Source organism: Pollachius pollachius (genome assembly GCF_949987615.1).
Source record: "Pollachius pollachius genome assembly, chromosome: 7".
Classification (NCBI taxonomy): Eukaryota; Metazoa; Chordata; class Actinopteri; order Gadiformes; family Gadidae; genus Pollachius; species Pollachius pollachius.
Genome location: NC_136940.1, coordinates 13,138,374 through 13,282,552, shown reverse-complemented (window position 1 = coordinate 13,282,552; position 144,179 = coordinate 13,138,374). Strand labels below are relative to the sequence as shown.

The window sequence follows — 144,179 nt, the reverse complement described above, 5'->3', positions numbered from 1 at the left end:
TGTAAGCATAAAAACACGTTTGCATTGAAAGAAACAGAAAAATCAACTTTTCAAGTTTTTATGTGTGCAAAATGCTTTTCACAGCGAGAGAATCACTTTTTGACCAACAATGCGATTCTGACCTTACAATGTTGATATTGCTCAAAACTGATGGAATTTAATTCCAAATGGTGGTTTATGCTTAAATAACCCTTTTGTAAGCATAATAACACGTTTGCATTGAAAGGAACAGAACTATTCACTTTTCTAGTTTTTATGTGTGCAAAATGCTTTTCAGAGCGAGAGAAGCACTTTTTGACAAACAATGCGATTCTGACCTTAAAATGTTGATATTGCTCAAAACTGATGGAATTCACTTCCAAATGGTGGTTTATGCTTATATAACCCATTTGTAAGCATAAAAACACGTTTGCATTGAAAGAAACAGAAATATCAACTTTTCTAGTTGTTATGTGTGCAAAATGCTTTTCAGAGCGAGAGAAGCACTTTTTGACCAACAATGCGATTCTGACCTTACACTGTCGATATTGCTCAAAACTGATGGAATTCACTTCCAAATGGTGGTTTATGCTTAAATAACCCTTTGGTAAGCATAATAACACGTTTGAATGGAAATGAACAGAAATATTCACTTGTAAAGTTTTTATGTGTGCAAAATGCTTTTCTGAGCGAGAGAAGCACTTTTTGACCAACAATGCTATTCTAACCTTACAATGTTGATATTGCTCAAAACTGATGGAATTCACGTAGAAATGGTGGTGTATGCTTAAATAACCCTTTTGTAAGCATAATAACACGTTTTTATTGAAAGGAACAGAACTATTCACTTTTCTAGTTTTTATGTGTGCAAAATGCTTTTCAGAGCGAGAGAAGCACTTTTTGACCAACAATGCGATTCTGACCTTACAATGTTGATGTTGCTCAAAACTGATGGAATTCACTTCCAAATGGTGGTTTATGCTTATATAACCTATTTGTAAGCATAAAAACACGTTTGCATTGAAAGGAACAGAAATATCAACTTTTCTAGTTGTTATGTGTGCAAAATGCTTTTCAGAGCGAGAGAAGCACTTTTTGACCAACAATGCGATTCTGAACCTTACAATATTGATATTGCTCAAAACTGATGGAATTCACTTCCAAATGGTGGTTTATGCTTGAATAACCCATTTGTAAGCATAAAAACACGTTTGCATTGAAAGGAACAGAAATATCAACTTTTCTAGTTTTAATGTCTGCAAAATGCTTTTCAGAGCGAGAGAAGCACTTTTTGACCAACAATGCGATTCTGACCTTACAATGTTGAAATTGCTCAAAACTGATGGAATTCACTTCCAAATGTTGGTTTATGCTTGAATAACCCATTTGTAAGCATAAAAACACGTTTGCATTGAAAGAAACAGAAATATCAACTTTTCTAGTTGTTATGTGTGCAAAATGCTTTTCAGAGCGAGAGAAGCACTTTTTGACCAACAATGCGATTCTGACCTTACAATGTTGATATTGCTCAAAACTGATGGAATTCACTTACAAATGGTGGTTTATGCTTAAATAACCCATGTGTAAGCATAAAAACACGTTTGCATTGAAAGAAACAGAAATATCAACTTTTCTAGTTTTTATTTGTGCAAAATGCTTTTCAGAGCGAGAGAAGCACTTTTTGACCAACAATGTGATTCTAACCATACAATGTTGATATTGCTCAAAACTGATGGAATTCACTTCCAAATGGTGGTTTATGCTTAAATAACCCTTTTGTAAGCATAATAACACGTTTGAATGGAAAGGAATAGAAATATTCACTTGTAAAGTTTTTATGTGTGCAAAATGCTTTTCAGAGCGAGAGAAGCACTTTTTGACCAACAATGCGATTCTAACCTTACAATGTTGATATTGCTCAAAACTGATGGAATTCACGTCGAAATGGTGGTGTATGCTTAAATAACCCTTTTGTAAGCATAATAACACGTTTTTATTGAAAGGAACAGAACTATTCACTTTTCTAGTTTTTATGTGTGCAAAATGCTTTTCAGAGCGAGAGAAGCACTTTTTGACCAACAATGCGATTCTTACCTTACAATGTTGATGTTGCTCAAAACTGATGGAATTCACTTCCAAATGATGGATTATGCTTGAATAACCCATTTGTAAGCATAATAACACGTTTGCATTGAAAGAAACAGAAAAATCAACTTTTCAAGTTTTTATGTGTGCAAAATGCTTTTCACAGCGAGAGAAGCACTTTTTGACCAACAATGCGATTCTGACCTTACAATGTTGATATTGCTCAAAACTGATGGAATTTACTTCCAAATGGTGGTTTATGCTTAAATAACCCATTTTAAGCATAAAAACACGTTTGCATTGAAAGAAACAGAAATATCAACTTTTCTAGTTTTTATGTGTGCAAAATGCTTTACAGAGCGAGAGAAGCACTTTTTGACCAACAATGCGATTCTGACCTTACAATGTTGATATTGCTCAAAACTGAAGGGATTCACTTCTAATTGGTGGTTTATGCTTAAATAACCCATTTGTAAGCATAATAACATGTTTGCATTGAAAGAAACAGAACTACTCACTTTTCTAGTTTTTATGTGTTCAAAATGCTTTTCAGAGCGAGAGAAGAACTTTTTGACCAACAATGCGATTCTGACCTTACAATGTTGATATTGCTCAAAACTGATGGAATTCACTTCCAAATGGTGGTTTATGCTTAAATAACCCTTTTGTAAGCATAATAACACGTTTGAATTGAAAGGAACAGAACTATTCACTTGTCAAGTTTTTATGTGTGCAAAATGCTTTTCAGAGCGAGAGAAGCACTTTTTGACCAACAATGCGATTCTGACCTTACAATGTTGATATTGCTCAAAACTGATGGAATTCACTTCCAAATGGTGGTTTATGCTTAAATAACCCATTTGTAAGCATAATAACATGTTTGCATTGAAAGGAACAGATATATTCACTTGTTAAGTTTTTATGTGTGCAAAATGCTTTTCAGAGCGTGAGAAGCACTTTTTGACCAACAATGCGACTCTGACCTTACAATGTTTATATTGCTCAAAACTTATGGAATTTACTTCCAAATGGTGGTTTATGCTTAAATAACCCTGTCGTAGGCATAATAACACGTTTGCATTAAAAGGAATAGAACTATTCACTTTTCTAGTTTTTATGTGTGCAAAATGCTTTTCAGAGCGAGAGAAGCACTTTTTGACCAACAATGCGATTCTGACCTTACAATGTTGATGTTGCTCAAAACTGATGGAATTCACTTCCAAATGGTGGTTTATGCTTATATAACCTATTTGTAAGCATAAAAACACGTTTGCATTGAAAGGAACAGAAATATCAACTTTTCTAGTTGTTATGTGTGCAAAATGCTTTTCAGAGCGAGAGAAGCATTTTTTGACCAACAATGCGATTCTGACCTTACAATGTTGATATTGCTCAAAACTGATGGAATTCACTTCCAAACGGTGGTTTATCCTTAAATAACCCATTTGTAAGCATAAAAACACGTTTGCATTGAAAGAAACAGAAAAATCAACTTTTCAAGTTTTTATGTGTGCAAAATGCTTTTCACAGCGAGAGAAGCACTTTTTGACCAACAATGCGATTCTGACCTTACAATGTTGATATTGCTCAAAACTGATGGAATTCACTTCCAAATGGTGGTTTATGCTTAAATAACCCATTTTAAGCATAAAAACACGTTTGCATTGAAAGAAACAGAAATATCAACTTTTCTAGTTTTTATGTGTGCAAAATGCTTTACAGAGCGAGAGAAGCACTTTTTGACCAACAATGCGATTCTGACCTTACAATGTTGATATTGCTCAAAACTGAAGGGATTCACTTCTAATTGGTGGTTTATGCTTAAATAACCCATTTGTAAGCATAATAACATGTTTGCATTGAAAGAAACAGAACTACTCACTTTTCTAGTTTTTATGTGTTCAAAATGCTTTTCAGAGCGAGAGAAGAACTTTTTGACCAACAATGCGATTCTGACCTTACAATGTTGATGTTGCTCAAAACTGATGGAATTCACTTCCAAATGGTGGTTTATGCTTAAATAACCCTTTTGTAAGCATAATAACACGTTTGAATTGAAAGGAACAGAACTATTCACTTGTCAAGTTTTTATGTGTGCAAAATGCTTTTCAGAGCGAGAGAAGCACTTTTTGACCAACAATGCGATTCTGACCTTACAATGTTGATATTGCTCAAAACTGATGGAATTCACTTCCAAATGGTGGTTTATGCTTAAATAACCCATTTGTAAGCATAATAACATGTTTGCATTGAAAGGAACAGATATATTCACTTGTTAAGTTTTTATGTGTGCAAAATGCTTTTCAGAGCGTGAGAAGCACTTTTTGACCAACAATGCGACTCTGACCTTACAATGTTTATATTGCTCAAAACTTATGGAATTTACTTCCAAATGGTGGTTTATGCTTAAATAACCCTGTCGTAGGCATAATAACACGTTTGCATTAAAAGGAATAGAACTATTCACTTTTCTAGTTTTTATGTGTGCAAAATGCTTTTCAGAGCGAGAGAAGCACTTTTTGACCAACAATGCGATTCTGACCTTACAATGTTGATGTTGCTCAAAACTGATGGAATTCACTTCCAAATGGTGGTTTATGCTTATATAACCTATTTGTAAGCATAAAAACACGTTTGCATTGAAAGGAACAGAAATATCAACTTTTCTAGTTGTTATGTGTGCAAAATGCTTTTCAGAGCGAGAGAAGCATTTTTTGACCAACAATGCGATTCTGACCTTACAATGTTGATATTGCTCAAAACTGATGGAATTCACTTCCAAACGGTGGTTTATCCTTAAATAACCCATTTGTAAGCATAAAAACACGTTTGCATTGAAAGAAACAGAAAAATCAACTTTTCAAGTTTTTATGTGTGCAAAATGCTTTTCACAGCGAGAGAAGCACTTTTTGACCAACAATGCGATTCTGACCTTACAATGTTGATATTGCTCAAAACTGATGGAATTCACTTCCAAATGGTGGTTTATGCTTAAATAACCCATTTTAAGCATAAAAACACGTTTGCATTGAAAGAAACAGAAATATCAACTTTTCTAGTTTTTATGTGTGCAAAATGCTTTACAGAGCGAGAGAAGCACTTTTTGACCAACAATGCGATTCTGACCTTACAATGTTGATATTGCTCAAAACTGAAGGGATTCACTTCTAATTGGTGGTTTATGCTTAAATAACCCATTTGTAAGCATAATAACATGTTTGCATTGAAAGAAACAGAACTACTCACTTTTCTAGTTTTTATGTGTTCAAAATGCTTTTCAGAGCGAGAGAAGAACTTTTTGACCAACAATGCGATTCTGACCTTACAATGTTGATATTGCTCAAAACTGATGGAATTCACTTCCAAATGGTGGTTTATGCTTAAATAACCCATTTGTAAGCATAATAACACGTTTGAATTGAAAGGAACAGAACTATTCACTTGTCAAGTTTTTATGTGTGCAAAATGCTTTTCAGAGCGAGAGAAGCACTTTTTGACCAACAATGCGATTCTGACCTTACAATGTTGATATTGCTCAAAACTGATGGAATTCACTTCCAAATGGTGGTTTATGCTTAAATAACCCATTTGTAAGCATAATAACATGTTTGCATTGAAAGGAACAGATATATTCACTTGTTAAGTTTTTATGTGTGCAAAATGCTTTTCAGAGCGTGAGAAGCACTTTTTGACCAACAATGCGACTCTGACCTTACAATGTTTATATTGCTCAAAACTTATGGAATTTACTTCCAAATGGTGGTTTATGCTTAAATAACCCTGTCGTAGGCATAATAACACGTTTGCATTAAAAGGAACAGAACTATTCACTTTTCTAGTTTTTATGTGTGCAAAATGCTTTTCAGAGCGAGAGAAGCACTTTTTGACCAACAATGCGATTCTGACCTTACAATGTTGATGTTGCTCAAAACTGATGGAATTCACTTCCAAATTGTGGTTTATGCTTATATAACCTATTTGTAAGCATAAAAACACGTTTGCATTGAAAGGAACAGAAATATCAACTTTTCTAGTTGTTATGTGTGCAAAATGCTTTTCAGAGCGAGAGAAGCATTTTTTGACCAACAATGCGATTCTGACCTTACAATGTTGATATTGCTCAAAACTGATGGAATTCACTTCCAAATGGTGGTTTATCCTTAAATAACCCATTTGTAAGCATAAAAACACGTTTGCATTGAAAGAAACAGAAAAATCAACTTTTCAAGTTTTTATGTGTGCAAAATGCTTTTCACAGCGAGAGAATCACTTTTTGACCAACAATGCGATTCTGACCTTACAATGTTGATATTGCTCAAAACTGATGGAATTTAATTCCAAATGGTGGTTTATGCTTAAATAACCCTTTTGTAAGCATAATAACACGTTTGCATTGAAAGGAACAGAACTATTCACTTTTCTAGTTTTTATGTGTGCAAAATGCTTTTCAGAGCGAGAGAAGCACTTTTTGACAAACAATGCGATTCTGACCTTAAAATGTTGATATTGCTCAAAACTGATGGAATTCACTTCCAAATGGTGGTTTATGCTTATATAACCCATTTGTAAGCATAAAAACACGTTTGCATTGAAAGAAACAGAAATATCAACTTTTCTAGTTGTTATGTGTGCAAAATGCTTTTCAGAGCGAGAGAAGCACTTTTTGACCAACAATGCGATTCTGACCTTACACTGTCGATATTGCTCAAAACTGATGGAATTCACTTCCAAATGGTGGTTTATGCTTAAATAACCCTTTGGTAAGCATAATAACACGTTTGAATGGAAATTAACAGAAATATTCACTTGTAAAGTTTTTATGTGTGCAAAATGCTTTTCTGAGCGAGAGAAGCACTTTTTGACCAACAATGCTATTCTAACCATACAATGTTGATATTGCTCAAAACTGATGGAATTCACGTAGAAATGGTGGTGTATGCTTAAATAACCCTTTTGTAAGCATAATAACACGTTTTTATTGAAAGGAACAGAACTATTCACTTTTCTAGTTTTTATGTGTGCAAAATGCTTTTCAGAGCGAGAGAAGCACTTTTTGACCAACAATGCGATTCTGACCTTACAATGTTGATGTTGCTCAAAACTGATGGAATTCACTTCCAAATGGTGGTTTATGCTTATATAACCTATTTGTAAGCATAAAAACACGTTTGCATTGAAAGGAACAGAAATATCAACTTTTCTAGTTGTTATGTGTGCAAAATGCTTTTCAGAGCGAGAGAAGCACTTTTTGACCAACAATGCGATTCTGAACCTTACAATATTGATATTGCTCAAAACTGATGGAATTCACTTCCAAATGGTGGTTTATGCTTGAATAACCCATTTGTAAGCATAAAAACACGTTTGCATTGAAAGGAACAGAAATATCAACTTTTCTAGTTTTAATGTCTGCAAAATGCTTTTCAGAGCGAGAGAAGCACTTTTTGACCAACAATGCGATTCTGACCTTACAATGTTGAAATTGCTCAAAACTGATGGAATTCACTTCCAAATGTTGGTTTATGCTTGAATAACCCATTTGTAAGCATAAAAACACGTTTGCATTGAAAGAAACAGAACTATTCACTTGTCAAGTTTTTATGTGTGCAAAATGCTTTTCAGAGCGAGAGAAGCACTTTTTGACCAACAATGCGATTCTGACCTTACAATGTTGATATTGCTCAAAACTGATGGAATTCACTTCCAAATGGTGGTTTATGCTTAAATAACCCATTTGTAAGCATAATAACATGTTTGCATTGAAAGGAACAGATATATTCACTTGTTAAGTTTTTATGTGTGCAAAATGCTTTTCAGAGCGTGAGAAGCACTTTTTGACCAACAATGCGACTCTGACCTTACAATGTTTATATTGCTCAAAACTTATGGAATTTACTTCCAAATGGTGGTTTATGCTTAAATAACCCTGTCGTAGGCATAATAACACGTTTGCATTAAAAGGAACAGAACTATTCACTTTTCTAGTTTTTATGTGTGCAAAATGCTTTTCAGAGCGAGAGAAGCACTTTTTGACCAACAATGCGATTCTGACCTTACAATGTTGATGTTGCTCAAAACTGATGGAATTCACTTCCAAATGGTGGTTTATGCTTATATAACCTATTTGTAAGCATAAAAACACGTTTGCATTGAAAGGAACAGAAATATCAACTTTTCTAGTTGTTATGTGTGCAAAATGCTTTTCAGAGCGAGAGAAGCATTTTTTGACCAACAATGCGATTCTGACCTTACAATGTTGATATTGCTCAAAACTGATGGAATTCACTTCCAAATGGTGGTTTATCCTTAAATAACCCATTTGTAAGCATAAAAACACGTTTGCATTGAAAGAAACAGTAAAATCAACTTTTCAAGTTTTTATGTGTGCAAAATGCTTTTCACAGCGAGAGAAGCACTTTTTGACCAACAATGCGATTCTGACCTTACAATGTTGATATTGCTCAAAACTGATGGAATTCACTTCCAAATGGTGGTTTATGCTTAAATAACCCATTTTAAGCATAAAAACACGTTTGCATTGAAAGAAACAGAAATATCAACTTTTCTAGTTTTTATGTGTGCAAAATGCTTTACAGAGCGAGAGAAGCACTTTTTGACCAACAATGCGATTCTGACCTTACAATGTTGATATTGCTCAAAACTGAAGGGATTCACTTCTAATTGGTGGTTTATGCTTAAATAACCCATTTGTAAGCATAATAACATGTTTGCATTGAAAGAAACAGAACTACTCACTTTTCTAGTTTTTATGTGTTCAAAATGCTTTTCAGAGCGAGAGAAGAACTTTTTGACCAACAATGCGATTCTGACCTTACAATGTTGATATTGCTCAAAACTGATGGAATTCACTTCCAAATGGTGGTTTATGCTTAAATAACCCTTTTGTAAGCATAATAACACGTTTGAATTGAAAGGAACAGAACTATTCACTTGTCAAGTTTTTATGTGTGCAAAATGCTTTTCAGAGCGAGAGAAGCACTTTTTTACCAACAATGCGATTCTGACCTTACAATGTTGATATTGCTCAAAACTGATGTAATTCACTTCCAAATGGTGGTTTATGCTTAAATAACCCATTTGTAAGCATAATAACATGTTTGCATTGAAAGGAACAGATATATTCACTTGTTAAGTTTTTATGTGTGCAAAATGCTTTTCAGAGCGTGAGAAGCACTTTTTGACCAACAATGCGACTCTGACCTTACAATGTTTATATTGCTCAAAACTTATGGAATTTACTTCCAAATGGTGGTTTATGCTTAAATAACCCTGTCGTAGGCATAATAACACGTTTGCATTAAAAGGAACAGAACTATTCACTTTTCTAGTTTTTATGTGTGCAAAATGCTTTTCAGAGCGAGAGAAGCACTTTTTGACCAACAATGCGATTCTGACCTTACAATGTTGATGTTGCTCAAAACTGATGGAATTCACTTCCAAATGGTGGTTTATGCTTATATAACCTATTTGTAAGCATAAAAACACGTTTGCATTGAAAGGAACAGAAATATCAACTTTTCTAGTTATTATGTGTGCAAAATGCTTTTCAGAGCGAGAGAAGCATTTTTTGACCAACAATGCGATTCTGAACTTACAATGTTGATATTGCTCAAAACTGATGGAATTCACTTCCAAATGGTGGTTTATCCTTAAATAACCCATTTGTAAGCATAAAAACACGTTTGCATTGAAAGAAACAGAAAAATCAACTTTTCAAGTTTTTATGTGTGCAAAATGCTTTTCACAGCGAGAGAATCACTTTTTGACCAACAATGCGATTCTGACCTTACAATGTTGATATTGCTCAAAACTGATGGAATTTAATTCCAAATGGTGGTTTATGCTTAAATAACCCTTTTGTAAGCATAATAACACGTTTGCATTGAAAGGAACAGAACTTTTCACTTTTCTAGTTTTTATGTGTGCAAAATGCTTTTCAGAGCGAGAGAAGCACTTTTTGATAAACAATGCGATTCTGACCTTAAAATGTTGATATTGCTCAAAACTGATGGAATTCACTTCCAAATGGTGGTTTATGCTTATATAACCCATTTGTAAGCATAAAAACACGTTTGCATTGAAAGAAACAGAAATATCAACTTTTCTAGTTGTTATGTGTGCAAAATGCTTTTCAGAGCGAGAGAAGCACTTTTTGACCAACAATGCGATTCTGACCTTACACTGTCGATATTGCTCAAAACTGATGGAATTCACTTCCAAATGGTGGTTTATGCTTAAATAACACTTTGGTAAGCATAATAACACGTTTGAATGGAAATGAACAGAAATATTCACTTGTAAAGTTTTTATGTGTGCAAAATGCTTTTCTGAGCGAGAGAAGCACTTTTTGACCAACAATGCTATTCTAACCATACAACGTTGATATTGCTCAAAACTGATGGAATTCACGTAGAAATGGTGGTGTATTCTTAAATAACCCTTTTGTAAGCATAATAACACGTTTTTATTGAAAGGAACAGAACTATTCACTTTTCTAGTTTTTATGTGTGCAAAATGCTTTTCAGAGCGAGAGAAGCACTTTTTGACCAACAATGCGATTCTGACCTTACAATGTTGATGTTGCTCAAAACTGATGGAATTCACTTCCAAATGGTGGTTTATGCTTATATAACCTATTTGTAAGCATAAAAACACGTTTGCATTGAAAGGAACAGAAATATCAACTTTTCTAGTTGTTATGTGTGCAAAATGCTTTTCAGAGCGAGAGAAGCACTTTTTGACCAACAATGCGATTCTGAACCTTACAATATTGATATTGCTCAAAACTGATGGAATTCACTTCCAAATGGTGGTTTATGCTTGAATAAAACATTTGTAAGCATAAAAACACGTTTGCATTGAAAGGAACAGAAATATCAACTTTTCTAGTTTTAATGTCTGCAAAATGCTTTTCAGAGCGAGAGAAGCACTTTTTGACCAACAATGCGATTCTGACCTTACAATGTTGAAATTGCTCAAAACTGATGGAATTCACTTCCAAATGTTGGTTTATGCTTGAATAACCCATTTGTAAGCATAAAAACACGTTTGCATTGAAAGAAACAGAAATATCAACTTTTCTAGTTGTTATGTGTGCAAAATGCTTTTCAGAGCGAGAGAAGCACTTTTTGACCAACAATGCGATTCTGACCTTACAATGTTGATATTGCTCAAAACTGATGGAATTCACTTCCAAATGGTGGTTTATGCTTAAATAACCCATGTGTAAGCATAAAAACACGTTTGCATTGAAAGAAACAGATATATCAACTTTTCTAGTTTTTATTTGTGCAAAATGCTTTTCAGAGCGAGAGAAGCACTTTTTGACCAACAATGTGATTCTAACCTTACAATGTTGATATTGCTCAAAACTGATGGAATTCACTTCCAAATGGTGGTTTATGCTTAAATAACCCTTTTGTAAGCATAATAACACGTTTGAATGGAAAGGAACAGAAATATTCACTTGTAAAGTTTTTATGTGTGCAAAATGCTTTTCAGAGCGAGAGAAGCACTTTTTGACCAACAATGCGATTCTAACCTTACAATGTTGATATTGCTCAAAACTGATGGAATTCACGTCGAAATGGTGGTGTATGCTTAAATAACCCTTTTGTAAGCATAATAACACGTTTTTATTGAAAGGAACAGAACTATTCACTTTTCTAGTTTTTATGTGTGCAAAATGCTTTTCAGAGCGAGAGAAGCACTTTTTGACCAACAATGCGATTCTGACCTTACAATGTTGATATTGCTCAAAACTGATGGAATTTACTTCCAAATGGTGGTTTATGCTTAAATAACCCTTTTGTAGGCATAATAACACGTTTGCATTGAAAGGAACAGAACTATTCACTTTTCTAGTTGTTATGTGTGCAAAATGCTTTTCAGAGCGAGAGAAGCACTTTTTGACCAACAATGCGATTCTGACCTTACACTGTCGATATTGCTCAAAACTGATGGAATTCACTTCCAAATGGTGGTTTATGCTTAAATAACCCTTTGGTAAGCATAATAACACGTTTGAATGGAAATTAACAGAAATATTCACTTGTAAAGTTTTTATGTGTGCAAAATGCTTTTCTGAGCGAGAGAAGCACTTTTTGACCAACAATGCTATTCTAACCATACAATGTTGATATTGCTCAAAACTGATGGAATTCACGTAGAAATGGTGGTGTATGCTTAAATAACCCTTTTGTAAGCATAATAACACGTTTTTATTGAAAGGAACAGAACTATTCACTTTTCTAGTTTTTATGTGTGCAAAATGCTTTTCAGAGCGAGAGAAGCACTTTTTGACCAACAATGCGATTCTGACCTTACAATGTTGATGTTGCTCAAAACTGATGGAATTCACTTCCAAATGGTGGTTTATGCTTATATAACCTATTTGTAAGCATAAAAACACGTTTGCATTGAAAGGAACAGAAATATCAACTTTTCTAGTTGTTATGTGTGCAAAATGCTTTTCAGAGCGAGAGAAGCACTTTTTGACCAACAATGCGATTCTGAACCTTACAATATTGATATTGCTCAAAACTGATGGAATTCACTTCCAAATGGTGGTTTATGCTTGAATAACCCATTTGTAAGCATAAAAACACGTTTGCATTGAAAGGAACAGAAATATCAACTTTTCTAGTTTTAATGTCTGCAAAATGCTTTTCAGAGCGAGAGAAGCACTTTTTGACCAACAATGCGATTCTGACCTTACAATGTTGAAATTGCTCAAAACTGATGGAATTCACTTCCAAATGTTGGTTTATGCTTGAATAACCCATTTGTAAGCATAAAAACACGTTTGCATTGAAAGAAACAGAACTATTCACTTGTCAAGTTTTTATGTGTGCAAAATGCTTTTCAGAGCGAGAGAAGCACTTTTTGACCAACAATGCGATTCTGACCTTACAATGTTGATATTGCTCAAAACTGATGGAATTCACTTCCAAATGGTGGTTTATGCTTAAATAACCCATTTGTAAGCATAATAACATGTTTGCATTGAAAGGAACAGATATATTCACTTGTTAAGTTTTTATGTGTGCAAAATGCTTTTCAGAGCGTGAGAAGCACTTTTTGACCAACAATGCGACTCTGACCTTACAATGTTGATATTGCTCAAAACTTATGGAATTTACTTCCAAATGGTGGTTTATGCTTAAATAACCCTGTCGTAGGCATAATAACACGTTTGCATTAAAAGGAACAGAACTATTCACTTTTCTAGTTTTTATGTGTGCAAAATGCTTTTCAGAGCGAGAGAAGCACTTTTTGACCAACAATGCGATTCTGACCTTACAATGTTGATGTTGCTCAAAACTGATGGAATTCACTTCCAAATGGTGGTTTATGCTTATATAACCTATTTGTAAGCATAAAAACACGTTTGCATTGAAAGGAACAGAAATATCAACTTTTCTAGTTGTTATGTGTGCAAAATGCTTTTCAGAGCGAGAGAAGCATTTTTTGACCAACAATGCGATTCTGACCTTACAATGTTGATATTGCTCAAAACTGATGGAATTCACTTCCAAATGGTGGTTTATCCTTAAATAACCCATTTGTAAGCATAAAAACACGTTTGCATTGAAAGAAACAGTAAAATCAACTTTTCAAGTTTTTATGTGTGCAAAATGCTTTTCACAGCGAGAGAAGCACTTTTTGACCAACAATGCGATTCTGACCTTACAATGTTGATATTGCTCAAAACTGATGGAATTCACTTCCAAATGGTGGTTTATGCTTAAATAACCCATTTTAAGCATAAAAACACGTTTGCATTGAAAGAAACAGAAATATCAACTTTTCTAGTTTTTATGTGTGCAAAATGCTTTACAGAGCGAGAGAAGCACTTTTTGACCAACAATGCGATTCTGACCTTACAATGTTGATATTGCTCAAAACTGAAGGGATTCACTTCTAATTGGTGGTTTATGCTTAAATAACCCATTTGTAAGCATAATAACATGTTTGCATTGAAAGAAACAGAACTACTCACTTTTCTAGTTTTTATGTGTTCAAAATGCTTTTCAGAGCGAGAGAAGAACTTTTTGACCAACAATGCGATTCTGACCTTACAATGTTGATATTGCTCAAAACTGATGGAATTCACTTCCAAATGGTGGTTTATGCTTAAATAACCCTTTTGTAAGCATAATAACACGTTTGAATTGAAAGGAACAGAACTATTCACTTGTCAAGTTTTTATGTGTGCAAAATGCTTTTCAGAGCGAGAGAAGCACTTTTTTACCAACAATGCGATTCTGACCTTACAATGTTGATATTGCTCAAAACTGATGGAATTCACTTCCAAATGGTGGTTTATGCTTAAATAACCCATTTGTAAGCATAATAACATGTTTGCACTGAAAGGAACAGATATATTCACTTGTTAAGTTTTTATGTGTGCAAAATGCTTTTCAGAGCGTGAGAAGCACTTTTTGACCAACAATGCGACTCTGACCTTACAATGTTTATATTGCTCAAAACTTATGGAATTTACTTCCAAATGGTGGTTTATGCTTAAATAACCCTGTCGTAGGCATAATAACACGTTTGCATTAAAAGGAACAGAACTATTCACTTTTCTAGTTTTTATGTGTGCAAAATGCTTTTCAGAGCGAGAGAAGCACTTTTTGACCAACAATGCGATTCTGACCTTACAATGTTGATGTTGCTCAAAACTGATGGAATTCACTTCCAAATGGTGGTTTATGCTTATATAACCTATTTGTAAGCATAAAAACACGTTTGCATTGAAAGGAACAGAAATATCAACTTTTCTAGTTATTATGTGTGCAAAATGCTTTTCAGAGCGAGAGAAGCATTTTTTGACCAACAATGCGATTCTGAACTTACAATGTTGATATTGCTCAAAACTGATGGAATTCACTTCCAAATGGTGGTTTATCCTTAAATAACCCATTTGTAAGCATAAAAACACGTTTGCATTGAAAGAAACAGAAAAATCAACTTTTCAAGTTTTTATGTGTGCAAAATGCTTTTCACAGCGAGAGAATCACTTTTTGACCAACAATGCGATTCTGACCTTACAATGTTGATATTGCTCAAAACTGATGGAATTTAATTCCAAATGGTGGTTTATGCTTAAATAACCCTTTTGTAAGCATAATAACACGTTTGCATTGAAAGGAACAGAACTTTTCACTTTTCTAGTTTTTATGTGTGCAAAATGCTTTTCAGAGCGAGAGAAGCACTTTTTGACAAACAATGCGATTCTGACCTTAAAATGTTGATATTGCTCAAAACTGATGGAATTCACTTCCAAATGGTGGTTTATGCTTATATAACCCATTTGTAAGCATAAAAACACGTTTGCATTGAAAGAAACAGAAATATCAACTTTTCTAGTTGTTATGTGTGCAAAATGCTTTTCAGAGCGAGAGAAGCACTTTTTGACCAACAATGCGATTCTGACCTTACACTGTCGATATTGCTCAAAACTGATGGAATTCACTTCCAAATGGTGGTTTATGCTTAAATAACACTTTGGTAAGCATAATAACACGTTTGAATGGAAATGAACAGAAATATTCACTTGTAAAGTTTTTATGTGTGCAAAATGCTTTTCTGAGCGAGAGAAGCACTTTTTGACCAACAATGCTATTCTAACCATACAACGTTGATATTGCTCAAAACTGATGGAATTCACGTAGAAATGGTGGTGTATTCTTAAATAACCCTTTTGTAAGCATAATAACACGTTTTTATTGAAAGGAACAGAACTATTCACTTTTCTAGTTTTTATGTGTGCAAAATGCTTTTCAGAGCGAGAGAAGCACTTTTTGACCAACAATGCGATTCTGACCTTACAATGTTGATGTTGCTCAAAACTGATGGAATTCACTTCCAAATGGTGGTTTATGCTTATATAACCTATTTGTAAGCATAAAAACACGTTTGCATTGAAAGGAACAGAAATATCAACTTTTCTAGTTGTTATGTGTGCAAAATGCTTTTCAGAGCGAGAGAAGCACTTTTTGACCAACAATGCGATTCTGAACCTTACAATATTGATATTGCTCAAAACTGATGGAATTCACTTCCAAATGGTGGTTTATGCTTGAATAAAACATTTGTAAGCATAAAAACACGTTTGCATTGAAAGGAACAGAAATATCAACTTTTCTAGTTTTAATGTCTGCAAAATGCTTTTCAGAGCGAGAGAAGCACTTTTTGACCAACAATGCGATTCTGACCTTACAATGTTGAAATTGCTCAAAACTGATGGAATTCACTTCCAAATGTTGGTTTATGCTTGAATAACCCATTTGTAAGCATAAAAACACGTTTGCATTGAAAGAAACAGAAATATCAACTTTTCTAGTTGTTATGTGTGCAAAATGCTTTTCAGAGCGAGAGAAGCACTTTTTGACCAACAATGCGATTCTGACCTTACAATGTTGATATTGCTCAAAACTGATGGAATTCACTTCCAAATGGTGGTTTATGCTTAAATAACCCATGTGTAAGCATAAAAACACGTTTGCATTGAAAGAAACAGAAATATCAACTTTTCTAGTTTTTATTTGTGCAAAATGCTTTTCAGAGCGAGAGAAGCACTTTTTGACCAACAATGTGATTCTAACCTTACAATGTTGATATTGCTCAAAACTGATGGAATTCACTTCCAAATGGTGGTTTATGCTTAAATAACCCTTTTGTAAGCATAATAACACGTTTGAATGGAAAGGAACAGAAATATTCACTTGTAAAGTTTTTATGTGTGCAAAATGCTTTTCAGAGCGAGAGAAGCACTTTTTGACCAACAATGCGATTCTAACCTTACAATGTTGATATTGCTCAAAACTGATGGAATTCACGTCGAAATGGTGGTGTATGCTTAAATAACCCTTTTGTAAGCATAATAACACGTTTTTATTGAAAGGAACAGAACTATTCACTTTTCTAGTTTTTATGTGTGCAAAATGCTTTTCAGAGCGAGAGAAGCACTTTTTGACCAACAATGCGATTCTGACCTTACAATGTTGATATTGCTCAAAACTGATGGAATTTACTTCCAAATGGTGGTTTATGCTTAAATAACCCTTTTGTAGGCATAATAACACGTTTGCATTGAAAGGAACAGAACTATTCACTTTTCTAGTTTTTATGTGTGCAAAATGCTTTTCAGAGCGAGAGAAGCACTTTTTGACCAACAATGCGATTCTGACCTTACAATGTTGATGTTGCTCAAAACTGATGGAATTCACTTCCAAATGGTGGTTTATGCTTATATAACCTATTTGTAAGCATAAAAACATGTTTGCATTGAAAGGAACAGAAATATCAACTTTTCTAGTTGTTATGTGTGCAAAATGCTTTTCAGAGCGAGAGAAGCACTTTTTGACCAACAATGCGATTCTGAACCTTACAATATTGATATTGCTCAAAACTGATGGAATTCACTTCCAAATGGTGGTTTATGCTTGAATAACCCATTTGTAAGCATAAAAACACGTTTGCATTGAAAGAAACAGAAATATAAACTTTTCTAGTTTTAATGTGTGCAAAATGCTTTTCAGAGCGAGAGAAGCACTTTTTGACCAACAATGCGATTCTGACCTTACAATGTTGATGTTGCTCAAAACTGATGGAATTCACGTAGAAATGGTGGTGTATTCTTAAATAACCCTTTTGTAAGCATAATAACACGTTTTTATTGAAAGGAACAGAACTATTCACTTTTCTAGTTTTTATGTGTGCAAAATGCTTTTCAGAGCGAGAGAAGCACTTTTTGACCAACAATGCGATTCTGACCTTACAATGTTGATGTTGCTCAAAACTGATGGAATTCACTTCCAAATGGTGGTTTATGCTTATATAACCTATTTGTAAGCATAAAAACACGTTTGCATTGAAAGGAACAGAAATATCAACTTTTCTAGTTGTTATGTGTGCAAAATGCTTTTCAGAGCGAGAGAAGCACTTTTTGACCAACAATGCGATTCTGAACCTTACAATATTGATATTGCTCAAAACTGATGGAATTCACTTCCAAATGGTGGTTTATGCTTGAATAAAACATTTGTAAGCATAAAAACACGTTTGCATTGAAAGGAACAGAAATATCAACTTTTCTAGTTTTAATGTCTGCAAAATGCTTTTCAGAGCGAGAGAAGCACTTTTTGACCAACAATGCGATTCTGACCTTACAATGTTGAAATTGCTCAAAACTGATGGAATTCACTTCCAAATGTTGGTTTATGCTTGAATAACCCATTTGTAAGCATAAAAACACGTTTGCATTGAAAGAAACAGAAATATCAACTTTTCTAGTTGTTATGTGTGCAAAATGCTTTTCAGAGCGAGAGAAGCACTTTTTGACCAACAATGCGATTCTGACCTTACAATGTTGATATTGCTCAAAACTGATGGAATTCACTTCCAAATGGTGGTTTATGCTTAAATAACCCATGTGTAAGCATAAAAACACGTTTGCATTGAAAGAAACAGAAATATCAACTTTTCTAGTTTTTATTTGTGCAAAATGCTTTTCAGAGCGAGAGAAGCACTTTTTGACCAACAATATAATTCTAACCTTACAATGTTGATATTGCTCAAAACTGATGGAATTCACTTCCAAATGGTGGTTTATGCTTAAATAACCCTTTTGTAAGCATAATAACACGTTTGAATGGAAAGGAACAGAAATATTCACTTGTAAAGTTTTTATGTGTGCAAAATGCTTTTCAGAGCGAGAGAAGCACTTTTTGACCAACAATGCGATTCTAACCTTACAATGTTGATATTGCTCAAAACTGATGGAATTCACGTCGAAATGGTGGTGTATGCTTAAATAACCCTTTTGTAAGCATAATAACACGTTTTTATTGAAAGGAACAGAACTATTCACTTTTCTAGTTTTTATGTGTGCAAAATGCTTTTCAGAGCGAGAGAAGCACTTTTTGACCAACAATGCGATTCTGACCTTACAATGTTGATATTGCTCAAAACTGATGGAATTTACTTCCAAATGGTGGTTTATGCTTAAATAACCCTTTTGTAGGCATAATAACACGTTTGCATTGAAAGGAACAGAACTATTCACTTTTCTAGTTTTTATGTGTGCAAAATGCTTTTCAGAGCGAGAGAAGCACTTTTTGACCAACAATGCGATTCTGACCTTACAATGTTGATGTTGCTCAAAACTGATGGAATTCACTTCCAAATGGTGGTTTATGCTTATATAACCTATTTGTAAGCATAAAAACATGTTTGCATTGAAAGGAACAGAAATATCAACTTTTCTAGTTGTTATGTGTGCAAAATGCTTTTCAGAGCGAGAGAAGCACTTTTTGACCAACAATGCGATTCTGAACCTTACAATATTGATATTGCTCAAAACTGATGGAATTCACTTCCAAATGGTGGTTTATGCTTGAATAACCCATTTGTAAGCATAAAAACACGTTTGCATTGAAAGAAACAGAAATATCAACTTTTCTAGTTTTAATGTGTGCAAAATGCTTTTCAGAGCGAGAGAAGCACTTTTTGACCAACAATGCGATTCTGACCTTACAATGTTGATGTTGCTCAAAACTGATGGAATTCACTTCCAAATGGTGGTTTATGCTTAAATAACCCATTTGTAAGCATAAAAACACGTTTGCATTGAAAGAAACAGAAATATCAATTTTTCTAGTTGTTATGTGTGCAAAATGCTTTTCAGAGCGAGAGAAGCACTTTTTGACCAACAATGCGATTCTGACCTTACACTGTCGATATTGCTCAAAACTGATGGAATTCACTTCCAAATGGTGGTTTATGCTTAAATAACCCTTTGGTAAGCATAATAACACGTTTGAATGGAAATGAACAGAAATATTCACTTGTAAAGTTTTTATGTGTGCAAAATGCTTTTCTGAGCGAGAGAAGCACTTTTTGACCAACAATGCTATTCTAACCATACAATGTTGATATTGCTCAAAACTGATGGAATTCACGTAGAAATGGTGGTGTATGCTTAAATAACCCTTTTGTAAGCATAATAACACGTTTTTATTGAAAGGAACAGAACTATTCACTTTTCTAGTTTTTATGTGTGCAAAATGCTTTTCAGAGCGAGAGAAGCACTTTTTGACCAACAATGCGATTCTGACCTTACAATGTTGATGTTGCTCAAAACTGATGGAATTCACTTCCAAATGGTGGTTTATGCTTATATAACCTATTTGTAAGCATAAAAACACGTTTGCATTGAAAGGAACAGAAATATCAACTTTTCTAGTTGTTATGTGTGCAAAATGCTTTTCAGAGCGAGAGAAGCACTTTTTGACCAACAATGCGATTCTGAACCTTACAATATTGATATTGCTCAAAACTGATGGAATTCACTTCCAAATGGTGGTTTATGCTTGAATAACCCATTTGTAAGCATAAAAACACGTTTGCATTGAAAGGAACAGAAATATCAACTTTTCTAGTTTTAATGTCTGCAAAATGCTTTTCAGAGCGAGAGAAGCACTTTTTGACCAACAATGCGATTCTGACCTTACAATGTTGAAATTGCTCAAAACTGATGGAATTCACTTCCAAATGTTGGTTTATGCTTGAATAACCCATTTGTAAGCATAAAAACACGTTTGCATTGAAAGAAACAGAACTATTCACTTGTCAAGTTTTTATGTGTGCAAAATGCTTTTCAGAGAGAGAGAAGCACTTTTTGACCAACAATGCGATTCTGACCTTACAATGTTGATGTTGTTCAAAACTGATGGAATTCACTTCCAAATGGTGGTTTATGCTTAAATAACCCATTTGTAAGCATAATAACATGTTTGCATTGAAAGGAACAGATATATTCACTTGTTAAGTTTTTATGTGTGCAAAATGCTTTTCAGAGCGTGAGAAGCACTTTTTGACCAACAATGCGACTCTGACCTTACAATGTTTATATTGCTCAAAACTTATGGAATTTACTTCCAAATGGTGGTTTATGCTTAAATAACCCTGTCGTAGGCATAATAACACGTTTGCATTAAAAGGAACAGAACTATTCACTTTTCTAGTTTTTATGTGTGCAAAATGCTTTTCAGAGCGAGAGAAGCACTTTTTGACCAACAATGCGATTCTGACCTTACAATGTTGATGTTGCTCAAAACTGATGGAATTCACTTCCAAATGGTGGTTTATGCTTATATAACCTATTTGTAAGCATAAAAACACGTTTGCATTGAAAGGAACAGAAATATCAACTTTTCTAGTTGTTATGTGTGCAAAATGCTTTTCAGAGCGAGAGAAGCATTTTTTGACCAACAATGCGATTCTGACCTTACAATGTTGATATTGCTCAAAACTGATGGAATTCACTTCCAAATGGTGGTTTATCCTTAAATAACCCATTTGTAAGCATAAAAACACGTTTGCATTGAAAGAAACAGAAATATCAACTTTTCAAGTTTTTATGTGTGCAAAATGCTTTTCACAGCGAGAGAAGCACTTTTTGACCAACAATGCGATTCTGACCTTACAATGTTGATATTGCTCAAAACTGATGGAATTCACTTCCAAATGGTGGTTTATGCTTAAATAACCCATTTTAAGCATAAAAACACGTTTGCATTGAAAGAAACAGAAATATCAACTTTTCTAGTTTTTATGTGTGCAAAATGCTTTACAGAGCGAGAGAAGCACTTTTTGACCAACAATGCGATTCTGACCTTACAATGTTGATATTGCTCAAAACTGAAGGGATTCACTTCTAATTGGTGGTTTATGCTTAAATAACCCATTTGTAAGCATAATACACGTTTGAATGGAAAGGAACAGAAATATTCACTTGTAAAGTTTTTATGTGTGCAAAATGCTTTTCAGAGCGAGAGAAGCACTTTTTGACCAACAATGCGATTCTAACCTTACAATGTTGATATTGCTCAAAACTGATGGAATTCACGTCGAAATGGTGGTGTATGCTTAAATAACCCTTTTGTAAGCATAATAACACGTTTTTATTGAAAGGAACAGAACTATTCACTTTTCTAGTTTTTATGTGTGCAAAATGCTTTTCAGAGCGAGAGAAGCACTTTTTGACCAACAATGCGATTCTGACCTTACAATGTTGATATTGCTCAAAACTGATGGAATTCACTTCCAAATGGTGGTTTATGCTTAAATAACCCTTTTGTATGCATAATAACACGTTTGCATTGAAAGGAACAGAACTATTCACTTTTCTAGTTTTTATGTGTGCAAAATGCTTTTCAGAGCGAGAGAAGCACTTTTTGACCAACAATGCGATTCTGACCTTACAATGTTGATATTGCTCAAAACTGATGGAATTCACTTCCAAATGGTGGTTTATGCTTATATAACCTATTTGTAAGCATAAAAACATGTTTGCATTGAAAGGAACAGAAATATCAACTTTTCTAGTTGTTATGTGTGCAAAATGCTTTTCAGAGCGAGAGAAGCACTTTTTGACCAACAATGCGATTCTGAACCTTACAATATTGATATTGCTCAAAACTGATGGAATTCACTTCCAAATGGTGGTTTATGCTTGAATAACCCATTTGTAAGCATAAAAACACGTTTGCATTGAAAGAAACAGAAATATCAACTTTTCTAGTTTTAATGTGTGCAAAATGCTTTTCAGAGCGAGAGAAGCACTTTTTGACCAACAATGCGATTCTGACCTTACAATGTTGATGTTGCTCAAAACTGATGGAATTCACTTCCAAATGGTGGTTTATGCTTAAATAACCCATTTGTAAGCATAATAACACGTTTGCATTGAAAGAAACAGAAATATCAACTTTTCTAGTTTTTATGTGTGCAAAATGCTTTTCACAGCGAGAGAAGCACTTTTTGACCAACAATGCGATTCTGACCTTACAATGTTGATATTGCACAAAACTGATGGAATTCACTTCCAAATGGTGGTTTATGCTTAAATAACCCATTTGTAAGCATAAAAACACGTTTGCATTGAAAGAAACAGAAATATCAACTTTTCTAGTTTTTGTTTGTGCAAAATGCTTTTCAGAGCGAGAGAAGCACTTTTTGACCAACAATGTGATTCTAACCTTACAATGTTGATATTGCTCAAAACTGATGGAATTCACTTCCAAATGGTGGTTTATGCTTAAATAACCCTTTTGTAAGCATAATAACACGTTTGAATGGAAAGGAACAGAAATATTCACTTGTAAAGTTTTTATGTGTGCAAAATGCTTTTCAGAGCGAGAGAAGCACTTTTTGACCAACAATGCGATTCTAACCTTACAATGTTGATATTGCTCAAAACTGATGGAATTCACGTCGAAATGGTGGTGTATGCTTAAATAACCCTTTTGTAAGCATAATAACACGTTTTTATTGAAAGGAACAGAACTATTCACTTTTCTAGTTTTTATGTGTGCAAAATGCTTTTCAGAGCGAGAGAAGCACTTTTTGACCAACAATGCGATTCTGACCTTACAATGTTGATATTGCTCAAAACTGATGGAATTCACTTCCAAATGGTGGTTTATGCTTAAATAACCCTTTTGTATGCATAATAACACGTTTGCATTGAAAGGAACAGAACTATTCACTTTTCTAGTTTTTATGTGTGCAAAATGCTTTTCAGAGCGAGAGAAGCACTTTTTGACCAACAATGCGATTCTGACCTTACAATGTTGATATTGCTCAAAACTGATGGAATTCACTTCCAAATGGTGGTTTATGCTTATATAACCTATTTGTAAGCATAAAAACATGTTTGCATTGAAAGGAACAGAAATATCAACTTTTCTAGTTGTTATGTGTGCAAAATGCTTTTCAGAGCGAGAGAAGCACTTTTTGACCAACAATGCGATTCTGAACCTTACAATATTGATATTGCTCAAAACTGATGGAATTCACTTCCAAATGGTGGTTTATGCTTGAATAACCCATTTGTAAGCATAAAAACACGTTTGCATTGAAAGAAACAGAAATATCAACTTTTCTAGTTTTAATGTGTGCAAAATGCTTTTCAGAGCGAGAGAAGCACTTTTTGACCAACAATGCGATTCTGACCTTACAATGTTGATGTTGCTCAAAACTGATGGAATTCACTTCCAAATGGTGGTTTATGCTTAAATAACCCATTTGTAAGCATAATAACACGTTTGCATTGAAAGAAACAGAAATATCAACTTTTCTAGTTTTTATGTGTGCAAAATGCTTTTCACAGCGAGAGAAGCACTTTTTGACCAACAATGCGATTCTGACCTTACAATGTTGATATTGCACAAAACTGATGGAATTCACTTCCAAATGGTGGTTTATGCTTAAATAACCCATTTGTAAGCATAAAAACACGTTTGCATTGAAAGAAACAGAAATATCAACTTTTCTAGTTTTTATGTGTGAAAAAATGCTTTACAGAGCGAGAGAAGCACTTTTTGACCAACAATGCGATTCTGACCTTACAATGTTGATATTGCTCAAAACTGAAGGGATTCACTTCTAAATGGTGGTTTATGCTTAAATAACCCATTTGTAAGCATAAAAACTAGAAAAGTGAGTAGTTCTGTTTCTTTCAATGCAAACATGTTATTATGTGTTCAAAATGCTTTTCAGAGCGAGTGAAGAACTTTTTGACCAACAATGCGATTCTGACCTTACAATGTTGATATTGCTCAAAACTGATGGAATTCACTTCCAAATGGTGGTTTATGCTTAAATAACCCTTTTGTAAGCATAATAACACGTTTGAATTGAAAGGAACAGAACTATTCACTTGTCAAGTTTTTATGTGTGCAAAATGCTTTTCAGAGCGAGAGAAGCACTTTTTGACCAACAATGTGATTCTGACCTTACATTGCTGATATTGCTCAAAACTGATGGAATTCACTTCCAAATGGTGGTTTATGCTTAAATAACCCTTTTGTAGGCATAATAACACGTTTGCATTAAAAGGAACAGAACTATTCACTTTTCTAGTTTTTATGTGTGCAAAATGCTTTTCAGAGCGAGAGAAGCACTTTTTGACCAACAATGCGATTCTGACCTTACAATGTTGATGTTGCTCAAAACTGATGGAATTCACTTCCAAATGGTGGTTTATGCTTATATAACATATTTGTAAGCATAACAACACGTTTGCATTGAAAGGAACAGAAATATCAACTTTTCTAGTTTTAATGTCTGCAAAATGCTTTTCAGAGCGAGAGAAGCACTTTTTGACCAACAATGCGATTCTGACCTTACAATGTTGAAATTGCTCAAAACTGATGGAATTCACTTCCAAATGTTGGTTTATGCTTGAATAACCCATTTGTAAGCATAAAAACACGTTTGCATTGAAAGAAACAGAAATATCAACTTTTCTAGTTGTTATGTGTGCAAAATGCTTTTCAGAGCGAGAGAAGCACTTTTTGACCAACAATGCGATTCTGACCTTACGATGTTGATATTGCTCAAAACTGATGGAATTCACTTCCAAATGGTGGTTTATGCTTAAATAATCCATTTGTAAGCATAAAAACACGTTTGCATTGAAAGAAACAGAAATATCAGCTTTTCTAGTTTTTATGTGTGCAAAATGCTTTTCACAGCGAGAGAAGCACTTTTTGACCAACAATGCGATTCTGACCTTACAATGTTGCTATTGCTCAAAACTGATGGAATTCACTTCCAAATGGTGGTTTATGCTTAAATAACCCATTTGTAAGCATAAAAACACGTTTGCATTGAAAGAAACAGAAATATCAACTTTTCTAGTTATTATGTGTGCAAAATGCTTTTCAGAGCGAGAGAAGCACTTTTTGACCAACAATGTGATTCTGACCTTACAATGTTGATATTGCTCAAAACTAATGGAATTCACTCCCAAATGGTGGTTTATGCTTAAATAACCCTTTTGTAAGCATTATAACATGTTTGCATTGAAAGGAACAGAACTATTCTTTTTTCTAGTTTTAATGTCTACAAAATGCTTTTCAGAGCGAGAGAAGCACTTTTAGACCAACAATGCGATTCTGACCTTACAATGTTGATATTGCTCAAAACTGATGGAATTTACTTCCAAATGGTGGTTTATGCTTAAATAACCCTTTTGTAGGCATAATAACACGTTTGCATTGAAAGGAACAGAACTATTCACTTTTCTAGTTTTTATGTGTGCAAAATGCTTTTCAGAGCGAGAGAAGCACTTTTTGACCAACAATGCGATTCTGACCTTACAATGTTGATGTTGCTCAAAACTGATGGAATTCACTTCCAAATGGTGGTTTATGCTTATATAACCTATTTGTAAGCATAAAAACATGTTTGCATTGAAAGGAACAGAAATATCAACTTTTCTAGTTGTTATGTGTGCAAAATGCTTTTCAGAGCGAGAGAAGCACTTTTTGACCAACAATGCGATTCTGAACCTTACAATATTGATATTGCTCAAAACTGATGGAATTCACTTCCAAATGGTGGTTTATGCTTGAATAACCCATTTGTAAGCATAAAAACACGTTTGCATTGAAAGAAACAGAAATATCAACTTTTCTAGTTTTAATGTGTGCAAAATGCTTTTCAGAGCGAGAGAAGCACTTTTTGACCAACAATGCGATTCTGACCTTACAATGTTGATGTTGCTCAAAACTGATGGAATTCACTTCCAAATGGTGGTTTATGCTTAAATAACCCATTTGTAAGCATAATAACACGTTTGCATTGAAAGAAACAGAAATATCAACTTTTCTAGTTTTTGTTTGTGCAAAATGCTTTTCAGAGCGAGAGAAGGACTTTTTGACCAACAATGTGATTCTAACCTTACAATGTTGATATTGCTCAAAACTGATGGAATTCACTTCCAAATGGTGGTTTATGCTTAAATAACCCTTTTGTAAGCATAATAACACGTTTGAATGGAAAGGAACAGAAATATTCACTTTTCTAGTTTTTATGTGTGCAAAATGCTTTTCAGAGCGAGAGAAGCACTTTTTGACCAACAATGCGATTCTGACCTTACAATGTTGATATTGCACAAAACTGATGGAATTCACTTCCAAATGGTGGTTTATGCTTAAATAACCCTTTTGTAAGCATAAAAACACGTTTGCATTGAAAGGAACAGAACTATTCACTTTTCTAGTTTTTATGTGTGCAAAATGCTTTTCAGAGCGAGAGAAGCACTTTTTGACCAACAATGTGATTCTGACCTTACATTGCTGATATTGCTCAAAACTGATGGAATTCACTTCCAAATGGTGGTTTATGCTTAAATAACCCTTTTGTAGGCATAATAACACGTTTGCATTAAAAGGAACAGAACTATTCACTTTTCTAGTTTTTATGTGTGCAAAATGCTTTTCAGAGCGAGAGAAGCACTTTTTGACCAACAATGCGATTCTGACCTTACAATGTTGATGTTGCTCAAAACTGATGGAATTCACTTCCAAATGGTGGTTTATGCTTATATAACCTATTTGTAAGCATAACAACACGTTTGCATTGAAAGGAACAGAAATATCAACTTTTCTAGTTTTAATGTCTGCAAAATGCTTTTCAGAGCGAGAGAAGCACTTTTTGACCAACAATGCGATTCTGACCTTACAATGTTGAAATTGCTCAAAACTGATGGAATTCACTTCCAAATGTTGGTTTATGCTTGAATAACCCATTTGTAAGCATAAAAACACGTTTGCATTGAAAGAAACAGAAATATCAACTTTTCTAGTTGTTATGTGTGCAAAATGCTTTTCAGAGCGAGAGAAGCACTTTTTGACCAACAATGCGATTCTGACCTTACAATGTTGATATTGCTCAAAACTGATGGAATTCACTTCCAAATGGTGGTTTATGCTTAAATAATCCATTTGTAAGCATAAAAACACGTTTGCATTGAAAGAAACAGAAATATCAGCTTTTCTACTTTTTATGTGTGCAAAATGCTTTTCACAGCGAGAGAAGCACTTTTTGACCAACAATGCGATTCTGACCTTACAATGTTGCTATTGCTCAAAACTGATGGAATTCACTTCCAAATGGTGGTTTATGCTTAAATAACCCATTTGTAAGCATAAAAACACGTTTGCATTGAAAGAAACAGAAATATCAACTTTTCTAGTTATTATGTGTGCAAAATGCTTTTCAGAGCGAGAGAAGCACTTTTTGACCAACAATGTGATTCTGACCTTACAATGTTGATATTGCTCAAAACTAATGGAATTCACTCCCAAATGGTGGTTTATGCTTAAATAACCCTTTTGTAAGCATTATAACATGTTTGCATTGAAAGGAACAGAACTATTCTTTTTTCTAGTTTTAATGTCTACAAAATGCTTTTCAGAGCGAGAGAAGCACTTTTAGACCAACAATGCGATTCTGACCTTACAATGTTGATATTGCTCAAAACTGATGGAATTTACTTCCAAATGGTGGTTTATGCTTAAATAACCCTTTTGTAGGCATAATAACACGTTTGCATTGAAAGGAACAGAACTATTCACTTTTCTAGTTTTTATGTGTGCAAAATGCTTTTCAGAGCGAGAGAAGCACTTTTTGACCAACAATGCGATTCTGACCTTACAATGTTGATGTTGCTCAAAACTGATGGAATTCACTTCCAAATGGTGGTTTATGCTTATATAACCTATTTGTAAGCATACAAACATGTTTGCATTGAAAGGAACAGAAATATCAACTTTTCTAGTTGTTATGTGTGCAAAATGCTTTTCAGAGCGAGAGAAGCACTTTTTGACCAACAATGCGATTCTGAACCTTACAATATTGATATTGCTCAAAACTGATGGAATTCACTTCCAAATGGTGGTTTATGCTTGAATAACCCATTTGTACGCATAAAAACACGTTTGCATTGAAAGAAACAGAAATATCAACTTTTCTAGTTTTAATGTGTGCAAAATGCTTTTCAGAGCGAGAGAAGCACTTTTTGACCAACAATGCGATTCTGACCTTACAATGTTGATGTTGCTCAAAACTGATGGAATTCACTTCCAAATGGTGGTTTATGCTTAAATAACCCATTTGTAAGCATAATAACACGTTTGCATTGAAAGAAACAGAAATATCAACTTTTCTAGTTTTTATGTGTGCAAAATGCTTTTCACAGCGAGAGAAGCACTTTTTGACCAACAATGCGATTCTGACCTTACAATGTTGATATTGCACAAAACTGATGGAATTCACTTCCAAATGGTGGTTTATGCTTAAATAACCCATTTGTAAGCATAAAAACACGTTTGCATTGAAAGAAACAGAAATATCAACTTTTCTAGTTTTTATGTGTGAAAAAATGCTTTACAGAGCGAGAGAAGCACTTTTTGACCAACAATGCGATTCTGACCTTACAATGTTGATATTGCTCAAAACTGAAGGGATTCACTTCTAAATGGTGGTTTATGCTTAAATAACCCATTTGTAAGCATAAAAACTAGAAAAGTGAGTAGTTCTGTTTCTTTCAATGCAAACATGTTATTATGTGTTCAAAATGCTTTTCAGAGCGAGAGAAGAACTTTTTGACCAACAATGCGATTCTGACCTTACAATGTTGATATTGCTCAAAACTGATGGAATTCACTTCCAAATGGTGGTTTATGCTTAAATAACCCATTTGTAAGCATAATAACACGTTTGAATTGAAAGGAACAGAACTATTCACTTGTCAAGTTTTTATGTGTGCAAAATGCTTTTCAGAGCGAGAGAAGCACTTTTTGACCAACAATGCGATTCTGACCTTACAATGTTGATATTGCTCAAAACTGATGGAATTCACTTCCAAATGGTGGTTTATGCTTAAATAACGCTTTTGTAAGCATAATAACACGTTTGCATTGAAAGGAACAGAACTATTCACTTTTCTAGTTTTTATGTGTGCAAAATGCTTTTCAGAGCGAGAGAAGCACTTTTTGACCAACAATGTGATTCTGACCTTACATTGCTGATATTGCTCAAAACTGATGGAATTCACTTCCAAATGGTGGTTTATGCTTAAATAACCCTTTTGTAGGCATAATAACACGTTTGCATTAAAAGGAACAGAACTATTCACTTTTCTAGTTTTTATGTGTGCAAAATGCTTTTCAGAGCGAGAGAAGCACTTTTTGACCAACAATGCGATTCTGACCTTACAATGTTGATGTTGCTCAAAACTGATGGAATTCACTTCCAAATGGTGGTTTATGCTTATATAACCTATTTGTAAGCATAACAACACGTTTGCATTGAAAGGAACAGAAATATCAACTTTTCTAGTTTTAATGTCTGCAAAATGCTTTTCAGAGCGAGAGAAGCACTTTTTGACCAACAATGCGATTCTGACCTTACAATGTTGAAATTGCTCAAAACTGATGGAATTCACTTCCAAATGTTGGTTTATGCTTGAATAACCCATTTGTAAGCATAAAAACACGTTTGCATTGAAAGAAACAGAAATATCAACTTTTCTAGTTGTTATGTGTGCAAAATGCTTTTCAGAGCGAGAGAAGCACTTTTTGACCAACAATGCGATTCTGACCTTACAATGTTGATATTGCTCAAAACTGATGGAATTCACTTCCAAATGGTGGTTTATGCTTAAATAATCCATTTGTAAGCATAAAAACACGTTTGCATTGAAAGAAACAGAAATATCTGCTTTTCTACTTTTTATGTGTGCAAAATGCTTTTCACAGCGAGAGAAGCACTTTTTGACCAACAATGCGATTCTGACCTTACAATGTTGCTATTGCTCAAAACTGATGGAATTCACTTCCAAATGGTGGTTTATGCTTAAATAACCCATTTGTAAGCATAAAAACACGTTTGCATTGAAAGAAACAGAAATATCAACTTTTCTAGTTATTATGTGTGCAAAATGCTTTTCAGAGCGAGAGAAGCACTTTTTGACCAACAATGTGATTCTGACCTTACAATGTTGATATTGCTCAAAACTGATGGAATTCACTCCCAAATGGTGGTTTATGCTTAAATAACCCTTTTGTAAGCATTATAACATGTTTGCATTGAAAGGAACAGAACTATTCTTTTTTCTAGTTTTAATGTCTACAAAATGCTTTTCAGAGCGAGAGAAGCACTTTTAGACCAACAATGCGATTCTGACCTTACAATGTTGATATTGCTCAAAACTGATGGAATTTACTTCCAAATGGTGGTTTATGCTTAAATAACCCTTTTGTAGGCACAATAACACGTTTGCATTGAAAGGAACAGAACTATTCACTTTTCTAGTTTTTATGTGTGCAAAATGCTTTTCAGAGCGAGAGAAGCACTTTTTGACCAACAATGCGATTCTGACCTTACAATGTTGATGTTGCTCAAAACTGATGGAATTCACTTCCAAATGGTGGTTTATGCTTATATAACCTATTTGTAAGCATAAAAACATGTTTGCATTGAAAGGAACAGAAATATCAACTTTTCTAGTTGTTATGTGTGCAAAATGCTTTTCAGAGCGAGAGAAGCACTTTTTGACCAACAATCCGATTCTGAACCTTACAATATTGATATTGCTCAAAACTGATGGAATTCACTTCCAAATGGTGGTTTATGCTTGAATAACCCATTTGTAAGCATAATAACACGTTTGCATTGAAAGAAACAGAAATATCAACTTTTCTAGTTTTTATGTGTGCAAAATGCTTTTCACAGCGAGAGAAGCACTTTTTGACCAACAATGCGATTCTGACCTTACAATGTTGATATTGCACAAAACTGATGGAATTCACTTCCAAATGGTGGTTTATGCTTAAATAACCCATTTGTAAGCATAAAAACACGTTTGCATTGAAAGAAACAGAAATATCAACTTTTCTAGTTTTTATGTGTGAAAAAATGCTTTACAGAGCGAGAGAAGCACTTTTTGACCAACAATGCGATTCTGACCTTACAATGTTGATATTGCTCAAAACTGATGGAATTCACTTCCAAATGGTGGTTTATGCTTAAATAACCCATTTGTAAGCATAAAAACTAGAAAAGTGAGTAGTTCTGTTTCTTTCAATGCAAACATGTTATTATGTGTTCAAAATGCTTTTCAGAGCGAGAGAAGAACTTTTTGACCAACAATGCGATTCTGACCTTACAATGTTGATATTGCTCAAAACTGATGGAATTCACTTCCAAATGGTGGTTTATGCTTAAATAACCCTTTTGTAAGCATAATAACACGTTTGAATTGAAAGGAACAGAACTATTCACTTGTCAAGTTTTTATGTGTGCAAAATGCTTTTCAGAGCGAGAGAAGCACTTTTTGACCAACAATGCGATTCTGACCTTACAATGTTGATATTGCTCAAAACTGATGGAATTCACTTCCAAATGGTGGTTTATGCTTAAATAACCCTTTTGTAAGCATAATAACACGTTTGCATTGAAAGGAACAGAACTATTCACTTTTCTAGTTTTTATGTGTGCAAAATGCTTTTCAGAGCGAGAGAAGCACTTTTTGACCAACAATGTGATTCTGACCTTACATTGCTGATATTGCTCAAAACTGATGGAATTCACTTCCAAATGGTGGTTTATGCTTAAATAACCCTTTTGTAGGCATAATAACACGTTTGCATTAAAAGGAACAGAACTATTCACTTTTCTAGTTTTTATGTGTGCAAAATGCTTTTCAGAGCGAGAGAAGCACTTTTTGACCAACAATGCGATTCTGACCTTACAATATTGAAATTGCTCAAAACTGATGGAATTCACTTCCAAATGTTGGTTTATGCTTGAATAACCCATTTGTAAGCATAAAAACACGTTTGCATTGAAAGAAACAGAAATATCAACTTTTCTAGTTGTTATGTGTGCAAAATGCTTTTCAGAGCGAGAGAAGCACTTTTTGACAAACAATGCGATTCTGACCTTACAATGTTGATATTGCTCAAAACTGATGGAATTCACTTCCAAATGGTGGTTTATGCTTAAATAATCCATTTGTAAGCATAAAAACACGTTTGCATTGAAAGAAACAGAAATATCAGCTTTTCTAGTTTTTATGTGTGCAAAATGCTTTTCACAGCGAGAGAAGCACTTTTTGACCAACAATGCGATTCTGACCTTACAATGTTGCTATTGCTCAAAACTGATGGAATTCACTTCCAAATGGTGGTTTATGCTTAAATAACCCATTTGTAAGCATAAAAACACGTTTGCATTGAAAGAAACAGAAATATCAACTTTTCTAGTTATTATGTGTGCAAAATGCTTTTCAGAGCGAGAGAAGCACTTTTTGACCAACAATGTGATTCTGACCTTACAATGTTGATATTGCTCAAAACTAATGGAATTCACTCCCAAATGGTGGTTTATGCTTAAATAACCCTTTTGTAAGCATTATAACATGTTTGCATTGAAAGGAACAGAACTATTCTTTTTTCTAGTTTTAATGTTTACAAAATGCTTTTCAGAGCGAGAGAAGCACTTTTAGACCAACAATGCGATTCTGACCTTACAATGTTGACATTGCTCAAAACTGATGGAATTCACTTCCAAATGGTGGTTTATGCTTATATAACCCATTTGTAAGCATAAAAACACGTTTGCATTGAAATAAACAGAAATATCAACTTTTCTAGTTGTTATGTGTGCAAAATGCTTTTCAGAGCAAGAGAAGCACTTTTTGACCAACAATGCGATTCTGACCTTTCAATGTTGATATTGCTCAAAACTGATGGAATTCACTTCCAAATGGTGGTTTATGCTTAAATAACCCTTTCGTAAGCATAATAACACGTTTGCATTGAAAGGAACAGAACTATTCACTTTTCTAGTTTTTATGTGGGCAAAATGCTTTTCAGAGCGAGAGAAGCACTTTTTGACCAACAATGCGATTCTGACCTTACAATGTTGATATTGCTCAAAACTGATGGAATTTACTTCCAAAGGGTGGTTTATGCTTAAATAACCCTTTTTGTAGGCATAATAACACGTTTGCATTGAAAGGAACAGAACTATTCACTTTTCTAGTTTTTATGTGTGCAAAATGCTTTTCAGAGCGAGAGAAGCACTTTTTGACCAACAATGCGATTCTGACCTTACAATGTTGATATTGCTCAAAACTGATGGAATTCACTTCCAAATGGTGGTTTATGCTTATATAACCTATTTGTAAGCATAAAAACACGTTTGCATTGAAAGGAACAGAAATATCAACTTTTCTAGTTGTTATGTGTGCAAAATGCTTTTCAGAGCGAGAGAAGCACTTTTTGACCAACAATGCGATTCTGAACCTTACAATATTGATATTGATCAAAACTGATGGAATTCACTTCCAAATGGTGGTTTATGCTTAAATAACCCATTTGTAAGCATAAAAACACGTTTGCATTGAAAGAAACAGAAATATCAACTTTTCTAGTTATTATGTGTGCAAAATGCTTTTCAGAGCGAGAGAAGCACTTTTTGACCAACAATGTGATTCTGACCTTACAATGTTGATATTGCTCAAAACGAATGGAATTCACTCCCAAATGGTGGTTTATGCTTAAATAACCCTTTTGTAAGCATTATAACATGTTTGCATTGAAAGGAACAGAACTATTCTTTTTTCTAGTTTTAATGTTTACAAAATGCTTTTCAGAGCGAGAGAAGCACTTTTAGACCAACAATGCGATTCTGACCTTACAATGTTGATATTGCTCAAAACTGATGGAATTCACTTCCAAATGGTGGTTTATGCTTATATAACCCATTTGTAAGCATAAAAACACGTTTGCATTGAAATAAACAGAAATATCAACTTTTCTAGTTGTTATGTGTGCAAAATGCTTTTCAGAGCAAGAGAAGCACTTTTTGACCAACAATGCGATTCTGACCTTTCAATGTTGATATTGCTCAAAACTGATGGAATTCACTTCCAAATGGTGGTTTATGCTTAAATAACCCTTTCGTAAGCATAATAACACGTTTGCATTGAAAGGAACAGAACTATTCACTTTTCTAGTTTTTATGTGGGCAAAATGCTTTTCAGAGCGAGAGAAGCACTTTTTGACCAACAATGCGATTCTGACCTTACAATGTTGATATTGCTCAAAACTGATGGAATTTACTTCCAAAGGGTGGTTTATGCTTAAATAACCCTTTTGTAGGCATAATAACACGTTTGCATTGAAAGGAACAGAACTATTCACTTTTCTAGTTTTTATGTGTGCAAAATGCTTTTCAGAGCGAGAGAAGCACTTTTTGACCAACAATGCGATTCTGACCTTACAATGTTGATATTGCTCAAAACTGATGGAATTCACTTCCAAATGGTGGTTTATGCTTATATAACCTATTTGTAAGCATAAAAACACGTTTGCATTGAAAGGAACAGAAATATCAACTTTTCTAGTTGTTATGTGTGCAAAATGCTTTTCAGAGCGAGAGAAGCACTTTTTGACCAACAATGCGATTCTGAACCTTACAATATTGATATTGATCAAAACTGATGGAATTCACTTCCAAATGGTGGTTTATGCTTAAATAACCCTTTTGTAAGCATAATAACACGTTTGAATGGAAAGGAACAGAAATATTCACTTGTCAAGTGTTTATGTGTGCAAAATGCTTTTCAGAGCGAGAGAAGCACTTTTTGACCAACAATGCGATTCTAACCTTACAATGTTGATATTGCTCAAAACTGATGGAATTCACGTCCAAATGGTGGTTTATGCTTAAATAACCCTTTTGTAAGCATAATAACACGTTTGAATGGAAAGGAACAGAAATATTCACTTGTAAATTTTTTATGTGAGCAAAATGCTTTTCAGAGCGAGAGAAGCACTTTTTGACCAACAATGCGATTCTAACCTTACAATGTTGATATTGCTCAAAACTGATGGAATTCACTTCCAAATGGTGGTTTATGCTTAAATAACCCTTTTGTAAGCATAATAACACGTTTGCATTGAAAGGAAAAGAACTATTCACTTGTCAAGTTATTATGTGTGCAAAATGCTTTTCAGAGCGAGAGAAGCACTTTTTGACCAACAATGTGATTCTGACCTTACAATGTTGATATTGCTCAAAACTAATGGAATTCACTCCCAAATGGTGGTTCATGCTTAAATAACCCTTTTGTAAGCATTATAACATGTTTGCATTGAAAGGAACAGAACTATTCACTTTTCTAGTTTTAATGTCTGCAAAATGCTTTTCAGAGCGAGAGAAGCACTTTTTGACCAACAATGCGATTCTGACCTTACAATGTTGATATTGCTCAAAACTGATGGAATTCACTTCCAAATGGTGGTTTATGCTTATATAACCCTTTTGTAAGCATAATAACACGTTTGAATTGAAAGGAACAGAAATATTCACTTGTCAAGTGTTTATGTGTGCAAAATGCTTTTCAGAGCGAGAGAAGCACTTTTTGACCAACAATGCGATTCTAACCTTACAATGTTGATATTGCTCAAAACTGATGGAATTCACGTCCAAATGGTGGTTTATGCTTATATAACCCTTTTGTAAGCATAATAACACGTTTGAATGGAAAGGAACAGAAATATTCACTTGTAAATTTTTTATGTGTGCAAAATGCTTTTCAGAGCGAGAGAAGCACTTTTTGACCAACAATGCGATTCTAACCTTACAATGTTGATATTGCTCAAAACTGATGGAATTCACTTCCAAATGGTGGTTTATGCTTAAATAACCCATTTATAAGCATAAAAACACGTTTGCATTGAAAGAAACAGAAATATCAACTTTTCTAGTTTTTATTTGTGCAAAATGCTTTTCAGAGCGAGAGAAGCACTTTTTGACCAACAATGCGATTCTAACCTTACAATGTTGATATTGCTCAAAACTGATGGAATTCACTTCCAAATGGTGGTTTATGCTTAAATTACCCTTTTGTAAGCATAATAACACGTTTGCATTGAAAGGAAAAGAACTATTCACTTGTCAAGTTATTATGTGTGCAAAATGCTTTTCAGAGCGAGAGAAGCACTTTTTGACCAACAATGTGATTCTGACCTTACAATGTTGATATTGCTCAAAACTAATGGAATTCACTCCCAAATGGTGGTTCATGCTTAAATAACCCTTTTGTAAGCATTATAACATGTTTGCATTGAAAGGAACAGAACTATTCACTTTTCTAGTTTTAATGTCTGCAAAATGCTTTTCAGAGCGAGTGAAGCACTTTTTGACCAACAATGCGCTTCTGACCTTACAATGTTGATATTGCTCAAAACTGATGGAATTCACTTCCAAATGGTGGTTTATGCTTATATAACCCATTTGTAAGCATAAAAACACGTTTGCATTGAAAGAAACAGAAATATCAACTTTTCTAGTTGTTATGTGTGCAAAATGCTTTTCAGAGCGAGAGAAGCACTTTTTGACCAACAATGCGATTCTGACCTTACAATGTTGATATTGCTCAAAACTGATGGAATTCACTTCCAAATGGTGGTTTATGCTTAAATAACCCTTTCGTAAGCATAATAACACGTTTGCATTGAAAGGAACAGAACTATTCACTTTTCTAGTTTTTATGTGTGCAAAATGCTTTTCAGAGCGAGAGAAGCACTTTTTGACCAACAATGAGATTCTGACCTTACAATGTTGATGTTGCTCAAAACTGATGGAATTCACTTCCAAATGGTGGTTTATGCTTATATAACCTATTTGTAAGCATAAAAACACGTTTGCATTGAAAGGAACAGAAATATAAACTTTTCTAGTTGTTATGTGTGCAAAATGCTTTTCAGAGCGAGAGAAGCACTTTTTGACCAACAATGCGATTCTGAACCTTACAATATTGATATTGCTCAAAACTGATGGAATTCACTTCCAAATGGTGGTTTATGCTTAAATAACCCATTTGTAAGCATAATAACACGTTTGAATGGAAAGGAACAGAAATATTCACTTGTAAAGTTTTTATGTGTGCAAAATGCTTTTCAGAGCGAGAGAAGCACTTTTTGACCAACAATGCGATTCTAACCTTACAATGTTGATATTGCTCAAAACTGATGGAATTCACGTCCAAATGGTGGTTTATGCTTAAATAACCCTTTTGTAAGCATAATAACACGTTTGCATTAAAAGGAACAGAACTATTCACTTTTCTAGTTTTTATGTGTGCAAAATGCTTTTCAGAGCGAGAGAAGCACTTTTTGACCAACAATGCGATTCTAACCTTACAATGTTGATATTGCTCAAAACTGATGGAATTCACTTCCAAATGGTGGTTTATGCTTAAATAACCCTTTTGTAAGCATAATAACACGTTTGCATTGAAAGGAACAGATATATTCACTTGTCAAGTTTTTATGTGTGCAAAATGCTTTTCAGAGCGTGAGACGCACTTGTTGACCAACAATGCAATTCTGACCTTACAATGTTGATATTGCTCAAAACTGATGGAATTCATGTCCGAATGGTGGTTTATGCTTAAATAACCCTTTTGTAAGCATAATAACACGTTTGCATTGAAAGGAACAGATATATTCACTTGTCAAGTTTTTATGTGTGCAAAATGCTTTTCAGAGCGTGAGAAGCACTTGTTGACCAACAATGCAATTCTGACCTTACAATGTTGATATTGCTCAAAACTGATGGAATTCTTGTCCGAATGGTGGTTTATGCTTAAATAACCCTTTTGTAAGCATAATAACACGTTTGCATTAAAAGAAACAGAAGTATCAACTTTTCTAGTTTTTATGTGTGCAAAATGCTTTTCAGAGCGAGAGAAGCACTTTTTGACCAACAATGCGATTCTGACCTTACAATGTTGATATTGCTCAAAACTGATGGAATTCACTTCCAAATGGTGGTTTATGCTTAAATAACCCATTTGTAAGCATAAAAACACGTTTGCATTGAAAGAAACAGAAATATCAACTTTTCAAGTTTTTATGTGTGCAAAATGCTTTTCAGAGCGAGAGAAGCACTTTTTGACCAACAATGCGATTCTGACCTTACAATGTTGATATTGCTCAAAACTGATGGAATTCACTTCCAAATGGTGGTTTATGCTTAAATAACCCATTTGTAAGCATAATAACATGTTTGCATTGAAAGAAACAGAACTACTCACTTTTCTAGTTTTTATGTGTTCAAAATGCTTTTCAGAGCGAGAGAAGAACTTTTTGACCAACAATGCGATTCTGACCTTACAATGTTGATATTGCTCAAAACTGATGGAATTCACTTCCAAATGGTGGTTTATGCTTAAATAACCCTTTCGTAAGCATAATAACACGTTTGCATTGAAAGGAACAGAACTATTCACTTTTCTAGTTTTTATGTGTGCAAAATGCTTTTCAGAGCGAGAGAAGAACTTTTTGACCAACAATGCGATTCTGACCTTACAATGTTGATATTGCTCAAAACTGATGGAATTTACTTCCAAATGGTGGTTTATGCTTAAATAACCCTGTCGTAGGCATAATAACACGTTTGCATTGAAAGGAACAGAACTATTCACTTTTCTAGTTTTTATGTGTGCAAAATGCTTTTCAGAGCGAGAGAAGCACTTTTTGACCAACAATGCAATTCTGACCTTACAATGTTGATGTTGCTCAAAACTGATGGAATTCACTTCCAAATGGTGGTTTATGCTTATATAACCTATTTGTAAGCATAAAAACACGTTTGCATTGAAAGGAACAGAAACATTAACTTTTCTAGTTGTTATGTGTGCAAAATGCTTTTCAGAGTGAGAGAAGCACTTTTTGACCAACAATGCGATTCTAAACCTTACAATATTGATATTGCTCAAAACTGATGGAATTCACTTCCAAATGGTGGTTTGTGCTTAAATAACCCTTTTGTAAGCATAATAACACGTTTGAATGGAAAGGAACAGAAATATTCACTTGTAAAGTTTTTATGTGTGCAAAATGCTTTTCAGAGCGAGAGAAGCACTTTTTGACCAACAATGCGATTCTGACCTTACAATGTTGATATTGCTCAAAACTGATGGAATTCACTTCCAAATGGTGGTTTATGCTTAAATAACCCATTTGTAAGCATAATAACATGTTTGCATTGAAAGAAACAGAACTACTCACTTTTCTAGTTTTTATGTGTTCAAAATGCTTTTCAGAGCGAGAGAAGAACTTTTTGACCAACAATGCGATTCTGACCTTACAATGTTGATATTGCTCAAAACTGATGGAATTCACTTCCAAATGGTGGTTTATGCTTAAATAACCCTTTCGTAAGCATAATAACACGTTTGCATTGAAAGGAACAGAACTATTCACTTTTCTAGTTTTTATGTGTGCAAAATGCTTTTCAGAGCGAGAGAAGAACTTTTTGACCAACAATGCGATTCTGACCTTACAATGTTGATATTGCTCAAAACTGATGGAATTTACTTCCAAATGGTGGTTTATGCTTAAATAACCCTGTCGTAGGCATAATAACACGTTTGCATTGAAAGGAACAGAACTATTCACTTTTCTAGTTTTTATGTGTGCAAAATGCTTTTCAGAGCGAGAGAAGCACTTTTTGACCAACAATGCAATTCTGACCTTACAATGTTGATGTTGCTCAAAACTGATGGAATTCACTTCCAAATGGTGGTTTATGCTTATATAACCTATTTGTAAGCATAAAAACACGTTTGCATTGAAAGGAACAGAAACATTAACTTTTCTAGTTGTTATGTGTGCAAAATGCTTTTCAGAGTGAGAGAAGCACTTTTTGACCAACAATGCGATTCTGAACCTTACAATATTGATATTGCTCAAAACTGATGGAATTCACTTCCAAATGGTGGTTTGTGCTTAAATAACCCTTTTGTAAGCATAATAACACGTTTGAATGGAAAGGAACAGAAATATTCACTTGTAAAGTTTTTATGTGTGCAAAATGCTTTTCAGAGCGAGAGAAGCACTTTTTGACCAACAATGCGATTCTGACCTTACAATGTTGATATTGCTCAAAACTGATGGAATTCACTTCCAAATGGTGGTTTATGCTTAAATAACCCATTTGTAAGCATAAAAACATGTCTGCATTGAAAGAAACAGAAATATCAACTTTTCAAGTTTTTATGTGTGCAAAATGCTTTTCAGAGCGAGAGAAGCACTTTTTGACCAACAATGCGATTCTGACCTTACAATGTTGATATTGCTCAAAACTGATGGAATTCACTTCCAAATGGTGGTTTATGCTTAAATAACCCTTTTGTAAGCATAATAACACGTTTGCATTGAAAGGAACAGAAATATTCACTTGTCAAGTTTTTATGCGTGCAAAATGCTTTTCAGAGCGAGAGAAGCACTTTTTGACCAACAATGCGATTCTAACCTTACAATGTTGATATTGCTCAAAACGGATGGAATTTACTTCCAAATGGTGGTTTATGCTTAAATAACCCTTTTGTAGGCATAACAACACGTTTGCATTGAAAGGAACAGAACTATTCATTTTTCTAGTTTTTATGTATGCAAAATGCTTTTCAGAGCGAGAGAAGCACTTTTTGACCAACAATGCGATTCTGACCTTACAATGTTGATGTTGCTCAAAACTGATGGAATTCACTTCCAAATGGTGGTTTATGCTTATATAACCTATTTGTAAGCATAAAAACACGCTTGCATTGAAAGGAACAGAAATATCAACTTTTCTAGTTGTTATGTGTGCAAAATGCTTTTCAGAGCGAGAGAAGCACTTTTTGACCAACAATGCGATTCTAACCTTACAATGTTGATATTGCTCAAAACAGATGGAATTCACTTCCAAATGGTGGTTTATGCTTAAATAACCCTTTTGTAAGCATAATAACACGTTTGCATTGAAAGGAACAGAACTATTCACTTTTCTAGTTTTTATGTGTACAAAATGCTTTTCAGAGCGAGAGAAGCACTTTTTGACCAACAATGTGATTCTGACCTTACAATGTTGATATTGCTCAAAACTGATGGAATTCACTTCCAAATGTTGGTTTATGCTTAAATAACCCATTTGTAAGCATAATAACACGTTTTTATTGAAAGGAACAGAACTATTCACTTTTCTAGTTTTTATGTGTGCAAAATGCTTTTCAGAGCGAGAGAAGCACTTTTTGACCAACAATGTGATTCTGACCTTACAATGTTGATATTGCTCAAAACTGATGGAATTCACTTCCAAATGTTGGTTTATGCTTAAATAACCCATTTGTAAGCATAATAACACGTTTTTATTGAAAGGAACAGAACTATTCACTTTTCTAGTTTTTATGTGTGCAAAATGCTTTTCAGAGCGAGAGAAGCACTTTTTGACCAACAATGTGATTCTGACCTTACAATGCTGATATTGCTCAAAACTGATGGAATTCACTTCCAAATGGTGGTTTATGCTTAAATAACCCTTTTGTAGGCATAATAACACGTTTGCATTGAAAGGAACATAACTATTCACTTTTCTAGTTTTTATGTGTGCAAAATGCTTTTCAGAGCGAGAGAAGCACTTTTTGACCAACAATGCGATTCTGACCTTACACTGTTGATATTTCTCAAAACTGATGGAATTCACTTCCAAATGGTGGTTTATGCTTAAATAACCCTTTTGTAAGCATAATAACACGTTTGAATGGAAAGGAACAGAAATATTCACTTGTAAAATTTTTATGTGTGCAAAATGCTTTTCAGAGCGAGAGAAGCACTTTTTGACCAACAATGCGATTCTAACCTTACAATTTTGATATTGCTCAAAACTGATGGAATTCACCTCCAAATGGTGGTGTATGCTTAAATAACCCTTTTGTAAGCATAATAACACGTTTTTATTGAAAGGAACAGAACTATTCACTTTTCTAATTTTTATGTGTGCAAAATGCTTTTCAGAGCGAGAGAAGCACTTTTTGACCAACAATGCGATTCTGACCTTACAATGTTGATATTGCTCAAAACTGATGGAATTTACTTCCAAATGGTGGTTTATGCTTAAATAACCCTTTTGTAGGCATAACAACACGTTTGCATTGAAAGGAACAGAACTATTCATTTTTCTAGTTTTTATGTGTGCAAAATGCTTTTCAGAGCGAGAGAAGCACTTTTTGACCAACAATGCGATTCTGACCTTACAATGTTGATGTTGCTCAAAACTGATGGAATTCACTTCCAAATGGTGGTTTATGCTTATATAACCTATTTGTTAGCATAAAAACACGTTTGCATTGAAAGGAACAGAAATATCAACTTTTCTAGTTGTTATGTGTGCAAAATGCTTTTCAGAGCGAGAGAAGAACTTTTTGACCAACAATGCGATTCTGAACCTTACAATATTGATATTGCTCAAAACTGATGGAATTCACTTCCAAATGGTGGTTTATGCTTGAATAACCCATTTGTAAGCATAAAAACACGTTTGCATTGAAAGAAACAGAAATATCAACTTTTCTAGTTTTTATGTGTGTAAAATGCTTTTCAGAGCGAGAGAAGCACTTTTTGACCAACAATGCGATTCTAACCTTACAATGTTGATATTGCTCAAAACTGATGGAATTCACTTCCAAATGGTGGTTTATGCTTAAATAACTCTTTTGTAGGCATAATAACACGTTTGCATTGAAAGGAACAGAACTATTCACTTTTCTAGTTATTATGTGTGCAAAATGCTTTTCAGAGCGAGAGAAGCACTTTTTGACAAACAATGTGATTCTGACCTTACAATGTTGATATTGCTCAAAACTGATGGAATTCACTTCCAAATGTTGGTTTATGCTTAAATAACCCATTTGTAAGCATAATAACACGTTTTTATTGAAAGGAACAGAACTATTCACTTTTCTAGTTTTTATGTGTGCAAAATGCTTTTCAGAGCGAGAGAAGCACTTTTTGACCAACAATGTGATTCTGACCTTACAATGCTGATATTGCTCAAAACTGATGGAATTCACTTCCAAATGGTGGTTTATGCTTAAATAACCCTTTTGTAGGCATAATAACATGTTTGCATTGAAAGGAACAGAACTATTCACTTTTCTAGTTTTTATGTGTGCAAAATGCTTTTCAGAGCGAGAGAAGCACTTTTTGACCAACAATGCGATTCTGACCTTACAATGTTGATGTTGCTCAAAACTGATGGAATTCACTTCCAAATGGTGGTTTATGCTTATATAACCTATTTGTAAGCATAAAAACACGTTTGCATTGAAAAGAACAGAAATATCAACTTTTCTAGTTTTAATGTCTGTAAAATGCTTTTCAGAGCGAGAGAAGCACTTTTTGACCAACAATGCGATTCTGACCTTACAATGTTGATATTGCTCAAAACTGATGGAATTCACTTCCAAATGGTGGTTTATGCTTGAATAACCCATTTGTAAGCATAAAAACACGTTTGCATTGAAAGAAACAGAAATATCAACTTTTCTAGTTGTTATGTGTGCAAAATGCTTTTCAGAGCGAGAGAAGCACTTTTTGACCAACAATGCGATTCTGACCTTACAATGTTGATATTGCTTAAAACTGATGGAATTCGCTTCCAAATGGTGGTTTATGCTTAAATAACCCATTTGTAAGCATAAAAACACGTTTGCATTGAAAGAAACAGAAATATCAACTTTTCTAGTTTTTATGTGTGCAAAATGCTTTTCACAGCGAGAGAAGCACTTTTTGACCAACAATGCGATTCTGACCTTACAATGTTGCTATTGCTCAAAACTGATGGAATTCACTTCCAAATGGTCGTTTATGCTTAAATAACCCATTTGTAAGCATAAAAACACGTTTGCATTGAAAGAAACAGAAATATCAACTTTTCTAGTTTTTGTGTGCAAAATGCTTTACAGAGCGAGAGAAGCACTTTTTGACCAACAATGCGATTCTGACCTTACAATGTTGATATTGCTCAAAACTGAAGGGATTCACTTCTAAATGGTGGTCTATGCTTAAATAACCCATTTGTAAGCATAATAACATGTTTGCATTGAAAGAAACAGAATTACTCACTTTTCTAGTTTTTATGTGTTCAAAATGCTTTTCAGAGCGAGAGAAGAACTTTTTGACCAACAATGCGATTCTGACCTTGCAATGTTGATATTGCTCAAAACTGATGGAATTCACTTCCAAATGTTGGTTTATGCTTAAATAACCCATTTGTAAGCATAATAACACGTTTTTATTGAAAGGAACAGAACTATTCACTTTTCTAGTTTTTATGTGTGCAAAATGCTTTTCAGAGCGAGAGAAGCACTTTTTGACCAACAATGTGATTCTGACCTTACAATGCTGATATTGCTCAAAACTGATGGAATTCACTTCCAAATGGTGGTTTATGCTTAAATAACCCTTTTGTAGGCATAATAACATGTTTGCATTGAAAGGAACAGAACTATTCACTTTTCTAGTTTTTATGTGTGCAAAATGCTTTTCAGAGCGAGAGAAGCACTTTTTGACCAACAATGCGATTCTGACCTTACAATGTTGATATTGCTTAAAACTGATGGAATTCGCTTCCAAATGGTGGTTTATGCTTAAATAACCCATTTGTAAGCATAAAAACACGTTTGCATTGAAAGAAACAGAAATATCAACTTTTCTAGTTTTTATGTGTGCAAAATGCTTTTCACAGCGAGAGAAGCACTTTTTGACCAACAATGCGATTCTGACCTTACAATGTTGCTATTGCTCAAAACTGATGGAATTCACTTCCAAATGGTCGTTTATGCTTAAATAACCCATTTGTAAGCATAAAAACACGTTTGCATTGAAAGAAACAGAAATATCAACTTTTCTAGTTTTTGTGTGCAAAATGCTTTACAGAGCGAGAGAAGCACTTTTTGACCAACAATGCGATTCTGACCTTACAATGTTGATATTGCTCAAAACTGAAGGGATTCACTTCTAAATGGTGGTCTATGCTTAAATAACCCATTTGTAAGCATAATAACATGTTTGCATTGAAAGAAACAGAATTACTCACTTTTCTAGTTTTTATGTGTTCAAAATGCTTTTCAGAGCGAGAGAAGAACTTTTTGACCAACAATGCGATTCTGACCTTGCAATGTTGATATTGCTCAAAACTGATGGAATTCACTTCCAAATGGTGGTTTATGCTTAAATAACCCTTTTGTAAGCATAATAACACGTTTGCATTGAAAGGAACAGATATATTCACTTGTCAAGTTTTTATGTGTGCAAAATGCTTTTCAGAGCGAGAGAAGCACTTTTTGACCAACAATGCGATTCTAACCTTACAATGTTGATATTGCTCAAAACTGATGGAATTCACTTCCAAATGGTGGTTTATGCTTAAATAACCCTTTTGTAAGCATAATAACACGTTTGAATGGAAAGGAACAGAAATATTCACTTGTAAAGTTTTTATGTGTGCAAAATGCTTTTCAGAGCGAGAGAAGCACTTTTTGACCAACAATGCGATTCTAACCTTACAATGTTGATATTGCTCAAAACTGAAGGAATTCACTTCCAAATGGTGGTTTATGCTTAAATAACCCATTTATAAGCATAAAAACACGTTTGCATTGAAAGAAACAGAAATATCAACTTTTCTAGTTTTTATTTGTGCAAAATGCTTTTCAGAGCGAGAGAAGCACTTTTTGACCAACATTGCGATTCTAACCTTACAATGTTGATATTGCTCAAAACTGATGGAATTCACTTCCAAAGGGTGGTTTATGCTTAAATAACCCATTTATAAGCATAAAAACACGTTTGCATTGAAAGAAACAGAAATATCAACTTTTCTAGTTTTTATTTGTGCAAAATGCTTTTCAGCGCGAGAGAAGCACTTTTTGACCAACAATGCGATTCTAACCTTACAATGTTGATATTGCTCAAAACTGATGGAATTCACTTCCAAATGGTGGTTTATGCTTAAATAACCCTTTTGTAAGCATAATAACACGTTTGCATTGAAAGGAACAGAACTATGCACTTTTCTAGTTTTTATGTGTGCAAAATGCTTTTCAGAGCGAGAGAAGCACTTTTTGACCAACAATGTGATTCTGACCTTACAATGTTGATATTGCTCAAAACTGATGGAATTCACTTCCAAATGTTGGTTTATGCTTAAATAACCCATTTGTAAGCATAATAACACGTTTTTATTGAAAGAAACAGAACTATTCACTTTTCTAGTTTTTATGTGTGCAAAATGCTTTTCAGAGCGAGAGAAGCACTTTTTGACCAACAATGTGATTCTGACCTTACAATGCTGATATTGCTCAAAACTGATGGAATTCACTTCCAAATTTTGGTTTATGCTTCAATAACCCTTTTGTAAGCATAATAACACGTTTGCATTGAAAGGAAAATAACTATTCACTTGTCAAGTTATTATGTGTGCAAAATGCTTTTCAGAGCGAGAGAAGCACTTTTTGACCAACAATGTGATTCTGACCTTACAATGTTGATATTGCTCAAAACTAATGGAATTCACTCCCAAATGGTGGTATATGCTTAAATAACCCTTTTGTAAGCATTATAACATGTTTGCATTGAAAGGAACAGAACTATTCACTTTTCTAGTTTTAATGTCTGCAAAATGCTTTTCAGAGCGAGAGAAGCACTTTTTGACCAACAATGCGATTCTGACCTTACAATGTTGATATTGCTCAAAACTGATGGAATTCACTTCCAAATGGTGGTTTATGCTTATATAACCCATTTGTAAGCATAAAAACACGTTTGCATTGAAAGAAACAGAAATATCAACTTTTCTAGTTGTTATGTGTGCAAAATGCTTTTCAGAGCGAGAGAAGCACTTTTTGACCAACAATGCGATTCTGACCTTACAATGTTGATATTGCTCAAAACTGATGGAATTCACTTCCAAATGGTGGTTTATGCTTAAATAACCCATTTGTAAGCATAAAAACACGTTTGCATTGAAAGAAACAGAAATATCAACTTTTCTAGTTTTTGTGTGCAAAATGCTTTTCAGAGCGAGAGAAGCACTTTTTGACCAACAATGTGATTCTGACATTACAATGTTGATATTGCTCAAAACTGAAGGAATTCACTTCTAAATGGTGGTTTATGCTTAAATAACCCATTTGTAAGCATAATAACACGTTTTTATTGAAAGGAACAGAACTATTCACTTTTCTAGTTTTTATGTGTGCAAAATGCTTTTCAGAGCGAGAGAAGCACTTTTTGACCAACAATGTGATTCTGACCTTACAATGCTGATATTGCTCAAAACTGATGGAATTCACTTCCAAATGGTGGTTTATCCTTAAATAACCATTTTGTAGGCATAATAACACGTTTGCATTGAAAGGAACAGAACTATTCACTTTTCTAGTTTTTATGTGTGCAAAATGCTTTTCAGAGCGAGAGAAGCACTTTTTGACCAACAATGCGATTCTGACCTTACACTGTTGATATTGCTCAAAACTGATGGAATTCACTTCCAAATGGTGGTTTATGCTTAAATAACCCATTTGTAAGCATAAAAACACGTTTGCATTGAAAGAAACAGAAATATCAACTTTTCTAGTTTTTGTGTGTGCAAAATGCTTTTCAGAGCGAGAGAAGCACTTTTTGACCAACAATGCGATTCTAACCTTACAATTTTGATATTGCTCAAAACTGATGGAATTCACGTCCAAATGGTGGTGTATGCTTAAATAACCCTTTTGTAAGCATAATAACACGTTTTTATTGAAAGGAACAGAACTATTCACTTTTCTAATTTTTATGTGTGCAAAATGCTTTTCAGAGCGAGAGAAGCACTTTTTGACCAACATTGCGATTCTAACCTTACAATGTTGATATTGCTCAAAACTGATGGAATTTACTTCCAAATGGTGGTTTATGCTTAAATAACCCTTTTGTAGGCATAACAACACGTTTGCATTGAAAGGAACAGAACTATTCACTTTTCTAGTTTTTATGTGTGCAAAATGCTTTTCAGAGCGAGAGAAGCACTTTTTGACCAACAATGCGATTCTGACCTTACAATGTTGATGTTGCTCAAAACTGATGGAATTCACTTCCAAATGGTGGTTTATGCTTATATAACCTATTTGTAAGCATAAAAACACGTTTGCATTGAAAGGAACAGAAATATCAACTTTTCTAGTTGTTATGTGTGCAAAATGCTTTTCAGAGCGAGAGAAGCACTTTTTGACCAACAATGTGATTCTGACCTTACAATGTTGATATTGCTCAAAACTAATGGAATTCACTCCCAAATGGTGGTATATGCTTAAATAACCCTTTTGTAAGCATTATAACATGTTTGCATTGAAAGGAACAGAACTATTCACTTTTCTAGTTTTAATGTCTGCAAAATGCTTTTCAGAGCGAGAGAAGCACTTTTTGACCAACAATGCGATTCTGACCTTACAATGTTGATATTGCTCAAAACTGATGGAATTCACTTCCAAATGGTGGTTTATGCTTATATAACCCATTTGTAAGCATAAAAACACGTTTGCATTGAAAGAAACAGAAATATCAACTTTTCTAGTTGTTATGTGTGCAAAATGCTTTTCAGAGCGAGAGAAGCACTTTTTGACCAACAATGCGATTCTGACCTTACAATGTTGATATTGCTCAAAACTGATGGAATTCACTTCCAAATGGTGGTTTATGCTTAAATAACCCATTTGTAAGCATAAAAACACGTTTGCATTGAAAGAAACAGAAATATCAACTTTTCTAGTTTTTGTGTGTGCAAAATGCTTTTCAGAGCGAGAGAAGCACTTTTTGACCAACAATGCGATTCTAACCTTACAATTTTGATATTGCTCAAAACTGATGGAATTCACGTCCAAATGGTGGTGTATGCTTAAATAACCCTTTTGTAAGCATAATAACACGTTTTTATTGAAAGGAACAGAACTATTCACTTTTCTAATTTTTATGTGTGCAAAATGCTTTTCAGAGCGAGAGAAGCACTTTTTGACCAACATTGCGATTCTAACCTTACAATGTTGATATTGCTCAAAACTGATGGAATTTACTTCCAAATGGTGGTTTATGCTTAAATAACCCTTTTGTAGGCATAACAACACGTTTGCATTGAAAGGAACAGAACTATTCACTTTTCTAGTTTTTATGTGTGCAAAATGCTTTTCAGAGCGAGAGAAGCACTTTTTGACCAACAATGCGATTCTGACCTTACAATGTTGATGTTGCTCAAAACTGATGGAATTCACTTCCAAATGGTGGTTTATGCTTATATAACCTATTTGTAAGCATAAAAACACGTTTGCATTGAAAGGAACAGAAATATCAACTTTTCTAGTTGTTATGTGTGCAAAATGCTTTTCAGAGCGAGAGAAGCACTTTTTGACCAACAATGCGATTCTGAACCTTACAATATTGATATTGCTCAAAACTGATGGAATTCACTTCCAAATGGTGGTTTATGCTTGAATAACCCATTTGTAAGCATAAAAACACGTTTGCATTGAAAGAAACAGAAATATCAACTTTTCTAGTTTTTATGTGTGCAAAATGCTTTTCAGAGCGAGAGAAGCACTTTTTGACCAACAATGCGATTCTAACCTTACAATGTTGATATTGCTCAAAACAGATGGAATTCACTTCCAAATGGTGGTTTATGCTTAAATAACCCTTTTGTAAGCATAATAACACGTTTGCATTGAAAGGAACAGAACTATTCACTTTTCTAGTTTTTATGTGTGCAAAATGCTTTTCAGAGCGAGAGAAGCACTTTTTGACCAACAATGTGATTCTGACCTTACAATGTTGATATTGCTCAAAACTGATGGAATTCACTTCCAAATGTTGGTTTATGCTTAAATAACCCATTTGTAAGCATAATAACACGTTTTTATTGAAAGGAATAGAACTATTCACTTTTCTAGTTTTTATGTGTGCAAAATGCTTTTCAGAGCGAGAGAAGCACTTTTTGACCAACAATGTGATTCTGACCTTACAATGCTGATATTGCTCAAAACTGATGGAATTCACTTCCAAATGGTGGTTTATGCTTAAATAACCCATTTGTAGGCATAATAACACGTTTGCATTGAAAGGAACAGAACTATTCACTTTTCTAGTTTTTATGTGTGCAAAATGCTTTTCAGAGCGAGAGAAGCACTTTTTGACCAACAATGCGATTCTGACCTTACAATGTTGATGTTGCTCAAAACTGATGGAATTCACTTCCAAATGGTGGTTTATGCTTATATAACCTATTTGTAAGCATAAAAACACGTTTGCATTGAAAGAAACAGAAATATCAACTTTTCTAGTTTTTATGTGTGCAAAATGCTTTTCAGAGCGAGAGAAGCACTTTTTCACCAACAATGTGATTCTGACCTTACAATGCTGATATTGCTCAAAACTGATGGAATTCACTTCCAAATGGTGGTTTATGCTTAAATAACCCTTTTGTAGGCATAATAACACGTTTGCATTGAAAGGAACAGAACTATTCACTTTTCTAGTTTTTATGTGTGCAAAATGCTTTTCAGAGCGAGAGAAGCACTTTTTGACCAACAATGCGATTCTGACCTTACAATGTTGATGTTGCTCAAAACTGATGGAATTCACTTCCAAATGGTGGTTTATGCTTATATAACCTATTTGTAAGCATAAAAACACGTTTGCATTGAAAGGAACAGAAATATCAACTTTTCTAGTTTTAATGTCTGCAAAATGCTTTTCAGAGCGAGAGAAGCACTTTTTGACCAACAATGCGATTCTGACCTTACAATGTTGATATTGCTCAAAACTGATGGAATTCACTTCCAAATGGTGGTTTATGCTTAAATAACCCATTTGTAAGCATAAAAACACGTTTGCATTGAAAGAAACAGAAATATCAACTTTTCTAGTTTTTATGTGTGCAAAATGCTTTTCACAGCGAGAGAAGCACTTTTTGACCAACAATGCGATTCTGACCTTACAATGTTGATATTGCTCAAAACTGAAGGGATTCACTTCTAAATGGTGGTCTCTGCTTAAATAACCCATTTGTAAGTATAATAACATGTTTGCATTGAAAGAAACAGAATTACTCACTTTTCTAATTTTTATGTGTTCAAAATGCTTTTCAGAGCGAGAGAAGAACTTTTTGACCAACAATGCGATTCTGACCTTACAATGTTGATATTGCTCAAAACTGATGGAATTCACTTCCAAATGGTGGTTTATGCTTAAATAACCCTTTTGTAAGCATAATAACACGTTTGCATTGAAAGGAACAGATATATTCACTTGTCAAGTTTTTATGTGTGCAAAATGCTTTTCAGAGCGAGAGAAGCACTTTTTGACCAACAATGCGATTCTAACCTTAAAATGTTGATATTGCTCAAAACTGATGGAATTCCTTCCAAATTTTGGTTTATGCTTAAATAACCCTTTTGTAAGCATAATAACACGTTTGCATTGAAAGGAAAATAACTATTCACTTGTCAAGTTATTATGTGTGCAAAATGCTTTTCAGAGCGAGAGAAGCACTTTTTGACCAACAATGTGATTCTGACCTTACAATGTTGATATTGCTCAAAACTAATGATATTCACTCCCAAATGGTGGTTTATGCTTAAATAACCCTTTTGTAAGCATTATAACATTTTTGCATTGAAAGGAACAGAACTATTCACTTTTCTAGTTTTAATGTCTGCAAAATGCTTTTCAGAGCGAGAGAAGCACTTTTTGACCAACAATGTGATTCTGACCTTACAATGTTGATATTGCTCAAAACTAATGGAATTCACTCCCAAATGGTGGTTTATGCTTAAATAACCCTTTTGTAAGCATTATAACATTTTTGCATTGAAAGGAACAGAACTATTCACTTTTCTAGTTTTAATGTCTGCAAAATGCTTTTCAGAGCGAGAGAAGCACTTTTTGACCAACAATGCGATTCTGACCTTACAATGTTGATATTGCTCAAAACTGATGGAATTTACTTCCAAATGGTGGTTTATGCTTAAATAACCCTTTTGTAGGCATAACAACACGTTTGCATTGAAATGAACAGAACTATTCACTTTTCTAGTTTTTATGTGTGCAAAATGCTTTTCAGAGCGAGAGAAGCACTTTTTGACCAACAATGCTATTCTGACCTTACAATGTTGATGTTGCTCAAAACTGATGGAATTCACTTCCAAATGGTGGTTTATGCTTATATTACCTATTTGTAAGCATAAAAACACGTTTGCATTGAAAGGAACAGAAATATCAACTTTTCTAGTTGTTATGTGTGCAAAATGCTTTTCAGAGCGAGAGAAGCACTTTTTGACCAACAATGCGATTCTGAACCTTACAATATTGATATTGCTCAAAACTGATGGAATTCACTTCCAAATGGTGGTTTATGCTTGAATAACCCATTTGTAAGCATAAAAACACGTTTGCATTGAAAGAAACAGAAATATCAACTTTTCTAGTTTTTATGTGTGCAAAATGCTTTTCAGAGCGAGAGAAGCACTTTTTGACCAACAATGTGATTCTGACCTTACAATGCTGATATTGCTCAAAACTGATGGAATTCACTTCAAAATGGTGGTTTATGCTTAAATAACCCTTTTGTAGGCATAATAACACGTTTGCATTGAAAGGAACAGAACTATTCACTTTTCTAGTTTTTATGTGTGCTAAATGCTTTTCAGAGCGAGAGAAGCACTTTTGGACCAACAATGCGATTCTGACCTTACAATGTTGATGTTGCTCAAAACTGATGGAATTCACTTCCAAATGGTGGTTTATGCTTATATAACCTATTTGTAAGCATAAAAACACGTTTGCATTGAAAGGAACAGAAATATCAACTTTTCTAGTTTTAATGTCTGCAAAATGCTTTTCAGAGCGAGAGAAGCACTTTTTGACCAACAATGCGATTCTGACCTTACAATGTTGATATTGCTCAAAACTGATGGAATTCACTTCCAAATGGTGGTTTATGCTTGAATAACCCATTTGTAAGCATAAAAACACGTTTGCATTGAAAGAAACAGAAATATCAACTTTTCTAGTTGTTATGTGTGCAAAATGCTTTTCAGAGCAAGAGAAGCACTTTTTGACCAACAATGCGATTCTGACCTTACAATGTTGATATTGCTCAAAACTGATGGAATTCACTTCCAAATGGTGGTTTATGCTTAAATAACCCATTTGTAAGCATAAAAACACGTTTGCATTGAAAGAAACAGAAATATCAACTTTTCTAGTTTTTATGTGTGCAAAATGCTTTTCACAGCGAGAGAAGCACTTTTTGACCAACAATGCGATTCTGACCTTACAATGTTGCTATTGCTCAAAACTGATGGAATTCACTTCCAAATGGTGGTTTATGCTTAAATAACCCATTTGTAAGCATAAAAACACGTTTGCATTGAAAGAAACAGAAATATCAACTTTTCTAGTTGTTATGTGTGCAAAATGCTTTACAGAGCGAGAGAAGCACTTTTTGACCAACAATGCGATTCTGACCTTACAATGTTGATATTGCTCAAAACTGAAGGGATTCACTTCTAAATGGTGGTCTCTGCTTAAATAACCCATTTGTAAGCATAATAACATGTTTGCATTGAAAGAAACAGAATTACTCACTTTTCTAATTTTTATGTGTTCAAAATGCTTTTCAGAGCGAGAGAAGAACTTTTTGACCAACAATGCGATTCTGACCTTACAATGTTGATATTGCTCAAAACTGATGGAATTCACTTCCAAATGGTGGTTTATGCTTAAATAACCCTTTTGTAAGCATAATAACACGTTTGCATTGAAAGGAACAGATATATTCACTTGTCAAGTTTTTATGTGTGCAAAATGCTTTTCAGAGCGAGAGAAGCACTTTTTGACCAACAATGCGATTCTAACCTTACAATGTTGATATTGCTCAAAACTGATGGAATTCACTTCCAAATGGTGGTTTATGCTTAAATAACCCATTTGTAAGCATAATAACACGTTTGAATGGAAAGGAACAGAAATATTCACTTGTAAAGTTTTTATGTGTGCAAAATGCTTTTCAGAGCGAGAGAAGCCCTTTTTGACCAACAATGCGATTCTAACCTTACAATGTTGATATTGCTCAAAACTGATGGAATTCACTTCCAAATGGTGGTTTATGCTTAAATAACCCTTTTGTAAGCATTATAACATTTTTGCATTGAAAGGAACAGAACTATTCACTTTTCTAGTTTTAATGTCTGCAAAATGCTTTTCAGAGCGAGAGAAGCACTTTTTGACCAACAATGCGATTCTGACCTTACAATGTTGATATTGCTCAAAACTGATGGAATTCACTTCCAAATGGTGGTTTATGCTTATATAACCCATTTGTAAGCATAAAAACACGTTTGCATTGAAAGAAACAGAAATATCAACTTTTCTAGTTGTTATGTGTGCAAAATGCTTTTCAGAGCTAGAGAAGCACTTTTTGACCAACAATGCGATTCTGACCTTACAATGTTGATATTGCTCAAAACTGATGGAATTCACTTCCAAATGGTGGTTTATGCTTAAATAACCCTTTTGTAAGCATAATAACACGTTTGAATGGAAAGGAACAGAAATATTCACTTGTAAAGTTTTTATGTGTGCAAAATGCTTTTCAGAGCGAGAGAAGCACTTTTTGACCAACAATGCGATTCTAACCTTACAATGTTGATATTGCTCAAAACTGATGGAATTCACTTCCAAATGGTGGTTTATGCTTAAATAACCCATTTATAAGCATAAAAACACGTGTGCATTGAAAGAAACAGAAATATCAACTTTTCTAGTTTTTATTTGTGCAAAATGCTTTTCAGAGCGAGAGAAGCACTTTTTGACCAACATTGCGATTCTAACCTTACAATGTTGATATTGCTCAAAACTGATGGAATTCACTTCCAAAGGGTGGTTTTTGCTTAAATAACCCATTTATAAGCATAAAAACACGTTTGCATTGAAAGAAACAGAAATATCAACTTTTCTAGTTTTTATTTGTGCAAAATGCTTTTCAGAGCGAGAGAAGCACTTTTTGACCAACAATGCGATTCTAACCTTACAATGTTGATATTGCTCAAAACTGATGGAATTCACTTCCAAATGGTGGTTTATGCTTAAATAACCCTTTTGTAAGCATAATAACACGTTTGCATTGAAAGGAACAGAACTATTCACTTTTCTAGTTTTTATGTGTGCAAAATGCTTTTCAGAGCGAGAGAAGCACTTTTTGACCAACAATGTGATTCTGACCTTACAATGTTGATATTGCTCAAAACTGATGGAATTCACTTCCAAATGTTGGTTTATGCTTAAATAACCCATTTGTAAGCATAATAACACGTTTTTATTGAAAGAAACAGAACTATTCACTTTTCTAGTTTTTATGTGTGCAAAATGCTTTTCAGAGCGAGAGAAGCACTTTTTGACCAACAATGTGATTCTGACCTTACAATGCTGATATTGCTCAAAACTGATGGAATTCACTTCCAAATTTTGGTTTATGCTTAAATAACCCTTTTGTAAGCATAATAACACGTTTGCATTGAAAGGAAAATAACTATTCACTTGTCAAGTTATTATGTGTGCAAAATGCTTTTCAGAGCGAGAGAAGCACTTTTTGACCAACAATGTGATTCTGACCTTACAATGTTGATATTGCTCAAAACTAATGGAATTCACTCCCAAATGGTGGTTTATGCTTAAATAACCCTTTTGTAAGCATTATAACATTTTTGCATTGAAAGGAACAGAACTATTCACTTTTCTAGTTTTAATGTCTGCAAAATGCTTTTCAGAGCGAGAGAAGCACTTTTTGACCAACAATGCGATTCTGACCTTACAATGTTGATATTGCTCAAAACTGATGGAATTCACTTCCAAATGGTGGTTTATGCTTATATAACCCATTTGTAAGCATAAAAACACGTTTGCATTGAAAGAAACAGAAATATCAACTTTTCTAGTTGTTATGTGTGCAAAATGCTTTTCAGAGCGAGAGAAGCACTTTTTGACCAACAATGCGATTCTGACCTTACAATGTTGATATTGCTCAAAACTGATGGAATTCACTTCCAAATGGTGGTTTATGCTTAAATAACCCTTTTGTAAGCATAATAACACGTTTGAATGGAAAGGAACAGAAATATTCACTTGTAAAGTTTTTATGTGTGCAAAATGCTTTTCAGAGCGAGAGAAGCCCTTTTTGACCAACAATGCGATTCTAACCTTACAATGTTGATATTGCTCAAAACTGATGGAATTCACTTCCAAATGGTGGTTTATGCTTAAATAACCCATTTATAAGCATAAAAACACGTGTGTATTGAAAGAAACAGAAATATCAACTTTTCTAGTTTTTATTTGTGCAAAATGCTTTTCAGAGCGAGAGAAGCACTTTTTGACCAACATTGCGATTCTAACCTTACAATGTTGATATTGCTCAAAACTGATGGAATTCACTTCCAAAGGGTGGTTTTTGCTTAAATAACCCATTTATAAGCATAAAAACACGTTTGCATTGAAAGAAACAGAAATATCAACTTTTCTAGTTTTTATTTGTGCAAAATGCTTTTCAGAGCGAGAGAAGCACTTTTTGACCAACAATGCGATTCTAACCTTACAATGTTGATATTGCTCAAAACTAATGGAATTCACTCCCAAATGGTGGTTTATGCTTAAATAACCCTTTTGTAAGCATTATAACATTTTTGCATTGAAAGGAACAGAACTATTCACTTTTCTAGTTTTAATGTCTGCAAAATGCTTTTCAGAGCGAGAGAAGCACTTTTTGACCAACAATGCGATTCTGACCTTACAATGTTGATATTGCTCAAAACTGATGGAATTCACTTCCAAATGGTGGTTTATGCTTATATAACCCATTTGTAAGCATAAAAACACGTTTGCATTGAAATAAACAGAAATATCAACTTTTCTAGTTGTTATGTGTGCAAAATGCTTTTCAGAGCGAGAGAAGCACTTTTTGACCAACAATGCGATTCTGACCTTACAATGTTGATATTGCTCAAAACTGATGGAATTCACTTCCAAATGGTGGTTTATGCTTAAATAACCCATTTGTAAGCATAAAAACACGTTTGCATTGAAAGAAACAGAAATATCAACTTTTCTAGTTTTTATGTGTGCAAAATGCTTTTCACAGCGAGAGAAGCACTTTTTGACCAACAATGCGATTCTGACCTTACAATGTTGATATTGCTCAAAACTGATGGAATTCACTTCCAAATGGTGGTTTATTCTTAAATAACCCATTTGTAAGCATAAAAACACGTTTGCATTGAAAGAAACAGAAATATCAACTTTTCTAGTTTTTGTGTGCAAAATGCTTTTCAGAGCGAGAGAAGCACTTTTTGACCAACAATGTGATTCTGACATTACAATGTTGATATTGCTCAAAACTGAAGGAATTCACTTCTAAATGGTGGTTTATGCTTAAATAACCCTTTTGTAAGCATAATACCACGTTTGTATTGAAAGGAACAGAACTATTCACTTTTCTAGTTTTTATGTGTGCAAAATGCTTTTCAGAGCAAGAGAAGCACTTTTTGACCAACAATGCGATTCTGACCTTACAATGTTGATATTGCTCAAAACTGATAGAATTCACTTCCAAATGGTGGTTTATGCTTAAATAACCCTTTTGTAAGCATAATAACACGTTTGCATTGAAAAGAACAGAACTATTCACTTTTCTAGTTTTTATGTGTGCAAAATGCTTTTCAGAGCGAGAGAAGCACTTTTTGACCAACAATGCGATTCTGACCTTACAATGTTGATATTGCTGAAAACTGATGGAATTCACTTCCAAATGGTGGTTTATGCTTATATAACCCATTTGTAAGCATAAATACATGTTTGCATTGAAAGAAACAGAAATATCAACTTTTCTAGTTGTTATGTGTGCAAAATGCTTTTCAGAGTGAGAGAAGCACTTTTTGACCAACAATGCGATTCTGACCTTACAATGTTGATTTTGCTCAAAACTGATGGAATTCACTTCCAAATGTTGGTTTATGCTTAAATAACCCATTTGTAAGCATAAAAACACGTTTGCATTGAAAGAAACAGAACTACTCACTTTTCTAGTTTTTATGTGTTCAAAATGCTTTTCAGAGCGAGAGAAGAACTTTTTGACCAACAATGCGATTCTGACCTTACAATGTTGATATTGCTCAAAACTGATGGAATTCACTTCCAAATGGTGGTTTATGCTTAAATAACCCTTTTGTAAGCATAATAACACGTTTGCATTTAAAGGAACAGAACTATTCACTTTTCTAGTTTTTATGTGTGCAAAATGCTTTTCAGAGCGAGAGAAGCACTTTTTGACCAACAATGTGATTCTGACCTTACAATGTTGATATTGCTCAAAACTGATGGAATTCACTCCCAAATGGTGGTTTATGCTTAAATAACCCTTTTGTAAGCATAATAACACGTTTGAATTGAAAGGAACAGAAATATCAACTTTCCTAATTTTTATTTTTGAAAAATGCTTTTCACAGAGAATCACTTTTTGACCAACAATTTGATTCTGACCTTACAACGTTGATTGTGCTCAAAATTAACATATTTCACTTCAAAATGGTGGTTGCTGAAAACTAATGGACTTCATTTCCAAATGTTGGCACATGGCTTATACAACCCCTTTGTAAGCCCAGTAACACGTTTGCATTGAGAGGAAAAGAAATAGCAACTGTTTTAATTTTATGTGTGCAAAATGCTTTTCAGAGCGAGAGAATCACTTTTGGACCAACAATGTTTCTGACCTTAAAAGGTTGATTGTGCTCAAAACTAACACGTTTGCATTGAAAGAAACGTGTTACAACTTTCCTCATTTTTATTTGCTTTAAATGCTTTTCACAGAGAGAGAATCACTTTTTGACCAACAATGTGATTCTGATCTTAAAATGTTGATTGTGGTCAAAACTAATGTACTCACCTCCTAGTGGTGGTTGCTCAAAACTAATGGACTTCACTTCACAAATCTAATTTAGTGCAAGTCCTAACTCAGTTCATTTACTTCAGGGAGTCAAAGCCAATGTCCCTTTCCCCCAATTCCTTCTCAACCATGGCTGAGATAACCCCAACTACAGTCTCGTTGTGGAAATACAATAGACGTCAAAGAACTGACGTGTTATGTGCCATAACACCAACAGCATCACTTGCACTTACACTTTCACTTACAGTGTGTGTAATCACACACACACGTGGCGCTTGCACAGTTGTGTCTCATTGGCGGCCCCAATTCTCTGGGCGGGAAAGTCAGAGGAAGGGGAGGAGCTTAGATCCTTTTTGACGACATATGGAACCACATTCCAAATCAGCCCGCTTGAGCCTCCGTTTTTTCAAAGGCGAGCAGTGCTCGTTTTACACCGAGCACAAGTTTTAGCCATTGGGGGACCATAGGAAGGCTAGGGGAACTCATTTTTGTTAGTAAACCTCATAAAGTGAGATTTTCATGCCATGGGACCTTTAAGGTCAGAATCACATTGTTGGTCAAAAAGTGATTGTCTCGCTCTGAAAAGCATTTTGCACTCATAAAAATTAGGAAAGTTGATATATCTGTTATTTTCAATGCAAACACATTATTAGGCTTACAAAGGGTTGTATTTAAGCCATATACCACCATTTGGTGGTATATGGCTTCCTCCCCCACCCCTCGGCACGGCTGTGTACCGAGGGGTGGGGGAGGAAGTCCCGGGGGGAGGGGTTAAATGGAACTCTGAGGAGAAGCTCATTTCAAATCATGCTAGCTCTCCCAGATAGTAGATGATAGCTTTAAGAGCGGAAACCCTTGAGTAGGACCATTTGTTATTGAAACAAAAGTAATGTACTTCATATCAGTTGTGTTATGGGAAGTATCAAGTTTTTTCACCTGCAGGCCATTTTCTTAATCACTTTGTATTTATTTATTAGTTCATCTATTAACAGTGATTATGGTTGTAATCTGAAATTCGATTAGGCGTTGGATGCAACAATTTTCCAACTTTGAGAGATTTAGTAAGTATGCTCAGACGTGGGCCTCCTTGTTGATGAGCACCGAGCAGCATGTGAGTGCCCCGTCAACTTTGCCCTTCTCCATGTTGGACACCGGGATCAGAATGTAGTCTTTCAGCTTCTCAAACGCCTGCAAGACACAAAAACAGGTAGTTGTAGTAATTGTATGAGTGAGGAGTTGGAGAGGCAAAGTCTCTCACTCCAGCAAAATATATATTTTACTTTGGATATTTTACCATGCTTTGATGTACCACCAAGTTGTACATCTGTGGAAAAATTCCTCACAAATAAAATGATATAGAACGCTATGTTGATTCAGCATTTTAATGAGCGAGCACAAGTCCATCATTACAACTGCTCGAATCTGCTCCTGCAAGTCACAGCTGTGGGTTTTTTTGCAACACGTCTAGGTGGTACACGTGTAGCAAAAGTGATTTGTATCCGTATGAGGCAGAGCGTCCGTGGGCGGGACAAAATTGCAGCAGTAACCAATGAAATGCTTGGATGGTCCCAGTGTAGTCCCAGTGTAACAACAGCTGAGACTCGTAGCAGCAGATTGGAGCAGTTGTATCGATGGACTTGTGCTCGCTCATTAAAATGCTCATTGAACATAGCCATCTATATATTTCATTTGTGAGGAAATATTTCAAAGATGTGAAACTTCTGATGCATAAGTTCACATTTGGGTTTACGAATGCACACATTTTGGGCATGTTCTCAGATTATGAAAGACGGGTGTGCGAATGTGTTTTGCACCAACTGCAGTGCAATGATTGTAGCAAAAGGATTTGTGCACCTACGAGTTCACTGACTTGTGAACTCGTAGACCCTATTTTGTGTTTACAATGATAGAAAAAATATTTACGACTTCAAATGTACTGTTACACATTTGTGACTTTAGAGTACACATGCAAAATAAATATTTACGACTTCAAATTTACTGTGACTTTAGTGTACGCATTCAAAATCTGCAGTTACAGGTGCTTAAGAGGTGCTTGATGGGCCAGGTCCTCCTGGCCCATCAAGATCGTGAGTCAGTTTGTAGATTAGTGTCTTCACACATCAGGTTGTAGATTAGTGTCTTCACACGTCAGGTTATGGATTAGTGTCTTCACACGTCAGGTTGTACATTCTCGTACAACTATTTTGAAGAATGCAGTATTTTTATGTTGTTACAACATTGTCTAAATTAGTACTGTGTTTCTCAAAAGACACTCACAAAGCATTATGTCAGCCCTGTGGGCTCTCTCAAGAGGAGAACCAGCATTTTCCTACCGACATCAAGTTCCGGACGTTTTTCACTCACAAAACTCTAAACTCCGACTTCAATCTCGCTGTGACACGGTATACAGCATTATGAAGGCCAGTGGGACCATCTAAACAGATTCCTCTGGAGTTAGGTAGTGTTTCAGATTGAGGCTTTTGGGGCCAAGAAACGTCAAGTTCATGGAGTACAATTAGGAAGTGGGACCACTTCACAACATAATATGTTTTATTGTTTTCTCGTCTCTTCTGTTTCCTCTCCTTCTCACGTTCCTCTTTTAATACAGTCAGACAGAGTCTTTGTTTTAATTAATTAAATTAATCAATAAGGCAGCGATCTGTGTAATTGGTTGGTAATAAGAATTCACATTTTTAGAGAGTCAACGGTTATGATAGACATGTATGCAGGCGAGTGTGATTACTTTGGAGCTCTCTGGAAACTCCTCTGGTGTGCAGTGAAGCAGTACGTGTCCCTTGTCGGGCAGGTTCATGTAGATGCAGTTGGCGGCAATGTCGTCGGGCACAGTCAGCTTGTCATAGCGGTGGTCACTCATCTGCTGCATAATCTGCATACAACAGAACGGTGATGGTTAGCTAGCTGGGGTTAATGGACCCCAGGACCCCAGCGGCCAACCAAACTAACTACCAAATTATTTTTGTTATAACCATGTGGGGCATGTGCCCCTGATGTGGGGGGGGGGGGGTAGAGAGAACAGAGAGAAGAAAGAAGCGAGAAGAGAGATTTTAAATACAGGATTTCAAATACAGGATATGTGCATGTTACAGAAAATGAAATGATTGCCATAGGTCGTAAACAAGCGCATATGGATATATATGATAACTGGGGGTTGGGGGTATCTGAACAAAAATGTAGCTCATTCTAATAAATTATTTTCTACATAATAAGTATGTAATTTTGGTTACATCTTAAATAGAATATAGCAAACCTTGATTATAGTCCTTCAAAACCACAAAACAATAATGAGAAACGCCACAACCAGTGGCATTTCTCATGCTTGTTTGGCGTCTAAACTGGTCTTTCAACTAAACATTATATACAAGATTGATTGATTAGGACAAGAAAAGGCACATTTCTAACTAGAACTGTTATGGAAACGCATTTTAATGCTGAAACAACGTTGATATTGCATTTTCCACTGATAATCAAATGAATGTCCGCCATGTTTGGTTTTCAGCAATAGCACTGTCCATAGCAACCAACATAGCAACGACAAAAAACATAAGGATGTCACCTTTTTAGAGACATTATTGTAAAAAGACTACTTTATCTGCTGTGGACCAACGTAGTTATACTACATTTCGGTGTGAGACTGGGTGGAGGGGCTCGGTATCCAAAATACACGGCATTTACCCTTTGTTGCATTTGTTGTTTTAACTGTACATAACAAGAGGGTGCATTGTACTATCTACGCGGACCCCCCTTTCTGAAGTCGAAGCAAATTAGAAATGCATTGCTTTAAATGTTGTTCAGACCAGCACGAAAAAAGTCTAACAAACGCTCCCATTCTAAATGCATGGGTTTAAATGTAATTCTGTATGGAACGAAAAAGTCTGAGAAATGCTCCCATTCAAAATGCATGGGATTTCATTTCGTTCTGTGTAGCACGAAAAGTCAGACAATCGTGCTCTGGGAAACAAGATTCAAGATTCAAGATTCAATTCATTTTCGGGACTATGAGCACGAAATCAAGTGATACCAGTGTAGATGTGCATGAATGAGGAAGAGTGTAGACAGCGAACGGTGTTACGCCCACTAGCTTTATTAGCCCAGTTAAACAACCACGACCATCACCACCAGCGCGCCCCAGCATGCCGTGCGTCCCCGTGACGTCAGCACGCCGTAGCAGTAACCATAGAGACTGTCAACATAGTCTACATCCCCCTTCTTAAGTTATATGCTAACGAGGCACATAATATGAAATAACAGATAATATAAAATAGCGCATAATAGAACATAGCACATAATAGAACATAGCAGACTTGCATATAATGAAACCCCAAGCATCTAATACAGAACATGTAACATATATCTGTTTGTCCTCCCCGTTTTCTTTTTTTTTTTTAGAAAGAGTGTTCAACAGTCCACAAAGCCAGAACAGGCTATAACATGAGGGGGGGGGGTCAAATGTCAGTGTGCCTGCACATCACAGAGCTGGTCTGTGTCAAAGTCCTTGTAGCGAGAGCTGGGCCTCGACGCTCTCCCTGAGCGGGTAAAAATCACAGGCTGCTGCCCCTGTGACAATTCTGGTCCCAAACTGTCATGTTGTGGGCTTCGTGGATGTGCGATTGCAGCAACAGCAGGCGGGTCCCCTGCCATGGAGTCAGGAACATAGGTCTCAGGTGTCTGGAGTAGGTGGCGTCTGTTCCTGACATATGTTGCATCTCCAGCCTTGACCTGGTAACTATTTGGTTGTGGTGCTGTTCCTAGCACTGTTGCCAACCTGTCGTGTCCTCTCTTTGTCTGCATTCTCACTGTCTGCCCAGCTCGCAGTGGAGCCAGTGGCCTAGCTGATTTGTCGTAGTAGGCCTTTCCACTCCGTCTCGCCCGTGTCAGGGCCATCTGGACCTGTGTCTCCACGGCCTTGGTCATAGGAATGAAAGCCCTGGTGCGCCGAGAAAGCAGGCATTGAGCTGGCGACGGCAACCCGTCCCTGGGCATGTTGCGTAGGCTGAGGAGAGCTGCATCTATGTCCGTTCCACCTCGTGCACATTTCTCCAGCAGGTGCTTTGCCGAGCGCACAGCCCTCTCAGCAAGCCCATTGCATTTTTGGACTGAGGGTACAGTGGACTGCTGGTGACATGACAGAAGTCCCACTTGCGAGCAAATTCCCGGAACTCCCTACTTGTAAAGTAAGCAGCATTGTCTGTCATGAGTTGCTGTGGTACTCCGTGAGTAGCAAAGTGGCATTTAAACTTGGCCACCAATGTGGCACTTGTTGTGCCCGGGAGCCGGTCTATCTCGAACCAGCCAGAGTAGGAGTCAACAAGCACAAGATGCTCCTTCCCCTCCCACTCAAAAACATCTGCTGCGGTGAGGGACCACGGTAGGTCTGGGATGTCATGCAGTTGAAGGGGCTCCTTAGGCTGGTGTGGCTTGAGAGCATTGCAGGGGGCACACCTGGAAACTTCTCTTTCAATGTCAGTGTAGATGGTCGGCCAGAACATTGTCTCCCTGGCCCTGCGCTTCGTGGCCTCAAGACCAGGGTGGCCCTGGTGCAGCTGTTGCATGTAGTAATGTTGGAGGGAGTGTGGAATGACGAAAGCCGTCCACGGAGGAGCAAACCACCGTCACTCGTGAGTTCCTCCCTCATGGCGTAGAACGGTCTCAGGTCACGTGGCACCTCCCTAAATGCATTGGGCCAGCCTGCAGAAACGATCTCAGCGAGACGCCGGGGAGAGGACGTCCACCATCATAACCTCGTACTCCTCCATTTCCTCAGCTTGGTCAGTAGAGGGCAAGTGTGCACGGGAAAGAGCATCAGCGACGTAGAGCTCCCTGCCCCTCTTGTAGATGACGTTGAGGTTGTAACGCTGCAGGCGGAGCATCATCCTTTGGAGGCGCGCAGAGGCTGTGTGAAGTGGCTTTTTTAGGATGGTAATGAGCGGCTGATGGTCAGTCTCGACAGTCACAGCCCGTCCATATATGTAGTGATGGAATCTTGTGCAAGCATAGACAAGGGCAAGGAGCTCCTTTTCAATCTGAGCGTAGCGCGACTCAGTCTCTGTGAGGGCCCTTGAAGCGAAAGCTACCGGTCTGTCGTTTTGGAGGCAGACAGCACCCAGTCCGTGCTGTGAGGCGTCAGCTGACAGCACAACAGGTTGTTGCACATCAAAGTACTGCAGCACTGGGGGACCTGCGATAAGTTCCTTGAGCTTTGTGAACGCCGCTGTGTGGAGCTCCAGCCAGCACCAGTCTACATCTTGGCGCAACAGCTCGCGCAGGGGTGCTGTGGCCTCGCTGTAGTCCGGTACAAATTTGGCCAAGTAGTTGGTCATGCCTAGAAACCTTTGAAGACCGTTTTTGTCCTCCGGCGGGGGAATCAGGCGGACGGCAGCGGTCTTGGCAGGGTCGGGTTTCACACCCTGGTCGGTGAGCAGGTGACCGACATATGCAACCTCAGTGACCCTGAAACGGCACTTCTCAGGGTTCAGTCTGAGATTGACAGCCCATATCCTGTCCATGACTTGGCGGAGACGGAGATCATGCTCCTCTCTCGAGCTGCCCCACACCAAAATGTCATCAACCACAATTGCACACGGCAGTCCCTCGAAAAGCTGCTCCATGCACCTCTGGAAAACCTCACTCCCCGTGGTGATGCCATAGGGCATCCGTAGGAAGGCATAGCGGCCCACAGGAGTCATGAAGGTGGTGAGTTTTGAGGATTCTTTGCTGAGTGGCACCTGCCACAAACCACACTTAGCATCCAGAATGCTGAACAGTTTGGCATCAGGCATGTCAGCGATCACCTCTTCCACAGTTTTCAATGGGTGGTAGGGTCTTAGGAGGGCTTTGTTGAGGTTGACGGGGTCGATGCACAGTCTAATGCTCCCATCTCGTTTGCTTGCAGCCACCATGGCTGAAACCCATTCAGTGGGCTCCTGAACCGGTGTGATGACTCCGAGTCGGGTCATTCTATGCAGTTCCGCCACAATCTTGTCCTTCATGGCCTGTGGCACCCGTCTTGGAGCGCATACAGTGGGGTGCACGGTGTCATCCAGGCGCATGTGATACACTACTGGCAGCTTGCCAATGGCGCTGGTGTCGAATAGGTCCTTGTACTCCGTCAGCCCTGGCGCTTCCTGCTGGAGGACGGCATGCACCTCTGGTCCAAAAATCACATAGCCGAGCCTGTTACTGTCCCTGAGACCCAGCAGTGGTTTGACGTTTCTGTCCACAACTTGGAAACGTAGCAAACCGCAACTAAAAACCATGTCTGCCGCACCAAGTGTCTGGTGTCAAGTCTGGATTATATGACCTCCGTACGCTACAAGATTTGCTCTTTTGTTGAGATTGACGTGAGCAGTAGGATCAATGTACTGTAGAAGAGCCCTGGATATGACGTTGCATTTGGCCCCAGTGTCAATCTTCACAGTTAGTTGTCTGCCAGTGCTGCATGCAGACAGCTCAGCAAACCTTTCATCTTGTTCACGCACATCCTCTGGCTTGTCTATGCTCTCACAGTAAAACATTTCCACAGTCTCACAGTGAAACACATCAGTTGGCTCCTGCAGTGGCTGCGTGTCAAGTTCACTCACGTGTGTGTATCTGCCTCTGCGTGCAGCGGGGGACGGAACCTGCCCTGGCCTGTTGGGGCAAACGGTTTGCCTGATCTGCAGCATCTAGAGAAGTGGTTCATTCTTCCACACGTGTTGCAGCACTTGTTGAGCGCTGGACATTTGTTTCGGTCTGGTGCGTGTTGGCCACCACAGTTTGTGCATGGGTCGAATTGCACTGTGCACACCTCTGCTTCCTTTTTTAGTTCCCTGTTGCCCTTCTCAGATCGTTCGTGTAGCATGCAGATCTCAACGGCCGAATTTAGCGTCAGTTTCTTCTCCTTTAAAAGCTGTGCACGGACAGCGTCACCGTGAATACCACAGACCAAACGATCTCGAATCAGTTCATCATGCAGTGTCCCAAAATCACATTTCTTGGCCATGACCTTCAACGTGGAAACATATGACTGGATTGACTCATGCCGTTTCTGGTCAGTCGTGTTGAATGCATGTCTGTCCATAATTATGTTCTTTACCGGCAGGCATAATTCCTCAAATTTCTTTACCAGCACGGCAGGGTCCTCGCGATCCTCGTCGGCCGCAAAATCAAACGTGTCGAGTTTATCCAATGCCTCCGGACCAGCGAGGTTGAGAAACGTGTAGGCCTGCACTTTTGTACTAGCCGTCGCTAGCCCGGCGTTGCTATAGACATGCCATTCCCGCTTGAATTTCTCCCAGTTGTGAGCGATCTCCTCGTTAAAGACGAGCGGGTCGATCCGGCGGAGTCCTTGTGCCATCTTAGATTAGATTCGGCTCACTTCTGACACCATGTAGATGTGCATGAATGAGGAAGAGTGTAGACAGCGAACGGTGTTACACCCACTAGCTTTATTAGCCCAGTTCAACAACCACGACCATCACCACCAGCGCGCCCCAGCATGCCGTGCGTCCCTGTGACGTCAGCACGCCATAGCAGTAACCATAGAGACTGTCAACATAGTCTACAACCAGGATGGGTAATGACAACAACTCCCATTAATTCACAATGTCATCAAACTGTGTGACGACTTATAACAGCAGCGTACAATGTGGCATTATGAAGGCTTTAACGCCTACAATGAGGCATAGTTGTTACCCATTTGGCCACACACACACACACATACACACACACACACACGTAAAATAAGAAGTTATAGTTATAGTGTAGAGTGAAACACGAAAAAAAAAACGTTTTTCTTTTTTCTTTTTTTGTGATTTGTTACCGTTACTGACTGGAGATCAGTAAAATTTATATTTATTTTAATTTAACATTTCAATAGTTAATTAAAGATGTTACATCAATCAATCTCAACACATCGGCCTGGCCTAAAAAGATTTACAGTTTATATGTTGACTGCTTCCAATGTTGTGTTGGTCATACTAAAGAATGATTTGCTTTTTTAGTGAATAAAACAGAACATAACGAACTTAATAAAGTTAAAAAAAAAGCATATTAAATCGCAATCACAATATTGGTAAAAAATAATCTCAATTAGATTATTTCCCCATATTGTTCAGCCCTATATATCAGCCAAAAATCTTGGAAGATGACAAACTAGGGTCAATGATGTATATTAAATCCTGCATTTTCACCAACTGTAATGAGTTGTAATGATCACCATCCAAATAAAAGTGTATAAGGAAAATATAGGTGCTGATAGTCTCTGCACATTAGAGAAGGTTAGAAAGATGTTTTTTGTGATGCATTATAGTGCAGTTTTTACCCTTGCGAAAGTAAAGTAAACGATTTGAGAACGTCATAATAATGAACTGTGTTTTACTCTTAATAATTACACTAATAGTACATATACAAGTTTGACCAAAGAAACGGGCAAGGTCTCCCTTATGTTACAAACTCAGCCATCTGCTCATCTCATACTATACATTGGCTCTGCTAACTGCTCATTTATTTGTTCATGCGGATATTCTCCATTATTATAAGTAGAATTGCCGTGTGCGTCACAACATGCCTCTCGTCATAGTGTCATGGCAGAGAAGACATTTTTTTGGAAAGGCTCACTTTTTGTTAGCCTCTGGCCCCCGTGAATAGTTATGCAAGTATGGCCCGCCAACAGCAAGAAGCACTCGCTGGCAGGCCGTGCCGGAAGCCTGTTTATATGGAGCAGCATCTGGGTGTCCAGTCAGACATGCTATAGCAGTGGTCAGCAACCTTTTCAACTTGCAGTGCCAGTTTTACATTTTCTCGTTAATGAGTGTGCCTTAAGCAACAATATATTAAAAATTAAGCTGAATTATGACACAGCAACCAAAAACATTTCCAGAAGACCTGGAATTGTACTATTTCCATATAGTTCACAATCATGCATCAACATTTTAAATGTTTTTTTGGTTGTTATATTTGCAACATGGGCTTACAAATTATAATTAGTAAACGAAGACCCGGGAAAAAAAGACTAAGGGAGTCTCTCTGTGGGAGTGCCTCGAGGAAGACCTTAGAGGCCACTGTACTGTAGTTATGTGTCGTACTTCAATTATCGTTAGAATCTCTACTCATAGACGACGCCACAATAGATCCTCTGCTCGGCGTCGTAACCCATCCAATCTATGCCATTTACCCACCCTCGCCACCACTGACCTTGAAGTGATGGGAGGACTCTGGAATTGCCAGTCAGCGGTCAAAAAGGCAGACTCTATTTCGGCCTACGCGTCCCTCAATACCCTCCATTTCCTGGCCCTGACAGAGACCTGGATCACTCCAGAGAACTCTGCCACTCCTGCTTCCCTTTCCACTGTTTACTCATTCTCACACACCCCTAGACCTTTGGGGCGAGGAGGAGGGACCGGACTCCTCATCTCTCCGATGTGGTCCTATCAGGTCCTTCCACTAGAACACTTGGCCAGATCTGCATTTGAACTCCACGCTGTCACTGTCGCCCTTCCTATCAAGCTCTTCATTGTAATAATCTACCGTCCCCCTGGTCCCCTTCGTGACTTCTATGACGAAATGGATGCCCTTCTCAGCTGCTTTCCTGAAAATGGCACACCACTCGTTATACTTGGTGACTTTAACATCCTGCCAGAGAAGTTGCACTCACCTGAATTAACCAACTTTTTTGCCACCTTTGACTTAACACTATCCCCTTCTCCTCCCACACACAGAGCAGGGAACCAGCTTGACCTGATATTCACAAGGTCCTGTGGCACCTCTGCTCTCTTTGTTACCCCACTCCCCGTGTCTGACCATCACTTTGTTGCTTTTTCTCTCCCCTTAAAGTCCTCTCCCCCCCTCCTCTCTAGTCCCCACATTGTCACCACCCGCCGCAACCTCAAAACTCTCTCTCCCTCTACGTTTGCCTCAACTGTTCTGTCTTCACTACCTTCTATTGAACAATTCTCTCAACTATCCACAGAGGAATCCTCTGACACTCTGCTATCCTCCCTCTCCTCCTCTTTGGACTCCCTCTGTCCCTTCCACTCCAGACCGGCGCAATCTTCACCCCCCCCCCCCCCCTCCTTGGCTATCTGAATCTCTGCGGACCAATAGAGCAGAGTTGCGGGCAGCTGAGAGGAAATGGAAGAGATCAGACTGTCCTAATGATCTATCTCACTATCTCTTTCTTCTCTCTGATTTCACCTCCACTGTGTCAACAGCCAAATCTGCCTTCTACCGGACCAAAATTAACTCCTCCGCCTCAAACCCCAGGAAACTGTTTTCCTTGTTCTCTTCCCTCCTCAACCCTCCCTCCCCTCCTCCTCCTTCCTGCCTCACTGCTGATGACTTTGTTACCTACTTTACCCAGAAAGTAAAGGAGATTAGCTCCTCTTTTATCACTGCCACTATCCTCCCTCCCCCCACCCCCACCTCTGCCTTTACCCAATTCATCCCTCTCACCTCAGACGAGGTCAACAGAATTATAACATCTAACCATGCCACCACCTGCCCCCTGGACGCTATCCCTTCCTCCCTCCTCCAGGCTGTGTCAAACGACATCCTGCCATTTCTCACCGCACTTATTAACTCCTCCCTCACTTCTGGCATTGTTCCAACGTCTTTCAAGACTGCCAGAATAAAGCATCTCCTCAAAAAACCAACCCTTGATACCACTGACATCCAGATTTACAGACCGGTATCTCTTCTTTCATTCCTCTCTAAAACATTGGAACGTGCCGTCGCTAACCAACTGTCCTCCTATCTCTCATCTAACAACCTGCTTGACCCTCACCAGTCAGGCTTCAAAAAAGCACACTCCACTGAGACGGCTCTCCTCGCGGTGACTGAGTCCCTCCGTGCGGCCAGAGCCTCGTCCCTCTCATCGGTTCTCATTCTCCTTGACCTGTCTGCAGCATTTGACACTGTGAACCACCAGATCCTCCTCTCCACTCTCGCCGAACTTGGCATAGCTGAATCTGCCCTTTCCTGGTTCACATCCTACCTGATGAATCACACTTATCAGGTAACATGGAATGGCTCCTTGTCCAAACCTTGCACGCTTGATACAGGTGTCCCTCAAGGCTCTGTACTGGGCCCTGTTCTCCCTCTACACCAGATCTCTGGGCTCTGTAATTACATCCCACGGCTTTTCCTATCACTGCTATGCTGATGACACTCAGCTATTTCTCTCTTTTCCCTCATCTGACAAAGCCCTGATTGCAACACGCATATCTGAATGTCTGGCAGAAGTCAGCACCTGGACAACTGCCCATCACCTGAGGCTTAACCTCAACAAGACTGAGCTCCTGCTAATACCAGGGAAAGATTGCCCACACATGGACTTACTGGTCACTGTTGAGAACATCACTGTATCTCCTTTTCCAACTGCCAAAAACCTTGGTGTAGTGTTGGACAATCAGTTATGCTGCACCGCAAACATCACTGCGGTGATGCTGCAGATTTCGATCCTGCAGATTTGCACTTTACAACATCCACAGGATCCGGCCCTTCCTCACAAGGGAAGCAGCTCAGCTTCTAGTCCAATCACTGGTCATCTCCCGCCTCGACTACTGCAACTCGCTCCTGGCTGGACTCCCTGCCTCTGCCATTAAACCCTTGCAGCGCATCCAGAATGCGGCAGCGCGCCTCGTGTTCAACCTACCAAAGTTCTCACATGTAACCCCCCTCTTCCGAGACCTCCACTGGCTCCCTGTAATAGCTCGCATCAGATTCAAGATGAGGGTACTGGCATACAAGGCAGTCGATAGAACTGCCCCTGCCTACCTCCAAGCATTAGTAAAGCCACACACCCCAGCTCGATCCCTCCGCTCAACTACCTCAGCTGGACGTCTGGTACCGCCATCGCTAAGAGCAAGCAAAGGTCGATCAGCGAAGTCACAACGTTTCTCTGTTTTGGGACCTCAGTGGTGGAACGAACTCCCTGCTAATGTCAGGATTGCAGAGTCGCTCACCAGCTTCCGCAAAAGACTCAAAACTCACCTGTTCAGAGTTCACCTCGACTCTGCATAGAAACCAATGCACAGCCACCATTGAATGTTGTACGTCCTGGCACTTGCACATTGCACTTATTGAAGGTACTTAATTGTGTAGCATCTACAGTAGCTGCTATCGTTGCTTTACACGGGGAATGGGTTAGCCTAGTGATTGTAATACTTGCACTTGGTTCTATGAACAACTTTACTGTACCGACAGCGATATATTGTTTCACTTCTTATGACAAATGTACTTATTGTAACAAATGCACTTATTGTAAGTCGCTTTGGATAAAAGCGTCTGCTAAATGCCCTAAATGTAAATGTCAATGTAAATAATTACATATGTCCCATCTTAAAACACCATTTTCAGAAACTCATTCAAAAACATATTTGCACTGTGAGAAATGTAAAAAACGAGAATATATGAGAATGTTGGAACCATCCACATGTACAGCTTTGCAAAACCATGTGAAGGCGATTCATAAAGGCCACTTGCAACAATATTTTAAATATTTTCTTCTCTATTACTCACAACATAGGTTTAAAAACTATTAATTGATCCCATTTCAGAACACTAGTTTCTGTAACTAATTTAAACATATTTGCACTGGGAGGAAATGCCCAAAACGGAATAAAGTGCAAAAAAAATCTGTAGTAATGATTATACTGCCGCATTGTGGTGTGATTTTTTTTAATAATAATAATAAAAGAAAAATAAAAAAAGTTTATTTAAAAAAAATAAAAACAAAAAATTTAAGTGTGCCAATGATTATGCTGCCCCGTGCCAGTGGTGGCACGCGTGCCTAGGGTTGCTGACCCCTGTGCTATAGCTAAATATTTACTGGAAAGATAATCATTGTGTTGAGTCCTTTAACCGGCTCTACATTAGGCCTGTGTGTGGTGCGAAGTGGGAGAGGTCGGCCGAAAGCGTGATCTTTGGTGCCAATAATCAATGTCCAATACCTCCAATCTCTTTGAGTGCTGTGTCCCAATTAATGGTGTTGTCGGTGCATGCTCACCGTAGCACATATTCCAGTTTGTTTATATGTCCATTTCAGGTAAGTTAATTCATTTCAATCAGTTTGGTACAGAGCAAACAAATATCACTGACACCCTGACATGGTACAAAACCGTTCGCTTTCCCCAAATTACACACACCTGGCCGTGCCAGGTGATTACCTATATGCTTTCAACAAAACCAATGCTCCACCCAGTGGTCGAACACAAAACTGCATTTCACCAAATAAATCTACATTTTATCTAAAAAAATATATTTTTTATTTATTACATATTCTCTGAATTGTAAGTTTTTATACTGACGTTATGAATGAAACATATAACACAAGCTGTACTAAAAAGTGTAAAAGAGACAACAAACTCAGTTGGGCAAGTAACTGAGTTATGAAATGGCCGCCGTGGGAACGGTTTAATGTTGTTTACAGCTCCGGAATTGAGTGCATGCTGGCATGTTTTGGCTGCCGGTTCTCCTAGCTGCTAAATTTAGTTATTTTTAATTTGAATCATATTATTGGATTATGTGTTACTAGAAACGGTAACACTTTATTTGAAGGTATCTACATAAGAGTGACATGACACTTATGAACATGTCATAAACGTTTATGACTTCTGACATTAAGTGTCATTCGGTTTTTGTTATGACAAGGATTGGGTTGTCTTGATTATGACAATTTGACATTAATCAGTGACATTACCAGAAGTTGTCTTGGCCATGTCAAGCTAACATTAAATTTGTTTGGGATGTCTTTATAATGACAACTTCACCAGGATGGCATTACCAGAGCATGTCCCTGTCATGACAACTTGACATTAACAGAAAATGCACCTCGATTTGTATTCATGAAATGTTGACCTAATGATTATTATAATTAGATGTACAAGGTTACAGACCAATTCGTTGGTAACATGGTAATACATTGATGGTAATAAATAATAAATTGTAATGAATTAGTCAATTCAAAATGTCTATGGACTAAGTATTTTGGACCAAAGTTTGTGTGACGTACAAGGCGTCACATTAAACTAAGGGAAATATAGAGATTTCGATCTACCTTTCTTTCCTGAACCTTTTATGTAAGGTAACTTTCAAGTTGACTATGTGGACTAGGTCCATCTTTCTTTTGTGCCAGGTTGTGTCAGTGATAGACTTTTTGTAAGCCTGAGAAGACATCCTTTAATCAGGATGTTGTTGGGGTGTTTGTAACCAGGGTGTTTGTAACCAGAGTGAAATGACATACAAATGCTGATTAACATGAAACCAGTATATATTTACGCTATGTGCAAGCTACCTTTTGTAACCCGTTCAAGCTAGGGGTTTGGTTCCAAAACGCGATATGCGCTAAATCAGTACTGTATTTTGCAGTACTGCAAATGCAAAAACTGTATTTTGTCACTATTGATAAGCCAACATTAAATTTTCCGCCAAACGCAAAGGAAACCTCCAAAACTGTCACAACTGGAGGGGGATCACGCTGCTGTCGATATCATCAAAAGTCTTTAATATGATTCTACTCGGCAGAATTGAGTCTGTTGTTGACAAAAACCTTAGACAGGAGCAGGCTGGTTTTAGGAGAGAGAGGGGCTGCACAGATCAGGGGTCTCATTTATATCCGTTGCGTACGCACAAAACGGGGCTAAAAGTGGTGTACGTGTCTTTCCACGCCAAGGTTGTGATCAAAAAACTTACTTGATGGGAGACCGTGCGCAGCCCTAAGCAAACTCTGACCCATGCGTACGCATGGTTTGGAGGAAAAGGAGAATTGGCGACACAGACGGTGTGGTGGTGAACTGAAGTCAGACTGAAGAAATGTAGAGTGAGAAGAACGATTATGTTTTATCATCGCCCTTCATAAGTTTAATTTCAACCCGTATAATGAGTTAAATCTATGTAATCAGAATAATTTAAGTCAACTTCGTTATTTCTCATTTATCACTCCAGAAACATCTCCTTAGAATGTAAATGAAAATTCAAAATCAAAATTCTCTATATTTAATCCCATCACTCAATAATGTCCACTGACGTCCGTCACTCAATAATTTCCACTGATGGAATAAAGCATCTGTCAACATGTGTCAATAACATAATATTTTTATGTGACACTGTAAACACATAATCAAATGTCAATTAAATCCCAAGTGTGGAAAACCAAGCCACATACTCCTCATCACAATCGTTATATTATTGTCCGTTCCTCTTGATGCTTTTCATGACAAATCAGGCCTTAAAAAGGGGTTATGTTCAAGAACATTTTACGTGGGTGATTACAAACTGATTATCCAAGGTGTTCTCAGTCTTATTACCGTAACCCAATAAATACAGCGGTGAGCCCCGTGCGTAATGCTGCACCATGGCACTGCTGGCACTGCTGGAGGACCATGCAAATGGCAGGATTTGGAGGGAGAGGGTCTTCAGGGACCGATTTATTGGTACATAAAAATATGTACCTTTATGTCAGACTACTTCTTTTTTAATTCTGGGACTGTGCGCTCCGTGCCACTGACAGAGTTCACTGCTGCAGCAACATGTTGCCACTCACTCTGCTTTTTGTTGTTAGTGATCCCAATCCCGTGACCACCGAACAAAACTACTTTTCGGGCCTCCACCTCACCCACAAGTGTCTCCACTTCAACCTCCGTGAAATTTCGCTTTTTTGCTTTTCTCAGTCCATCTGCCATTGTTTCCGACAAGACATAATACTTGCATCTGAGTCTGTTTTATATGCAGATCGCATTCATGAGGTTGTTTGCATTGACCATTGATGGTTAAAAAGGGGCGTGTACAGGGCGGAACGTGAAGCTGATTCAGCTGCGCAAACTTGTAGGCACTCTGTGATTTATAAAGCAAAGATTGCTTAGAGGTGTGTGTACGCAGAGTTTTATAAGTCTGAATATTTTTTGGCGCACGCAAAAATTGGCTTTTGGGCGTACGTACACTTTTAGTAACGATCCCACGCACAGTTTTATAAATGAGACCCCAGATCTTTGCTCTGAAGAAAATCATCGAAAGTGTGTAGAATGGAATGCCCCACTGCACATCAACTTCATAGACTTCTGGAAAGCCTTTGACAGCCTTCACCACGGCACCCTATGGAAGATCGTGAGAGCATATGGAATTCCTCCAAAAATGGTCACACTAATGGGGCTGTTCTATCGCCGCTTCGAGTGCAGTGTCATTGTCAATGGAATACCATCGAACTGGTTCACCGTAGAGTCAGGTGTGCGACAGGGGTGTACCATCCTCTTCCTGATGGCCATCGACTGGGTAATAAGGAAGACAACGGCCGATAAACCCAGGGGCATTCAGTGGACTTTGTTCTCCCAACTCGAAGACCAAGACTTTGCAGATGACCTTTCTGTTCTCTCCTCTAAATACACTCACCTGCAGGAGAAGACTGACAGACTTAACCGGTATGCAAAACAAACAGGTTTGAACATCAACATCACAAAAACACAAATGATCTGCATAAATGCCACTCCAGATGCGCCAATCACAGTGGATGAAGAAACCCTCGACAATGTCGAAGAGTTCACCTACCTGGGAAGTCTTGTCAGCAAAGACAACTCAACATCAAAGGACATCAGAGCAAGGCTAGGGAAGGCCCACTGTGTTTTTGCAAGGCTTCCTCTTATATGGAAGTCAAAGCAGTACAGCCTCAAAACAAAGATCCGACTGTGTAACAGCGATGTGAAATCTGTGCTGTTGTACAGCTCGGAATGCTGGCGAGTAGTGGTGCAACGGATCACGGATTTCCCGTGATCCGTCCCGATCAACACTCACGGGGCGGGACGCACGTGATCCGTGGGTCAGCTGACAAATAATAGTTGCGCGTTCACGTGATCGGCGCATTGGGAATGCAGGTGTATACTTTGGAAAATGTTTAAGTTTAAGGAAGAGGAAATATATAAAAGCATTGTTTGATTTTTTGAGAGAAACAGGTTTATATGATAGGATATAGAGTAACAAGAAAGTGTGAATGAGTGAGTGTTTGGATATTTTGCACCAACATGTGGATGCCAATTGCCAACCGCCGTAAAACACCAAGAAGAAGAAGAAGACGAGATCGGCACATGCTTACTGAACATTTAGCGTGGCAGCATGGCGAGCGGCGGAGCGGAGGAGTTGGAGAGGCCTGCATCATTTAAATCAGCTGTATGGGAGCACTTTGGCTTCCCTGTGCACTATAATGAAAACGGAATAAGGGTGGTGGACAAAATGGCCACGGTGTGTCGGCATTGTGGCCCCAGAATGCCATACGACCACGGCAACACCTCGAGCATGGCCAGCCACGTGAGGAGACATCATCCCGATGTGTCGGGAGTAACTGGAGGAAAAAGAAAAAATGCACTGCAACTGCTTCTCCCCGATGCATTTAAGCAGTGCTTTCCTGCGAGCCCCGACCGGGCAAAAGCCATCACCAAATCGATCGGGGTGTTTATAGCGGCAGACATGAGGCCATACTCCGTTGTGGAGAATAAAGGCTTTAAAAACATGATTAAGGTGCTTGAGCCACGGTACGAAATACCCTCGCGCACCCACTTTACAACCAAGATCGTTCCCGAACTTTATGAGGAACAAAAAAAGATTATTGTGGATGAATTATCCAAGGCATCCTCCGTTGCCCTCACTACAGACGGGTGGACCTCTAGAGCCACTGAAAGTTACGTGACGGTGACTGCGCACTACATAACACCGGAGTGGGAGATAAAGAGCCCAGTGCTGCAGACACGCCCACTCTACGAGAGCCACACCGGCACAAATCTGGCGCAGGTACTGACAGAAGCAGTAGCAGAGTGGAAAATAGAGAGGCCAAAAAACAACATCCCAGTCACCACAGATAATGCCAAAAACCAAGTAAGTGCAGTGAAGGAAGCTGGACTGGGGCCACAGATAGGGTGCTTTGCCCACGTGATTAATTTAGCATCCCAAAGGGGAATAGCATCACACAAGATGGACAGACTGCTTGGGAGGATCAGAAAGGTGGTTTCATTTTTCCACCGCAGCACAACAGCAGCTCATGTGCTTAAAACAAAGCAGGAAATGCTACATCTGCCTACTCACAAGCTGATACAGGATGTCCCAACAAGGTGGAACTCCACGTATGACATGTTGGAGCGCTATCTTGAGCAGCAGGCAGCTATATACTCTGCACTGACTGACAAGGCTCTGAAAAAAAATATCAGAGACATTGTCACCTTGTCTGATGATGATGTGAAAGTGGCAGAGGAGGTCCTCCAGGTGCTCAAACCACTCAAAATGGTTACAACCCTATTAAGCACTGAATCTGCTCCATCTGTATCAATGGTCCTACCCCTAAAAACAAAGATTATACAATCCATGGACCCATGTGAGGGAGACAGCACCATCAGCCGGGATGTCAAAGCTGCTATTAAAGCAGACCTGAACCGCAGATACACTGATCCCCCCGATCTACAGAACTATCTACATAGATCGACTGCACTGGACCCAAGATTCAAGTCCCTGTCTCACCTAGATCCTGCCCTGCGCCAGAGAACATACAACGATCTCACCACTGAGATTGTGGGCCAGTTGGGCACTGAAGAACATGAAGAGGTAAAAACAATTTAAAATACGAGTGACTTAGGCCACTTAAATATACTGCAGTTCAGTCTTAGTTATTTTGCTATAAGAATTGTACGTCTTTTAATTGAAATTAATAATAATAATGTTATTGCTGCAATAATAGTTCTGTGAAAACTGAAAAAAAAGATTTTAACATCAAATAATTGTTTCTTCCAGGGTCAAGCCACTGAGCCGACAGGAGGAGGCGCAGGGACATCTCCTCCACAAAAGAAGTCAGCCATGGAGGCGCTTTTCGGGAAGACCTTTGCAGGCAAGGAGGACACAGGCAAGAAGCCGTTTCTTGATGCTATTGAAGAGGAAGTGGCATACTACCGAGCAGCAAGTGGCATTCCGGTTGATGGTGATCCACTGAATTGGTGGAAGACCAACGAGGGCAAATACCCTCATGTTGCCATGATGGCTAGACATTACCTTGCTGTGCCTGGCACTTCAGTTCCCAGCGAGAGAGTATTTTCCACTGCAGGGGACATAGTGACTGCAAAAAGGTCTACACTCTCCCCAGGCAATGCAGACATCCTCATCTTTTTGAAAAAGAATTTAAAGTTATAAATCCAGGTCCGCTGTGCTTCTCTGTGCACTTTAGTTTGTTCATGCACTTTATTTTGTACAGCCTGTTATTCACTGTTGAATGTTGAGTTCCAAGCGAGAGAGTATTTTCCAGCCTGTTGTTCACTGTTGAATGTTGAAAATAAAACAAAAAGCAATTGAAAGCTAAGTCACATTTGTCTTGTTATCTTTTTCGTTGTTGATGCGAAAATGATCCGATCCGTGACTCAAAAACCGTGACCCGATCCGAACCGTGAGTTTTGTGATCCGTTGCACCCCTACTGGCGAGTGATGCAAGACATGAAAAGGATCGATGCCTTCCACAATAAATCTCTCCAGAAAATCTTCCACATCTTCTGGCCTGAGAAGATCTCCAACAAAGAACTGCACAGGAAGACCAAGTGCACTCCTGTTGTTTCGGAAATCCAATGTCGCTGATTACGATGGTTGGGACATTTACTCAGGTTGGACCAGGATCGTATCCCAAAGGTCGCACTGAGATGGACCCCAACTGGGAAAAGGAGTCAAGGTCGACCAAAAACAACCTGGCGACGAACTGTGACCGCTGAGCTGAAGGAGATTAATCTAACATGGGGCGAGGCACAGCATGCAGCGCAAGACAGGTCCCGATAGAGGCAGATTGTCGAGGCCTTATGTCCCACCTGGGACGAAGAGGATTAATAATGAAAAACAATCATATTCTACGATTTTATAAGATATCCTAGAACTGTGGTTCTCAAACTATGGTACGCGTACCACTGGTGGTACGTGATGCGCTATCAAGTGGTATGCAAAGGAATTAGTAAAATATATAAAAATCGTTAGATTAAAAACAAAACTATCCAAATACTAGTACGTATGCATCTGGAGGCTTCTCCAGTGAGGAGAGGGAGAAAGATCCTCCTTAACATTGTTGAGAATAAAAAATGTAGATTGCCCAGACTACTAATGAATTAATGCCCTTAAATATGACTTCTTTAATGCCTTCGTATATGTAATGTTCATTTCCCTGGGTAAAGGGACATTAGCACCCCCTATCGCCTATTGACATAACTTCAGGGAGGACGTTCCTCCCTCAGCCTCCATTGACTCCCATTAACTTCCCCTAAAGTTTTGGCAGCCAGTGAATAACATGGGGTTCAATGGGAGAGAGGAGGAAAGTCCTCCTCTGAGTGGGTGTGACTAGCTAAGGGATCTTGATCCCGCCTACATCTGTTCATAGTGCATGGATGCACTATGAACCAATAAGCAGGAGCCCTGGCTGTGGAGCAGCCTGGAGGGAGGGGTTATCCTCTCACATCTAGGTTACGAGAACCAACGAACCCGCTAAGTCGTATGACTCGTTTCCGCCGAGCGGTGCGCTACTGTTCGTTGTGGTAAAGTGCGGCTCTGTTCGCTTATATCGGCGTTTCCGTAGCCCGTGGCCGAGTTAAGGAGCCTGTGGCTGGGCTGCGGAGCCCGCGTCCGGGCAGGGCTACCCGGACGCGTGGTTTATAGTGCATCCATGCGCTATGAACCAGACCAGATGAACAGACGTAGGCGGGATTCAGACCCCGCATGCACAACGCGCGGCTTGCCGTCTCTCCAGTTTTTGCGAATTAGCGTTTATTTACCTGACTATCCTACTTTTTTCACTCGAATCATTCAAACCGAAAATACTACAGAAACTCACTAATGGATATACATCAAAGCTGCAATGTTAGGCTTACAGCCCATGCAAATAGTTGTGAAATAATGTTCTTGTTGTTCTTTTAAGTGTTACTTTTACCATTCTGTTTGATATTGTGGAAAGGATGTTAGTGAATGATTTCAGAACATGATGCATTTTAAATGGCATCACCTTTGGTCTTTGGTCTTGGATACGAAAGACAACCCACACACTCAGGTTGACTTACCTTGAGGGTTTTTTGGGCTAGTTCACTGGAGCCGATGATGATGAGTCCTGGCCCCCCCATGCTGCAGAAGCTCTTGAGGTGCAACCCCTCCAGCACTGGCACGGTGGACACAGCATAGTCCTGCAGAGCATGCCAATTTTGTTTCTTGTTTCAAATCTCAGGATTATGCAGGTTGCCACCAGACGAATGCATTATTTTTTATATATTTGACATATGGGAAAAGTCATAATTTAATTTTAAATCAACATATTCTGGGGTATAAAACAAGCTGTGTTACCTTTAAATACATAACAGGCCTGCAGGAGAAAAACTAGCCCATTTTTTTCTGGTGCATGAAGTTATTAATCCCTTGGGTTTAGCAAGGTAATTTAGTTGAATTTTCAGTTCAAATCAAAAACCAAAAAGAAATTGCTATTTTTCTGTTGTTGGTAACTGTTATAACTTGAATAATAATTTAAGCAGTTGTACAATATATCTTTTGATTGCCATTTATTTAAACACAATTTTCACGACCAATACGGAAGCTATTTTGTGCATCAAAGCATACATATCTTGAACACTGTGATCCCAAGTGGCTATCATTGCAGTGTCCGGAATCACAATCCTCTGTTCAATTACATCCAAAACTAGAAGCAGAAGCCAAGCAGCATAAGAGCTATTCAAGCCCATTGCTTTTGCATTCCAGCCGCACCAGGCTAAAGAGCTCAGGAAATGTTCATTCAGACATATCAACCACTCAACATCTGTATTTCATAGCAGAGCTCTAAACATTGCTGACTATTAAATTATCCCTTCATATGATATTAAAGTAAACTGCAGAATCTAGATTTGTGGTGCAAATTGATAACAGCAATGACCTCAAATCCTCAGAGGGCCTTATACGGGACTTGAGTTCAGAGCAGATTAGAATGTTCAAAAAAAGGTTGGTGAAAGTGGAAAAACATTGGATTTATAGATTTAACTGAATTATGCTATTATTTTAGTAACAGCAGCAAAAATTTGAAGATGTTGAAAATCATAGAAAACTAAGATGTTTAAAACAAAACAAAAGATAAATATATTGCAAGCAACCATGTCCTACTGTATGACTGTATGATGTATGAGTATGGTGGTTGCCTAATGGGTATGGGCTAACATTTGTGATGAGTTTGCAGCTTTTACCTCTTTCGGCACCAAAGCAGTTTATCTGTGGATGTTTGGTCAAGTTTTAGCCATTGCATTAAGTAAAAATGGTCAGACCATATGGGTTGCAATTTGAGAGTTGTTGAACATGAAAAATGGTGCATGTAAAACTAGTTTCATACATATTGAACCTTCCGAATGATAATGACAGCCTGTTGAAATGCTGAACCTCCAGGCCTTGTTCCAGGCCTTGTTTACACTCAACTCATCATATGGGTACAATGAATAAAGTGGAATCATTTTTACTTTGCTTCTATGAGGTCACATGAATAAACACCTTATTCACAAGTTTAACAGACATCTTTTACAATTTAAACATTTTAAAATCTGTGCCCTGTTGATTTAAGTTGGTGTTATGTATGCAAAGATTTGTACATTAGCAGGAATGTAGCACAATGGATCCCAGATGTTAAAGCAGTGTTATGTTTACGTCAATCAAATGAATAATCGTCGTAAATAATGGTGATATCAATATTGATCAAAATAATCGTAATAATCATTTTGGCCATAATTGAGCAGCCCTAGTGGAAATATACCATCCGTGGTGAACCAGTTGACTTTGCTTTGGATAATCCAAAAAATGATGAAATAATAGAAATGCAAAGTCTAGGAATCATAGAATCTAATGAAATCCAAGCACAGCACGACAATGTGTCAGATTTGAAACATTGCCGTAGATTTTCATATGATGGCCTGTAGAACCTGATAATGTAATAAATTCCAGATAATGTAATAACCTCAATAATTTAATACAAATCTGAACTTGAGTCCATTGAAAATGTAATAAAACCTGACAATGTAATAAATTGCATTTCCCAATAATGTAATACCTCTTTACCAATAATGTAATGACATGTAACATTAACGGGAGGTTATTACATTATCAGGTTAGCCTTAATTTCTCAGAACCTTATAATGTAATAATTTCCCAATATTGTAACAATTTAACAGCAGACCACCCATTACTTTGGCCTTTTAAAGGTTTTTGATCAAATCCAACATGGCGGAAAATCCAATGTGGCGGAAAATGTTGTCATAGGACATGTTGAACTCGGCTTGGCCCAAGGGTTCCAAAGATACCTTGTTTGTGAAAAACTGATAAATGGGTCAAAAGTTGAATAATCGTCGTAAATATTATTGGGGTTATTACATTATCGGGAATTTATTACATTATCAGGTTCTACATGACCCCTTGCACTATATTGGCTTGGGAACATCTCGGGTAACCCTGCCCGGACGCGGGCTCCGCAGCCCAGCCACAGGCTCCATAACTTGGCCACGGGCTACGGAAACGCCAATATAAGTGAACAGAGCCGCACTTTACCACAACGAACAGTAGAGCACCGCTCGGTGGAAACGAGTCATACAACTTAGCGGGTTCGTTGGTTCTCGTAGCCTAGACTTGAGGGGATAACCCCTCCCTCCAGGTTACTCCACAGCCAGGGCTCCTACTTATTGGTTCAAAGTGCATCCATGCGCTATGAACAGACGTAGGCGGGATCCAGATCCCGCGTGCACAACGCGCGGCTTGGCATCTCTCCAGTTTTTGCGAATTAGTGTTCATTTACCTGACTATCCTACTTTTTTCACTTGAAACACTCGAACCGAAAATACAACAGAAACTCACTAATGGCTATACATCAAAGCTGCAAAAACTTAGTTTTGGATTGCCCGTTCAACTTCTATCAGCTCCCTGCGGAGCTGATCAGATCACCGCAACCAGATTCTTACCGACCGGAAAAACTCGTAGACGGAGACGCGACCTCAGGTAGAGACGGGGTAAGCGAGGTGGAGTGCGTGCGAAGCTAAGGCTAAACCTGTACTGAACTGCGCTGCCTAGCATCTTCCTTGCCAACGTGCATTCTTCGTTCAACATGGTGGACGAACTCAAATATGGACCCTCACACATAAAAACCTTATGGATTGTAACGTCATGATTTTCACTGGAACGTTGCATAACAACGACATCCCAACAAGCGTGGTGGAACTAGAAGGACGCTCTATCTTCAGAGTGGTGTGCCTGTTCAGAGATGAGGATGAAACAGCATATAGGGATGAGGTTTAACATCTAACTACGTGGTGTAAAAACAATAACCTGGAACTCAACACCAAGAAGACCAAGGAGATCATTGTGGACTTCAGGAGAACCGGGGGCAGGGCACACCCCCCCCCCCCCCCCCCCTCCATATCAGCGGCGCTGAGGTGTGTGTCTAGCTTCAAGTTCCTTGGGGTCCACCTCACAGAAAATCTTTCTTGGTCCCTCAACTCCTCCAGTCTGGTGAAGAAGGCGCATCAGCACCTTCACTTCCTACGGACCCTTAAGAAAGCAAAGCTTTGTCCTAGGATTCTATCAGACTTCTACCGCTGTACCACTGAGAGTATACTTACAAACTGCATCTCTGTATGGTACGGCAACTGCAACACTGCCGACCGCAAGGCACTACAAAGAGTAGTCAACTCTGCCCAGAGGACTATTGGCTGTTCACTCCCCCCCATCCAAAACACATACCATGACTGCTGCTTAAACAAAGAAAAATCCATTGTCAAGGAAGACACCCACCCAAACCATGGACTTTTCACCCTTCTCCCATCTTGCAAGCGATACAGGAGCCTGCGCTCCCGCACCAGCAGGCACAAGTATAGCTTCTTTCCAGAGGCTGTATCACTGTTGAACAAACCCCCAGCCCCCATCTAGCACTGGACTTTTAAATGGTTACCTGCTTACCTGTTGCATCTCACTTTATGCAATGTTCAACCTGTTTACATTTACTGCTTTGTGCTATATAACTGTTTACATTAATTACCGCACTGTTTCACCAATTACCCTTGCACTACTACAATATACATAGATATACTACGTGTATATATATCTATCAGTGGAGGTTGGTGGTTTTTAAAGTGAGGGAGGAAGGACTGAGCGCTTGATTGCCATTGGCCTGCTTGCACTGTTGCTGTATGGTGGCATAAGAATGTATGACTCAAGTTGTTTCAGGGTGTTTTGGTGAACTACAAAATAATAGGGAGGGATAGTTATGTGAATAAAATTGATACAAAGCCACCAGTGGCATCACTGTAATTTGAAAGCTGGTGGGCAGCATGTCTTTGAAATTAACTACAAGGGCAGAAGGAAAGGATGAAAAGCCCATTTGTCAAATCAGGCCTACTCTTGATTTGTAAAAGTAAATAAAAAATCTGGGCCTATTTTTGCCCTCAATGACTGAAGTTGTTGGTTGTAATTTAGCTATGTTTATTTTCAGTACAATTACAATTCATTACAATTGTTTTAAGAAAAGACTCAGACCAAAAGTGATGCCATTTAAAATGCATCATGCTCTGAATCATTCACCCTTTCCACACCCTTTCCACAATATCTAACAGAATGGTCAGAGTAACAAACTAGTAAAAGAACGAGAACATTATTTCAAACAACCTGATCTATAGGCATGGTGTCTAGCAAGGAAAGTCGCATAGCAGCACCAACATGAACTTGACACTCGTGGCGTTTGGTTGCCCTATCAAGGTTTTTCACATCAGTGAAACCATGAACAGCCCACGTTGGAGATTTGCCATTATTCATTAGCAAACAGGGCCAGCAATACAGTCGATTGCTAGTAATGCTACCACTAAGCCATGCAAGTACCTAGCAAACCATATAGCAACCACAACACTGACGTTGCCATTACTTCTGGTGATCTCAATTTTGCGAAGTGGTCTACATTTTTCTTTGGTCGCTAACTTAGCACTGTAACTCAATGAATGGAATGCTTTGTTTAATTAAACACAAACAATGTCGTCTGTTTCCAATGTTTCCATTGTACACTTAGTTCGCAAATGTTAGAATCTCGTATTCCTTCAGATGATTTCACCTGCTTTGCGTCTCTTAGACTGAGCGGCAATGCAGGCAGAGGGCTGCCAGATTGGCCAGATTTCCCGCCCAATGATAATCTTCCCAGCCTAACGTTGTTAAAAGTAGCCCAATTGGGTTGGAAATCTGTCCAATCTGGCAACACTGCTCCCCAGCCAGGGATCCTGCTTATTGGTTCATAGCGCAGGGCGACTAGATTTTTGCGCGAATCAGACGCCTTAAGGTCACACCCACTCAGAGGAGGACTTTCCTCCGGCCGCCAGTACTTTCGGGGAAATGAATTGGAGTCAACGGGGGCTGAGGGAGAACCTTCCTCCCTGAAGTAATTGTCAATAGGCGATAGGGGGTGCTAATGTCCCTTTACCCAGGGAAACGAACATCATATGTTCAAAGGCATTGAAGTAGTCATATTTAAGGGCATTAATTCATTACAGTAGTCTGGGCAATCTACATTTTTTATTCTCAACAATGTTAAGGAGGATCTTCCTCCCTCTCCTCAATGGAGAATCCTCCACTGATATCTATAGTATTTATATATAAATGTCTATTGATACTCTCTGTACATAATCCCCCTATACTTCTGACAAACCTGTATTTATAACCTTACACTGTACTCAAATAGCACTTGGTATTTAAATGCTCCTTTTGCACTTCTGGTTAGACGTCAACTGCATTTCATTGGTTCTGTATCTGTATTCTGCCAGTGACAATGAAGTTGTATCTAATCTAATAATCTAATCTAATACGCATAGTATAGCCAAGAGAACAACCTGATCCTCAACACGGCAAAAACAAAGGAGATGATCCTGGACTTCAGGAGAAAGACAAAGCCCTTCGTCCATCACCCCATCACCATCGACGGCGAGACAGTGGAGGTTGTGCAAAACATCAGGTACCTCAGGGTCAACATCAGCCACGACCTGACTTGGACCGTCTACATCACTGCGACGGCCAAGAAAGGACTTCAAAGGCTTCACTTCCTGAGGTGCTTGAAGAGGGCACATCTCCCACAAATGCTGCTGGTGAGTTCTACAGGTCAGCCATCGAGTCAGTTCTCACATACTGCATCACCGTATGGTACTCTGGCTGCACCGCAGACAACAGGAAAGCTCTCCAGCACATCATTAAGACTGCTGAGAGGATCACCCGCACCAATCTACCAGACCTCCTGTACTCGGAGGGTCAAGGGCATCATTAGAGACAGCACAAACCCTAGACACTGCCTCTTCCCCCTCCTGCCCTCAGGAAGACGTTACAGGACACTGAGCGCCCGCACAACAAGACTGCAAAACAGCTTCTACCATAGAGCTGTGACACTACTGAACTCTACTGCCACACTCATACTCCCCATCTCATACACACATGATTACACTATTGCACTATCGACACTTAAGGACTTGGACTTTTGAAAACATTTTATTTATATATATATATATATATATATATATAGCCGTTATTGTTGATATTGTTGATATTTATATAACTGCAACTGGAGGACTGCTTCAACAAAATTTTGTTGTCTTGTGCAATGACAATAAAGGTTATTCTTATTCTACACTACAGTTGTTAGTTTTTTATGAGCCTGTTTGAATCGCGAAGTGGTCTACCTTTTTCAGCCTCACAAGCATTTTCAATTTGTGATTGGAATAGAGATCCATATGCCCTTATGTAATCAAGGCCATACATTTAATATAGGTATGAATTCCCTTTGTATCAAATGTATTACTTACACTTCACAGTTTCACAGGACTGATCAATGTTCAGATTTGATTTCTATATGATGAGCAACATACAAAACATTGGCCTTTTCTGCTCAATCAGCCCCCACTGCTCCCACTCACCTTGAAGGCATCTGCCAGAATATCTGCTCCTTTCTGATTGGTCCTTTTGGATAAACCCACGAAGAACTCCCGACCTGGGGGGAGAGCCAAATCCCTTTGATAAATACACTGCATTGTCCTCCCAAGATGACATGAACATAGAAACTTTTACATATGTGCTGACTCACCATCTGCTTTCTACTATAGATATCTATTGCTATTCCATTACAAGTTAGTCATCCAGATATGCACTGCAATTTAAGATAATATAAGATCACACATTAAGATGACTACACTATGTGTTATGTTCTGTGAAATGGAATTCCATCTTTGCCTCTAAACAGTTATAGATCCTGTTACGTATTTTAAGCACATAAGCTGCCCCCACATAGCCACAAGGAACCAGGATCGAACACACAAGCTGCATTACCTCCACATAGCCACAACGAAGCAGGATCAAACACACAAGCTGCATTACCTCCACATAGCCACAAGGAAGCAGGATCGAGCACACAAGCTGCATTACCTCCACATAGCCACAAAGGGAGCAGAACCAACATATAAACTGCAATAACTACTCCAGCCACAGATGGGAACACCTTTAGACAGGTGAGGAAGCCGGAGCCAATACGTCACATAGGCCACGCCTACTTGATACAAACGGGGAGCGGGAGTCAGATGAGGTCAGAGACATATGGCAGCCCCGTTGAGAGCCCCGGGGGTAGCCCCCTGGGGCTGGAAGATAGCGCTGCGGTATTTCTCTCCACGCATGTTAAATACAATTCCCTCCTTTTGCTTCATAGTTACCATACCGAAATACTTTAACAAATAAAGTGAGTTAAAAGCGACCCGGATTGAACTACTTTCTTCAAGAACATGGCAATTTGGTGAGCCCGTACGTGTTTCTGAGAAAGGCCGAGGCCCGAGGCTCGGAGACGCGTGTCCACCGCGACGCTCAACTCTTCACAGGCCACACACATCAGGTAAGCAGAACCTATTGTTGTAAAGACTGAATCTGCATAGGATTAGGTATAGGAATAATTAGGTGTAAGAGTTGTTTGGGCCACCGTCTGGTCGCAGCGCTCCGCAGTCCCGGCCCTGGGATAACAAAAGCATAACAGACGTAGTTAAACGGTCGCGGAGAACTCTGAAGGAGATTTAATTAAAATAGTCATATTTGTTAACGTATTTTAAGCACATAAGCTGCCCCCACATAGCCACAAGGAAGCAGGATCGAACACACAAGCTGCATTACTATACATAGCCACAAGGGGAGCAGGACCAACATATAAGCGTGGATTTCTCTCCACGCGTGTTTAATACAATTCCCTCCTTTTGCTTCATAGTTACCATACCAAAATACTTTAACAAATAAAGTGAGTTAAAAGTGACGCGGATTGAACGACTTTCTTCAAGAACACGACAATCCCATGGGAAAGAGCCTAGCCTAGAATCACACTTTGTGCCAATTTGTGTCCGGGGCTCAGCATGGTGGCTGGTTAGAGAATGTCCTGAATACCTTGCAAAGCAGTTAGGGTTGCACTCAACTCAGAGATGAGGTCCTCCTGATGCAGCTACAGAGCTTTTTTTAAAAAAACAAGCCAGTATGGTGGGAATTTTTTTTAACCCTGCAATGTGAAATCTATTTCAGCTTAGAAGGTCAACGTCTAGAAGGATAATACTTTCATAAGTGATTTCCACCTCCCCTGCTCCACTCGTAGTCTGTTGAGAGTCTTCCAGGTTAGCCATGGGAGGTTGTGCCCGCTGGCGAGGCATTCAGTAGGGGTGATTCCTCTCTCCATCCAGTCATGGGCTCGTACGTAGAGCTGGTTCAATTCATCTTTCCAGATGTTGGTCCTTGCTGTTTTTTTGGTTGTCTGGAGAGGTGGGACTGTATGCAGGAAGCTGGCTCTGGATTTCAGTTTGGGTGGAGGTGCTGTGTGTCCGTGCAGGGGGTGCCTGGTATCGGTCTCCTGTGCTCTCCGCTCGTCTTGGGTGACGATGGATCGTCTGATGTGGGGGGGGGGCAATGCCAGCGAGGGCGTAGTGGAACGGGCGTTGTCTATATGCATCCTGTGATAATGCGGCAGGTGTCATTTAGGGCTTTGTCAATCAGGTAGGTGCAATGAGTGCGGCTTCAGCTTGAGCACGCGTATTCGGCTGTGGATAAGCACAAGGCTAGGGCAGTTGCACGGATAGTTGACAGATCAGCGCCCCACCTTGAGTTTACCAGTTTGCGCAGGATGTTGTTGCGGGTGTTGACCTTGGCTTTGGTGTTCTGGAGGTGGGTTTTGAAAGAGAGTGTCCTGTTGAGTGTGACTGAGATACACAGGGTGGTAGAGGTTTGAGAGTTTGTGGCCATCCCATGAGATGCTCAGTTCTTTACCTGCATCTCGATTTTTAGGATGGAAGCTGCATAGTTGGGTTTTTGATGGGTTGGGTTTCAGGTGGTTGTTATTGCAGTAGGTTGTCATCTCTTGGAGGGTGCTTACCAGGACATGCTTGATCTTTTGGAAGTTCTCCTGTTTGGTGGTGATGCAGAGGTCTTCAGCATAGATGAAGCGGCAGCATTGTGGAGGGAGTGGTTGGTCGTTGGTGTAGATGTTGAAGAGGAGGGGGGCCAATACACCTTTTGGTAGGCCGTTCTTTTGGGCTTTCCATTTGCTCTTCTTATCATTTAGTTGAACGAAGAAGCACCTGTTGTTGAGGAGGCTTTTGATGACTTGGCACAGGTCGAGGTCACCAGTCATATCAAAATGTTTCCTGATCATGGTGCGGTGCTGGAAAGTGTCGTAGGCACTGTCCAGGTCTAAGAAAGCTGCTCCAGTGATGAGTTTGCACTCAAAACCGTCCTCAATGTGTTGATTGAGGTTCAATAGCTGCCCAGCACAGGAGCGGCCAGGGCGGAAGCCAGCTTGATCTCGAGTAAGCTTGGTGTCTATAAGTGGCATTAGGCGTTGGAGTTATAGCCTCTCGTAGAGCTTGTAGGTGATGCAGAGGAGGGAAATGGGTCTGTAGCTCTTTGGGGATGATGGGTCCTTTTCAGGTTTAGGAATTGCGACAGTCTTGGCCTTTCTCCATACAGGTGGGATGGTTTTCTGTGCCATGCATGAGTTCAGCATTTCTAGCAGCCAGGCCTTCGCTTAAGGTCCCAGGTGCTGTATCATTTCAACCAGTACATCATCGATTCCTGCTGCTTTCCCAGTTTTCAGCATGCTCATTGCAGTTTCGAATTTTTCCCAGGTCGAAGGGCTTGGTGAGAGCACTGGCTAGTTGTTGGCAGTCTGGTACTGCTGTCCGGTGGTATTCTCCTGTGGGTCTGTGCCGGTTTGTTGTGCCGAGCGTTTGGACCAGGAGCTGAGGTGCTTCAGTCTTGTTGAGGTTAAGCTTCAGGTGATGGGTAGTCGTCAAAGTGCTGACGTCTGCCAGATATGCTGTGGGTTTGGCAGATGCGTTTGGCAATAATGGGTGTTGTCAGAGCAGGGGGGGGGAACGAGAGGAACAGCTGAGTGTCGTCAGCGTAGCAGTGATAGGAAAAAACGTGTGATGTGATTACAGAGCCCAATGATCTGGTATATAGGGAGAACAGAAGTGGTCCCAGTACAGAGCCTTGGGGGACACCAGTGTCAAGAGTGCAGGGTTTGGACAAGGAGCCATTCCATGTGACCTGATAAGTGCGATTCGTCAGGTAGGATGTGAACCAGGATAGCGCAGAGTCAGCTATGCCGAGTTCGGCGAGAGTAGCGAGGAGGATCTGGCGGTTCACAGTGTCAAACACCACGGACAGGTCGAGGAGAATGAGAACCAATGAGAGAGACAAGGCTCAGCCCGCAGCAACTCAGTCACCAGGAGGAGAGCTTTCTAAGTGGAGTGTGCGGCCTGACTGATGAGGGTCAAGCAGATTATTGTGTGAGAGATAGGACAGTTGCTTTGAGATGGCACATTTCATATCGGTCTGTAGTTCTGGATATCGTTGGTGTCAAGGGTCGGTTTCTTGAGAAGCGGCTTTATTCTGGCAGTCTTGAAGGACGCTGGAACATGAAGTGAGGGAGGAGTTCATTAGGGAGGTGGGAAATGTCAGGATGTTGCTCAAGACGGGTTGGAGGAGTGAGGAGGGGATCGGGTCAAGGGGGCAGTTGGTGGCGTGCTTAGACGTAACATTCTGTGGACATCTTCGGAGAAGAGAGGGATAAAGTGGGTCAAAACAGAGGTGGGGATGGGGAGGATTGTGGCAGGGGTAAAAGAGGACCTGATGTCCTTCCCCTTCTTGGTAAAGTAGGTATCAAAGTCATCAGCAGTAAGGGAGAAAGAAAGGGGAGGGGGTAAGGGTTGAGGAGGGAAGAGAACATAGAAAACAGTTTCCTGGGGTTGGAGGCGGAGGAGTTGATTATGGTCTGGTAGAAGGCAGATGGCTGTTGATACAGTGGAGGTGAAGTCTGAGAGGAGGTGAAGGTACTGAGATAGATCATTAGGACAGTCTGATCTCTTCCATTTCCTCTCAGCTGCCCGCAACTGTGCTCTATAAGCCCACAAAGATTCAACAGCCAAGGAGGGAGGGGCGAGGATCGCACTGGTCTGGACTGGAAGGGACAGAGGGAGTCAAGGAGGAGGAGAGGGAAGGAGGATAGCATTGTGTCAGAGGCTTCCTCTGTGGACAGTTGAGATAATCGTTTGAGAGATTGTAGTGAAGACAGGAAGGAAAGAGAGATTTCAGGTAACGGCAGGTAGTTACAATGTGAGTAGTAGAGAGGAGGGAGGGCGAGGATTTCTTGGGGAGAGAAAAAACAACAAATTGGTGGTCAGACACAGGGAGTGGGGTAACGGAGAGAGCCAAGGTACCGCAAGACCTCGTGAATATCAGGTCAAGTTGTTTCCCAGCCCTGTGTTTGGGAGGAGAAGGGGTGAGTGTTAAGTCAAAGGTGGCGAAAAAGTAGGTTACTTCAGGTGAGTGCAACTTCTTTGGCAGGATGTTGAAGTCGCCCAGGACAACCAGGAGTGGTGTACCATTTTCTGGAGGGCAGCTGAGAAGGACATCCATGTTCATCGTATGTGTTCCAGTGGAAGGAACTGGTAGGACCACTTTGGCGAAATGAAGAGTCCAGTCCCTCCCCCTTGCTCCGATGGTCTAGCGTTGTGTGAGAACGAGTATGCGGTAGATAGGACAGCTGGAGTGGCAGAGTTCTCTGGAGTGATCCAAGTCTCTGTAAAGGCTAGGAAGGGTAGAGTCATGAGTGATGGATTCTGCCTTCTTGACCGCCGATTGGCAGTTCCAGAGTCCTCCCATCATTTTGAGGTCAGTGTATGGAAGCACAGATTGGAAGGGTTGCTGCGCTGAGCAGCACCACCCTAGGGTGACGTCTATTCAGGGGGGATACCCTTATGATGATCGAGGTACGGCATATAGCTACGATGGGTGGCAGGGGAAGTAGTTTCTGGTCTTCCTTGGTCTTCCTCAAGGGACTCCCGCAGAGAGACTTCCTTAGTCTTTGTTTTCCCGGGTCTTCGTTTGGAGGGTCCTGATGCTACAGCTGAAGCAACCAATGACTAGCCTTGAGGTACACAATGTAACACTAATAACACAGTTAGGATTCGCAAAACCAACCAAATGTTAAGCAAAAGAGTTCTACATTTCTATACTCACCAGCAGCAGATAAATCCAACAGCCTTCTTAAAGTCTTTAAGTCATAAAAAGGTGTATGGCTGCTTTGACGTTGTCCTATTGGCCTGTTCAGTGTTGAAGATCACAACTAACAATTTGAGCTCACTGCACAGAACTAACAGAATCCACAGCAAATCAAAGAAGAAGTGCCAGTTTTCTGCCTCACCAAACTAGAACTCAACAGTGTCAACATCTGATGAGTTTGAGTAGTACCAGGATGAGAGAGAGAGGTTCCTGCTGATTTCACTACATCATAGGATCAATTAAGGGTAGAAATTGCTTTGTGGATGAATTTTATGCACTATTAAGCGATACAATAACCATAAAGAATGAATGCAAGTCTGTGACCCATAAATGTAGAATTCTTCCAGCCATGAGAAGAGGGCTGGCCAGAAGATAGCATCAGATTTCAGAAGGTATATCTCAATAGTTAATTAGGGGGAGAGATAGCAAGATAAGGTGCCGTAATGTAAGGCCAAACATTCAAGAAAAGCTGAAAATATGATTATCTCTCATATCCATTATTTCATCCATTATCAATTAAATTGTATGCAATATAATGGTTTTTATTTGGATCGGGGTTTGGTCCAAATAATAATAATAATAATAATAATAATAATAATAATAATAATATATATATATATATATATATATATATACAGTGGGGCAAAAAAGTATTTAGTCAGTGTTACCAGGATGAGCCTTGCGGCGGTGGAAGGATTGGAGGCAGTATGAACGATGTTAGTAAGGCCGTTGACCTGAATTTATTCCGGTACAAAAATGTCCATCAGGAGGCAAAAAAAATGAATAATGAATAAACACCAAAAAAAAAAACAATCAATAATTCCACATAACTTTCAATAATCGAAAAAACAACAGTCCTCCCCTCGGCACTAATACAGCCCTTGGCTGATCTAAGAGCCAGGTATTACCCGTGTCACCCGCTCACCTCAGACCCTTCTGCCCCACCTACATGATTTGGACCTGAATATATCCTACCTGGCCTGACCCATACCCCTCTTAATTCAATTAACCCTCCCCTACACATTTCCGATTTACCTATCCCCATCCCTAGTTACCCACCTTACTCCAGACCTATTAGTCTAAAACCCATCCTTACCCTCTACTTCCCTGACACCTTAAATATTCCCCAAGTACCCCAACACACCCCTCTCCTCTCACACACTTGGTCTCGCCCGTCTGACGTCACCCCCACACCGCACAAATGTTCTTCCGGACTTCACGTCGGGTCCTCCCGCAGCCCCCGGCACCCGGAAGCCAGTGCAACTGTAACGTGAGTGTTTTTACGTTGTCCTTGTTTGTACCGTGTCCCCTGACCGGCTTCCTCATAACGTATGTTTTTTGTGTGTTGCAGGTGGCGTCATGAATGTGTTTGAATGTTCTGTGTGTGTTAAATAAAAGGGTACTTGTAAATCCCGGTGTCAGTCCTGTTTTTATCCATTGCCTGCAGTAACGGGCCGCCGCACCGTTACAGTCAGCCACCAATTGTGCAAGTTCTCCCACTTAAAAAGATGAGAGAGGCCTGTAATTTTCATCATAGGTATACCTCAGCTATGAGAGACAAAATGAAAAAAAAAATCTAGAAAATCACATTGTCTGATTTTTAAAGAATTTATTTGCAAATTATGGTGGAAAATAAGTATTTGGTCAATAACAAAAGGTCATCTCAATACTTTGCTACATGCCCTTTGTTGGCAATGACAGAGGTCAAACGTTTTCTGTAAGTCTTTACAAGGTTTTCACACACTGCTGCTGGTATTTTGGCCCATTCCTCCATGCCGATCTCCTCTAGAGCAGTGATGTTTTTGGGCCTTCGCTGGGCAACACAGACTTTCAACTCCCTCCAAAGATTTATATGGGGTTAAGATCTGGAGACTGGCTAGGCCACTCCAGGACCTTGAAATGCTTCTTACGAAGCCACTCCTTCGTTGCCTGGGCGGTGTGTTTGGTGTCATTGTCATGCTGAAAGACCCAGCCATGTTTCATCTTCAGTGCCCTTGCTGATGGAAGGAGGTTTTCACTCAAAATCTCACGATACATGGCCTCATTCATTCTTTCCGTCACACGGATCAGACGTCCTGGTCCCTTGGCAGAAAAACAGCCCCAAAGCATGATGTTTCCACCCCCATGCTTCACTGTAGGTATGGTGTTCTTTGGATGCAACTCAGCATTCTTTCTCCTCCAAACACGACGAGTTGAGTTTTTACCAAAAAGTTATATTTTGGTTTTATCTGACCATATGACATTCTCCCAATCCTGTTTGGATCATCCAAATGCTCTCTAGCAAACTTCAAACGGGCCCGGACATGCACTGGCTTTAGCAGGGGGATACGTCTGGCACTGCAGGATTTGAGTCCCTGGCGGCGTAGTGTGTTAGTGATGGTAGCAGGGTCCAAAACTAACACTCGCCACTCGCCAATTACGAGTAGATTTTGTCTCTGGCTGGTAAATTTTTAAGACCACTCGCCACTCTGGCGAGTTATTATTTTTTTTACCGGCGAAAATTTAATTTTTCGTTACTGGAGGAGAACGACGCTGGTATCTGCTAGTTTCCTGACAGAGTAATGTGTCTTTTCAGCAGAGATGATCTTTTGGCACGTAAGCGCGTGATGCCACCATTCAGCGTACCCATTGGTGTTGTTTGGCGCGCCCAGTAGAACTGCTAGTTTCCTGACAGAGTAACGTGTCTTTCCAGCAGAGTTCTCCAAGTACGTCTCGCTGCGGCCTGCGGGAAGGCGGGGCGTGACATCACGCCCCGCCCACATCACGGGCGAGTGCATTCTGGGATTGTTTGCGCCCGAATATATTAATAATATTTTAATGGTAAATTACGTAAATATATATATATATATATATATATATATATATAAAACGGGTGGCATAAATCAAGCAATCTGATTGGTTCCTAACTGTTGTATATTGAGCGTATAGTTGTCTGAACTGAGTGAAGTGAGTTGTCGTTCTGAGTTATCAATATTATGGCTTCGTTCGCTCGTTATCAAATGGAAACCATCCATCGTAACGTTACAACTTACTCCCTGTGATAAAATAATGTATAGACTGTGTGCTAGACCGATCTAACGGGGTCATCCCTATGTTCCCCGCTTTGTATGTGACCGGTGTTTTTCGTAGGTGGAATCCGGAAGAATGAATATTAGGGTTACGGTTATGGTTAGGGTTAGGATGAGGGTTATGGTTAGGGTGAGGGTTACGGTTATGGTTATGGTTAGGGTTAGGAGTCAGCGTGTGAGTTTGCCTGACAGGCTGTCTGTCCAATCCTAGCGCTTGAGGCGGAACTTTTTCCGGATTCCACCTACGAAAAAACGCGACCGGGGAACATAGTTTACGCTCCCGATCTAACTCTAACTACTACCACAGGTAACTCTCTCGTTACCTGTGGAGAAATGTTGGGAACAGACCTCGCTATGAGTAGTCGGCTGAAGTCTCGCCTATTAATTCTAGCCAGCCATAAATCTCTCCTTCGCTGGCTCAAGTCCTCAGTTTTGTTTGTTTGACGCAATCCCAGAATGCACTCGCCCGTGATGTGGGCACGCCCCGCCTTCCCGCAGGCCGCAGCGAGATGCTTCTCGAGTTATCGGCAGAGACGATCTTGGTCACGTAAGTGCGTCGCGCCGTCATTACGGTCGTACGCATTTCAGTAGTAGAAGAAGACGAAGAAGAAAGCAAGGATGTGGAGATGCTGGCCGGATATAGTGGAGTCTCCCGCAAAAAAAGCAAAAAGAAAAGTAAAAGAGCATGCCGATTCCGAGGCAGACACTCCGAAGACCCGCGGCCACGACCAAGAGACGGAGGATAATGCTGCCGCTGCTGTTGTTCCTGCTCCCGTTCCCGCTCAGTCTCAGCCGCCTAAACCTGCTAACGTTAGCCGGCATTTCCTCGAGAGATGGCGGGTCGCAAGGCCATGGCTAGTGCATTCAGCCCAAGAAAAAAAAAATGTTTTGTCATGTCTGCAGTGCTCACGCAAAGGGAAAGCGGAGGGGAAATGCGTTTGTGGTTGGCTGCACCACCATGAAGCTAGAAACAATCGTATTCCACGAAAATTCTCAGTCCCACAAAGACTGCCTGATTGCTGAGGAAAAAGTGTCAGAGCCTCTTCAACAGGCACCCTGTGTTATCTCTCTGGTTAAATTACCGGAGGCAACTAAGGAGAAGATGGCAATACTGTTCCGCACCTCCCATGCGATTGCCAAGAATGCTCGGCCGTTTTCAGATTTTAAATGGATGTGCAAGTAAGTTGATCTAACCTCGTGTTAATGTTTTGTGTTTTTGTTACCCACCAAATATTATATTATATGTTAACTACATGTAACGGCTTACAGCTTAATCAATAACTAAGCTAAATAAGCGCCACTCTCTGACACACACACACACACACACACACACACACACACACACACACACACACACACACACACACACACACACACACACTATGTAACAAACGTGGTCAAGATAGAACATGATGGTTGTTGATATTTATATCAAAAGTAAAGTGTGTGGCCTAATGTTACTATTGGCTGTTGCCTCCAGCAATTTATTGATTTGGGAATGTTAATATTTCACAGCATAAGCATGAATGAAGTATGATGCACTATTATATGTAATTTCATTTATTATTTCATAGCAATTGAATATGTTTTTCTCTTTCCTTCTTTACAGCTTGGATGAGAAAAAAGGCCTGAAGGTTGGGAAAACCTACAGAAATGAAGTGGAGTGTAGGTTATTCACAAAATATATAGCAAAGGCGGAACAAATCAAACTCAGAGAGGAGTTGGAGGAGACCAAATTCTGCTCTATTTTATCAGATGGATCCACAGATACTGCCGTGAAGGAGGAGGAGTTAGTCTATGTACGTTTTTGTACAAAGGGGAATGTGAATGTGAAATTTATTGGCATTGAAGCTGTGGAGAAAGCTGATTCTGCTAACATTACTCAAGCCATCAAAGATCAAATGGATGCAGCTTGTAAAGGGTGGGAGGGGAAACTTGTAGCCTGTGTCACAGATGGGGCTGCTGTCATGTCAGGGGGGAAGAGTGGGGTTGTGACCAGACTGAAAGGGGACAAGACTTACGTTATTGGTGTTCATTGCATGGCTCACCGTCTGGAGCTCTCCTTCTCTGATGCCATCAAGGAATCTGCCATGTTCCGCAGAATGGATGAACTACTGGGTGGACTGTACTCTTTCTACCACAAAAGTCCCCTAAACATGGCTAATCTAATCAAGAGCTACGCGACTCTCAAAGCAAAGCCCCTCATGCCAACAAGAATCGGCGGAACTCGTTGGGTGGGCCACCTTCTTCAAGCGCTGGACCACTACCTGAGGGGATACCCAGCCATTGTGCTGCATCTTGAACAGGTTATTGACACATTAATTAATAGTTGGCCTACACAAACACTTAATGTAATATGTAATATAAAGTACAGCAGCTTCATTGTCTTTTTTTTGTGTCTGTGTATATTCCAGATTCAATCCCCTGACGCACAGGGGGTCCGTAGTGTGCCTCAAGCTAAAGCAAAGAAGTTCCACAGTTTGGCAAAGGAGAGTGCTCTGTTACAGTTCTGTGGGTTCCTTTTTGATGTGCTGAGCCACCTCAGCAGCCTCTCTGCCACTCTGCAGAAGCCTACTATCACCCTGGCAGAGGCACACGCCTCCCTGCTTGCCACCCAGGCTGTGCTGGATAAATATGAAACCAGGTTTGTCAGTGTGATTATTTAAATGATCATTAATATGCAGTGAGCAACTATAAACTATTCAATTAATTAATTGATAAAGGATATAAGAAAAGAAAAAATATTGTAGTAATGTGTTATGTGTATAATTTTCAACTTAAGGGCAGGGCCAATGATGAAGGCCACCAGTGGTCTGACATTTGAAGGAGTCAAGTTAAGTGTGGGAAAGAATGACGACAGAGCAGTCAAGACCGCAGGGCAGACTCTACTCTCAAGACTCAGGGACAGCTTGAATGACAGGTTTCAGGATGTTAGTGAGGGAGTCCTGCGTGCAACCATGTTGGCGAGTTTCAAGAACTGGACTGATAGAGAATCTGTAGAAACAGGTTGGTTCTTTGTGTCAGAACAGGTTCCAATAATAATACCGAAATACCGAATTTTAAACAGCAGAGCAGTTTCAGTTTCAAAATAGGTAGAATGCCATTTTCAAATCTGGCTCTTATACTGTATGTATTCTGCCATTTCCAGATTTTGGGGATAGAGAGATTGAGGCTCTATGCCAACATTTTGGACCAGTGCTGACCTCCGCTGGTGTCTGTGTTGAGAAAATACCAGATCAGTGGACTATATTGAAGAGCAGGATCTATGCACAAACACAGACGGTGCAGACGACGTCCTGGTCAAAAGTCAACCAACGTGACAGAGAACAGTGTCCTGATGTGCTTGACTTGATTGATTTGGTGCTAGCGGTCCCTGCCTCCACTGCTGACTGCGAACGGGGATTCAGTACAATGAAGCAGGTAAAGACTCAATCAAAATCCCTCCTTCGAGTGTGTCGAAGAGTATTCATGTGACATGTTTATCTCAATCAAGATAAACAATCAAGCAGTATTTTCTATTATCTACTGATGTTTTTTATTTTCATTTGATGTAACACAGGATTGACTTTCCTTTGTGTGCCAACAAGGTACATTTTCACTGACTCAATGTGTTATGCTTTTTTTCCTCAATATAGGTCAAGACTGACTGGAGGTCCAATCTCACATCCTCATCACTGTCAGATCTCATGACAATCCAGCTTTGCTCACCAGATGTCAATGATTTTGATCCCTCTACTGCCATTCAGCTGTGGCACAGTGACACTGTCCGTTCCAGAAGACCAGATTATGTTCCAGAGGACCAGGAGGACCAAGATGGCTGTGTTTTGACTGGACTGTCCGATGAAGACTGAAGTCAGTGATACATGTTGTCATGTATGCAATATAGCTGGACAATATAACAATATTATACTCTGTATACATATCATTTTAGATTGTGTATATGTTTATATGGTGATACAGCATAGGTGTTCCTTCCTGATTTCCTAGCTGTTTGTTATTTGCATTTTATCCACTTAGTCATAATTGCATTATTGATTATTCTTTTTGTATGTTATTTGTGTAAATATTTTGTTAAAGCACAGACAGTCATTCCTGCAATATTATCAAAATATCTGTATTTGGTCAAAACTATTCTTAATTGATTTATCTGTATTGCCCGGCAGCCACTTTTACATGAATTAAAAAAAAAGAACTATCACTTAAGTCATGTCTTTGAATACTTTGTCCACCACTGGTCAGATATTCATGTTTATATAGGGCTGTTGCAGTCTGGTTGAGCTAAAATCAGAAACAGTGATTCATATTTTAACATACATTGCTACTAGTATTAGTGCATATACTATTAAAATATTGATTGAGAATCGCATATTAGACCCAAATGACATGTTAAATAATACTGATAGCAATTCACAACACTTAAAAGCAATTTTTATTTGGTTGGCTGGTAAAATATCTGCCTGGCTGGTAAAAAATTTCAGCCAGCCTGGCTGGTAAGTGAAAAAGTTAGTTTTGGACCCTGGATGGTAGCCTTTGTTACTTTGGTCCCAGCTCTCTGGAGAGCTGGGACCAAAGGTTAACCACACTAGGTCCCCCCGTGTGGTTCTGGGATTTTTGTTCACCGTTCTTGTGATCATTTTGACCCCACAGGATGAGATCTTGTGTGGAGCCCCAGATCGAGGGAGATTATCAGTGGTCTTGTATGTATTCCATTTCCTAATAATTGCTCCCACAGTTGATTTCTTCACACCAAGCTGCTTACCTATTGCAGATTCAGACTTCTCAGCCTGGTGCAGGTCTACAATTGTGTTTCTGGTGTCCTTTGACAGCTCTTTGGTCTTGGCCATAGTGGAGTTTGGAGTGTGACTTTTTGAGGTTGTGGACAGGTGTCTTTTATACTGATAAGGAGTTCAAACATGTGCCATTAATACAGGTTAACAGCCTCTTAAAGAAGAAGAAGTTACAGGTCTGTGACAGCCAGAAATCTTGCTGATTTGTAGGTGACCAAATACTTATTTTCCACCATAATTTGCAAATAAATTCTTAAAAAATCAGACAATGTGATTTTCTGGATTTATTTTTTCATTGTGTCTCTCATAGCTGAGGTTTACCTATGATGAAAATTACAGGCCTCTCTCGTCTTTTTAAGTGGGAGAACTTGCACAATTGGTGGCTGACTAAATACTTTTTTGCCCCACTGTATATATATATATATATATATATATATATATATGCTGAAGGGGTGCCTGACGATAAAAAGTTTGAGAACCACTAGTGTAAAGGTTATTGTTTGTGTATTTGTACATGTGTGTGCGTGGGTGTGCATGTGCGTGTGTGTGTGTGTGTGGGCGGACCTGTGAAAAGAACGTCGCCTCCATCCAGAGTTGCATTCTCATCCGTCATTTCCACAATGTTCAGATCCATCTCCTTGAGGGCAGATTTCATTGCCACAGTCTAGAAAAAATACACACAACCACATAAATACTTGAATCCACATATAATATTTATTAGCATCAAAGATGAATAGATCCTTCTCAATAACTCAATAAGTACATTAACTATAGTGCACCAGAGGGCATCAAAGACATAAAAGAGTGAGAAAGGATTGGTATGACTTGTAAAGCTCTGGAAAGTAGCATTATAAGTAAACAAGTAAACAGAGTAAAAAAGAATACCAAAATACGTAAAAATTTAAATAACTAAGAATTTAGAGAAAATAACTAAATAATTTTGTTATTATAATTCAATATTAGCCACTTGATACCCTTCAAAGGGAAGTAGAAGTGTCACAGTATCGGAACTGAACTTGTGAACAGGGAGGCCCTGTGGATGGGATCTACATTTCTGAGGTTGCCTTTGATGAAACAAATTCTGCCCAAAGTGGAGATCATGGTGACACGATATAAGAGGGTATGTTAAATATTCATGAGGCTGTGGTGCTGCAGAGAAGTAAAAGGAGAGGACCACCACAAACTGCGGCGCTTAAAAAAGTATGTAATTAAGGCCGGAGTCTTCAGTTGTATATGTGCTAAGAGTTAGTTGAAGAGGGGGCGGGACAAGAAGGGAAGGCATGATCCAACCTTTTATAAATGGTCCAGTGCATTCATTATTGTCCTGTGTGATGGGGTTCAGAGGCCATCAGTGTTTCCACAGAGCCCTGTAACCCTATGACCTTAACCTGCCTGCCGTGAGAGCACCTACCAGAAGGCCCACTCAGATGATTACATGACAGGCTTAAATATAAACATACTCAGACATGAAAACTGAGGGTAACATGGAGACGTTGTGAGGTACAATTTTTTCTTTCCACAAATTACTAAAATTACTATTGAATTATTGCTTTGGACTTTATCTGTAGTAAACTAATAAGAGCACATTTTTTGACAAAAGAAAACGATTTTAACTTATCTTGAAACCCAAAGTACAAAACTGTTCAAGTTAGTAAGGTAAATGGAATTTGTAGTTCCTTGTCAAGGTTAATTTAGTGTCTAAGTCAAACATTGTTTGTATAACTCGCTAATGTACTTTTCAGTCTGTTCTCCCTATCTTTACAAATACTAAGAACAGAGTGTAAACTGGAGTGAGGGATGCCTGCAATGTTTATTAGTTTATTAGATTGAGGGTCCAAGAGTGGTCCCCCGAAATGTGGACAGTTTAAAACTTGAAACCTCTGTCCCGTTGATACGGATGGGGGTATGTGTGCCACCTTTGAACCTTCTGTGGCCCACAATGAGCTCTTTGATCTCCTTTGTGTTGAGAGCCAGGTTGTTGTCACGCACCATGGTGCTAGTACTCCTCCTCCTTTTGGCCGACTCATAATTTTCGCTGTCTGCAAACTTAACAATGGTGTTAGAACCATGTACAGGTGTGCAGTCGTAGGTAAAGAGGGAGTAAAGGGGAGGGCTCAGCACACAGCCCTGTAGAATGCCAGTGTTCAGGGAGAGGGTTGAGGAGGTGTGGTTATCCAACACAACTGAGGGGTCTATTAGTAAGGAACTCCAGAATCCAGTTGCAGATGGAGGTGTTGTCGCCCAGAGATTACTGAACTTAAGTCAATGAACAGCATTCTCACATAGGAGCTACCAATAGGAGTTGTCAAGGGGGGAGAGGGCGGAGTTTAGTACTGTGGAGATGGCATCCTCCGTACTTCTAGCAGTGGGCTAATTGAAGGGGGTCCAGTGTGGGAGGTAAACAGCTTTTAAGGTGAGTCAGGACCAGCATCTCGAAACAATTCACGATGATGGGGGTGAGTGCAACTGGGCGGAAGTCATTGAGGCTTGCTGCAGCGGAGTGCTTTGGCAGCGGCATGCAGGGTATGACAAGTCCTTTTAACATTTAATCAGTAGCGGTAATTGATAAACAAATCCATTTTGACTAGTTAAAATTCCAAGACGACCTATCCATAATGTAATTTTGACTTGTTGAAATTCTGATTAATGATATCTACAACTAAATTCTCACCAGTAAAAATATTTATTCTGGATATCAACAGTTCAATCCTCACTAGTGGAAATCTCAATTGTAGATATCTACAATTTTTCACACATTAAAGATATCATTAATTTAATTCTAGATCTTCCCAATTCCATTCTGAATAGTCAAAAATAAATAATTGATAGGCTTGGAATTGTAACTAGTAAGAATGTAATTTCAGATATCTACAATTGCATTTTAGATATCTGAAGGTTGTACCTTCAGATATCTTATGTGTGGTACCTTCAGGAAAAGTATATTCTTACTAATTACAATTACAATTCATTTTAAACTAGTCAGAATTCAATTTTAGATACTGAATTTCTTTTTCAACTAGTCAAACTTTTATTGTAGTTATCTTCAAGGACATACATACATATCCGTAACGAAGGTAACAAGGGCTACAATAGAGCAGATTCCGGAAGTAAAAATTCACATGTATTAAAACTCACACCCGCAACCACACTCTTTGGGAACCGGGAGAACCGGCATTGATGGATGCGCGAGCGGTGATTGCGGTCAGCAACGAAGGAATGTACCATGACGATGACAACACTATATACATTAAATGAAACACTACACACACACGTACTATATGACCCAACTTTTTATTAATATAAACAATATAATAATGACAAAGGTTACAAGATGCAAGAAACGTGTTGGGTTGTAACCATTGGGATGAGTAGTGCCTTCACTCCTTCACAAAATAATGCACAGTCTTGTGCCTTGCCTTTTCTTCGGTTTTTCAACTGACCTAACTGTGCGTTCACACCAAAAGCTGTAAAGCGTTTTGAGCGATAAACGCCCATTCACTTTCTATTAGACATGAGCGATAAAGCGATAGGAGCGATACAACGCTTGAGCGATAGCTTTAAAGCTGTAAAGCTGTAAATAAGAGTTGAAAACAGCTCAACTCTATGCAAATGAGCTAGTAGCGTTTCGGCTGTAAATGACCGCCAGCCAATCGGAATGTAGATGTATCTCACCGGCGTGGGTCCCAGTAAACATACGCGAGAACTTTAGTTCCTAGTTCCTACCACACATTTGTTCCTTCTTCATGGTGCGTGAGATTTTGGCCCAATCCCAATGTCCGGACTCAGACTTTATTGCGCGTTCTCGCGAAATTATTAAGGCTTTAGGGCTGTCCCAATGTCGAATTCCAAAGGGCGTGAGGGTTTGAGTCCACACTTACCGAGCACTTTCCGTGAGTCTGCATCAGTGTAGTGTTGACTCGATCGCGAACGTATCAGTTCGAGTGAATGAATCTTTAAGACGAAGGAACTGAACTGGTTCCTCTCTCTCGTTCGCCTCGTTCGTCTCGTTTGTCTCGTTCGTCTCGTTCGCCTCGTTCGTTCTCAGACTCGACTCCTCCCAGACCTCCCAGTCGCTGACTAGCTGACAGTTCGTTCACTCACTGTGTGAGTGGTGAGGAGGGACTGACTGAGAGACGTCACGACTCACGAGAGCCAGCCAATCGTATGCTGTTCTAGGACTGAGTCTAGGACGCTCTCTTTGAATTTTAGTCAATGAGAGACAGAAATCAACCGGTTTAATGGGGAAAAAACAAATGGGCTTAGTGAGCGAGCTATCTATTATTCACATTGGCCATCTGTTGCATGGACGTATTTAAAGGATGCATTGTACATATTTATAATTCGAAATTTGGCCCAGCCTTTATACCACATTTTTCACAACCTACCAGCTCTCGTTTGTGAATACTAGTCACCGCGCAATTCGTTTCAATGGAAATCGCGACAGTATACATCGCGACAGTATACAGTATACATAGGGTGGGGGGTTGCCCGGGTAACCGGTTGTTGTTAGTGTGGCTTTTTGCCGTTGGTTACGGGTTTCAGTGACCTGGTTTGTTACATTAAAGTTCCTTCAAGTACTCATGACTGGACATCGTTATGTCACCGGCGAGGTCATTACAATAGCGTATAACCGCGTTGTCTGATGACAGTTTAATGCATTTTTCACAATTAACCAGCTCTCGTTTTGAAGGCAGTGTTAATTTTGGCAGCTAGATTTAGTCTTTGGCTGCACAGGGTTCTGTTTATGGGAGCCTAAAACACCCGGGACACCCACCATCATTGCTAAATCAAGTCTATTATTTTGCTGATATGTTAAACATCCAATAATCAACTACACCCCCATCCCGCTGCGTTTGGTTAAAGTTGTAATGTTGACGTATGAGAATGAGAACGAGGGAGGCGCTGAGCCTGAGCCGTTCATTCCATGATTCGATTCACCGCTACCGGAAACTCGACTGAACGAACAAACGAACGAGGGGCTGAGTCTGACTGACTCAGAGAACCGTGTATGATTCGATTCACCGCTACCGGAAACTCGACTGAACGAACGAACAAGGGAGGGGCTGAGTCTGACTGACTCAGAGAACCGTGCATGATTCGATTCACCGCTACCGGAAACTTGACTGAACGAACAACGAATGATTCGCGAACGACTCCTCTTGGCGAACTGAATGACACGAACTGATTCGCGGAAAAGAATCACTAAATCCAACCCTACATCAGTGCAGACTTCACCTAAGGGAATTACCCACAGTTCAAAGCGTTGTGACGTTTACTGCGGAGACCATAGGGAAATCCGAAAATTAGGAAGGTAACCAACAAGACAACGCTACTGTGGCGAAGTCACGCCCCTTCCGGTAGAGCCCATGGGACCTATGAGATCGAAAAATATGAATGGGTTTCAATAGAGAGAAAGTAATTATTTACTTACTTATATTACTTTATATGCCCCGGATTACACATGTTGTTTGTGGATTTAAATGATAATTTTTCATGCAAAGAAAACTAAACATTTTCGTGAAGAAGTTTGATAATGTTAGGTTTTTTCCAAGGGGAGGATAAAAGCATCAAAAGAGGTGAAAACCATTATAAGTTGGGGCATGTGGAGAGTTAAAGTTATGCCGATGGGGAGATTGTCGGTCTTGTCCATGGCAGTCGCAGGGAGCGTGACGTCACATATGAGACATGTAGACTTTCTCATTGTGTTTTCTCTACAGCTTTAACTGAACAATTGCACAATAAACGGTCAAACTCTTGACATGAAAAATTATCATTTAAATCTACAAACAACATATGTGTAATCCGGGGCAAATAAAGACTGGGACCAGAAGATAATTACTTTCTCTCCATTGAAACCCATACATATTTTTTGATCTCATAGGTCCCATGGGCTCTACCGGAAGGGGCGTGACTTCGCCGCTCTATGCGCGACCAGATAGGTATTTCTGCCTTTTTGTAGTGAGCCGGATCATTTGGATCAACTCACCAACAAGAGCCTGCTCTTTTGGATCAGCTCACCAACAAGAGTCTGCTCTTTTGGCTCCCAAACAGCTCTTCATATTACTACTTATAATTCAGCCAAATGTAGCCCGTTCTGACTTATGATTAGTATGTGTAGTAGTGATCGACCGATATATCGGCCGGCCGATATCATCGGCCGATATTTGCGTTTTTTACGTGTATCGGCAGATTTTTTTTTCAGTTATCGGCCGATTTTTTTTAAAATTATTTTCTTCTGCATGATTTACAGACAGTTCAATAACTCTTTCCGTATCCGGTCGGTAAAACAGCAACGCTTTTGGCCCGCCTATATTGATACATCAATGTGATTGATTAATGTTTTGGGCCAGGGGAGGCCCAGAATATACACAAGTATATTGCTTGTTCCCAGAATGACTCGCTGAGCAAATTCAAATTGTGCCCCCGCGAGAACTCTGGATTTCCAGGGTATTATCGGCTCCAAATATCGGCTCAAGAAAATCGGTATCGGCGTGTCGGTTATCGGTTAAGGCTGATGAAAAAATATCGGTATTGGCCCGAAAAATCCATATCGGTCGATCCCTAATGTTTAGGCCAATAATCACCTTAATTATTCATTACATCCTTTATACTGAAGTATTTAAAAGTAAAAATTATATTTTCTAATATCAATAAATTGCTGTAGCCGATTGTTTTCATTGCATTTACAAAAAAAAAAAAAAAAACGTCAAAATGAGAATTCCCAAACCGGCATGTGTCAGCAACATCCTTGTCATTAAACGTTGTCAAGGTAACATGTGCTCTCGTGAAGTGCTGTCCCAATCCCATATATACCTATCTGAGGCCATGTGGCCTCACACACTCGCTCACTTAGCACCTGAGATCAATTAAGTCCATGAGTCCTTAGTCCTCAGGGCTCACTTTGGGATTGGGCCTTTGAGTTGCGTGTCCCGAGCTCAAATGTCCCCTATTGTCCGCGATTGCATAGCCAACGTGGTCTTATTATAGACCGATCATTAACTAAAAAACACATAGAAAGAGTAAAGCATCCAGCATATGATTTCAACAATGTATGAGGGCATACGCAATCCGCATTATGCAACAGGGATGGTCGCACAGCGGAATGCTGATGGAAACCAGCGGACGAGCACGCATTTCAGAAGCAGGGAGATACCGCACAAAAATCTATTTCTAATTTGTCAGTTTAACGTGTGTCTGCTTGGCACAAATGCTCCCGTTGAGCAGATCTTTTCCATAATAAACAATACTACACACACACACACACACACACACACACACACACGATAGCGATCAACTAAGCTATAATCTAGCATATAAGCAATCGCTCCATTAATTAGTTCTTCAGTGTTTCATGTACGCTTATTATTCTTTTTCTATTGACCAAATTTAGGACTATCTAGTGTTTTTATGGCTCGGCATCAGCAGCAGCACTTGCCTCAACTACGAGCGTGTAGTAGGCAAAAAGCGCGGCTCCTTTAAATGGAAAAGCAAAATCGCAAGAGCGATATGAGCTGTGAATATTTTGGACAGCGTTTCGTTTTGAGCTATTCGGCGATTTTGCATCTTTTACAGCTTTTGGTGTAAACATTACTAGGGTTAGGATTAGGCCTTAGCCTAATCCTAACCCTACCCCTTACCCTAACCCTAACCCTAACCGTAACCCTAACCCTTTACCGGAAGTTAACATATAGAAACAATCACCAACCATGTTTCTAAAGCATACAGTGTCAAAATTCACTGTCAAACTGACATTTTTTGTTATTACGTCTGTACCGCTTTAAGGCCCAGCCTGCATTGTAGAACGGCCGCAGTTCAGAAAGACAACTTCAAACAAATGCATCCAATTTTTATTTTCTAATATCGACTTGAAATTTGGCACGACTGCCGAGCCTACGTGTTTTTGACGCAATGTTAGAGCTGTTTTAACATCAGAGATATGCATGGATTTCACTTTAAAATGTATATCTCTGCCGTCTTTAGCCTTATTGCTATGAATTTAACACCATATAGTCCCACAGTCACCTACTACATGTGTGCCGAGTTTGCAGCTTTTACCGCTTTCGGTGCCAATGGAATTAATGTGTGTGTGTTTTGTCAAGTTGTGGTCACTGCACTATATCCAAATAGTCTGACCGTATGGGTTGCATCGTGAAAGTTGTTCATCATGACTAATGATGCATGTATAACAAGTTTCATACGTATTGCACTTTCCTAGTGGAAATGGCAGCCTGTTGAGTATGTTGCACTTCAAAGGCTTTTTATAGCGTCACCTATAGTTCATTCTGGCCCACCTTGTTATCCCCCACTCATTTCACGAGTTCTATAAGGCTGCCAATTTTCAGAACTTTTGAACATGTAGTTTTTGAGATATGGCCAATTTTGTCAGGAAAAAAATAATAAATATAGTTGCAAGCAACCATGAAGGGGTCCTACTGTATGACCGTTTGACCATATGACCGACAGTATGACCGTATGACCAATGGAATGATTGTATGACCAACAGTATGACCGTATGACAGTCTGACCTACAGTATGACCGTATGACCTACAGTATGACTGTATGACCGACAGTATGACCATATGACCTACAGTATGACTGTATGACCTACAGTATGACAATTTGACCGACAGTATGACCGTAGACTGCCAAGGGCAGATTAGCGTATATTTTGAGGAATAGAAGTCTTCCGTACGTGGAGGTATGGTGAGCTTGGTCGGTATGGTAACATGGCATTGGTATGCCTTAAAAACTGGTTTAAGGCATGAACCAGTTTTTATGCCTGGTTTAACCCTAACCCTAACCCAGGTCTAACCCTACCCCTAAGGCCTAACCCTAACCCAGTTTTTATGCCTGGTTTAACCCTAACCCTAACCCTGGTCTAACCCTAACCCTAAGGTCCAACCCTAACCCTAAGGCCTAACCCTAACACTAACCCTAACCGTAACCCCTAACCCTAAGGCCTAACCCTAATCCTAAACATAAGGCCTAACCCTAACCCTTAGGCCTAACCCTAACCCTAAGGCCTAACCCTAATCCTAAAGCCTAACCATAACCCTTACCCTAACCCTAAGGCCTAACCCTAACCCTAAGGCCTAACCCTAACCCTAAGGCCTAACCCTAACCCCTTACTGGAGGTTAACATATCAAAACAAACACCAACCATGTTTCTAACGCATACTGTGTCAAAATTCACTGTCAAACGGACGTTTTTTTTAATTACCTGTGTACCGCTTTAAGGCCCAGCCTGCATTGTAGAATGGCCGCGGTTAAGAAAGACAACTTCAAACGAATGCATCGAATTGCTATTTTCAGATATCGACTTCAGATTTGGCGTGGGTATACTATGGATTCTACCCTTTGTAGCCATATTCGACTGCAGAGCCTACATGATTTTGACGCAATGTTAAAGCCGTCATGACTAATGGTGCATGTACAACAAGTTTCATACATATTGCACTTTTCTAGTGGAAATGGCAGCCTGTTGAGTATGTTGCAATTCAAAGGCTTGTTATAGCGCCACCTATAGTTCATTCTGTCCCTTGTTATACCTCACTCATTTCACGAGTTCTACCAGCCTGCCAATTTCCAGAACTTTTGACCGTGTAATTTTTGAGATATGGCCGATTTTGTCAGGAAAAAAATATATATATATCGCTGCGAGCAGCAATGTGGGGGTCAAGCAGAATAGGACTCAATAAATTAATTCTGCTGGACAGATGTAATCTGTTAGGTGGCTACATGATGAACATCTCAGCAATAAGTAATAACGACAGCTGGTGGTTGGTTCATGAAGCATCTATTCCAGTAAGAATTGCAGTTTATATTGTAAGTGGGCGGAATGGTATATAAAGTCATTGTTGCATTATACATGCATTACCGCTTGTCGCCACACGAGTGAAGTGTCTACCCTTTAATAAGCACTGTTCAGCGCAACTAACATTGCTATAAATGAAGTAGTGTTCTGATTGTTTGTGACACAGTATATGATGATCATGATAAAATGCATCTGATTAGATATAATTTGACTGATAATGAAAGCTATTGGCAAATGGTTATCACAATGGAAATATATTGAAGTTGCTGGAATAGAGGACTGGAATAGACTTGCTGCTAACAACGCACCCCTAAAAGTCAAATGTCACCAATTTATCTGGGCATCATCAGAAAAGTGTCATAAGACTATGAGCCACGTTTGGTTTGGATACATGAAGGCCTTGCAGAGAAATGAGCTCACTTCCTGTTTGACGTCCCCCTGAGGTCAAAGGTCACCAAATTGTTTGGATGTCCCCAAAATGATGTCATGAGTCTATGTAGCAAGTTTGGCTATGACATGTTAAAGAGTTGCTGAGAACAGGCTTACTTCTTGTTTGGCGGCTTTGCCGTCAAGTTTGATTTGCTGTCACGGCCAAACGGTTTTGAATTAGAAAAAGCTGTTTGGCACATTTGTTCAGCTTGGACTGAAGATCATATATGGCAAGTTGCATGATGATTGGACATAATCTGTGGCCTGTGGATATGTACTATTGATTTTGATACCTTTCAACATGGCGGCCAATTTCTGATGTTACCATGGAAAATATTTCATTAGCTATATGGGGCGGTCTAACAGTATCACCAGACATTGAAATATACTCATGTGAAGAGAGAGGAGTTAAAACACGTCTTTGTTAATTATAGCGCACCCTAGAGGTCAATGGTCACCAAATTCATTGAGTGTCCCTATGATTATGTCATGGGTCTATGTACCAAGTATGGTTATGATATGTGAAAGGGCTGCTGAGATATTGGTGTATTTCCTGTTTGGCGGCTTCGCGGTCGAATTTGCTTGGTTGTCGCGCATATTTCCGTGATAAATTATTTACTAGCTACATGGGGAGGTCTGATAGTATCACCAGACATTGAAAATTTGTTTGAAATATACTCATGTGAAGAGAGAGGAGTTAAAACACATCAACATTAAAAACAGCGCCCACTAGAGGTCAGAGGTCACCAAATTCATTGAGTGTCACCATGATGAGGTCATGGGTCTATTTACAAAGTTTGGTTATGATATGTCAAAGGGCTGCTGAGATATTGGCTTACTTCCTGTTTGGCAACTTCACGGTCGAATTTGATTGGCTGTTGCGGCCAAACGGTTTTGAATTTGAAAAATCTTTCGATATTTTCTATCAAGCATGGCCTAAAGATCATGTGTGCCAAGTTTCAAGAGAATTGGGCAAAATTTGTGATAGGAGATGCATTTTTAAGGTTTTTGACATAAACCAAATGGCGGAAAATCCATCATGGCGCACATGCGTTGAACTCGACTTGGATCAAGGAATCCAATGATACCTTGTTTGTTAGTATTGGATGAATGGGTCGAAAGTTATAAACATGAATGCATGTCCAACTTTGACTTATTGGTGGCGCTAGAGCTGATGAGCTAGCGACCTCAAATTTGCTTCATGGGCTAATGGGACTGTCCTGAACCAGTGTGCCAAATTTCACAACTTTTCACCGAGGCGTTCTATGGGCTGCCATAGACTCCCATGGCAGGTAAATAATAATAGGAATTCATGCGAAAACAAAAGGATGGTCTCCCCCTTGGACCAGTGTGAGCCTCCGCTGATTTAAGTTTCGATATGTCGGTGCCGGCAGCGCTGTCATGATGACACAGTCGGTGTGTCTCAATAGTGAAACCTGGAGGGAGGTGGTCGTGGTCGTCAATATCACCATTTCATATAACGCCGGATGCAACTAACTCCGCCCATTCACTTTTTTTTAAGCTGATTTATTACATTATAAAATTGCCGTTTTATTTTCTAATTTTTTCTTACTGCCGGCACCGACATATTTTCCTGACTTTGTCAGGAAAAAAATAATAATACTTACGATTACAATAGGGTTCCTACGGATTTCGTAGGACCACTAATAATAATTCTAACAAATACAATAGGGTTTCGACGGATTTCGTTGGACCCCTAATAATACCAACAATTACAATAGGGTTGCTACGGATTATGTAGGACCCCTAATAATAATACTAACGAATACAATAGGGTTTCTACGGATTTTGTAGGACCCCTAATAATAATAATAATAATAACGATTACAATAGGGTTCCTACGGATTTCGTAGGACCCCTAATAATAAAACTAACAAGCACAATAGGTTGCCTTCGCACTTTGTGCTTGGCATTAGGACCCTAACAGACCATTAAGACCCTGACGCAGACCATGAAGACCCTCTCAGACCATTAAGACTGTGACGTAGACCATTAAGACCTTTTTTGCATATGGTTGACAATGCTGGAATTGCATCAGCTTGGATCTGTTGATTTGCAAGCAAAATTTCATGAACGTACGTCAAAAGGCTGAGGAGTTATGATTCTTTAAAGTTTTCATTTAAGTCTTTTTTGTTTTAAACCACACCCTTTTTAGAGGTCAATGGCTCCTGGGTGCTTTAATCTTTATTGTCCAGACTTCCCTTCACGTCAGATTGAAGACATTGGTCCATAGATGATAGGTGTTAAAGGATTTTTGTCTAAGTGAAAAAACCTAGGATCCTTAAGGAATTGATTTTTTATTAACAAAATTTGAGATAGTCGTAAATCTATCCAAATAAAGAGATAGGTTCTCGAGGCACATTTGTTCACCATGAAGATATGCATGTGTGAACGAAAGTGTCATGATTATAAGTTAAAGCGGTTATGAGATATGTTTGTTCAAAGTTAGCAATTTTGGACTGTTGCTATAGCGCCACCTTTGGGCCAATCAGTTTAATATTTGCTCTATTAATCTTGAGTCAGTAAAGCCACATAGTTTAAGACGTAAAGAAATGTTAAATGGCCTAAATCAAGTGAACCAAATCAAGTTGTGTAGGCCCAAATAAAATGAAATATTATTTTACACGTAAAATAAATTATTTTACACATAAATTATTTTTTACTAAGGGGGTGAGGATGGTCGTCTGAGGGGGCATGTTTATGCCATTATCATTTCTGGAGTTGCTCATGTTAGAATTTGGTTGAGTGTGGAACAGAGCAGAACTCACTTTCATACTACATGGGGATGGCAAAGTGGAAGGGAAATATGGGGGGAGAGATGGAGGAAAACTAAAGGGTTTTCCAGAGACAGAATGAAAGAAAGAAGATAGTTGTTGTTTTATTACCTTCGGCCCGAGGACCGAACCCTCACTTCCCTGATCTGCTGCTGCAGGCTGCATTCTTCTGTCTGATAGAAAAGTTGGGGCCACAGAGGGGAGAACAAAACACGGAGTCGCAAGTCGGCGATGATGTAACCCTTGTATCTTCCATGCAGATGGAGTAAGGGTTGGCAGAGGCAGCATGAGGTCAGAGGGGATAAGGGTTGATGTTGCATGACGCCCCCCTCAGATATTCTCTCTCTCTCACTCTCACTCTCATATAAAAGAGGGGAGTGGGTCGCAGGCGGAGAGAGGGGGAGGGGCATTAAGTGTGTGTAATGCTCATGACTTATCCGAGTTCACTGCTGAGGTCGCCTTCAAGCAGCCTTGCTAATGTCACCGGAGACCGAGCAGATCACAGATCAACGCCCGCCCCCTGCCAGGTTAACCAAGGCCAAAAAATAGCATACTTAAGTGTTTGAAATATACTTCAAGATAAACGTAAGTATATCCTGTTAGTATATAGTGTTTTAAAATAGTACGGTCAAGTACAATTAATTGTATTTAAGTATGTTTAATACAAATATATACAGTGGGGCAAAAAAGTATTTAGTCAGCCACCAATTGTGCAAGTTCTCCCACTTAAAAAGATGAGAGAGGCCTGTAATTTTCATCATAGGTAAACCTCAGCTATGAGAGACAAAATGAAAAAAAAAATCCAGAAAATCACATTTTTTAAGAATTTATTTGCAAATTATGGTGGGAGATAAGTATTTGGTCACCTACAAACCAGCAAGATTTCTGGCTGTCACAGACCTGTAACTTCTTCTTTAAGAGGCTCCTCTGTCCTCCACTCGTTACCTGTATTAATGGCACCTGTTTGAACTCCTTATCAGTATAAAAGACACCTGCCCACAACCTCAAACAGTCACACTCCAAACTCCACTATGGCCAAGACCAAAGAGCTGTCAAAGGACACCAGAAACACAATTGTAGACCTGCACCAGGCTGGGAAGTCTGAATCTGCAATAGGTAAGCAGCTTGGTGTGAAGAAATCAACTGTGGGAGCAATTATTAGGAAATGGAATACATACAAGACCACTGATAATCTCCCTCGATCTGGGGCTCCACGCAAGATCTCACCCTTTGGGGTCAAAATGATCACACGAACGGTGAACAAAAATCCCAGAACCACACAGGGGGACCTAGTGAATGACCTCCAGAGAGCTGGGCTAAAGTAACAAAGGCTACCATCACTAACACACTACGCTGCCAGGGACTCAAATCCTGCAGTGCCAGACGTGTCCCCCTGCTAAAGCCAGTGCATGTCCGGGCCCGTTTTAACTTTGATAGAGAGCATTTGGATGATCCAGAACAGGATTGGGAGAATGTCATATGGTCAGATGAAAGCAAAATAAAACTTTTTGGTAAAAACTCAACTCGTCGTGTTTGGAGGAGAAAGAATGCTGAGTTGCATCCAAAGAACACCATACCTACAGTGAAGCATGGGGGTGGAAACATCATGCTTTGGGGCTATTTTTCTGCCAAGGGACCAGGACGTCTGATCCGTGTGACGGAAAGAATGAATGGGGCCATGTATCGTGAGATTTTGAGTGAAAACCTCCTTCCATCAGCAAGGGCACTGAAGATGAAACGTGGCTGGGTCTTTCAGCATGACAATGACCCCAAACACACCGCCCGGGCAACGAAAGTGTGGCTTCGTAAGAAGCATTTCAAGGTCCTGGAGTGGCCTAGCCAGTCTCCAGATCTTAACCCCATAGAAAATCTTTGGAGGGAGTTGAAAGTCCGTGTTGCCCAGCGAAGGCCCAAAAACATCACTGCTCTAGAGGAGATCTGCATGGAGGAATGGGCCAAAATACCAGCAGCAGTGTGTGAAAACCTTGTAAAGACTTACAGAAAACGTTTGACCTCTGTCATTGCCAACAAAGGGCATGTAACAAAGTATTGAGATGACCTTTTGTTATTGACCAAATACTTATTTTCCACCATAATTTGCAAATGAATTCTTTAAAAATCAGACAATGTGATTTTCTAGATTTTTTTTTTTTCATTTTGTCTCTCATAGCTGAGGTATACCTACGATGAAAATTACAGGCCTCTCTCATCTTTTTAAGTGGGAGAACTTGCACAATTGGTGGCTGACTAAATACTTTTTTGCCCCACTGTTTATAACTTCGAAATGTTAAGATTGTTGTTTACATAAATATTTATATCAATTCATATTCTTGCAACTTTTCATAATATAATCATAACATTTGATACTGTAGTGAACTATAGTATAAAAACTTCTCAAACAATTCCCCAAAACTAGATAGTTTGCCATGGCCAATAACACATTTGGTCTCAAAGCGTTTTATAATGAAATACATATATTTATTTTTAATATAATCACATATTCACACTCATATTCCAATGGTTAAAGCAATATTTCCTACATTTGCAAAAAGGACAAAAAGCATCAAGTACGAGAATAATTTAAATTTCGTTTTGTGACCACATTATAGAAAATTTAGGAATAGACTACATAACAAGGAAATATATAGTATTAATTATGGATTTCTAAAGAAACACTGGGCATCGAAATACATCGAAATGCAAACTACATCGAAAAGTTTGTGGGTAGGGACTGAGGCGGGAAGGGTGGGTCTGGCTGCCTTGGTGCGCAATTCCTGTGTCGGCCGCAGCTCAGATATTGCTCAGATAGGGATTGGTCATGTGCATTGCCTGGGATAGAAGAGGGCCTGAATCTAGGCTCTATCGTGCTTTTCTTTCCGACAGGACAAGTTTTGCTACTCGCTATGAATCTGTGGCATGACAGACAGCAAGAAAATGCTTCTCTCTCTCGGTCAGATAAAGTCTGCGGCTTTTTTTGTAACCATCACTGTTTACCCTAATGCCCTAATGCCGTAAAGAATAATAATAACAACAAAATGTATGAAATAAAAATAATGCAGCTGTATCTTGACACAATGCGAGTGCAATTGCTAACTGAGTGCCTTAAATTACTGAGGAGTAAGAGCACACAAGTGTATCAAAGAAAGCTCAACATTTATCTCAAACTCCAAAAGTCAGTCTAGGAAAGAGAATCTAGCCCTTGCAGCCTTGGCCTATCCACATGTGAAAAATGTCTGTTCATGGATGACAGGGATTGTGGGTGTGTTTTGGAGACGTTAGACTCCCTGTTCAATAAACTATCCCCCCCATTCATAGAAAGTTGGTATCATAAAACAAAACGTTTGCGATACAACTGGACACCTTCATGTTATGAAAAGTATGGAGCCTGTATCCTGTCATAATTCAAACCTGAAAAAAAAGTTTCAAAGGCTTGTAAGTCTGTGTTTGAAAACTCAACACCTTGTAAAAAAGGTTTTGCAAGATTGAAAAAAGAGATTATAGCCTGAATTTTTTTTTCCTGCAAACATGATTTTGTGTTCTTCACCATTTTCACCAACACCTTTTCAAAGTTAGAATTTTTTCACAAACACATTTTCAAAGTTTACAATTTTTCACCAGCGCATATGCAGAGTTTCAAATCTGGCACAGTTCTGTTAGCAGAGTCACACTCTCACGGCGAAATAATAATTCTAATACATTTCTCTCTTTAGCCAAACCCGGGGTAGTTTATTTGTGAACCGCGAACAGACGCACGCTCTCCTAGAGCCAAGTGCAGAGAGAGGGAAAATGTCTGCGACATTCCCTTGTATGGTCACAGACATGGCGCAACAGCGCCTCCTTTTGGTTCTGAACAGGTAACTACAGTTACATGCAATCATACATATGTCATACATATATCAACATGTTCTAACAATGTATTACTTTGTTTCCCGGTTTTGAAACCTTTTAAATGGGATTCTGCAAACAGGTGTTCATACATTGAGAAATAAGTTTTGAAAGGTTGAATATTTATTTTTAAAAACTTGTAAAGGTGTAAATTCTTACACCATTGCAATGTATTTTTTCAGAACTGACTTTTCAGAGATTTGACCACACAGGCGCAAGCTTGTGAGTCACGTGATTATTGGCAGTGTTCTGTCGCTGTTTTGTTCTGAAACTCATGACAGTCAAAGGTCTGAAAACGTTGATTTGAAAAAGAAAAAAAAAAACGTTCCTGGGGGCGGGACCATTTTGCTCTAAACCTATTGGTTGCCCTCTGCTGACGTACAGTCCAATCACATGTGCCGTTGACCGGGCTGTGCGGGATTGACAGTGCTCTGCCGATGACAAAAATAACAAGCGACTTGCGCGTTTGATTTTGTTGGCTATTTTCTGGAACCATGGCTGTTTCCCAAAGTGAAGGCTGCAGCCTTGCTAGGACACTTCCTTGCTAGTCGCGTCCTATGGAGATGAGACTAGAGTGCTGGCTCAAGTGCTGCCTAGCGTTTGTAACGTTCAGAATTTGGAACGACTTGCTAGTGTGGAAGCGCTTCCGCCTCCGCTTTTTAATACTGCGTTTCCGCTTGTAAACACATGTGCGCTCATGAATTAAACATAGAAGCAATCAAGCTGATCGATATTTATTTGCTGTGGTGTGAGCTGGAGGAGGACTTCGAACGGCTTTATCGGTGGAGGGTTGAACGGAGGAGACGACGGCTCTATTGTCGGTGTCTCTGCCATCAGAATGTCGAGGTATGTGAGCTTTGAATGTCTGAATTGTATTGTATTGAATTGTTGCATTGGGAATAGTGCTGCTTCTCATGTGTTTTTGTTGGGGCAACGCATATTCTAATTGAACATGGTGGTCTAGCTGATGGTTTATCAAAATCAGAGTTTAAGCTTCATAAATTTGCGCACATTTTTTCTGACAGCTAGCCCCCTCAAGTGTCACACGTTTAAATCCCTCTGTGAACGCCCCCTTGCTTCTCTTTGGGCAGGATGAGTTAGAACCATACAACTATTATTGCCATAGTGGGGTGGGGGAAGGCTATTCTTATGACAAGCCTATTCTTATGACAAACATCTCAAAGAATACTACATGTATGAAAAAAATATCTATATTATTTACCTATCTATCTATAATTACTCTGTTGTTGCAGGCCAGGCATTACTGCCAAATAAATGCCACCGTGCCGGTGCTGCAGCGCTTCGTCCAGGGAGAGGATACCCGCCCTGATTTCAGGCTTAGCCGGCAGGCTATCCAGGTCCTCCTCGGGGCCCTCCAAACGGAGTGACCATCAGGGTCGCTTCATTGACACCTTTGTGGGCTTCCCAGGAAGCGTGCATGATGCACGCATCCTTCGAAATAGTTTAATTTACCTGGCTGGCAATTACCCTCCACCAGGCTATTTCATCTTGGTTGATGGTGGCTATCCATGCCTTACACAGCCGATGTCCCTTATCACACCATATAAGCGGCCACTCAGAGCAAAGGTTTAATAATCATCACTCTCGGGCCCGCTCAATTGTTGAGCGTGCCTTTGGGATGATGAAAACCCGCTTCAGGTGCATCTATTTAGAGGCACTTGAAGTACATAGTGAGTTTGTTCCAAAGGTATATGTAATTCCATAATTATCCATATTTGTCTGTTTAACTTTGTCTACTTATTGTACTTCATAATTGTAAAAAAAACTTTCATGGATTATTTAATTATTACACCTTCATTTACATTAACATTCCTGTTTGTCTCTTTAAACCTTTTCCTTGTGCAGGGGGTGACTGCGTGTGCAGTACTGCACAACATTTGCGGTGGTGTGGGCGATGACCTCCCAGACAGTGGAGGATGGGGCCATGGAGGGAGATGACCCTCCTCCTGAAGGCGAATGTGGCACGGAGTCAGAGTGGAGCTCCTTGGTGTGCAGCCCTGGCCAATGCCATTACCCCTCTTGAAGTGGATCCACAGGACCACGACTACTTAGTTCTAGTAAATATGATAAATATGACAAACAACATAAGGATATCATCTTACCGTGTCACAGATTCAGTACTAACCTAAAGATCTCCCTTCTTTCCACAGCCTGTGACCGGACCAAGATTCTACCTTATTTAAACATTGGAAGAACCAAATGGACATTTGCCTGCAACATACATTTCTTTGATATTTTTAAATCACTTTTGTCTGTTATGAATGCGCTCATGTCTCCTTCGCATGGAGCCTCTTTGAGGAAGTCACAAAAGCTTTGTTGCGGTTGATCGAATCGTCTTTATTAAAAGAAATTCCATACATTTTTGGAAAAACTAGTCTGAGAACTTCATTTATGCATCACATTTACAGTATGGTTGATTACTATTATGCAGGGAAAAAAGACAAAGAAAGTGTTGATAAACATGTATTTATTTGGATATTTTATTTAACTGATCTGATTCATTCATTTATACATACCATCCTTCATTCATTCACACCTCTTAACCAAACGCTCCAGGAGAGACTCCACCTGTCATCTGCCTGCCGCTGGTAAAGGATATCCTCCCTCACCAGAAGCAGGAAGGGATCCTCCCTCCCTCTTCTCAGGCCACTGCTTCACCTGCTGCAACTGCCCCTGCTGCTGCGTTTGCTCCTGCTGCGGCTGTCGCTGTGCTGGCTCCTGTGCCTGCCCCCACTCCTCTCACCTCCTCCTCATCCACTCTGACCCTAACCTGGCCTGGCCTGGTTGGGAGGGAGCCCACTACCACTGGCGGTGACACGGCTGCTGACCTGCCAATTAGCTCATCCATCAAGCCAAACCAGCGCCATGTCCCTGCTGTTGGACTGCCATCCTCTGTGCCTTGACCTGAGGCAGGGCACTTGCAATCCTGACAATAAAAATATAATAAACAACTAGGCTACTTGCAATCTAATATTTCCCTGTTATACCTACAACTATGGCACAGCAAGAAGGCAGTTAATGTCAAAAAAATATTGCTGTCATCTTGCTCCTCACCTTATATTTACTTTTAAGGCTTTTTTTGCCTGCACTGGGGTCACCCGTCCTGTTAACTCCATTTGTTCAATCAAAGTGCTATGAACACATAAGTAAATTATATAAATTACAACTATTATATCCGTTCATTACAAATTACAAACATTGCAAATGATCTGTGATGCATTTATTTAACAACATTGGATCCCGCAAGAGCTTCTCACTGATAGCCATTAATGGCAGTATCCCTTCCACCGGTAAACAAATGTTTGTGCGCCAGCCTCAGGCGCACAAAAGGCTGACCCTAAAAAAAAAGGTTAAACACAAACATAAATAGGTATACATAAATAATGTAATCTTGTGAGCGAGTAAATTCAAATTGTTATTGGTGACAGTGGTGTTTAACAACAGCTACGTCCATGCAAAATATAGCAAGTATCATTAAGTTGCAAAAACGTTTAAGCCAAACAAATTTGATAGCATACCCTTTAAAGTTCCCTGTATTATATAACTAGCCTACATAGTGAATAAGGCAATTTAGAACGCATACAATATACAGGGATGCAAACACATGTATGACAAAAAAAGAGAGCGCTACCCAAAGTCGGAAAAAAAAATTGACGGCGTAATATCCTATTAACATGAGAAGGCCTATGCTATATGCTTTAATAAATAGGAAATTCAATTTAGTATACACTGCTTCATAAGAGACAGACGGACAGACAGCACCAGCTAATCTTAAGCAAAAAGATTGTGTCTTACCTTTATTTATGTGGCAGTGATCTCATCCCGTGGTGTAGCCTACCACATCCACAGTTAAACAAGTTATCGAAGTTATCTGAAAACTAGTAGGTACTTGTCCACACCTACGGGAGACCCTGTCGGAGACCCTCGCCGTAGCTCTACGTGCGCATGCGCATCCAATATTTAACTATCCGTCGATGCGACGGCAAGGGCTGTGATTGGTCCCCTAACAAAATCATTTCTGAAATCACTTTTCTTTACTTCGAAGGCTCGAAGTAAAGAAAAGTCTCAATCAGATTACGGATTATTGACGCCTGCACACGCCCCCCCCCCAAAAAGAAAAAATTCTTCGGATCTGCACGAACCACACAGGTCCCCAAAATCGATGATAAAAAAGCGACTCGCGCCAAAAAGCGCGCCGTTTGCATGTCTGATAATAAAGACTAACATTTCTCACCTGTCTCCCAGCCATGGTTCCAGAAAAAAGACAACAAAATCAACCGCGCAAGTCGCTTGTTCTTGGCATCGGCAGAGCACTGTCAATCCCGCACAGCCCCGTCAACGGCTATGTGATTGGACTGTACGACAGCAGAGGGAAACCAATAGGTTTAGAGCCAAATGGTCCCGCCCCCAGGAACGTTTTTTTCTTCCTTTTTTCAGATCAACGTTTTCAGACCTTTGACTGTCATGAGTTTCAGAACAAAACAGCGACAGCCAATAATCAGGTGACTCACAAACTGGCGCCTGTGTGGTCAAATCTCTGAAAGTCAGTTCTGAAAACATATATTGCAATGGTGTAAATTTACAACTTTACAAGTTTTAAAAAATTTATATTCAACCTTTCAAAACGTATTTCTCAATGTATGAACACCTGTTTGCAGAATCCCGTTTACAAGGTTTCAAAACTGGGAAACAAAGTAATACACTGTTAGAACAGTGCCAGATTTGAAACTCTTCAAATGGGCTGGTGAAAATTTATAAACTTTGAAAATGTGTTTGTGAAATAAATTTAACTCTGAAAATGTGTTGGTGAAAATGATGAAGATAAAATAGAACACAATCATGTTTGCAGATGTTTGAAAAAAATATTCTGGCTATAATCTCTTTTTTCAGTGTTGCAAAACTTTTTTTACAAGGTGTTGAGTTTTTTCAAACACAGACTTACAAGCCTTTGAAACTTTTTTACCTATATTCCTATACCTATATTCATAGTGCAAATAAACTATAGCGTATTTATAGTAGATTATAGCGCAGATAGTGACATGGATTTATCACATTGTGTGTGTGTGTGTGTGTGTGTGTGTGTGTGTGTGTGTGTGTGTGTGTGTGTGTGTGTGTGTGTGTGTGCGTGCGCATGATTTTTGTTTTCTTCCGGACATCTTTGCAGGACTCCGACCACTCTGGGACCAAGTGGATGAGATCTTATTGTGGGTCCCGGAGTAGCTGTGCAATTAGATGAGCTCATGGTGGGAAACTCTTCATGCGGTCAAGCTTGATTTTCCCCTGGCCCTAAACACTAACCCCTCCGGATGACTAGGGGTTGAAAAAGGCCAACTGCAGGTATTTAAAGATTAGTGGGGCACTCTGACATATTACCCCCTTTCTTGTTGATTAACTTTAGCCACTTTTGGTTGGTGATTCATTAGCAAGCTGGATGACTTTAACTTGGCAGGTAATATGTATCAAAAATACATACAAGTAAATACATAAATACATAACAGTAAATTGGTGGTCATTAACCATAGGTTTACTTGCCATAACTTGACACATTTGCAAAATGAAAGAAAAAAGAAATTCAAAGTATTCCATATTTCAGTGAAAAACAAACACGACTTATAAAACAATTCCTGCCAGTGTTGGTGTCTTTCTTTTCCAAGCCGTGTGCCAAATCTAACGCTTCATCTTAAGCACCTGTGGGGCCTGAGTATCCTCCTGAGTTTGGGATTCTCTGAGAATCAGCTCTGAAATCAACGGAGTGGAAACCTCAATAAACAGCTTAGTTACGAAAGAAATGGCCCTCATGCAAAGCCTTGCATGCCTTGTCCTCAATCTGGGATTTTCAGCACAACTGACTTTCCCTCCATCTACACAAAATGACAAACAGTATAATCTCCACAATCACATACGCACTACTAAATCACATACACACTAGGCTACATCCAGACCAACACGTAATCTTTGTCCATACTACAAGCCTGGAAACGAATATCACGTGACCAAACAAATGCACTGGGCATACACGTACCGTGGTCAACAGGAAGCAGAATTTCTACTCTGCATTTGTTTTCTTAGTTTCAGAAAACACTAAGGAGGAAGAACAGCAGTGGCAAAGAGCGAGAACCTCGATTCCATTGCTTTGACCAAAGACAAGGTCACTGAGAGTAACATGAGTACATGGTGGATTGACTGATAAGACCTAATCAGAAAGCAAATTTGGGTGTCTGCGTCTTCTTTCTCATAAGTCGGCATTTCATCCCATGCAGACTAAAACGCAATACCTGAGTTTTAAAATATAAATGGGGTCTGCATTTTTGGGGTTCTAACCGAAAAACACAAACTCACACCTGAACACACGTATGGGATACCTCTTCTCGTCCAAAGCATACAGTTCCGTTTACGAAAATAAGAAAGTAATTCCAGTCAAACACCTGGGTGATACATGGCTGCCATGATAAGCAGCGCTCCACAGGAATGTAGTTTGAGCCCCTGAATGGAGCTTGGATTAAGATGCCTCATGTGGCTGTTTTCCTGTCTTGTCTGAGTCCATACCTGCTACGGTCAATGCAGTTTGTTCCAATTTGGGAAACGACTCTCACAACTCTTGCAACTCTCACTAAGTTATCCATCACATCATATGTAGTGTAACAGGAAGGCGGCATGTGATCTGGAAATATGCAAGCAAATAAACATACATAACAAGATTATAGGATTTCATAGAAGGGAGAATTAACATGCAACATAATAAAGAGTTGGACATTAAAGCTGATATACAATGAATATTATTCTGTGTATCCTACTACTATATAAAAGCAGGCCTGTCACACAAGTTACTCAAGTTGGTCAGTGTGCATGTGCCAAGCAGCCTGCAGCTCACACACACACACACACACACACACACAGCACGCGGGAACGCACATATACACGCGCACAAACACACGTGCGCTGACGCAGACGTTTCAAGACAAAGGCAGCGCAGGACACCGCATACACACACACTGCACGCACACACGCGCGCGTTGATTGACAAATGCAAGATCGATCCCGCATCCCGCAATGTCTTGCAATATTGATATCCCCCCCCTCCCTCCTTCCATCTGTTTTATTTGTTGTTAGATACAAAGAATTGACAACTTGACAGTGAGTAAAAATAACTGCCTCCGGAATATTATGAATCTTATTATATATTAATAATAATTATATTATTAACATATCCCCTGACCACCGGGTTCTCCGACGTCTCTGGTTTTCCCACTTCCTCATCAATTGCGACATGGAGTCAATGATAATCAGCCTGTTTCCTTTTGTTCGCTGAATGGTTAAAAAATATTTAAATGTTGGCACTGCTTTTAAGAGTCATTTGTGGTGAACGAATGTTATACATTGTAACAATATAGGCAAAATGTTATTATATTATGCACTCAGAAATTTGTTACATAATCGACTGGGGTTTCCACATAACTGCTATGGGTTTAAATACAACTAGAGGTTGAGTGCACGTAAAAACTCTAGTCATCATAATAACAATAGTAATAATAATAATACAAATATTAAAAAACACCTTCCGTCTGTTTTAACGGCGTTGCCATCGACAAACTCTCCCAGGTAAGACGTTCTGTCTATAGACGGTAGAATTTGCGATAAAAGAAGTGAAGGGACAATTTCTCACGTCGACAAGCAACGGCAAGTCATTCATTTTGTCATATAAAAACCGTTAAATTCAAACATTGCACCGACCAGCCTATCAACACACAAGTCACGTGATCTTAAAGAGACAGCGTCCCTATAACACAGAACGGAAAATGTGAATAACTCAGTATGGTGAATTATGTCTATAGAGACCACCACAAGACTACACTTTGTTGCTCAAACTTAATATTACCCTCCTCCTCAAGCCTACCGAAATGTCTTGCGATATTGATATCCCCCCTGTGGACTGTTTTAGTTTTTATTTTTCTTATGATTTGAGTGTATGCAATGTGTGACTGTGTCTTGGCCAGGACACTTGAAGAGATGTTTAATCTCAATGATGATTATCATTTTCAACTAACCAATAGTAGTTGTCATGCGTTTTAAAATGTCAATGTACTTTTCGGCCATGAATAACGGTAAAAGCTATTGAATAATTTATTTGCATGCATAGTATACTACACTTTCCATTGAACAATTACTCCTGTTATCCATAAATTGACTCTAGATTTTATAAGGTAATCAAATGCTCACACACTACCTGCTTCCAGACACACGTGTAACAATTTCGCTACTTCATGCCACCCACACAAACGATATGCCATATGAAAGCTGAGGCTCCACAGATTTCAATGATATATGTCTCATCACGCTACGAAAACTCGAAAACTTACTGAACTGGCAGCCAAAGAAGAGCAAAATAAATAAATAAACGTTATACAGGATGATACTTTTGATTGGCGAATGGCGTTTTTTTTACATGGATTTGGGGCCCTCGATTTGACTGTCCATCGATTCTATTGGCTCTGATAGTTTGATAGAGGGGTCAATCATCCAAATTGACCAATGCATACCCAAGACATCTTCCTGTGTTTGACTGGCAGGTTAGCATAATCGCGCCAGAAGCGCCGAGCGCATGCTCAGAGCAGACACACCAGCTAGTAGAGCTAGAGACGCTCCTACAACACGCTTCTTACAAGGTTTGCATTTCCCTAGTTTTTTTGTATTTCATTTTTTTTCATTTTTTTTTTTTTTTTTTAAGAAATAATGGCAGGCAGGAGAAAGATGTATACGTTTGCGGAGGCATTTGCGATCATAACTACTGGGGCTACTGTAGTCCCTCTTGAGTCCTCGTCTGGCGATAGTGACTTGCTGTTGCCGGAACTGGACACGGAACAACAGTGATTCAGAATATTGAATTCCATCACCGGAAAGGTATGTAAATGCCTGTTTGTTACCTTATTAGATACTATCCATCTATCGATTACCAAGATGGCGCCGGACACACACACACACACACACACACACACACACACACACACAAACACACACACACACACACACACACACCACTGGTATTCCTTGCCTTATATTTATATTTCTGATATGATTTGCACTATCAATATTTTGTGTATATTTTTAACTAAGTTTATTTGATACTATCTCTTTCTTCTCTTTCTTCCTTTTTGCATTGTTGAGAGGACTTAGCAAATCAAGCATTTTTCTGTACAGTTTACATCTGTCTGCTGTGCATGTGATACATAAATTTGGATTTGATTTATTATCTTGCAATGAATTTAGTAAATGCACACCCTCAAACTGGTGCAAACTGGATTGTTAGTTGACTTCCCCAGTACAGGTCTTGTTTACCCCAACATATTGTTAATTGTCTGTTTGAAGTTACATTCTGTTGCAGTGGTATTTCCACCTAACCCCCTTTTCTTTCTTCTTGGGTTCCACAGTGATGATGATGCTGATTATGAGCCACCTTCATCGACTGCTCCTGCCCCAGCGTCAGCCCCCCCCACATCCCCCACGGCACTCAACAACTACCCCCACCTCTGAGCCACAGAAAGCACAATCCACTAGACGCGCTTCTGCTCCCCTTCCTCAGCCATGCTCTTCCTCATCGGATTCTGACTCAACTGAAGAAAGACAACACAAAAGAAAAGGGAAAGTATCATACAAATCGGCAAATCCTCAGAAGCGTGGTCTAGGTGGGTCTGCCACTTCAAGAGTGAGAGAGGATGAAAGAAGGTGGCACAACAGAGAGGAGAAAGACAAAAGACCAGTCCCACTCAGGTTCATGCCAGCCAGGGTCCCTGGCCCCACATTTGACACCACCGCGTCATGGTTTCCTCTTTCACTTTTGCAGCTCTTTTTAAGCACTTCTGTAGCCCGTACTCTCATTGACAACACCAATGCCAACTCTGTCAGGAGATTACAGGCTGGAATGAAGTTTGTTTGGAAAGTGCTGACGGTTAGTGATTTTTATATTTTCATGGCCATTATAATTTTCTCAGGTCTTGTAAAAGTGCATCATAGAGCGGACTACTGAAAAGGCAATGGCCATATAACGTCCACTTCCCCAGTGAAAATATGACACCAGAACACTTTGAAGCCATCTTGTGGTCGCTGCACCTGAGCAACCCAAAAGAAGATGAGGACAACGAGTGCAAGAAGAACACTGTCGAATATGACCGACTTTTCAAAATCAAGCCCTTGTACACTGAGATAGTGGCTGCCTGCCAAGCATATTTCCAGCCATATCAGAACATCTCCATCGACGAAAGAATGGTGGCAACCAAGGCCCGCATCAGTATGAAGCAGTAGATGAAGGACAAGCCCACAAAGTGAGGGTACAAACTGTTTGTGCTCGTGGACGCCTCAATAGCCTATACTTGGAACTGTTTCTTTGAAGAGTGAGTTCACCCCAGGCCAGGGTCTGAGCTACTCCGCAGCAATGGACCTTTTGCCATTCCCTCTGCTCGGTGGGGGCTACACATTGGTCATGGACAATTTTTACACCAGCCCTGCCCTCTTTCAGGATTTATCCAAAAAAAACATTGGATGTTGTGGGACCATAAGGAAAAATCGGATTGGTTTTCCACACACTCAGCAGAATAACTTTTCCAAAAAGCCTGAGAGGGGAGATGTGCGGTGGATAAGGGAAGACAAACTCCTGTTTGTAAAGTGGATGGACACCCGTGAAGTGACCATGTGCTCTACAGTGCATGAAGCCTTCAGTGATCAGACTGTAGGACGAAACGTGAAAGAGGATGGTGTGTGGCGTAAAAAGTCTATTTCCGTTCCCGGCGCTGTAGCTGACTACAATCAAAGCATGGGCGGTGTGGATTTGTCTGATGCTTTCATTGGTTACTAGTGTCCACTAGGGGTGTAACGGTACACGTATTTGTACCGAACCGTCATGTTACGGGCACTTCTGGGCGGTTACAGAGGTGTACCGCGGTACGTAAATGTGGCGTACATAGCGTTAATATGGCGAATGTAAAGGCTTGTTTTGCGGTGCGGAAATTAAAACTTGAAGTTGGAGATCGCCCCCGGACCGTTTAGCCTTAGGCTTGGCTTGCACGTGCGCAGTAGCAGAGCGCGAGCACGACTGAGTGGATTGATGGCTTGCGAACAGAGAGCAAACTGCATGGCGACGACAACAGGAAACCGGAGCTTGAAGACGCCCCAGTGTCATACAAATCCCAAGTGTGGGATAACTTCGGATTCCCGGTTAATTATGAAAATGGTGAAAGACGAGTGGACAAGTCGAACGCTGTGTGCAGACATTGTTCAACAGCGATCTGCTATGCAGAGGGCAACACATTGAACATGCACACGCATTTAAGAAGGCACCATACAGGTGTTACTGTAACCGCTGCAAAAAGAAAACGACCTGTTCAAACCCGGCTCACGTCACTGTTTATTCAGCCCCTATCTGGGAATTCAGAACGGGCAAAAGCCATCACCAGGTCTATAGGTGTTTTCATTGCCTCTGACCTACGGCCATTCTCCGTTGTTGAGAACACGGGTTTTAAACATATGATGAAGGTAAGCATACTCTCATCTTAAATCAATGCTGTTATATAATGCACAATACTTGAAACCGGAATATTATTGACTGAATTAACAGAATATAATTATTTATTATGATTACCTTGTATTACTTTGTTTATATTTAGCATACTAGTGTTCAGTAGGCCTATAATTATGCTGTTAAATGAGTGCCAAAATAAGTTTTGTTGTATCTAAATGCAATGAAAATAAAGTACATTTTATTATTTTCTAAGGTGATAGAGCCCAGGTATGTAGTTCCATCTCGTCCAAACTTCAGCCAGAAAGTCATACCAGCTCTTTGTTAAGAAAATAAATCTGCTGTGGTCAACAAACTGTCCAACGCATCTTCTGTAGCACTCACGACTGATGGGTGGAGATCCAGAGCTACAGAGAGCTACTTAGCGGTGACTGCCCATCACATGACCTCTGAGTGGGACATGGTAAACCATTTTTTACAAACTCCCCCCATTTCTGACCAGCACACAAGCTTAAATCTGGCAGCGGCACTTAAAGGGGACATATCATACCACCAGGTGTGAGTGTGATTAGCCATTACAAGCAGGTTTGTGCAGCATTGTGACATCACAGGTGGGCGTGTCCATCTAGATGTGTGCTGGATAGATCAGTCTACCAGCCTACCCAGTAGACTAGCAAACACTGCTCATCTATCCGTCACACATCTAGGTGGACACGCCCACCTGTGATGTCACAATGCTGCACATTTTGAAAACGGCTTGTAATGGCTAATCACACTCACACCTGGTGGTATGATATGTCCCCTTTAAGGAGGCAGTGTTGGAGTGGGACTTGGAGAGGCCAGAAACTACAATTCCTGTCACAACAGACAATGCTAAAAATATTGTAAATGCAGTCAGTGAAGCAGGACTTCACATATAGGCCTGTCGCGATAAGCAATAAATAAATTAATTGTGCGATAAATTAAAATGAGCGATAATTTTTTGCCGGCCGCAATAATTTCCATTCGCACTCTTTTAAAAATCATTGCTTTATTGGCCTAATCTGAGAAGAAATCTATGCCATAAACAGAAATATTATAGGCCTTTATTACACGGGTCTTCTCAATGCCGTGGAACGCACCGTTCACTTGCATAGATAGAAGTCCCGTAACTTGTCAACCCCAGCGTTTTCGGTTGCTAAGCAACGTCAACGTCTTTGGCGGACTTCACCATGTGAAGTTATTTTTTCGTTTTGGCAAGTAGCCGTGTAATAAGCGGGATAATGTATAAAATGTCTCCGGTCATTATCGAAAATAAGCCTTATTATCCCGATAATGACCGGTGTTCTATACATTATATATATTTATATATATTATATATATTTAGCAGAGTAGGCCTAAGTAACAAATGTCGGGTGGAGATCGGGCACGGGCTCATAATGACAAAACACAACGTGTAAACCCCCTCAAGCATTTTTTGTTAAAATGGAGTCCATTTTATTTATTGTTTTTGGTTGTTTTGTTAATTTATTCTGGATAATTTAAATGTCTTCCAGACGTCCAGTTCCAGTGTTCTTTAAAAATAAAGGTTTATTGATCTTCGAAAGGGTGTACTTGCATTATTATGCCGTTATCATTATATTAGTTGAAAAACTGCAATATTATCGCTTATCGCAATAATGTCTGGGGCAATTAATCACCCAGAAAAAATTGTTATCGTGACAGGCCTATGCACATACAATACACTTAGCAGCACAGAAAGCAACAGGACTCAGCCAGGTGTCCAGAGTGCTAGGTAGAGTCAGAAAGGTTCTGTCTTGATCATGGTTCATGGATCAGGGTTGTGCCCTGATCCATGACGTCCTGACCCGCTGGAGTTCCAGTTACGATATGCTGGAGAGGTACCTTGAGCAGAGGTGTACTCAGCGCTGACCGAGAAGGCCCTCAAGAGGACAAAGACATTAACAGGTTGTCTGACCAGGATGTGAGTCTGGTAGAGGACCTCATTGCAGTCCTAAAACTCCTAAAAACTGTCAGAACACTGATGAGCACTGAATCCACACCTTCAGTGTCAATGATCCTGCACCTCAAAACCACTGTGCTCAACTCTGTGGAGCCCAATGAGGAAGACAGTCCAAATTTGAGAGAAGTCAAGGCTGCCATCAGAGAAAACCTGATGGGAAGGTACTCTACTTCGTGTCATGATTTCCTCCACAAAGCCACTGCCCTTGACCTAAGGTTCAAGACCCTCCCTCATGTGGATGAAGCCTGTTGTGACACCATCTACAACAGCCTCATCACAGAGATTGTGACAGGTATTGTCTTCATTTTCTTGAGCATAAAATGTCTTCAATGCTTAATTTGAAACACTTGCTGTTACTGTCATTAGGCTTAGGACTAGTCATTATTTTATTCATTTGTGTAATTCTATTTTGCAGAAAGAAGAGGCCACAGGGACAACAGCAGCCAGTTCATCCTCAGCTAGAGAACACCCAGAGGCAGAGGCAGCTCCTCCTGTCAAGAAGTCAGCCATGGCTGAATTGTTTGGTGATCCCTTCAAGCTTCAGGACAAGGAGGTGAGAAAAGGGCCTGCTGTGCAGCAGCTGGTGAGGGAAGAGGTTACCTCGTACACGGCAGTGGACTGAATTTCACTGGATTCCACTCCACTATGGTGGAAGACCATTGAGGCTAAATATCCTCATGTTGCTAAGTTAGCGAAACGCTACCTTGCAGTACCTGCTAACAGTGTCCCTAGTGAAAGGGTATTTTCTACGGCTGGAGACATTGTAAGTGCCCAAAGAGCTGTGCTTTCTGCACACAATGTTGACCAGTTGATCTTCCTAAAAAAAAACCTGAAAGTTTAATGAAGCTGGAACTGTTTTCAAGCTTCTATATATATATATATATTTATCCCTAGTGATTGTAGTCTTTAGCTGTGTTTTTACAGTTTGGTTTTATTATATGTTGTTGTTCTCAAATATATCTGCTCCAGTTGGAGTCAAACTTCATTTTGACTGTATGGTTTCCTTTGACTGGGAAAATGTATAGAGGTCTGGGTGAATTTTCAAAACAAGTGAAAAACTGTGGAATTTGGATGGAACGAATACCTATAGTGATATGTCAGTGAAATAAAATTAGGTTTACAGTCTGGTACCTTAGAAAGGTCAAATGGCACTGATGGTGCCCAAAAGTGCCCAAATGGCACCATTTAGGCCGCCTGGGCCTACCTGTACTTAAACCTCTCTAAAATCACTTTATTCACTTTATTAGCATCTATCCTGGAACAGGATACTCATCAGATGTTGTAATATGTTTCCCTAAAGGTTCTGGACTACTATCACATAGTTCCAAGATGGTATTCACTCTAAATAATGTGTTTTTTCTAGGCGAAAATTTAAAATTGATGTTCTAGCTGAATTTAATCTGACACAGTAACATCTATATTGATTCTGACACTTCTGCAGCCACCTCACATTTGTTACCTTTTTTTTTTAAAACCAACTTTATTCATATAGCCCTTGGAGTTGTGGAGGCATACTCTATTCATTTTGGGCATGTCATTTCAGGCAGGAGGCCTGTGAAATAGGCCTAGGGCTTAACATGTTAAGGTTGGTTTAACTGTAACTAAAAACCCAAGAAAGCTAAGCAGTCTTAAGATAGACCCTTATCGTTCCAGACCATGACAAACTGTATAATCTAACTTACTAGGTCATAAGAGTGCATATTGTTGGTTTTAGCTGGCAGAATGGCTGGGGAGAGACAAGGATGATGAAGAATTGGCTGGCAAGATGCTGCTGCTCCAAAAGTACTCAAAGTCAAATCAGAGAGAGATTAGCCTGTCTTTCCAGGAAAGCTTCCAAATACAAACACAAACACATATAAATATATACTACATACACACATGCCCCAGACTGACAGCAAGTGTTCTGACTTTACTTGGGAGAGAATAAGGAAGACAGCAAGGGAGGAGAGGAGACATCATATTATCAAACCAATGCTGATTTGCATTATCAGAAGTCTTTTTTCCTCCCTGCTGTGTGTCCAACAGGCGTAGATTTTTCCAACCAAGGTCAATCCACACAATACGGTTTCTGACAAATCCTGTGAAAGATTTGGTGTTTAAAGGGAGAAAATAATGGAAATAATGGTTTGGCTTTTTATTTTTAAGGTTGAACACTGAAATGGTTTTAGCCATTGTGCAGGAGATTTCCCTCACAGTAGCTTGATCTTGACACAAATAGCCTAGCCCTGTGACTAATGGAAGGGTTTATAATGTGCGCCACTGTCTGCTAGTAGGCATCATGATCCCAGAGAAGCCCCCAGAGTGGAGTTGATCTTCAGGGCCTCATAATACAGTAACTCCTGGTGGAATTTGAAAAACTGGGTAGGGAAAGGTGTGCGGTGTGTGTCTTCTGGAGCAACTTAAGAAATTCTGGTTTGGCAAATATCTCCAAGGTGCTAGAAGATTTGATGGCTAATAACTCACTGGAGCTCATTGTACTTTCAGATTACGCTTAAACACAGGTTGTCTTTGTGAATGTCAACATTGTACTTCAGATATTTAGGTTAAGCCATTATGTTTGCATAAATCCTGTTTGTGGTGTTCTTGAAATTCTTAAAGGAGACATATTATGGTGTTTTCCCAACAAGTAAACATAGTATACAAGTTCCAGAAAACAAGTTTTTGAAGCTGTTTTTTTAGAAGTAACTTTTAGGAAGAAAAAAAATTGCTTACCGCTATTCCCCTCTGTTTCAGTGCCTTCAGAATGTGCTGTTTCTGGTATCTGTAGCTTTAATGCAAATGAGGGGGAAAGGAACTTTCGCTTTGACTCTCTGAAGTCAAGATTGAACCACGACATGGAGGAGAAAGGGATTGTACTCCCGGAGCTTAGCTGCCGGACTGCCGTCGAGCTCCCCCTGCCGGAGCTTCCGGACTCCCTTCCAGGCAGTCACATGGCAAACTGACAAGTTAGACATCAATTTTTGTATGGAATCTCCCTGCTTCTGAAATGCGCGAACATCTCTGCCCAGCGCTTTTCCACTGGTCCACAAAATCTTTTCTAAGCTCTGATTGGAGGGGGGTGGGGAAGTGGGTGGTAATATTCAAATGCCCCTCCTACGTAGGAGGGGGGGCCAAAACTGACTCGCTCGTTTGGTAATTGTAGGTTGGGTACTTTCAGAAATGCATATCTCACTCAAAAAATCATGTACGGACTCTTTGTTTGTATGCGTGTGGGAGCACCAGAGACCCAAAACAACACCATAAATCCGCTGGAAAAGAGTTGTTTCCATAATATGTCCCCTTTAAAAAAGATTCGATAAAAATACTTTTAAATGAATGTGTACCTCCATTCATTTAAATTGTTTCCAACAATGCACTAACCCAGATAACGGTCATATTATTCATGGTAAGGGTCCGTTACATTTTGTCATGTAAATGGCTTCATATACCTTTCACCCCCTAGTATCGGGGGAAACATTCGAAAACATCAATCCAGTAGAGACATGATATTTCAAGAGTGATCTATCTTACTACAATGTACTTATTACTTAATTATTACTTAACTTTGGTGTATATTATTTTCGCTTCTGAGAGAACGACACCATCAGCGATCTATACTGCTTCCCATACATACATTATACATTATAGCTGTTTTTTTTGGTGTGAAAAAGTCTCAGATAGTTTCCACCAATGTCCACACATGGAAAGTCAGTTTAATTGGTATTGTATACATACTTGCGTTAGACCCACACTAGAGATCCATTGGCCATGCAGTTCTTTACCTGCTTATTACTGTAGAGCTAGTGGGATACACTTCTTAAAAGTTATTTACATCCATTGGGAACATTTAGAAAAGTAAGAGACACTAACCCTAACCCTGGTAAACAAGTTTTCAGTTTCCTGTCACATGGCTTTATTTCATAGCGTGAATATCTGTTGAATAAACGACACCTTTCCAACTTAGAAATACAACAAAAACAAGTTTCACCCTACCTGCTACAACTCTGTGAAAGGTTTGGTTTTGGAAAAGCCAGGGGTACCCGATTGAAATCCAGCAACGAAAATCATTGACTGTTCTAGAATGCACAGCTAGGCTAAAGATAGCCACGTCGAGCTCAGATGGGATTAACGTTAGCGTTACTAGGCTAGCTCTCCCAGCCAACTTACCAGCTCTCAAATCCACACTTTCCTGTTTCCGCCTCCAACTCCTGTCTCACAAACCGTGCTGCTATGACCTGTCTGTGACCCCTCTGTCCTGAGTCCTATTCGGCTGAGTGGACTTCCTGTATGCAAGCTGTTCTGTAGCTGTCTGGCAGACCGGCGGTTCGCCCATTGTGTTTGGGGTAACCAAACTTGAAGGAGGTGGTTAAGGGGATAGTGTCTTGGTGCGAGTGTGTATGTGGGGTTAAAACTCATTAAAAGGGGACATATTATGAAAACAACACTTTTCCTGGGATTTGGGGTGTTGTTTTGGGTCTCTGGTGCTCCCACACGCATATAAACTTTGAATAAAGTCTATACAGGATTTTTTGAGTGAGATATGCATTTCTGAAAGTACCCCGCCTACAGTTACAAAACGAGCGTGTCAGTTTCGGCGCCCCCTCCTACGTAGGAAGGGGGCACATTTGAATATTACCAACCACTTCCCCACCCCCCTCCAATCAGAGGATAGCTAAGATTTTGTGGACCAGCGGACGAGCAGCTCTGGCGGGGGGAGCTCAGTGGCAGCCCGGCAGCTCAGCTCCGGGAGTACAATCCCTTTCTCCGCCGGAGCTGCCGGACTGCCGCCGAGCTCCCCCCGCCGGAGCTGCCGGACTGCGGAGGAGGAGACATTACATTAATGCCGTCTCTCGATTGCGTTAATATAATAAGCTGCGTTGTCCGTGGTGATAGAGAGCACTGACTGATGACTGGCGTTGTAAGGTCCTTTTACATTGAACAGGATTTTTTGTTGTGATTTTTTCACATGACAATTAAATAACTGTACACAGACAACGCATATTCGGTTCGGTCTATATACGTCTGACTGGTTTTCATTAGGCTATAAAGGTTGAGTATTCCGTCCATCTTTTCCCCACAGGGATTATTATAGGAATATGCCGCCAATTCGCATCACGGCTGATGTAAACGTGTGTGTAGACTTTATTGTTTAGCCGTGACGCGAGAAAAGCCTTTTGTTTTCACATTGTGATGGGTCGTTCGTGACCGAATCAGTTCGAATGAACGAATCTTTAACACGAACGAACCAAACTGATTCTTCTCTCTCGTTCGTTTAGTTCTTTCTCAGACTCGACTCCTCCCAGACCCACTAGTCGCTGACTTGCTGTTCGTTCACTGACTGAGTGGTGAGGAAGGAAGAGGCTTAGTGAGCGAGCGTACGATAATACGATTCAATACCAGTGAAATGATAAATGCATGCTGCCTTTGTACTTTCTGTGTCATACCGGATTAATCAAATATTTGAATGTCTTTCTGTCTTGTTCTTTCAGGGTTCGTTCTCCACCCGGGACCCCCACCATCATTGCTAAATCAAGTCTATTATCTTGATGATATGTTAAACATCCAATAATCCGCTTCAGCCCCCCCCCCCCCCCATCCCGCTGCGTTTGGTTTAAGTTGTAATTTTGATTTGATGACCGACTTCCACGCTTTCCATGATTTGATTCACCGCTACCGGAAACTCGACTGAACGAACGAACGAACAAACGATTCTTAATGATTCTTCTTGGCGAACTGACCGACACGAACTGAATCAAGGAATAATCATTGAATCCATCACTATTTCACATGTGGGTAGGCCAAGACGAGAACGGCTAGATTCACTTTCGTTTAGTTTCGGAATTTGAGAAAATAAATATGATTTTACTCTTGGATACATTTGTGTGCTCTCAATATGCAGTAATTTAAGGGACTCTGTTAGCAATGGCACTTGCATCGCCATCGACTTAACGCTGGGTTATTGTTACTATACATTTCTAGAACCGCAACTGGAGTACACGCCAGATGCAGATTGTCAAACAGACAGACAGTTCAGGCTAGAAGTGGCAGGAATGTGACAGAAGGTTGGAGAATGATCATTGACCTCTCTCTAAAATCGAACTTGCAGGCTAACACTGCCCCCCAACCCCCCCACTTTCACGCCTTCTGCTTTTCTTCCTTCACATTTGGATGTCAAGCTACCCTGAAGGAAGCCAGGCCGGTTCCGTATGGAAAACCCGATGAAGATGGAAAGGAAGGTTTGGAGTGTGGGCGGTGAAGAATCTGCATCTGCCGCCCTGTCTAGTCAAAACACTGCTTCCGTGCTTGTCTGGCATTAGTTTGGGGCAGACCTTGCGAGGTGTGACCGGAAAGGGGCCCGGCAAGGGCAAATAAACAGCATGAACTTAGACCTAAATATTACGTCTGTGAGAATGTGTCATAAACTTTGTGTCTTTGGAGCAGAGTTCCCTCCTGTTTCAACGCTAAATATTACCACCTGGGAATTTATTTTGTATAGTTGTTTTTTTTTTAAACATTGACATTGGAATTATATTTTCCGAAAAGGGCCCTATCATTATTTTTTCGCGAAAAAAAGACTGGGCTTAAAGGAGAAATCCGGTTAAAAATGGATCTGGGATATGTTTAATATGATAACGAGTTGGGATGTTCGTTTGGGAGCAGAAAGTCGCATGTAGACGCATTCTTAAGTTGGCTGATTTTTGCTGATTCTACCAAAACGCTATGAACTTGGAACGATGGGGGCATGTGTTATGGTAAAAACTAAATCGCTATTTTAAACCACTTAAAAGGCTAGAAGTAGCCTGACACTTCTTTGGTAGTATAATAAGGGTCTTAACATATAAAACGAGGCATTGATAACTTTGTAAGTGTACAGATTGTTTATTAAAAAGGACATTTTATACACACAATATCATCAGTAGTTCACCCGTCGACGCCATTTTGTTTTTAAGACTCGATAAATAGATTGACAAACACAGAGCTTGCGTGTTGACGGATGTCATAATCTCTGTGTTCGTCAATCTACCTATGGAGTCTTAAAACAAAATGGCGTCGACGGGTGATCTACTGATGGTATTGTGTGTATAAAATGTCCTTTATAATAAACAACCTGTACACATACAAAGTTCTCAATGCCTCGTTTTATATGGTAAGACCCTTATTATACTACCAAAGAAGTGTCGGGCTACTTTTAGCCTTTTAAGTGGTTTAAAATAGCGATTTAGTTTTTACCATAACCAGTGCCTCCATCGTTCCAAGTTTATAGCGTTTTGATAGAATCTGCTAAAAACAGCAAACTGAAGAATGCGTCTATATGCGTTTTTTGTGCTCCAAAACGAACGTTTCAACTCATTATCATACAAAACATATCCCAAATCCATTTTACACCGAAATTACCCTTTAATGCATTCAGTTTTCAGTCTTGATAAAGACACGATTTCTACTTGGTCATTATATTTAATAAAGAAGAAAAACTGTATTATGAAGAGATACATATAAGTCAGTAGCGAACCGTCACTCTTAAACTTTGAGTAACCATTAGTTTGTTTCCAACCAGCAGTTTACTTTATTCGGTTGCTCAACCAATACGCAAGTAATGTCTTAATTAGTATCAACTAAGTAATGCTTAAGTTGAACTTAAGCAGTTTGTTGTGACAAAGGTACGACACAATATAGTTTTGACAAACAATTAGCTATGATGTTAATACAGAACCTGATTGTGGTTATTCTGAATATGTTTGGTTGCCTGTAAAATCTACCGGATGTCAGTGTATTGGGAAGCTGGGATCAACTTCAAAAGTATACCTTGTGTGTGTGTGTTTCACACACAAACAGTGATGATCAACGGCAAATAATTACTTTATTTCACCTCCTTTAAGACTGCTAGAATCAAGCCTATCCTTAAGAAAACGACCCTTAACACCAATGACATCCGGAACTCAGACTTGTCTCTTCTTTCATACCTTTCTAAAACACTGGACAAGCTATCTTTAACCAATTGTCCTCCTATCTCTCACAAAACAGCGGCTTGACCCTCATCAGTCAGGCTTCAAGACTGCACACTCCACTTAGACGGCCCTCCTCGCGGGGACGGAGTAAGTCTGTGCTGCCAGAGCCTTGTCCCTCTCTTCGATTCTCATTCTCCTCGACCTGTCCGCAACAATCAATACCATGAACCACCAGATCCTCCTCGCCACTCTCGCTGAACTTGGCATTTCTGACTCTACACTATCCTGGTTCACATCCTACCTAACGAAACGCAACTATCAGGTCACATGGAATGGCTCCTTGTCCAAACCATGCACTCTGCACACCGGTGTCCCCTCTTCTGTTCTCTATATCAGATCCATGGGCTCTGTAATCAAATCACACGGTTTCTCCTATCACTGCTACGCTGACGGCACTCTTCAAAAACTATTCCTCTTTTTCCCCTTCTCTGACAGCACCCTGATTGCAACACGCGTCTCAGAATGTCTGGCTGACATCCAGACTTAGACGACTGCCCATCACTTGGAAGATTAACCTCCTCGTGCCAGCAAAAGACGGCCCTCACATGGACTTATTGGTCACTGTTGAGGACATTGCGGTATCTCCATCACCAACCGCGGAGACTTTGGTGTGTTTTTTTCTTTTTAGCAAAAATGTCAATATACATATTTTTTAGCAACAATTTCAGTAGCGTCGCCATTATTGATTCTAGAGCCCCAAAACTTGTTCAATAGAGGCCGCTTTATGGTCCTACTACAACATTTATGATGGGGAGAGGGGAGGGAGTGGGAAGATGCATTGGTTTGAGGCACAGACCTTTTTGATTGTTGTAGCATTTGTGTTGTGTGATTTTACTGTATAGGGTGGTTGTTGATATAATATATTTGTTGTTAAATAAATGTAAATAATGGTTTTAAAGATTATATTGTAATATGTTCAATCTCTCCATATTTCCCCAGCTCATTACTGTAAACAAATGTACTGTATGTACACCCTTCTGTTGCCGGCAGACACATAGAAACCTCCCGGTAGGGTGCGCTTTGCGAGCACACAAAAAAAATTGTGAGAAGAAAAAAAAACATTTCAGCTCCGCTGCTGCAACTCCATCCTAGGGGAAACACTGTGCTCTCTACAACATTAGCAGGATTCGGAAGGGAGCAACTCAGGTCCTGGTCAAAGCGCTCGTCATCTCCCGACTAGACTTCTGCAAATCAATCCTCGCTGGACTCCCTGCCTCAATCCTTTGCAGCTAATCCAGTTCACTGCAGCATGCCTGGTGTTCAACCTACCAAAATTCTCCCATGTGACCCCCCTATTTCGTGAGCTCCACTGGCTCCTTTTAGTAGCTTGCATCAGATTCAAGACAATTGTAGTGGCCTACAAGGCGATCAATTGAACGGCACCTGCCTACCTCCAGGCCTTAGTCAGACCACACACCCATGCTCGACAGCTCTACTCAACTACCTCAGCTGGACGCCTGGTACAGCAATCGCTAAGAGCAACCAAAGGTCGAACAGGGTCACAACTCTTCTCTGTTTTGGCACCGCAATGGTGGAATGAGCTCCCTGCCGATGTCAGAACCACAGAGTCGCTCACCAGCTTCCGCAAGAGGCTCAAGACTCACTTGTTCAGAGTTCACCTGAACACTGAATAGCCTGCTCCCCTACCGCCCACCGACCCTTCTCCCTTTCTCTCCTAAAAAGACCCCTCTTACGCACTTATTGTACTTGTTGTACGTCCTGGCACTTAAAAATAGTATTAAGAATTGTGTAGCATCTTATCCTAGCTATATTGTTGTATACAGGGAATGGGTTCACCTATCAATTGTAAATGCTTAACAATTGTTTCAATTAATATCTTACTATATGAATATTCTACTGTACCGACAGCGATATATTGTTTCTCTTTCTTCTGACAAATGTACTTATCACGCAGCAAAGTTAATTTGCCAACTGGTCAAGCAGATTACTATAGGCTGGTTGATCAGATACTATAATTTCCATAGTAGCTGCTGGTACCACTCCATTCTCGATAAACATCAGGCCCACTTACTTAAGACTTCTTACAAAATATGGTCAGTTGTATAGAAATAATAAATTGCAACTACGATTAAGAATCATTAACATTGTGGCCATATTTGTTTATTTTGGAATACTGACCAGGACATCATCAATTGCCACTTGGTAGTGCCGGGATCGAAGCAGAGCGAGTCAGAAATATCTGCCATGTCTTAGAATTGCTGTAGGCTTACTAAATTTGGTGGTAGCACTGTTACCAAGCTTAAGCTTTCAGTATCACAAATAGCCACTCCATATAGTTTGGCAGCCTTGAACAATTAGATGTGGAAAGCCAATGTTGATAAAAAAATAAAATAAATAATAATAATAATAATAATAATAATAATAATAAATAATAATACCCAAACCCAACAATAACAATAGGTATCCAGTGATAAACTCTGTGAATACATAATAACAAAAGAGGGACAGACAAGGCTACTAAAGACACAAATGTGACATAAAGGGCCAGGGGAGACGGTAAGAAACCCTGAAGAGAAAGATTCTTGAGAATGTGTGAATGTCTCTTGGAAATGTTCTGACACTTTACCTCGTTCCTCCTGCTCTGTGCTCCGGGTCTGGTAATGAGCGCGGTGTCACCGCAAACCACGGCTGCATCTTCAACAAACACGCAATCGGGAAGGGACTCATCCGCGGGGAGATGGATCACTTGCAGACCGAGTTTCTCCCTCAGGACATCCACATACACTTCATGCTCCTTCTGAGCCTTCTCGAGGTCCACGTCCAACTGTTCCGTCCTGAGTGCTTCTTTCGCAAGCGATGTGGGGATACCCCGGACGACAGCGTGGGTGAACTTACCAAAACCTGCCATGTTTTTCTATCTATATTTTCAAAAGAAAGAAACACTACGAACCGCGGATAAATGGAAATGCCTTCTATAAGTTTACCCGATTACGAATTGATGATTGCCTTCCTTTTGTGTTGTTTTTTCTTCGATTTGGTGTGATTTTTTACAGTAGCGTGCTACAACTCCAATATTTAGGAAAGCGACAGCCCTCTGTTGATGACGCACATACATCGTCACGTCTAAGAACTTGTATGAGCTTCCAGTGTAGCCCATAGGGTAGCCCTGAGCAGCAATGCAGGCAGGCAGGCTAACAGTTGACAATCCGCTAAACCACAGCTCATCTAGAAGCTGTTTAATATTTAACAATTTGAGAATTTAATCGATGCGTTTTTATTTAGCCGCAAATAGGCAAGTTAGAAGCTATCCAGTCATCCCAGAGACACATTCTTCCAGACCCCAAGCTTTATCCGAACGAAAATATTGTCAACGCGGTGACGATTCACAACAGACGTGTAATCGCATTAATTTATTTTGTCAAGATTCCAAATAAATGGGGTTTGTAATATAATAATTGGCAAACATTTACTTTTTAACCAACCTCATTGTTTTGTGTTGTTTTATAACATGATGTGGATTA

General features: G+C 39.4%; 1 protein-coding gene across 1 annotated transcript; it reads right to left on the bottom strand.

The window, feature by feature from the left end:
• Positions 1-59,281: 59,281 nt before the first annotated feature.
• ddah1 (dimethylarginine dimethylaminohydrolase 1) lies at positions 59,282-143,738 on the bottom strand. The gene is made up of 6 exons (XM_079740000.1): positions 143,285-143,738; positions 102,824-102,923; positions 88,743-88,816; positions 81,855-81,974; positions 62,555-62,698; positions 59,282-60,999 (listed from the first exon to the last, which is right to left on the bottom strand). Exons 1-6 carry the CDS (start codon positions 143,564-143,566, stop codon positions 60,883-60,885), a joined length of 837 nt encoding a protein of 278 aa, XP_079596126.1. The 5' UTR covers positions 143,567-143,738; the 3' UTR covers positions 59,282-60,882.
• Positions 143,739-144,179: the final 441 nt, after the last annotated feature.

Coding starts and splice junctions, on each gene's coding strand:
- ddah1 (XM_079740000.1), bottom strand. CDS start 143,566: ATGGCAGGTTTTGGTAAGTTCACCCACGCTGTCGTCCGGGGTATCCCC. Junction 102,924..143,284: donor CACAGAGCAGGAGGAACGAG/GTAAAGTGTCAG, acceptor TATTTTTTCTAG/ACTGTGGCAATGAAATCTGC. Junction 81,975..88,742: donor TTCTGGCAGATGCCTTCAAG/GTGAGTGGGAGC, acceptor CATGCTCTGCAG/GACTATGCTGTGTCCACCGT.